The sequence below is a fragment of the Dendrobates tinctorius genome, unplaced genomic scaffold, assembly GCF_039654945.1.
Source record: "Dendrobates tinctorius isolate UK_male_01 unplaced genomic scaffold, ASM3965494v1 ptg000039l, whole genome shotgun sequence".
Lineage (NCBI taxonomy): Eukaryota > Metazoa > Chordata > Amphibia > Anura > Dendrobatidae > Dendrobates > Dendrobates tinctorius.
The window spans coordinates 62,600,990-62,745,168 of NW_027361707.1; the positions used below are offsets into that span (position 1 = coordinate 62,600,990).

Consider the following 144,179-nt stretch of genomic DNA (forward strand, 5'->3'; position numbering starts at 1 on the left):
GAGGCAAGGGTTTCATGACCATGTTGTGGACTGATTTTTCAAGTCCCGCTCACACGACTTGTAATACTGCATCGATTGCAAGTGACAGGAGACAGCAGTTGTCAACTATGGTTACAAACTACTTCTCGTCCCATATCGATGTTCTCCCTCACAGGTCATTCCCCTTTGACTATTGGGCCTCTAAACTGGACGCCTGGCCTGAATTGGCACAATATGCCTTATAGGAGCTCACTTGCCCTGCTAGTGTGCTATCTGAAAGAGTCTTCAGTGCTGCTGGCTCAATCCTGACAGAAAAAAGGACCCGTCTGTCCACCCAAAATGTTGATGATCTAGCCTTCACTAAAATGAACCATGCATGGGTTTCAAAGGATTTTGTCCCACCTTCCTCTGATGACACATAGATTGCCAGAAAACTGGCTCGCTTTTGTCCTCCTCTTCCTCGGACTTCTCCAATTCCTCCATTTGCAGCTGCTGAATGTCCAACATCAACATATGCCATTTTTTAAACCTCCCTAACTGGGCTGCCCCCCATGGCCAGGGTCACTACCTAGCGCACGCAACCGTGCGAGTGCCATTGCCCTGGACAGGTGGGTGGGCTGACTCTTGGGCGCCGGCACTGGCACAGGGTCCCTCATAGTTCAATCAAGTGTCTCTGATGGTGGGGGTGCACACCCGCCATCACACACACCGGCGTACTATGAGGGGCCCAGTGCCAGCACCGATGCCCATGAGTGGGCCCCCCTTGCTTGGGCAGGGCCCCAGCATTTTCAATATTTACCTCTCCCTGCTCCTCCGCTGTGTAGTCTGGGCTGTCAAATCCTTCCCTGGGACTGCCACTACAAATTTGGTGAACTGATAGATGATGGTTAAGACGTGGCTATGCCCTGTCCTGCTGGCTGGGCTCTAGCTTCAGATGATCAATGGCTTCCATTTCTTATGGACGTCGACTCACAATGAGATACAGTGGTGGTTTATCATCAGGTTTCACAGTTTTCCTACTCACAGACGTGTCACATTCTTGCCCACATTTTTAAATGTGCCCTCTCATTCCAATCCAATAGAATCGCCTACAGCCTGTGGCTTCTGTCTTTTGCACTCCAAAGTTACCTGACAGATCATGATAGGCAGTGAGGACCATGTCTACATCTCTCCCTGTGATCAAAATTTGATGGAGATGAGTAACGGTGATGGGATCAACAGCACTGCGATACAGCAACCCTTTCTTCACAAAGAACCGTTTTCGCTGTCTCCACACACAAAGTAATTGAGGGTTAGCATCGCCTCTGAGAATTCTCCCGGGAGTTTTTCCCATGATTAGTAATTCCTAAATTTCTGCAATCACTCAACTTTGTCTGTACTTTTATCCATCTCGTTGACTCTTGCGGAGAGTCTGGACTGTCTTACTGAGACAGAAATATATATGAAGATTTAAAAATACCCCAACAGTATATACTGGTGTACGCTTCAAAAACATTTCCTTTTTTCTACTTTTTAGATTGTTGTCTAATCCATACTGAGGTTGTGAGTGTCATTGTCGTACTCCGGAATTAAACACGGATATTTTAAATGTTTAAACTATGCTATATATACCTGTTATCCGGTGATACTGTACCCTTTCTCAACTTTCTGCAATCTTGTCGAAGCCATACTGTGCCTGAGACCGTCTGAGTCTGCCTCCTGATTACAGATGAGTGGTGTTTGAGTGGAACTGTTGGCCAAGTTCAAATTCTAGCTGTTTTGGGCGGTGTTAGATCTGTTCGTCAAACTACAACACTTTGATTAAAATTCGGCTGTTCGAGTTTCCGTTCGAGAACGTTTCGTTAAACAAAAGAGTATCTTTTTTTCACATTAATAATGGTTTCCAATGATAATAGACAGTTTTAAGGCATAGTAGCGGTGTCTGGTTGCCAGTGGTGTAGTACACCTGTGAAGGAGCTACACCATGTGTGTTTCTAATAATTTTTTTACCACACATTGTCCTGAAAATACTTTTGGGCCTAGTAACTGTGTCTGCTACTCAGAAGAGGAGCCCACTCGTGAACCGAGCTAAGCCGCCTGTTTATGAAAGAACCAATTTTTGACTGCATTTACACCACTTAATACTTTGGGCCTAGTAACTGTGTATGCTACTCAGCAGAGTTGGCCACCCATGAACCAAGCTATGCCGCCTGTTTATGTAAGAACTGTGTGCTACTCAGCAGAGGAGCCCAGCTGTTAAGCAAGCTACAGAACCTGTGGTTTGGACACTTAATTTTTTCACATTCTTTCTATAATGCCGTTTAGGCCTAATTCTGGAATTACGGTTGACCTGCACTTACTGGGAAATGCTTGTTCGTGGGGAAGAATTGTAATCCCTGATCCCCATCACTAACGGGGTTCAACGTGTTATCTGCACCTGTAAGCGATACACGCTGGTCCTTTCATTGTAGCATTCATGCAGCCCCGGACAAGTAAGGGCATGAAAGACCTGTTATTGGCCGATCTCACGTGCCAGAGCCTCGCGTGTCCCTCCAGTAAGCTGGATGCGGACCGCGGGGGCATGCCTGAGTCTCGTTCATTAGCGGAATTAAGCTTGCAATCTGTGCAGCTTTTTTGTGGATGGCATGGTTGAGGTTGCCCATGTTGAGTCCAGTTAAGCCGCAGGCTCCACTCCTGGTGGTGCCCTTCTGGACATTCCTTTAAGGTTCAGCTTTGCAGCCATACTGCCCCCGGAAACCAAACACTTTTCCTGACAGTGACTTTCTGGTCAAAGAGTGCGATGACATCACGTCTGTACGCCCTCTGCCTAAACAGTTCAAGTGCAGAGAGATGGAAGATGGGGATGAAGAGGAGTCCAGAGTACAGGGATTCCCTAGCGAGGAGACTTATTTCATTGTTTAAAAGGTTGGGAGCAATTTGTGGGGAGCACGATACTCTGGAGAATGATATTTGGGGCCCACCATACACTGGAGCATTCCAAAGGTTGACATCAGTCACTGGAGCAGCATTTACAGGGCCCATTATACACTGGAGCATTAGAAATGGGGCCCATTATATATGGAGCATTATTTGGGTCCATAAGACACTGGAGCTTCATCCATGGTGAAGAACATATATTGTAGCATTATGTGGAGCTCATCATATACTGTATGGAACATTATATGGGACCAATGATTCTGTATGGAGAAATATATGGGCCTCATTACTCTGTATGGCGCACTGTGCGGTGGCCATAATACTGTATGGAGGAATATACTGTCTGATTTTGGAGCTATTGGAGAATTTAAAATGGATATCAGTCATGTGATGTAAGAATTGAAGTATTTTTCATTGTACTGTACCACTATTTCTCTGCCGTATCAAAGGATCATGAATTGTGCCATGTGTTAAAGGAGCCCAGTGACACTCTTGGCTCTGGGCCCACGAAAATCTGGAGCCAGCACTACCCCCCCCACAACTTTAGCCAAATAACGCCCAGTTTTCAATGCCTAACTATTATTATAAAGTAAATTAAGGTTAACAAGCTTCTATAATAATAAATGCCCTAACCAGCTTCCGGTTGTAACAACTTCCGTCCAGTTGTAACCGGTGACGTCACCACACACACACACACGCACATGTTAACCCTCAACACACCACACCGCCTCAACACACACTCCTCTCACCTTTCACCTCCACTCATGTCCACTCACTCTTTCACTCCACATACGTTCCTTTCTCTCACTCCGTTTCTCATACTCACACCGTCATCGTCGCTGCCCCGACATCTTCCTCTGCCGCCGCGATCCAGGATCCAGACGTTCTCCAGGCCGCCGACATGTTCTTGCGGGACGCCATCTTGGATGTCGTGAAGTCCCGCGAGATTCAAGATGGCGTCGCCGCAACAATATGTCGCTGGCGTGGACGACATCGGGATCCAAAAAGATGGCGTCGGCGAAATCTCACGAGATTACGCCGACGCCATTTTGGATCCCGATGTCGCCCATGCCAGCGACATGTTGTTGCGGCGACGCCATCTTGAATATCGCGGGACTTCACGACATCCAAGATGGCGTCCCGCAAGAATATGTCGCTGGCGTGGGCGACATCGGGATTCAAAATGGCGTCGGCGTAATCTCGCGAGATTTTGCCGACGCCATCTTTTTGGATCCCGATGTCGTCCACGCCAGCGACATGTTGCGGAGACGCTATCTTGAATATCGCGGGATTTCACGAAATCCAAGATGGCGTCCCGCAAGAACATGTCGGCGGCCTGGAGAACGTCTGGATCCTGGATCGCGGCGGCGGAGGAAGATGTCGGGGCAGCGACGATGATGGTGTGAGTATGAGAAACGGAGTGAGAGAAAGGAACGTATGTGGAGTGAAAGAGTGAGTGGACATGAGTGGAGGTGAAAGGTGAGAGGAGTGTGTGTTGAGGTGGTGTGGTGTGTTGAGGGTTAACATGGCAAGAGGTGTTAACGACGTCGGCGAAATCTCGCGAGATTTCGCCGACGCCATCTTGCATTCGTGAAATTGCGTCATTTACCTCACGCCGACTTGCTGTGCGGACGCTTGGCATTGCCTGTACCACCATAACTACTGCTGCCTTGGTCCTATGCCTGTTTACTGCCGGTGTCTAATTACTGGACCAATTTGCCTGTACCGCCATAACTACTGCTGCCTTGCTCCTCTGCCGGTGTCTAATTACAGGACCAATTTGCCTATACTGCCATAACTACTGCCTTTGTCCTCTGCCGGTGTCTAATTACAGGGCCAATTTGCCTATACTGCCATAACTACTGCTGCCTTTGTCCTCTGCCGGTGTCTAATTGCAGGGCCAATTTGCCTCTATCGCCATAACTACTGCTGCTTTGGTCATCTGCCTGTTTACTGCCGGTGTCTAATTACAAGGCCAATTTGCCTCTACCGCCATAACTACTGCTGCCTTGCTCCTCTGCCGGTGTCTAATTACAGGGCTAATTTGCCTCTACCGCCATAACTACTGCTGCCTTGCTCCTCTGCCGGTGTCTAATTACAGGACTAATTTGCCTCTACCGCCATAACTACTGCTACCTTGCTCCTCTGCCGGTGTCTAATTACAGGGCCAATTTGCCTCTACCGCCATAACTACTGCTGCCTTGCTCCTCTGCCGGTGTCTAATTACAGGGCCAATTTGCCTCTACCGCCATAACTACTGCTGCATTGCTCCTCTGCTGGTGTCTAATTACAGGGCCAATTTGCCTCTATCGCCATAACTACTGCTGCTTTGGTCATCTGCCTGTTTACTGCCGGTGTCTAATTACAAGGCCAATTTGCCTCTACCGCCATAACTACTGCTGCCTTGCTCCTCTGCCGGTGTCTAATTACAGGGCTAATTTGCCTCTACCGCCATAACTACTGCTGCCTTGCTCCTCTGCCGGTGTCTAATTACAGGGCTAATTTGCCTCTACCGCCATAACTACTGCTACCTTGCTCCTCTGCCGGTGTCTAATTACAGGGCCAATTTGCCTCTACCGCCATAACTACTGCTGCCTTGCTCCTCTGCCGGTGTCTAATTACAGGGCCAATTTGCCTCTACCGCCATAACTACTGCTGCATTGCTCCTCTGCTGGTGTCTAATTACAGGGCCAATTTGCCAATACCGCCATAACTACTGCTGCCTTGCTCCTTTGCCGGTGTCTAATTACAGGGCCAATTTGCCTCTACCGCCATAAGTACTGCTGCCTTGCTCCTCTGACTGTTCACTGCCTGTGTCTAATTACAGGGCCAATTTGCCTCTACCGCCATAACTACTGCTGCCTTGCTCCTCTGCCGGTGTCTAATTGCAGGGCCAATTTGCCTCTACCGCCATAACTACTGCTGCCTTGCTCCTCTGCCGGTGTCTAATTACAGGGCCAATTTGCCTCTACCGCCATAACTACTGCTGCCTTGCTCCTCTGCCGGTGTCTAATTACAGGGCTAATTTGCCTCTACCGCCATAACTACTGCTGCCTTGCTCCTCTGCCGGTGTCTAATTACAGGGCCAATTTGCCTCTACCGCCATAACTACTGCTACCTTGCTCCTCTGCCGGTGTCTAATTACAGGGCCAATTTGCCTCTACCGCCATAACTACTGCTGCCTTGCTCCTCTGCCGGTGTCTAATTACAGGGCCAATTTGCCTCTACCGCCATAACTACTGCTGCATTGCTCCTCTGCCGGTGTCTAATTACAGGGCCAATTTGCCAATACCGCCATAACTACTGCTGCCTTGCTCCTTTGCCGGTGTCTAATTACAGGGCCAATTTGCCTCTACCGCCATAAGTACTGCTGCCTTGCTCCTCTGACTGTTCACTGCCTGTGTCTAATTACAGGGCCAATTTGCCTCTACCGCCATAACTACTGCTGCCTTGCTCCTCTGCCGGTGTCTAATTACAGGGCCAATTTGCCTCTACCGCCATAACTACTGCTACCTTGCTCCTCTGCCGGTGTCTAATTACAGGGCCAATTTGCCTCTACCGCCATAACTACTGCTGCCTTGCTCCTCTGCCGGTGTCTAACTACAGGGCCAATTTGCCACTACCACTTCATAACTACTGCTGGGCAATTACAGGGTCAATTAGTATCTGTTTACCCTACAATACTCCAGGACGCCTTCTTCACTGCCAGATAACTGCCAAATAGACTCCTTTACCTGTGCCAACATGAGTCATAACAAAAAGTATGCCAATGCCAGTGAAAGGAAAGCAGCTTTAGCACTACGACAAAATGAGACTAATGAGACTCCTGAGGAAAAACACCATCGCCTTGAGAAGATTAAGGCTTATAAACGCCGTCGCCTCACACACGAATCCCCTAACTCTAAATCCATAAGATTGGCTGAAGAAGCCTCTGCACGCCGTCACCGCCGACAACAGACGGCCTCTTCCTCATCATTATTATTAGACTCACAACAGGATGCTTCCACATCAGCATGTGGAACAATTTACTGCTACACTTCATCCCATATGCCGTTCACTGACATAACTAATCAGCAATCTGTTTCTGCCCTATCAATACCACCATTCAATACCGATGCACAGTATGCCAATGCCAGTGAAAGGAAAGCAGCTTTAGCACTACGACAAAAACAACGCCGTGCTAATGAGACTCCTGAGGAAAAACAGCATCGACTTGACAAGATTAAGGCTTATAAACGCCGTCGTCTCACACACGAATCCCCTAACTCTAAATCTATTACATTGGCTAAAGAAGCCTCTACACGCCATCACCGCCAACAACAGACGGCTTCTTCCTCATCATTATTAGTAGACTCACAACAGGATGCTTCCACATCAGCATGTGGAACAAGTTACTACCACACTTCATCCTATATGCCGTTCACTGACATAACTAATCAGCAATCTGTTTCTGCCCTATCAATACCACCATTCAATACCAACGCACAGTTTCTTCACATACAAGCTGCAGTTAGCCCGCAGAAAGTGCAACCAAGACAAATATACGTTGGTCTCAAAACTAGGCGCACCCCATCGGTTGGACATGCACTTCTACTACAACCTCACATTTTCACTAATGATGAAAATAGTATTACCGAACACATCTGTGGTGACATGACCCATGTATGTGAGCATTGCGAAGCTTTGCATTTTGTAGCAGAGATACCTTCTGATAACAACTTTACGCTCTGCTGTCAGAAGGGTAAAGTCCATGTACCCATACTACAATATCCTGATGTCTTTACACGTTTGCTGAAAGGGCAAAGTGAATTTAGCAAAAATTTCATGGATAATATTCGAAGTATTAACAGTTCCTTTGCTTTTGCCTCCATGGGTGCAAATATTTCACCACCTCCTGGATATGGCCCATACTGTTTCCGCATACATGGCCAGATCTATCATAGAACTGGAACACTACATCCCTCAGATGACCAGCAACGCGCATTTGCCCAACTTTACATTCTCGATACCACCACTGCAAACGAACAACGCTTACGATGTAAAGAAAATCAAAAATGTCATCCTACATTGATGAACATTATTGCCCTTCAAATCCAAACTATTAATCCTTTTGTGGAAGCTTATCAAATGTTACGTGATGTGGAAGAACAAGAAAAAATTAAATCTCTACAAAACGGAACTGTCATGCCAAACATCACTATGGCTATTAAACAAGATCGTACTCAAGACCCTCGACGCTACAATAATCCCACTGTCAGTGAAGTAGCAGTCGTGTTTCAAAATGACAATGGTGAGCCACCTTTCAATAGAGACATATTAATTCATTTAAAACCTGATCCCCATAACCCTTTAGCTCCAAAAACACAACAAATTAGTATTCTCCATAGCAATTTGGATGCCCTCCTCTATCCAATATTTTTCCCTTATGGAGACCAAGGATGGCATGATGCACTCAAACAACAAGGCAAAAGTTCGAGGAGGATCACTCAACTCCAATACTATTGCTATATGTTATCTGTCAGAAATTACTTTAATCCACTCCTCAATGGTGGTAAGCTAACACAGCAATATTTAGTAGATGCTTATGTCAAAATCGAAGCTAATCGCCTACATTACATCCGCAAACACCAAAAAGATTTAAAAGTGGAGGATTACTGCCACCTTCAAGAACATCTACTCAAAAAATCGGTTCAAAAGGGCATCCCTATTGGGAAAACCGTCATTTTACCATCTTCTTTTGAAGGCAGTCCAAGAAACATGCAGCAGCGCTACCAGGATGCTATGGCTATTGTTACAAAGTATGGTCGACCAGATCTATTTATCACCATGACATGTAATCCTAAGTGGAATGAGATTACTACACATTTAGAACCGTGGCAGCGTGTTGAACACAGACCAGACTTGGTTGCACGTGTCTTTAAAATTAAACTGGAATCCCTCTTAAAAGACATTAGCAGTGGATTATTTGGAAACGTCACTGCAATGGTCCATGTCATTGAATTTCAGAAGCGTGGTCTCCCACACGCTCATATTTTAATTATTCTTGACAGCCTGTCTAAATTACAGACTGAGGCGGACATAGACAATATAGTCTTGGCTGAAATACCTGATGAAACAATCTACCCTCAGCTCCATAACATTGTTCTTCAACACATGATTCATGGTCCCTGTGGAGAACACAATCCTAATTCTCCCTGTATGGATCTTGGAAAGTGTAGCAAAGGTTTCCCAAAACAAAACCAACCATATACCATCAAAGAAAAGGATGGCTATCCCACTTACCGCAGACCCATTGGCAAAACATATGAACACCATTCTAAGATGATTGACAATTCATGGGTAGTTCCATATAACCCATTTTTACTCACCAAATACAAGTGCCATATTAATGTAGAAATATGTGCTTCCATTCAAAGTGTAAAATATTTATTTAAATACGTTTACAAAGGACATGACAAAGCCAACCTTGAAATTTCCCAAAATAACATCCAACATGATGAAACACACCAATTTACGGATACCAGATATGTTAGTGCACCTGAGGCTGCATGGCGGATATTTGCTTTTCCTATGCATAAACAATCTCATGCCATCATTCGCCTAGCCGTACATCTGCCTAATTCTCAACCACTCTATTTTCATGAGAATGACTCTGCAGACAACATCCATCAAAAGCTCAATTCCAATTCTACACTTATGGCGTATTTCAACCTTAATAAGATCGACCACAATGCACATAACTATTTCTACCGCGAAATTCCAGAACACTACGTTTGGAAACAAGGCACATGGGAACAAAGAAAACGAGGGGGTCTCACAGTTATTGGAAGAATGTATAATGTTAGTGTGAAAGACCAAGAACGCTATTATTTATGTTTGTTGTTACTGCATGTAAAAGCTGCTACCAGTTTTGACAGCATTAAAACCGTCAATGGAGTTATGCATGAAACCTTTAAGGATGCTGTGTTAGCACTTGGATTATTATTCGATGATAGCATCTGGAGACATACTTTAACAGATGCTTGCATTCTTAACATGCCTTCCCAACTTAGAGACATGTTTGCTTATATCTGTATTTTTGGCCCCCCCAGTAATCCACTTGAATTGTGGAATGAATTTAAGGACCATTTTTTACAAGACTATTGTCATACATACCACAGCAACACTGAAGAGTGTATCGATTGTGAAGGATATGCTATGAAAGATGTCCAAGATGTCCTCATAGTCCATGGAAAAACTTTTGCTGATTATAATTTACCATGCCCAGCAAAAAATATTAAACAACTCCTTAAACAATATGATAAGGATTATGAGTTAAAAAAGCTGCAGAGATGAAAGAAACTCTTAAGCAGGAGCAACTTTTTGCCTATGATGTCATTACTGAAGCTTTACAAAATAGCAGTTTAATACCAAAGTGCTTTTTTCTCGATGGACCTGGTGGCAGTGGAAAGACCTACCTATACCATCTACTTACACATCATTTAAGAGGACAAGGAGAAATTGTGTCACCTGCAGCAACTACAGGAATAGCATCTAACTTGATACAAGGAGGCCGAACAATCCACTCTCTATATGGCATACCTATTCCGATCAACGAAACATCTGTTTCCAGGATTAAAAACGATACAAATGCAGGAAAACATTTACAGAGTACAAAACTTTTTATTATTGATGAGTGCACTATGGTCCAAAAACATGCATTGAATGTGATAGATAGACTTCTACGTGACATCATGACAACAAATGTTGCTGAAAAAAATAAAACACCATTTGGAGGTAAAGTTATTGTTCTTGGAGGAGACTTCAGACAATGTCTTCCCGTCATCACTCATGGAACAAGAATAGACATTGTAGATTCCTGCATTAAATATTCAGAACATTGGCAACATTTTACCAGACTACCGCTAATTAACAACATGCGCTCCACTGATCCTGAATACAGCACTTGGTTGCTTAAACTTGGAAAAGGTGAGCTGTCTAATGAACATAACCTTGGAGAGGATGTCATTAAAATTCCTCCAGACATGCTTTGCACTGGCTCTATAGTAACCGAGATCTTTGGAGACCATATTTGCATTGATGTTAATGACCAACAAAGCCTCGACACTGCTGCATCACATGCTATACTATGTCCGAAAAATGATGACGTCGATTTTCTGAACTGTAAAGTAATGGATCGCATTATACTGTATATACAAGTGATGATTCTGTCGATGCTGATGAGGCAGAGGAATGTGAAAACTACCCAGTTGAATTTTTAAACTCTCTGACACCATCAGGAATGCCATCACATCTCTTAAAACTTAAAATTGGCACCATTGTGATGCTATTAAGAAACCTAAACACCAAGAAAGGTCTCTGCAATGGCACTCGCCTCATTGTCATTGCCTTACTCCGCAACATCATACAGGCTAAAGTGATTACTGGCTCAGCTGAAGGAGACATTGTGTTTATTCCACGCATCGATTTGTGTCCTTCAGAAACTGGGTTACCTTTTAAATTAAAACGTCGACAGTTTCCTCTAAAACCTGCTTTTGCTATGACCATTAACAAATCTCAAGGACAGACCCTCAATCGAGTTGGAATTTTTTTGCCCGAACCTGTATTTGCCCATGGACAATTGTATGTTGCATTCTCCCGAGTAAAGCAACACAGCAACGTTAGGGTCAAAGTGGTGGATACACCACTTCAAGGACAATTGCTACCTAATAGCCCAAAAATCTTCACTAGAAATGTCGTTTACAAAAATGTCTTACTTTAAACTATTTAAGCTGGTCCTGGAATTGATAGATATATAGATATATAAATAATAGTTACATTCTAAATAGATATAGATAATAGACTTCTAAGACTTCTATACATAGCTTGATATATGTTATATATATAAATATTTTAAGCAGATAGATATATCTTACACTAATTATCTCTTTCACATATATGTCATAGACATATTTAAATCCATAAAAATATACATAGGTATAGGTATATATAGATTAAAAAAAAAAGGCAAAAACAAAAAAAATTTAGGCAAACATACGTAGATTTCAACTACATAGCTAACACATACCTACATAACTTAGGTAATAATAATTAATTTTTTATTTATTAATAGAGTACTATTATTTCAATAGCACTTTACATACATCAGTAATACTGTCCTTCTTGAGGCTCACTATGTAAATATCTTATCCACATAAAAACATAGGTGTGATACATCTATCTACTATAATAAATGCGCTAAGCAGCTTCTGGGTTGTAACAACTTCCGTCCAGTTGTAACTGGTGATGTCACAGCACAACTCTTGCCATGTTAACCCTCAACACACCACTCCTCCTCAACACACACTCCTGTCACCTTTCACTATCTCCACTAACGTCCAGTCGCAGGATTTTAGAATACTCAAGATGGCGTGGCCGCAAGAACATGTCGCCGGCGTGGACAACGTCGGGATTTAGGATGGCGCCGGAGGAAGAAGATGTCGGGGATCGTGGAGCAGCGATGATGACGGTGTGAGTATGAGAGACGGAGTGAGAGAAAGGGTCGTATGTGGAGTGAAAGAGTGAGTGGAGATGGTGAAAGGTGAGAGGAGTGTGTGTTGAGGCGGTGTGGTGTGTTCAGGAGGAGTGTGTGTTGAGGGTTCACATGGCAAGAGATGTGTCACTATCCTCCAGATGCGATATCATCGGGCCTTAATCTACTATAATAAATGCGCTAAGCAGCTTCCAGGTTGTAACAACTTCCGTCCAGTTGTAACTGGTGACGTCACAGCACACCTCTTGCCATGTTAACCCTCAACACACCACTCCTCAACACACACTCCTCTCACCTTTCACTATCACCACTAATGTCCACTCGCAGGATTTGAGAATACTCAAGATGGCGTGGCCGCAAGAACATGTCGCCGGCGTGGACAACGTCGGGATCAAGGATGGCGCCGGTGGAAGAAGATGTCAGGGAACGTGGAGCAGCGATGATGACGGTGTGAGTATGAGAGACGGAGTGAGAGAAAGGGTCGTATGTGGAGTGAAAGAGTGAGTGGACGTGAGTGGAGATGGTGAAAGGTGAGAGGAGTGTGTGTTGAGGCGGTGTGGTGTGTTCAGGAGGAGTGTGTGTTGAGGGTTCACATGGCAAGAGGTGTGTCACTATCCTCCCGATGCGATAGCATCGGGCCTTAATCTACTATAATAAATGCGCTAATCAGCTTCCAGGTTGTAACAACTTCCGTCCAGTTGTAACTGGTGACGTCACAGCACACCTCTTGCCATGTTAACCCTCAACACACCACTCCTCAACACACACTCCTCTCACCTTTAACTATCTCCACTAATGTCCACTCGCAGGATTTCAGAATACTCAAGATGGCATGGCCGCAAGAACATGTCGCCGGCGTGGACAATGTCGGGATCTAGGATGGCGCCGGCAGAAGAAGATGTCGGGGATCGTGGAGCAGCGACGATGACGGTGTGAGTATGAGAGACGGAATGAGAGAAAGGGTCGTATGTGGAGTGAAAGAGTGAGTGGACGTGAGTGAAGATGGTGAAAGGTGAGAGGAGTGTGTGTTGAGGTGGTGTGGTGTTGAGGAGGACTGTGTGTTGAGGGTTCACATGGCAAGAGGTGTGTCACTATCCTCCTGATGCGATAGCATCGGGCCTTAATCTACTATAATAAATGCGCTAAGCAGCTTCTGGGTTGTAACAACTTCCGTCCAGTTGTAACCGGTGACGTCACAGCACACCTCTTGCCATGTTAACCCTCAACACACCACTCCTCAACACACACTCCTCTCACCTTTCACTATCTCCACTAATGTCCACTCGCAGGATTTCAGAATACTCAAGATGGCATGGCCGCAAGAACATGTCGCCGGCGTGGACAATGTCGGGATCCAGGATGGCGCCGGCGGAAGAAGATGTCGGGGATCGTGGAGCAGCGACGATGACGGTGTGAGTATGAGAGACGGAGTGAGAGAAAGGGTCGTATGTGGAGTGAAAGAGTGAGTGGACGTGAGTGGAGATGGTGAAAGGTGAGAGGAGTGTGTGTTGAGGCGGTGTGGTGTGTTGAGGAGGTGTGTGTGTATTGAGGGTTAACATGGCAAGAGGTGTGTCACTATCCTCTCGATGCGATAGCATCGGGCCTTAATCTACTATAATAAATGCGCTAAGCAGCTTCCGGGTTGTAACAACTTCCGTCCAGTTGTAACCGGTGACGTCACAGCACACCTCTTGCCATGTTAACCCTCAACACACCACTCCTCAACACACACTCCTCTCACCTTTCACTATCTCCACTAATGTCCACTCGCAGGATTTCAGAATACTCAAGATGGCATGGCCGCAAGAACATGTCGCCAGCGTGGACAACGTCGGGATCCAGGATGGCACCGGCGGAAGAAGATGTCGGGGATCATGGAGCAGCGACGATGACAGTGTGAGTATGAGAGACGGAGTGAGAGAAAGGGTCGTATGTGGAGTGAAAGAGTGAGTGGATGTGAGTGGAGATGGTGAAAGGTGAGAGGAGTGTATGTTGAGGAGGTGTGTGTGTATTGAGGGTTATCATGGCAAGAGGTGTGTCACTATCCTCTCGATGCGATAGCATCGGGCCTTAATCTAGTAAGTAATAAGAATTGATGTTTTTGGCATTAAAATGGGCACTGTAGGTGTGTTTCCTGTCTTCCACTCCCTGCCGACTTTTCTTCCCCATTGACTTACATTGGGTTCCGTGTTTCAGTTGGACTTCGACTTTTCACAATAATCGGCTGATTTCGTTCGACCAGACTATTGCGAAAGTCGGGTTTCGTGAAACCCGACTCGACCCGAAAAAAGGCAAAGTCGCTCCTCTCTAGTTGAGAGAATACACGGATGCCTGCACTTGCCCTAATATTTCTCAATTTTGACTTTACTGACAATAAAGTCACTCTGCAAATTAAATAACATTCAGCTCAACTCTAATGATTGAGTGGCAACAATTTTTTCCTATGATTTCTTAAACATATTGTGTAATCCAGCTAAGAATGTAACCATGTGCTCAGTCCACATTACCCAATGAAATTGTCACATCTATTTAGCTTTCTACTCACTTCTCAAAGGCAATTGCAAGTGAAATGACCCCATACCGCATTGGGAATTCTTTGAATTCTGCTTGTCAGTGACAAAAGCTGAGACTGTTTGAAGCTGCTCTGTGCAAAGAAATGTAACACTTAAAATGCAGTATCACTGCCAAGTAACCTAACTTTTTGTGTGTGGTTCTCTGCTATAGTACAATCAGTTTTGATTTCTTACAGGCAATATTGAAACAAAAGTATTCTGCAACTCGATAGACTATGATCCCTGCTAATCTTCCATGCTATGGAAAAAAAATGCAATGCATCATTAGCAGGAAATGGTCTAGTGGTTTATCATATTGAGAGTCCAAAACTAGCATCTATCCATAAACGTGCAGCAATATCCCAGATGTGGATGTAAAGGTTGGAAATCACTGAGAAGTTTATTTTTTAAAATGGAAAAATTGCTTTATTTAATTGACCAGCAAGAGTTATAAGTACATCCACAATATTATTAGATGAACGGATAGTTTTTCTTTAAATGACGTGAGATTGTATATTAGCATCATGACAAAGCTGTATATCTTAATCCCTTTGGGAGCTGGCAACTTCCATTTTTTGTTTTTTCCTCCCCTTTTTTCAAGAATTATATATTTATATTTCACTGGTAATATAACCAGATAAGCAAAGCGTACTAGGAGTACAAGAATCCAATCAACCTAAGTAGGAGTAAGCAGGATCAGATATAGATAAAATATAACTTTTAATTTTCAAGATTAAAATATGGGTAGCTAATACCTCATAATGACATATACAGATATTAAAGTGATAAAGTGAACCAGTGCTCAATAAAAAATTGGATGTATCTTACCATTAGAAGTTTTCAATCATCATAAACATTACGTAGGAGGGAGAAAAAGGAAATAAAAAAGTCAGACAGGTAAAATTACATTTCCTTTCATGCCCAATGCATTATTTCTCATCATGACAAGGACAGTGCCCAAGTGTGACCTATCTGCCTAAAAATGTCCTTGTACAAACACTCCCTGTGCATTTCATCACCCTGTAACAGGAAGCTTGTCAGGGGAGATGAATGTATATTAAGGGAATAGACTATGGAGAGTCCGGGGGCAGTAGGAACCCTCCTAAGTTTCAAAAAGTACAATTAGGGGATGCTATAATGATATCATATCACACCCCCTTTATATGGCAGAATGCTGACAGAGTGCCGTGCAACACATGGATCAAATGTTTGCTACTTTGCACCTTGCAGGCATTTGATCCATGTGCTGCACAGCACTCTCTCAGCATTTTGCCACAACTTCTGAAAAAAAATGCAGTTCTGCAAAATTATTTTTCACGTTTTGTTTTTATAGCATTAATTGTGCAATAAATATGACCAAGCAAAATTATTCTCCAGGTCAGTTCAATTATGGATATACTAAGCTTGTATTGTAAGAATGAGTAGAAAGAAAACTTGTATAGTAGTGAAAATAAAAAATTATTTACTCAAGTATATGACTGGTATGCATGGCCCCGCATCCCTACCTTGCACACATGGCCTCTTCATCTCTATCCTGGTAGGCATGGCCTCCTCATCCATATCCTGGTATGCATGGCCTCCTCATCCCTATCCTGGTGTGCATGGCCCCCTCATCCCCATTCAGGTATACATGCCCCCCTCATCCATATCCTGGTATGCATGGCCTCTTCATCTTTATCCTGATGTTCATGGCCCCATCTTCCCCATTCTGGTATGCATGCCCCCCTCATCCCTATCCTGGTATGCATGGCCAATGCATCCGTATCCTTGTAAGCATGGCACTCATCAGAAAAACATTAAAAAATAAACCATCCTACTTGAATTCCCTGCGCTCTCTCGCAGCGTCTTGTTCCGATGTCAACAGCTGATTTAGGCTAGTAAGTAACAGAAGAAACAAAACAAAAGTAACAGAAGAAAGTGGAGCCCGAGAATTGTGCAATTTCTCTTGAGTATGCTAATAATATCCCATATGTGGAGGAAAATTACTGTTTGGGTACATGGCAGGTTTTGGGAAGGGAAGGAGCACCGTTTGTCTTTTTGGAAGCAAAATTTTTAGGAATTGTGAGCCTATGCTATGTTTTGTGACCTCCTGATGTGCCAAAATTGTGGAAATTCCCCACAAATGACCTTGTTTTGGAAAGTAGACCCTTCATGGAACTTATCTAGATGTGTGGTGAACATCTTGATGCCCAGGTGCTTCACATATATTTATAATGTTGAGACACGAAAATAAAAGAATCTAATTTTTTCCACAGAAAGGTTCTTTTAGCCCCATTTTTTTCACTTTCACAAGAATAAGAGGAAAAAATGGACCATAAGAATTGTTATGCAATTTCTCTTCAGTAAGCTAATACCCAATATGTGAGAGAAAACTTCTGTTTGGGCACATGACATAATTTAGAAGGGAAGGAGTGATGGTTTGGAGAACAGACTTTGATAAAATTGTCTGTGCACGCCATATTGCGTTTGAAGACCCCCTGATGTGCCTAAACAGTAGAAACCCTGCACATGTGACATTGGTTTAGAAATGAAACCCCCCCAGCAAATTAATCTAGATGTGTGGTGAGCAGCTTGAATCCCCAGGTGTTTCACAGAAATATATAATGTTGAGTCGTGAAAATAAAAGAAATCACAGTTTTTACACAAAAATGTTCTTTTAGCCCCAATCTTTATTTTCACAAGGGTAGCATGAGAAAATGGACCCATGTAATTGTTGTGCAATATCCACTGAGTATGTTGATACCCCTTATCTGGTGTAAAACTTCTGTTTGGTCACCCGGCAGGGCTCGAAAGGGAAGAAGTGATAGTTTGGAGAGCAGACTTTGGTGGAATGGTGTGCATTTGCCATGTTGCATTTGGGGAGCCCCTAATGTGCCTAAACAGTGGAAACACTCCACATGTAATGCGATTTTGGAAATTATCCCCCTAAAGGAATTTGTCTTGATGTGTGCTGAGTACCTTTAACTTCCAGGTGTTTCACAGAAATGTATAATGTTATGGTTCATTTGCCAGTACAAAACTCATACACATTAGCACACTAGCTTAATGTGCTATTTTCTACTATTCTGTTCGCCTCAGTATAATGTGAGAGAGTGTGTGCAGCATAGCCGGTGGATTTGTCACACAAACCGGATCAGATTACTCACTCTGAGTGTTAATAATGCCAATGATAAGTAGTATTGACAATTTTATCTTCCTGTCTGTTCATTGACTGTCAAACATCCAACTCCAGAACCAGGCAGTATTAAACTAACATTGGCAGTTCCCGATTGCCAGAGGCAAGTAGATATAGCATAGGGGAGTGGCCAACATTCAGCAGCTGAGACCATCAAAGCAAGAAAGCCCTTGGAATTCTCAAATGGCCAGATTAGTTACTGCAAGCAGATACCTGCACTTTTTAATAGTGAAGTGCTTCTAAGTAGTGCACAAGTATGAGAAATCAGACATCGCAGTCGTCCGACTCTTCACTGTTGTGGTAAACCTGTGACAGTATTCCCCCGGAAATTCATGGCTGTGTCTATCAGGGTGTGCTGCATGAACTGATCAACCTGACTGCATAAACAACAGATGCTGGTACCCACATTCTCTTTTTAGGACCATTACCCTTCCAGTGTACTAGGTACTAAAGAGACAGACGAATCAACGATCTTAGCTATCAGAAATTCCAAATTCCAGTCAGCAATGATGAAGGTGACTGTAATGGTTTAGAGGACGCCAAATATTTTTTTCAGCAATATAGTCCTTCATGGACTGCTTCTCTGGACTAGAGATATTATATAGACTGTTCTTTGGCAGCTTGGCCTCTAGTATAAAATTAACAGCGTAATCATAAGAACGATGTGTAGGAAGTTCTTTACACCCCTGTTCTGAAAACACATCTCTGAAGTCAGACAAGTATTCAGGCAGAGATTGGGTACCCACCCTGGCTAGTTTGGCACCCAAGCAGTACCATCCCTCCGAAGTCTGCCAGTCTACCACAAGTTTGTGCAGCATTATTTAAGGTATTCAAAGAACCACAGGAGAGGACAAACCCTGTAGCACATAGCATTAAAAAATTCTGAGTGCATGTCTTCTACCTTTATATGTAACACTCGAGCGACCTGAGTAAAATACCACTGTCTCAAGGGTATAGAGTCAATAGTGATTATGTGTATTGGTTTATGCAGTTTATGTGGTCTGAGGCCCTGGACTTGGATGAACCTAACATCAATCAAATTAAACCTGGTCCCAGTGTTCAGAAAAGCTGAAATAGCCACATTATTTTTGTCCAAATGGACCTCAGCTTGTAAAAAAAAATGTCACCGACCCAGAGAGAAATATGTATACCCAGGTTACCAACCTCCCCGCAGCCAAGGATACATATATTTCATTTTCCAGTGGCTGCTTATGTTGTGCTAAGGAAAAACAAGCACCCACAAAATGATCCCTTGCCACCACAGAAAAAACACACTCTCCCCTTTATGCCGAACTAAAGTTGAATCAAATAATGAGTCACCCCACCCAACTGCATAGGTTCCTCAGTTGACACATACCTAGATTCTCTTGACCACAGGCCTTCCAATTGGAGTGCCTTTTTATGTATCTGGCAAAGACGGCAGTCTACAAGGATAGCCACAGACATGGCTGCCTCAAAGGAAACCGGAGCCTCATACAAAGCAAAGTCATCCTTTAACCCTACAGATTGTCTTTTAAAGAACTGGCCATGGAGAGTGGGGTCAATCAACTTAGTATCTGTGGACTATCTAAAAAATTCTGATAAATAATCCTCTGCCATCCAGTCTCTCTGTTGAAGCTGAAAAATTGTACACTTGGCCAGGGAGATGCAGTCAGGGTCATCTTATATATGACCCAGCACCTGAAAAATTTCCTCAATCAATTGAAGTGACTGAATGCTCTGAGAAAAAATGCCCAACCTCGGAGCTCACCCTGAAGGAGAGAAATTATGATCCCCACCTATTGCTCCTCAGTTTCTGAGGACTGAAGATGCAATTTACCGTAAAACTTACAGGCCTCCCTGAAAACAAAAAACTTTTCTCACACCCCAAAGAACCTGTCAGGCAAAGCGATCTTATACTCCCAGACACGTTTGGGTGCTTCCAAACAACAGTGCGTGGGTCTGCCACATCCAGGTTGAGTTGCTGCAGGTGCCATTCCAGAGCAGTCACTGGATCTATGATAAAAAAATGGTATGAGCAGTGTTAATGTCACAACACTGTTCAGAATATCCTTGAGGCCTTCCTTATCCCTAAAGCTAGGGACGCTCTAGCTATCCCTGCTCTCTGGAATACTTCTGATGGTAAAAACTCCAGTGCCACATGCCTTGCTGAGCTCCTAAATCAGCCCTTATCAGTCTCCTCCCACACCCAGGGAAGAGGGGACTTTCAGTTTATAAGAATACACAAACCAGACTAACAAAAAAATGAATATATCAATCATGCAAATATGCACTCACAAAGAGCAGAATGGAACATTGGGTAGTAAAGGAAGGAAAAACCAAAAATAGAGAATGAGGATATGCACACAGACAAATCACCAAACAATGTTCTTTTGAGCAGCACTCCAAACACCTCCTCAAATAACCAACACCTCCAGCTCCAAAACCAGGCAGTATGAAACTAACACTGGCAGTCTCTGATTGTTTGAGGTGAGTATATATTGCAGAGGGAAGTGGCCAACACTGAACAGCTGAGACCACCAAAGCAGGAAAGCTCCAGGAGCTCTCAACTTTACAGATTACCATCTGCACTGCTAGCAGAAACTTGCACTGTTTAATATTAAGGTGAAGTGCTTCTACTTAGTGCAGAAGTGTGTGAAATCAGACATAGCTGTCTTCAGGCCTCTCTCTCTTGAGGTAAACCCATGACATCACATTAACACGCTCACTGAGTTTGCTTCCTGTTTAAAATGGCGCTGCACATTTTTGTTAATTCAAATACTCAGGGATTAACAAAATTAACATGAATCTGCGGATTTCAAGAAAATCAACTTAAACTCATTCATTCGCGGATTGATCTGCTAGTGTCTAAAAATAAGGTGTTAATATTATCTTACCTCTGTTAACTAAGTGTCCCATTCTTTAGTTAATAAAATGTCTTCAGATTATTTTTATTATTCTAAAGGACAAGGGCACATGAATGACCCAGTTAGCTGAGAACTAAAATATTAAACTAATACTTCTATCTATGCAAACTTCAATAAATGTGAAATGAGCAAAATTAATGAAGCATAAAAATCCTCTGCTGTATCATTCAGTTTCCCCAAGCAATCAACATGATCTACATTTGTAAATACAAATAGCTTTTTGAAAAATGAATTAGCCACATATATTATGCAATATATCTTTTAATATTTGATCTAAAAGAATTACATCTGTTGATTCTGATAATTAATCCGCATATGAATTGTGTCTTATCAGTCTCCCCCCCACTTTTGTGAAGAAATTGCAATCTATCACTCACCAATGCCGGGGTCAAGGAAAATAAACATTTTAATTTCAAACAATTAAAAGAGTCTTTTTGTTATTCTGCATTTTAGCTTAGCATTCACTTTGTGGCATATTAATTAATGTTGCTATACCAACTCCCTCGCTTCGAAGATAAATTGTCAGGAAGACTGTACAACTTGTCCAATAGGACTCATTATGGAAGCACTCCAAACAGAATCCTGAAATAGCATCCTCCTGAGTTGTCAACAGAAAAATGAATCGCTTTACAACAGTATCTGATTCAGAATCTGCTGCTGGCATTGGTAAACAGAATGCGAAGCAAATAAAATATGTTTGCAGAAATTTGGCAGTTCTCTTTGCCTTGAGGTTTGAGCTGTTAAATATCTACACAGACAAGAAAATAAATATGTTCTAATTATTGCATCGCTCCTCTCTCATTTTATATATTTTTTTCAATCATTTTCTATTTCCTCTACCCCAGGATCCGCCGAACAATGTGTTTCATGCCTATATTATAGCAGCGACAATAGTTTAAAGTGACATGCATTTCCTAGCCCCCTTCATATCATTACCCCTCCCCCACTGTGACTTCACATTATTTCAGCCAAGCGTCTCCATTCCCAAGCTTATTAGATGAAATACATTTTCTGCATGACATTTAGTTCCAATTCAAACTTTGTGTGATTAGGATAAAGTCATTGACATGAGACAATAAATGATACAGCTGTTGCAAAGTGATTTTCAGAATGCTTCCAAATAAATGAGTCTAATCATTTGCACTTCTCTGAATTATTAATTGGTATAAACTAGTGAGTCTTACAACGCGCCAATAAAACAATATTATGCTAAACTCTCTTTTCTTAGCTTCTGAGAAATGTATGAATAAATAGCATGAAAGGTAAAATTTAACTTTTAAGATAATAAAAATGTATATTCGTGCTTAGACCTCAAGTCCTAGTGGGATATGGTGTTCCTTATGGGAACCCTACTAGCAGCTAAAAGAAAGGTGTTAGAGCAATAATAATCAAGAAAGCAGGATGAGAAACAGTATGGGCTGTAATCTAGAGAAACAAGCAAAAAAAATCACAATAACAAGCTCAATAGCTCTTGTTGCACAGGTTAATAGCAATCAGGCATTAGGGTTAAAACAAGTGTTAGTTCTAGTTGATGTCCATGTAAAGTATGTAAACATAGAGAGACCACCTGTAAAGTGCACTTGTGCCTGCTGAAATATACACTGCTTTAAAGGGAATCTGCCACCGTTTTTTGGACTATCAGCTGTCGGCATTGACATCAGGGGCTTATCTACAGCATTCTGTAATGCTATAGATAAGCCCCCGATATAACCTGAAAGATAAGAAAAACATGTCAGATTATACTCACCGGAGGGGACGGTCAGGTCCAATGCCTCCCATCTTCATACGATGCTGTCCTCTTCTTCCCTTCCTGTAGTAGCTCCGGTTTCAGGCGCACTGCTCTGCCCTGTTGAGGGCAGAGCAGAATACTGCAGTGCGCAGGCACAGACCTCTCCCGATGCCTATGCACTGCAGGACTCTGCTCTGCCCTCAACAGGGCAGAGCAGTGCTCCTGCGCCGGAGCTACTACAGGAAGGGAAGAAAAGGACAGCATCGTATGAAGATGGGATGTGCCGGACCGAGACACCCATCGGATCGGACCGGACCGCTCCCTCCAGTGAGTATAATCTATCTCTTTTTTCTTATCTTTCAGGTGACATCGGGGGCTTATTTATAGCATTACAGAATGCTGTAGCTAAGCCCCTGATGTCAATGCTGGCAGCTCATAGGGCAAAAAAAGGGTGACAGATTCCTTTTAATTGATGGTAAGCAGATTATAGCTGAATAGTTTGACCGGCGTATTGTGTACCACTGGAGCGGAAGCCCAGAGCTGCTGTCACCGGACAGCATTCCCTTTTTATCAGTCTAAATAGACTGCAACGTTCATACTAGGATACCAGGATTTTACATAAGTCATCACGGGGACATTTCATGCCTGGACATCTGCACACCGGGTGACAGGTATTAATACCCTCATGCACTTTAATTGACTTTACTACCTTGGATATAACTATTATTCACCACTTTACCACCAGGTAAAGCAGTGTATATTTCAGCAGGCACAAGTGCACTTTACAGGTGGTCTCTCTCTCTCTCTCTATGTTTACATATGTTACATGGACATCAAATGGAACTAACATTTGTTTTAACCCAAATGCCTGATTGCTATTAACCTGTGCAAAAAGAGCTATTGAGGTTGTTATTGTGATTTATTTGTGGGTTTCTCTAGATTACAGCCCATACTGTTTCTCATCCTGCTTTCTTGATTTTATTGATCTAACACCTTTTTATTTTTTTGCTGCTAGTAGGGTTCCCATAAAGAACACCATATCCCACTAGGACTTAAGGTCTAGACGCAAATATACATTTTTATTATCTTTTTTGTCTAATGACAAGTGGGTGGCTATTGTGCTATTGTCTTTGTTCAGCTGCTAAGGCTAATTTCACACTTGCTTTTTTTGCAGCGCGTTTTTAGCGCAAAAAAAGCATAGAAAAAACGCATACAAATGCATACAAATGCTGCGTTTTTTTCAAGCATTTTTATGCGCATGCAGGAAAAAAGCGCAGCGTTTTTATGCGTTTGTATGCGTTTTTAGTGCGTTTGCGTTTTTTTACAGATTTTTGGACAACCCCCAAGAAAGAAAAAAAAAACCATTCAACAACACACAAGACCAATGGGACGTCAATGTCGGTGTGGTATGTTAATATATAGACCCTGTCTACAGTATTCTTCAGATTTGCTTGATTCTTCTCGTGTCAACATGGATCTGCGCTGGAAGATTTTCACTTCAACTTGGATTTGGACATCGCGATGGCTCAGGCGTATGCAGTAGCTTGCCATGAACAAAGGAAGAGAGAGAGGCAGCAAAGACGGCAGCGGCAGCGTATGTGGATACATCCGATTGTTGAACTCCGGGAGAGCCGTGGGGCATACCACACCCTCTACAGTGAGCTACAGGCAAACCCGGAGAAATTTACAGATTATATCCGGATGTCCCAAGAAAGCTTCAGGGATTTGCTTGCTCGTGTCCAACAATCCATCCGGAGACAGGACACACAGCTCCATCGTGCGATTCCTCCTGAGGAACGGCTACTGGTGACATTACGGTACGTAATATTTAAAAACCAAGGGGTGCGGTCTGATGGGTTTTTTTTAAATTTAGTATTCAAAACCTTGGGTAATTAGTTTTCGTGAATGTACTAATATTTTATTTTATAGTTTTTTTAAATAATATACATAAATATTAATTTTACTTCTTTGTCTGTTCACAGATTCCTGGTGACTGGAGAAACCAGGGGAAGAGTCTTGAGGAGATCATTTGCATATTCCCAGTGCCTTCTGGGATAAGTGAAGAGTCTCCGCGAGCTCAACGATCACTGGGTTTTGGCCGTTGCAGCTGAAAAGAGGAAATCGGAAAACCAGGGGAAGAGTCTTGAGGAGATCATTTGCATATTCCCAGTGCCTTCTGGGATAAGTGAAGAGTCTCCGCGAGCTCAACGATCACTGGGTTTTGGCCGTTGCAGCTGAAAAGAGGAAATCGGAAAAACCGCGCGCCGATAGGGCTCATCTTTCATCGTTTTTAAGAAATCTCAAGATGGAAGAGGCCAGGAGCCATTTGGTGAGCTGCATTTCTTGCTACATGTTCACAGACTTACCAGTGGAAAAGCCAAACTTCACATGCCACAAATGCAAGCTTGTGTCCCTGTTGGAGGAAAAGTTGCAAAATCTCGAAGAGAGGTTAGCTACGTTGAAGATCATTAAGGAAGGTGAAGAGTTCTTGGACAGAGCAGAATTATCTCTTCATGTTACAGAAAGAGAAGAAATTCGAAGTGCACCTGAAGAAACAGAGGAATGGAGACATGTGACCCAGAGAAGCAGGAGGATCAGGAGGCAGTCAGCACCCATACTGCTCAGAAACCAGTACCAGGCTCTCACGCAGGAAAACAATGAAGAAATACATCAGGATAAGACTTTACCAACAAGCAGCAACCTTGTACGCCTTCAGAGTCCTCCTGGATGGAGAAAGAAAAATGTTGTGAAGAAGAAACGGAGAGTGGTGGTCATGGGGGATTCCCTGTTGAGAGGAACTGAGGCCGCTATCTGCAGACCGGATATTACTTCAAGAGAAATGTGTTGTCTTCCAGGTGCAAAAATTAAAGATGTGTCTGACAGGATATCAGGACTCTTCAGACCTACAGATGACTACCCATTCCTGCTACTACATGTGGGGACAAATGACACTGCAAGAAACGACCTGGAAACCATCTGCAGAGACTTCGAAGACTTAGGCAAGAAAGTGAAAGAACTGGGAGCGCAGGTGGTCTTCTCTTCCATCCTCCCAGTGGATGGCCATGGAACAAGGAGGTGGAATAAGATTCTGCAGGTGAACAACTGGCTACGTCGATGGTGCCGTCAGCAACGATTTGGATTTCTGGATCACGGAGTGAACTACTTATACGATGGACTACTTGCTAGAGATGGGGTGCACCTTACGAAGACTGGTAAGCATGTATTTGGAAGTCGCCTTGCTACACTTGTAAGGAGAGCTTTAAACTAGAACAACATGGGAAGGGAAGCAAAAGACCAGAAAAAGCCATACACCTGACAAATGCTATTGAGAACTCTGCTATTAGAAGTGGAAAGGAAGAACAAAGACGAAAGAATCTAATTAATAAAAATATTGGAGAAAGAGAAACCAATCACAAACTAAAATGTTTCTATACTAATGCACAAAGCATGGGCAACAAACAAGGAGAATTGGAACTACTAACACAGGAAAAGAAATATGATGTCATTGGAATCACTGAAACTTGGTGGGACAATACACATGATTGGAATACAAGACTAGAAGGATACAACTTATTTGCAAGAAACAGACTTGATAAACGAGGAGGGGGTGTCGCATTGTATGTTAGAAACGCGTATATCTGCACAGAGATTGAAGCTTCAGAGACTGGGAGTTCTGTGGAAACTGTTTGGGTAAGAATACAAGGACAGAACAATGGAAAGGACACCATTGTAGGCATTTACTACAGGCCGCCTGTGCAAGCTGAAGCTATGGATGAACTCTTTATACATCAAATGGCCAAGTTCTCCAAAAAATATGACATAGTTGTCATGGGAGATTTCAACTATCCAGACATTTGTTGGGAATCTCTCTCAGGCAAAACTAACAGGTCAAGGAAATTCTTATCCTCTCTTGCTGACAACTTTATCTTCCAAAAGGTAAGGGAGAAAACAAGGGGAACTGCTACCTTGGATCTAATCCTTATAAACAGGGAGGAAATGGTTGAGGAGGTAAAAGTGGCTGGGACCCTAGGAGGTAGCGACCATGCTATTTTAGAATTTTGGATAACTAGAGGCGGAAGAACTGTGAAGACTCAGACGTCAAGGTTAGATTTCAGAAAGGCAGATTTTAAGGGATTCAGAAAGAGAATTGGAGGAATCCAATGGCTGGATATCCTTAAAGACAAAAATGTCCAGGAAGGATGGGAAATCTTGAAAAATGAAATTCTCAAAGCACAGTTGTTAACAATTCCGAAAAGAGGGAAGAATAGGAAGCAGTTAAGGAAACCAGGATGGATGAACACAGAACTTAAGCACATGCTAAAAAGGAAGAAAAAAATGTTTATAAAATGGAAAGAGGGAGGCATATCTAAAGAAGAATATAATGCTGTCTGCAGAACCTGCAGGGCACAAATCAGATTAGCTAAAGCTGAAAATGAATTGAGGCTTGCAAGAGATGTCAAAAGCAATAATAAAGGATTTTGGGGATATGTCAAAAGTAAAAGAAAAGTCAAAGATGCTATAGGATTTTTACAGGATGAAAATGATGAAATGGTAAGACAGGATGTTGAGAAGGCTGAACTTTTAAATTCCTATTTTGCATCTGTTTTCTCTCAGAAAGGAAATGTAACATCAACTGTTATTCACTGTCCTATTAAGGGAATAGAAGAATCCAGGATATCTATAAACAGAAAGATAGTGAGGAAACACTTAGCTAGCCTAAATGAATTCAAGTCTCCAGGTCCAGATGAATTACACCCCAGAGTACTGAAGGAGATAGCAGAAGAAATTTTTGAACCCCTCTCTATAATCTTTGAAAATTCTTGGAGAACAGGAGAAGTGCCAGAAGACTGGAGAAGAGCAAATGTTGTTCCTATCTTCAAAAAGGGGAAGAAGGTGGACCCAGGTAACTATAGGCCGGTGAGTCTGACTTCTATACCAGGAAAGATCTTTGAACAAATTATTAAACAACATGTATGTCAATACCTGGATAAGAATGAAGTGATTAAACAGAGTCAGCATGGGTTTGTAACTAATAAGTCATGTCAGACTAACTTAATTTCCTTCTATGACGGTATCACTGATTGGGTGGATCAAGGAAATGCTGTAGATATAGTATATCTTGACTTCAGCAAAGCATTTGACAAAGTCTCTCATACAATCCTTATTGAAAAAATGATTAAGTATGGAATGGACAAGGCAACTGTTAGGTGGATTCATAACTGGCTTAGTGATCGGACCCAAAGAGTGGTCGTAAATGGCTGCACATCCAGTTGGAAGAATGTCTCAAGTGGGGTACCACAGGGCTCTGTCCTGGGCCCTGTATTGTTCAACATCTTTATCAACGATTTAGATGAAGGAATTGAGGGTAAACTGATTAAATTTGCTGATGACACAAAGCTAGGAGGGATAGCTAATACTAGAGAAGAGAGAGAGAGGATTCAAAAAGATTTAAATAAACTGGAGAAGTGGGCAGCAACAAACAGAATGGTTTTTAACAGGGAGAAATGCAAAGTACTACATCTGGGCAATAAAAATGGAAAAAGCATATATAGAATGGGAGGAATAGGGCTAAGTGACAGCACATGTGAAAAAGACTTGGGTATACTAATAGATCACAGACTGAATATGAGTCAACAGTGTGATGCAGCAGCAAAAAAGGCAAATGCAATTCTAGGATGTATTAACAGAAGCATACAGTCTAGATCACGTGAAGTCATTATTTCCCTCTACTCCTCTTTGGTCAGACCTCATCTGGAATATTGTGTCCAGTTTTGGGCACCACATTTTAAAAAAGACATCAACAAACTGGAGCAAGTTCAGAAAAGAGCGACCAGAATGGTGACCGGTCTGCAAACCCTGTCTTATGAGGAAAGGTTGCAGGATTTGGGAATGTTTAGTTTGCAAAAGAGAAGACTGAGAGGAGACTTAATAGCTGTCTACAAATATCTAAAGGGCTGTCACATTGTAGAAGGATCAACTTTATTCTCATTTGCACAAGGAAAGACTAGAAGCAATGGGATGAAACTGAATGGGAGGAGACACAGATTAGATATTAGAAAAAACTTTTTGACAGTTAGAGTGATCAATGAGTGGAACAGGCTGCCACGAGAAGTGGTGAGTTCTCCTTCAATGGAAGTCTTCAAACAGAGGCTGGACAGACATCTGACTGGGATGATTTAGCGAATCCTGCTTTGAGCAGGGGGTTGGACCAGATGGCCCAGGAGGTCCCTTCCAACTCTACGATTCTATGATTCTATGAAACCCTATCTTCACTACACTTCCAGTACCGTATTGGAATCTCTACCTTGTCTGGAATTGTTGCGGACACCTACCGGGCTCTCTGGAATGTTCTTTGTCCAGAATTTATGCCCCTGCCCACCGCTGAAAAGTGGATGGAAATTGCTGACAAATTCTGGACGGTATGCAATTTCCCCAACTGTTTGGGAGCTGTTGATGGTAAACACATACGGACCATCAAACCCAAAAGAACAGGATCTGAGTACTATAATTACAAAAAGTACTTTTCAATAGTACTTATGGCCATTGCGGATGCCGGATGTATGTTTGTAGCAGTGGACATTGGAGCATTTGGCCGTGGTAATGACTCACAGGCTTTTAAAAACTCAGACATGGGCCGGAGGTTGTATGGCAACCAATTTAATTTCCCTATGCCACGGCCTCTTCCTCACACCGAAGCTCTGCCACTGCCCTTTGTAATGGTTGGGGATGAGGCTTTTCAAATGTGCGCAAACTTACTGAAACCCTACTCCAGCCGGGACTTGGACCACACCAAAAAAATATTTAATTACAGGCTGACCAGGGCCAGAAGAACTGTCGAGTGTGCTTTTGGGATTCTTGTCTCCAGATGGCGAATTCTCGGCACGGCCATTAATCTTAAACTTGAAACAGTCAATGAGGTGGTGAAGGCCTGTGTGGTTCTACATAATTTTGTGATGGCTAAAGAGCACCCAACCTTTGAGCTGGACGATGATGCTCCTAACCCATTACCTGAATTCACTCAGCACCCTCTCAGGTCATCCGTTGAAGTTGGCCAAATGAGGGACCAATTTGCGGCCTACTTTATTTCTGATGTAGGATGGGTGCACTGGCAAGATGAAATGTTGTAAGAATGTTTTCGTTTGTTTATGGTAATAAAAAACCTTATTTGATACCATTACTGAGTGCACTATATTTTTTACACTCCAATTAAATAAAAAACTTCCCATGTATACCAGTGAATTTTTTGATGTTCTCACACCTGGGCAGGTAAATACACATATGAGTTAAAATGCAGCATTGCTAGTCTGCGTGAAATATATCGGAACGTAAGCAAAGCTGCATGTTAAATATGATGTGTATTAACCAGGCCATGATTGATAACTATAACCAGGCCATGATTGATAAATAGTTATGATTATGACTTTTGATTGACGTTGGTAGGATCGGGTTTCAGGAAACCAAATTTTTTCAAAAGAAAATTGTCCAACTAGTGTAAAAAAAAGTATGTGATTTGTTCAAAACCCAACCCCAATGCAAGTCAATGGGGAATAAAAGTCATCATTGAGTGGATGAATGTAATCAGCTCAATTCCAACTTTTATTTAACATTAACTAAATTTGTGGTAGTGTTTAGAAAGAAAATTATTTTTTTAGAAAGAAACTTATTTTTTTATACAAGTTTCACCATAAGTTTCACCAGTTTGTTTTTCAGGAAACCAGATCCTAGTCGGTAAAACTCGAGTTATTATACTAGGCCTTGGTATGACTATACTAGGCCTTTGTATTTAACACATGATTATAATAGGACTTGGTATTTATTATACTAGGCCTTGTTATTTCACATATGACTATACTAGGCCTTGGTATTTAACACATGATTATACTAGGCCTAGGTATTTATTATACTAGGCCTTGTTATTTCACATATGACTATACTAGGCCTTTGTATTGAACATATGTTCAATACAAAGGCCTAGTGTAGTCATATGACTATACTAGGCCTTTGTATTTAACATATGTTCAATACAAAGGCCTAGTATAGTCATATGACTATACTAGGCCTTTGTATTTAACATATGTTAAATGCAAAGGCCTAGTGTAGTCATATGACAATACTAGGCCTTTGTATTTAACATATGTTCAATACAAAGGCCTAGTATAGTCATATGACTAGACTAGGCCTTTGTATTTAACATATGTTAAATGCAAAGGCCTAGTACAGTCATATGACTATGCCTTGGTTTTTAACATATACGTGTATTTACCCATCAGTGTGTGTGAGCGGCGCCCAAAACATTAATCAAACTTTGTAATGGTGAACCACAAATGTAAATTTATTTTTAACCACAAAAATATAAAAAAACTTTATTTTTTTCGGCGTTTGGGGGCAGATGGTTGCAATTTGGGGGTGTGCAGGGAAGATGCAACACTTGCAGTTGAAGACGGTGTTTGAGGGGAAAGGGCAACAAAACTTGTGGGGGAAGGTAGTCCAGTTAAGGGAATTAAACTAGGAACACTTGGAGGAGAGGAAATAGGTTCAGGAACATTTGTTCGAAGTGTATGTCGCCGTAGGCTTGTCTGCCTGGACCAACTTTGCCCCAATGCCCGCCTTGATTGATTTTGCCTAGAACTTGGGGCAAATATTGAATGGAGGTCCCCCGTCTGCTGCTGTGGCTGCTGCTGCTGTGGCTGCTGCTGAGGTGGCTGCTGCTGCTGTGGCTGCTGCTGCAGCGGCTGTTGCTGCTGTGGCTGCTGCTGCTGCTGTGGCTGCTGCTGCTGTGGCTGTTGCTGCTGTGGCTGCTGCTGATGCTGCTGATGCTCCTGATGCTCTTGGTTGGCAGTGCTCATCCTTGCAGGAGGACTGGTGACGGCAGTGATGGTCCAGGTTTGCGGAGTGGTGGTGGAAGGGCTACTACATGTTGTTGTAGCGGCAGGGCTGTTCCACGTTTGCCTAGTGGTGGCTGAGCTCCACGCATGCATGGGGGTGGCGGTGGTGCTCCAGACAGGAGCAGCGCTTGCCATGGTGGTGTTGGTGAAGTGACCAGCTGCACTCAGACTTGTGGTGGTGTAACGGAGGGTGTCCTGGCTTTGAATAGAGGTGTCCATGCAGTGGCATGCAGCACAAGTCGGTAGTGAGGTGAAGCGAGTCAATGGTGGCACAGGTGGAAATGACACCACTGACTGCTGACCGTACCGATTATGCTGCATACCCTGCAAGAAAGCATTGTTGCAGGCCTGCAGCACATTCAGCTGTTGCTCAGGACTAAGGTATTCCGCCATGCCCTTTTCAATCTTACTAAAAAAATGGTTCGCTGGTCTGTTGAGGTCGGCCTCCAGACGGTCAAGGCGCTGTTCGACAGAATTGAAGCGGTGTTCAAAGTGGTTAAAACCACGTTCCATGAGTGCAAACCCGCTTTGAACTCTGTCGGACAGCGACTTGAGGCTGGCATTAAAGGCCTCGCTCAAGTGCATAAACTCGGGCAAGACATTCCTGTCCAAGGCCCTCTGCCGCTGGCGGTTAGTGCCCGCATAACCAGTGGCAGAGACCTGGGACAGGGGAACGCCTGATGGCCCAGCTTCCTGGTCACCAGCTGTGTGTGTGGCTGACCTGCAAGGTGCTTCCTGGCTGTCGGATGGCTGGGACGGGTCAGAGGACGTCCGAGGAAGGACCGCTCCAGGGCCAGGTTGCAGGGTGCTGCTCCAGGTGCTGTGGAAGAAAGGAAAATCATTACTACCATGCCTTTACAAGAAGCATCAGCTGTGGATTAGAAAAACACAGATTAATAAAAATAAAAACCCAAAATTTTGAATACTTACGATCTCGTGGCAAGGACCGGTCTTAGGAACTGCAACGCGTGATAGTGATGGTATCTAGTTCTGGTCCTTGACGCAGATCCACTGCGAACCTGGCCCTCAGCACGAACATCACTGTTGAAGCGGTCCTTGATCGAACGCCAACGTGTTCGGACTTTGTCCACTGTTGGAAAAAAATAAACAGTGCCATCAAGGACAACAGTCACTGTGGCACAATACAGCAATATAATACTCAAAGCAGTCACTGTAGAGCCCGATGACACTGTTGGGTTTCCTGCTAGAATATATCTAGCACGAAACCCAACAGTGCCATCAAGGACAACAGTCACTGCGGCACAATACAGCAATACAATACTCAAAGCAGTCACTGTGGAGCCCGATGACACTGTTGGGTTTCCTGCTAGAATATATCTAGCAGGAAACCCAACAGTGCCATCAAGGACAACAGTCACTGCGGCACAATACAGCAATACAATACTCAAAGCAGTCACTGTAGAGCCCGATGACACTGTTGGGTTTCCTGCTAGAATATATCTAGCACGAAACCCAACAGTGCCATCAAGGACAACAGTCACTGCGGCACAATACAGAGCGGGGAAATACTTACTAAACGCCTTTTTGGAGGATGCTGTGGTGCTGTCTCAGCCATCCATCAATGCTGCGGCCACCTCATTCCATAGCCGCCGTGTCACCACATTGTCCTTGTACAGCCGGTCACAGCTGTCCCACAACGGGGCACGCTCCTGGACCAGGCTGATGAGCTGCTCATTATCCAGGTAGACGTCTTCATCCCATTGTGGAACCTAGACAAAACACATTCATTAGAATAATCAAATTTAAATTGAATAAAAAGTTAAAAAAAAATACAGAAAAGGTGAAAAATAGAAGATAAAAAATAAAGAACATTACAAATCATTTCATACATACATTCCGTATCACCACCGGGACTTGGCTTCGCTGCTCCTGCTCTTCGCCCTCAGTAGTCCCGTCCTCAGAAGATGATGATGATTGCTTAGAAAAATAAAAACAAACGTAAGAGATTTGGAGTAGCAGCAGATATACTTACCAGATGCACGAAAATAATCACCTCACGGTCTGCTTGAGCCAATTCCTGCCGCGATGGGGAATATTCTGATTCTGAAGACATGCTGCATGTAAAAATAATAAAAATCATTAGTACATACACAATTGAAAAGGACAGGCATACGATGTAATAATACTCACATTCTTGACGCTGATAGAAGATGGGTTTGTTGGTGAATGTCTGCTCTCCAAACTGTCACTGTACTTGTGGTACAGTGTTGGCAGACACCTCCTTTATATAGACTTTTTTTTTTGGACTTTAGAATTTTATAACTTGTCTAAATAGTGGACACCACAAAAAAAACGCAGCGCTAAAAAAACGCATACATGCGCATGCCAGTGCGCACGTATGCGCATCCATAGGCCATAATGGCCTTTTTTAGAGCAAAACGTGCGCATACGTGCGCATGCGCTTTTTTGAAGTGGTTGGGCGGACAAAAAAATGCAACATGTAGCATCTGGAAAATAAAATCGCACACCACAAAAAAACGCAGCACACGAAAAACGCATACATGCGCATGCCAATGCGCACATGTGCGCGCCCATGTTAAATATAGGGGAAAAAAGCGCATGCGCACGTATGCGTTTTTTTCAAGAGCCAAAAAACGCAAATGTGAATCCAGCCTCAGACCCTTGTGCTGATTAATGTACTGTATATAACAATATAACAAAATTTAAGTTTTAATTAATACAAAATAAAAAGATATTCAGAAACTTCATGCACAAAGTGTTCATGTGCTATTAAAATACAAACACAAATTAAAAACCAAAAAATAGATCCAACCTTTTCATTAGGGTGTGGATTCTCTGTTTTAAATGGTCCTAAACAAATGTATCGGCGTTTGGGGGCAGATGGTTGCAATTTGGGGGTGTGCAGGGAAGATGCAACACTTGCAGTTGAAGACGGTGTTTGAGGGGAAGGGGCAACAAAACTTGTGGGGGAAGGTAGTCCAGTTAAGGGAATTAAACTAGGAACACTTGGAGGAGAGGAAATAGGTTCAGGAACATTTGTTCGAAGTGTATGTCGCCGTAGGCTTGTCTGCCTGGACCTACTTTGCCCCAATGCCCGCCTTGATTGATTTTGCCTAGAACTTGGGGCAAATATTGAATGGAGGTCCCCCGTCTGCTGCTGTGGCTGCTGCTGCTGTGGCTGCTGCTGAGGTGGCTGCTGCTGCTGTGGCTGCTGCTGCAGCGGCTGTTGCTGCTGTGGCTGCTGCTGCTGCTGTGGCTGCTGCTGCTGTGGCTGTTGCTGCTGTGGCTGCTGCTGATGCTGCTGATGCTCCTGATGCTCTTGGTTGGCAGTGCTCATCCTTGCAGGAGGACTGGTGACGGCAGTGATGGTCCAGGTTTGCGGAGTGGTGGTGGAAGGGCTACTACATGTTGTTGTAGCGGCAGGGCTGTATATAACAATATAACAAAATTTAAGTTTTAATTAATACAAAATAAAAAGATATTCAGAAACTTCATGCACAAAGTGTTCATGTGCTATTAAAATACAAACACAAATTAAAAACCAAAAAATAGATCCAACCTTTTCATTAGGGTGTGGATTCTCTGTTTTAAATGGTCCTAAACAAATGTATCTTATGGAAAAACAGTAACACACATTATATAAAGAACTGTAGGTCTTACAATGTCGGTTATCAAAACAATGACCTGGTGTGTCAGCAGTTAGCACTTCTTAGTATCAATGCACTTTCAACTTCTGAGACATCAAGGAAGCAAACCTCTATGTGTTATACTCTCCTTATCAATAAAACCACAGTAGGCTCAAAGATGGAAATCCTGGCACGTTCCAGCCATGTTTCCCTTTAAGAACATTATTTGCAGCAAGTTACAAAATATACTGGCAATGTTAACTCATACGCTTATTAAGTCAAATTAGCACTGCTCAATGATTGCAGACATTTATAGTGTCATCAATTGACTTATACAAAAATCAGTCAAAAATAGCACTTAGAACCCAAGAAAAGGGAAGTGCCAGACAAAAGTAAAATATGAGTAGTTTATTAACAAAATTATTTTTAAAATTACACCAAAATTAGACAGGATTGTGCAGAACAAGGCAGAGTGAGCTCAAAACAACACAAATAAAATCATGAGAACCAGGTATATATTATAATATATGGATTAAAGACCAGAAGCAAATACCAAATCTGTTAAGTTGTAATACCCATGTGGGTTATAGAGCCAATAAGGGTGCGAGACTGGACTAAAAAACACAATAGCAGCAATGTAACCAGATGCTAGTGTGGTACAGGGAAAGGTGCAATGTGCCAAAGTGTTGTAAATACATGTGTGTACAGCCCATGTAGCTGAACCAATGTTCAAAGAATAAAGCACATACAAAAAAGTGAAGCGCTGAAGTATACTGGCATAGAAGAAAGGCTGTGCGAAATTGCTGCTGAGTAATAAACCTCTTCTTCCAAGGGGTCATAAGTCATAGCTAGAGATGAGCGACTTTTCCTTTTTTCGGGTCGAGTCGGGTTTCATGAAATCCAACTTTCTTAAAAGTCGGGTTGAACGAAATTGGCCGACTATTGGGAAAAGTTGGGGTCCGACTGAAACACGAAACCCCATGCAAGTCAATGGGGAAGCAAAGTCGGCAGGGAGTGGAGGACAGTAAACACACCTACAGTGCCCATTTCAATGCCAACGACATCAATTCTTATTACTTAAGCTTGTCAACCTTAATTTACTTTATAATAATAGTTAGAAAACTGGGGGTTATTTGGCTAAAGTTGTGGGGGGTAGGGCTGGCTCCAGGTTTTCATGTGCCCTGGGCCAAAGATTGTCAGTGCACCCCTTTAACACATAATACAACTCATGATGCTCCGATACGGCAGAGAAATAGTGGTATAGTACAATGAAAAATACTTCACTGCTTACATGACATGACTGATATCTATTTTAAATTCTACAATAGCTCAAAAACGGACAGTATATTCCTCCATACAGTATTATGGCTACTACCTAGTGTGCCATACAGAATAATGAGTCCCATATATTTCTCCATACAGAATAATTGGTCCCATATAATGTTTCATACAGTATATGATGAGCTCCACATAATGCTACAGTATATGTTGGTCCCCATGGATGATGCTCGACTGTCTTATGGTCTCAAATAAAGCTCCAAATATTTTGGGCCCCATTTCTAATGCTCCAGTGTATAAAAGGGCCCAATAAATGCTGCTCCAGTGTCTGATGTCCCAATTTGGAATGCTACAGTATATGATGGGCCAAATGGATGTTGCTCCAGTGTATGATGGGCCCCATATATCATTCTTCAGTGTATATTGCTCCCCAAAAAATGCTCCCAACATTTAAAAAAATTAAATACCTCTCCTTGCTGTGCACTGCTCTACTCTGGACTCCTCAGCATTGCCATCTTCAAGCTTTCTGCACTTGTACTGTTTTGGTAGAGGGCATACAGACATGATGTCATAGCGCTCTCTAACCTGAATGTCACTGTCAACAAAGGTGGAAGATGTCACGGCGGTGGAGCAGGGAGAGGTAAGTATTGCAAGCAGGGGGGACCCACGCATGGGCGCCGGTACTGGCACAGGGCCCCTCATAGTACGCCAGTGTGTCTGACGGCGAGTGGGACCCCCACCATCAGAGACACTTTATTGTACTATGAGAGGTCCTGTGCCAGTGCCGTCACCCAAGGGTGGAGCCACACACCTGTTCAGGGCAACAGCACTTGCCCGGGTGCGCCAGTTGGTGACCCCAGGGGGGGCAGCCCAGTTAGGGAGGTTTAAAAAAATGGCATACGTTGATGTGTTGGCTGTACATTCAGAAGCTGCAAATGGAGGAATTGGACAAGTCCGAGGAAGAGGACAAAAGCGAGCCAATTTTCTGGCAACCTATGTGTCATCAGGGGAAGGTGGGACAAAATCCTTTGAAACCCATGCATGGTTCATTTTAATGAAGGTTAGATCATCAACATTTTGGGTCGACAGACGGGTCCTTTTTTCTGTCAGGATTGATCCAGCAGCACTGAAGACTCTTTCAGATAGCACACTACCAGCAGGGCACGCGAGCTCCTGTAAGGCATGTTGTGCCAATTCAGGCCATGTGTACAGTTTAGAGGCCCAATAATCAAAGGGGAATGACCTGTGAGGGAGAACCTCAATATGGGAGGGGAAGTAGTTTGTAACCATAGTTGACAAATGCTGTCTCCTGTCACTTTCAATCGATTCTTTATTAGCTGTCGTGTGTGCGGTACTAGAGAAATCAGACCACAACATGGTCAGGAGACCCGTGTCTCCAACACCAGTTCAGCTGTGTGCACCACGAACACCTCTTCCATTTTGCCCACTACGGCACGTGGGAGAACCAGCTCCGCTGCTGTGTGCTGGGAAACAAACGATTTACCAGAGTTGCTTGTTTGTTAGCCAATATTAGTTCTAGGTTCTCCTGTGGCTTGATGTTGGGTAATTTGCCTTTATAGCATGGATCGAGGATGCTGGCCAACCAGTAGTTGTCGTCACTCATCATTTTGGCAATGCGGGGGTCCCTTCTTAGGATCCGCAATGCATAATCACACATGTGTGCCAATGTTCCAGGTGTCAATGCTGCACTGCCAGTGGTGGGTGGAGGAGCACTTTCTGGCAAATCCACATCCCTCCAGTCACGCACAAACCCTGAACTTGACCTTGGCACGCCCACATTTTCCCTTGCCCCTGAGAAGCATCCTCCTTCCAAAAATAATCATCCCCCTCATCCTCCTCCTCATCTTCCACTTCTTCCTCCACCTCGTCCATGACAGTTTCCTGACCAGACAATGGCTGACTGTCATCAATGCTTCCCTCCTCCTCTTCCTCCTCCTCCTGTTGCTCCTCAGCTGCAGACGCCTGATCCATAATGTGCATCAAGGTTAGCATGAGCAGGCGCATAAGTGGTATGCTCATGCTTATAATGGCATCATCTGCGCTTACCAGTCGTGTGCATTCCTCAAAACACTGAAGGACTTTACAGAGGTCTTTCAGCTTTGACCACTGCACACCCGACAACTCCATGTCTGCCCTCAAACTGCCGGCCCGTGTATCCTCCCACAAATGCATTACAGCCTGCCACTGTTCACACAGCCTCTCAACCATGTGCATGGTGGAGTTCCATCTTGTAGCAATGTCTATGATTAGGCGGTGCTTGGGGAGGTGGAGTGATCGCAGCAATTTGCGCATACGACTTGAGTGGATGGGCGAGCGACGGATGTGCGAGCACAGTCTTCGCACCTTACGGAGCAGGGCTGTTAACTCCGGATAATTATTTAGGAAGCACTGCACCAACAGGTTCAAGGTGTGAGCCAGGCAAGGTATGTGTGTGAGCTTTGAAAGGGCTATGGCTGCCACAAAATTCCATCCGTTACCACTAACTACCTTGCCTGTCTCAAGATGTAGACTGCCCAGCCATGACTCAGTTTGTCGCTCCAAGTAGTCGGCCAGTACATCCGCGGTGTGTCTGTTGTCGCCCAAACACATCATCTTCAACACAGCCTGCTGATGCTTACCACTAGCTGTTCTATAGTGGGACACCGAGTGTGCAACACTGGCAGCTGCGGATGGAGTGCTCGTGCGACTGCGCTCTGTGGATGAGCTTTTGCTTCTGGAGGAGGAGGAGGCGGGTCGAACTCCTACACCCAACTGTTTCCTATACCGTGGGCTAGGCAGCACTGTCCCACCTCCGCTGTCCCCTGTGGACCCTGCATCCACCACATTAACCCAGTGCGCAGTGTTGGATACGTAATGGCCCTGGCCATGCCTACTGGACCATGCATCTGTTGTGAGGTGCACCTTTCCACTCACTGATTGCTTGAGTGCACAGACAATGCGGTCTTTCACATGCACGTGGAGGGCTGGGATGGCTTTGTGAGAAAAGAAGTGCCGACTGGGTAGGTCATAGCATGGTACTGCGTAGGCCATGAGTTTGCGGAAAACTTCGCTTTCAACCAACCGGTAGGGCATCATCTCTAGCGAGATTAGTTTGGTAATGTGGGCGTTCAAAGCCAGTGCACTCTGGTAGGGTGAGCTGGACTTGAGAGCTGCATATGGTGGAACTTGCGGTGGACATGGCGGACTGAGAGAGGGTTGATGATGGTGATGGAGTTGGTGTTCTTTCTGATGGCCTAGATTCAGTCTTTCGTAGCAATAACATTGTGATTCCCTGACTGCTTTGGCCTTCCAACTACACCTCAACATTTACTGCTGCTGGTGTGCTAACCGGTGGGCTTACAGTGGGGGAAAAGATGTGGCGTTGCTGACTACCTTCATTGGGAGCAGTTGCACATGTGGTACGTGAAGTTTGGTAGTCCGTCCATGCTTGCAAGTGCATGGTGGATAAATGTCTAAGCATGCAACTGGTATTCAAATTTCTAAGATTTTTCCCTCGGCTAAAGGTCTATGTGCACTTCTTACAGATAAACTTTGTCTGATCATTAGGATTTTGTTCAAAAAAGTGCCACACTGCACTCTTCCTACTATGGAAGACATTTTGAGGCCTTGCACGCTGTGCTAATTTGACCATCTGGCCTAGCTGTCCTGCAACTCTTTTGGTTTTTGTAACTTGCTTTTGGACTGCTACGGTCCTGTCAAATAACAGCTGTTGTGATGTCGTTGCCTGTTGCGGATCCTCCTCCTCCTCTTCTGAGCTATTGGCAGCGGTACCCTCTTCCCCCAATGGATGCCAATCTCGGTCAACAACTGGGTCATCCATCACATCCTCTTTAATGTCATGTGCACCTTCCTCTGTGTCACCATGTAAGGTGGTATAGTATGCGGGAAGGGGCACCTGAGTTTCATCAGGGTCAGATTCTGGCTCAGTACACTGCGAGGACAATGTAGTGCTCTGCGTGAATGTACCAGCAGATAAATCTAGCAGTGGCTGTGCATCAGTGCACTCCATGTCAGATTCTTCTTGGACTGTGGAATTCACGATTTGACTTGATAACCCAGGCATGGTATGTGAAAAGAGCTCCATGGAGTAATGTAGTGTGGCCTGCCGAATCCTTTACTTTTGGTAGGGGTGAAGGACACAAGGAAAGGTGTGGTTCCTGACCATGAGCCTCCAATGACGACTCAGTGCTTTTATTTTTGGAAACTTCGGAAGAGGAGGCAATAGAGCTGGAGGCTGTGTCAGCAATGTAAGTCAAAATTTGTTCCTGAAGCTCTGGCTTTAAAAGTGGTTTACCTACTCCCAGAAAAGGGAGTCTTCGAGGCCTTGTGGAGCCAGACAATGATGCCGGCTCACCACTTACTGCCTTAGGTGCTATTGTGCTTTTGCCACAACCAGCAGAAACACCACCTACAATACCACCATCAAGACCAGTTGGCAACACCCATCCTCTTCCACGGCCTCTTCCACCATACTTCTTCATTTTTTTGAAAAAGGTACCCAAAATAACAACAGCTATATGGTACTGTAAAACAAGGTAAAGGGTCTATAGAGTATTGGTGAGAATTTGAATCTCACTGTAGATTGGAGGACGCTGAACTATTGTCTTAGGCCCAGTATAGATTACACCGCTATGTGACAGGAAGAAATTGGAGTAATCTGAAGTGTGTGCTGCGGCACCCTTCACATTTGGTGTGGGTGAAGGACACAAGGAAAGGTGTTCCTGACCAGAAGCCTGCACCATTGACTCTGTGCTTGCAGCTTTTGTCACTTCAGAAGAGGAGGCAATAGAGCTGGAGGCTGTTTTGGCAATGTAAGCCAAAACCTGTTCGTGATGCTTCAGCTTTAAAAGCGGTTTACCTACTCGCAGAAAAGGGAACCTTAAAGGCCTTCTTGTGCCAGACGATGACACAGGCTCAACACCTCCTGCCTTAGCTGCTATTGTGCTTTTTCCAGAACCAGCCGATGCACCATCACCACCATCAGTACCAGCTGCACCCCCCACCCACGTCTGTGGCCTCTTCCACCATACTTCATCATGTTTGGGAAAATGTGCCAAAAATACCAGCAGAGAAATGGTACTGTATGAGGAGCTTATAGCTGTGTAAGGTGTATGTAAAAAGTGAAATCTCCGTATATATTGTGTGGGTCACAGACACTCACCAAGTATGTATTTCACCGTAATCCAACAAGCAGATATATGGTACTCTATCAGAAGTGTACTGCTGTAAACGTTGTTGGTGAAACTGTCAATCTCCGTATATGAATTTACAGAGTGTCACACACACATTCTGACTGTGAGTAGATGTGAGCGTAATAAGAACACCAGATATCTGATACTGTTTGAGAATCGGACCGCTCAATATGGGGAATGGAGAAATGGAAATGTCCGTATATGTATTTATGGAGTCTCACAGACACTCGCTGACTCTGTGTAGTTGTGACCATAATAAGAACACCAGATATCCGATACTGTTTGAGAATCGGACAGCTCAATACGGTGTATGGAAAAATGGAAATGTCCGTATATGTATTTACAGAGTCTCACAGACACACGCTGACTCTGTGTAGATGTGACCGTAATAAGAGCAGCAGATATACAATACTGTTTGAGAATCAGACAGCTCAATATGGTGTATGGAGTAATGGAAATGTCCATATATGCATTTACGGAGTGTCACACACACACGCTGACTCTCTGTAGATGTGACCGCAATAAGAACAACAGATATCCGATGCTGTTTGAGAATCGGACAGCTCAATACAGTGTATGGAGAAATGGAAATGTCCGTATATATATTTATGGAGTCTCACAGACACTCGCTGACTCTGTGTAGATGTGACCGTAATAAGAACAGCAGATATACAATATTGTGTGAGAATTGGACAGCTCAAGACAGTGTATGGAGAAATGGAAATGTCCGTATATGTATTTACGGAGTCTCACAGACACTCGCTGACTCTGTGTAGATGTGACCGTAATAAGAACAGCAGATATACAATATTGTGTGAGAATTGGACAGCTCAAGACAGTGTATGGAGAAATGGAAATGTCCGTATATGTATTTACGGAGTCTCACAGACACACGCTGACTCTGTGTAGATGTGACCGTAATAAGAACAGCAGATGTCCGATACTGTTTGGGAAGCGGACACCTCTATACGGTGTATGTATGGAAAAATGTTATTCTCCGTTTATTTTTTTATGGATTCACACACATAAAGCATGTATTTGTCTGTGATACCAGCCGGTACACGGTAGTGTGTGAGGAGCGTACACCTCTATACTCCTCTGTGTGCAAAAATTTACGCTCAGTAACTACTGTGCAGAAAAAAAGGAATAAAAGTATTTTTGCTTTGAAAAAAGCAGTCTGCACAGCAGTGTGCACACAGCAGTGCAGCTATCAGGTAGCTTTATAAGGCAGCCTAATAACCATCAGCGCTGCTGAACACAAAAGTGTGAAAAAATGAACGCTTGCTAACTGTACAGAAAAAAGGAAAAGTATTTTTGCTTTTAAAAAAGCAGTCTGCTCAGCAGTGTGCAAACAGCAATGCAGCTATCAAGGAGCCTTATAAGGCAGCCTAATCACCAACAGAGCTGCTGCACACAAAAATAGCCTCCCCTGTCACTGCACACTGTACTGTTGTGTTGTACAGTGAAAATCGCTATCAGCAGAAGCACTTTTTTTTTCCTGCCTAAACACTTTCCCTATTGAGAACGAGCAGCAGCAACCTCTCCCTATGCTAAGATCAGCTGAAGTAAGATAGCGGTCGGCGGTCACGGCCTTTTATAGGCACTGTGGCACCACACAAAGCCAGCCAATCACTTGAATGCCCTTCTCTAAGATGGTGGGGGCCGCTGCCTATGTAATCGCGTTGCCCACAGTGTGCGTCCTTGATGATTGGCTGAGAAAAGGAGCTGGAAGCACTGTGGGAAACGCGACTTTGGCGCTCAAGTCGGCGACCTCATGGCCGACCTCACGCTATGGTCGGGTTACGATCGGCGAAACCCAACTTTAGCCAAAGTCGGCGACTTCTGAATTTGGCCGAACCGTTTTGCTCAACTCTAGTTATAGCACTTATTGTAGCATTCTCACCGGGTACTTGATGGAAGGGATTCAATCATTCCCACACTCCTTTCATCATCCGTTGGGTGTTCTGCTCGTGGTCTCCCTCCTGATGCGTTTTATCACACTTTACTTAAGAGGGGAGCGGCATCCAGGCCCATGTGAAATGTTGCAGCACCCCATATATACACTAGAAAAAATATAGGGAACACTTAAACAACACAATGTAACTCCAAGTCAATCACACTTCTGTGAAATCATATTGTACAGTTATGGAGCAACACCGATTGTAAATCAGTTTCTCCTGCTGTTGTGCAAATGAAAAAGACAACTGGTAGAAATGATAGCCAATTAGCAAGACAACCTCTAAAAAAGAGTGGTTCTGCAGGGGATGACCACAGACCATTTCTCTATTTTCATCCTTTTTTGGTTGTTTTTTTTCACCTAGCATTTTGCGATTGCTCTCACTCCTAGAGGTACAGGATGCATAGTGCCAGAACCCTGTAAAATGACATCCAGCAGGCCAATAACATCCATGTGTCTGCTTAGAGAGAATCTGTCACCCCATTTTAGCCCTATCATCTGCCAGCACCGCCATTAGGGGCTTTTCTACAGCATTCTGTAATGCTGTAGATAAGTCACTGATGAAACCTGAAAAATAAGAAAAACACGTTAGATTATACTCACCGGGTGGTGCGGTCGGGTACGGTGGGTGTCGCGGTCCGGTCCAGGTCCTCCCATCTTCTAGAGATGACCTCCTCCTTGCTTCTCCCTCGGCTCCTGCGCAGGCATACTTTATCTGCCCTGTTGAGGGCAGAGTAAAGTACTGCAGTGCGCAGGTGCTGGGATAAGTCAGAGTGGTCCGGCGCCTGCACACTGCAGTACTTTGCTCTGCCCTCAACAGGGCAGATAAAGTATGCATGCACAGGAGCCGAGGGAGAAGAAAGGAGGAGGACATCATCGTATGAAGGTGGGAGACGCCGGATGGGACAGCGATGCCCATCTGACTGGACCGAATGCCGACGTGAGTATAATCTATCTCTTTTTTCTTATCTTTCAGGTTACATCGGGGGCTCGTCTACAGCATTGCAGAATATAATAGAAATTTGCTACTGGAATATTTCATCCAATGATATCTAGGATTTTGAATTTCAATGTTCCTTTCTTTTTTTTGAACAGTGTATATGTAAAGTTATACTGTTTGCAATAGTTCCCACAAATGCACATCTGATGCACAGTTTCACCAAAACATAATGAAAAGTATATCAAAGCACCCAGAGCAAAGTACAACACCACACTGTCACACTAACCCAACGCATATTTCATGCCACTTGCTTTCTTAGGGGGCGGGTGATGCAAAACACTCTCTGGGTCATGATTAAGTAGGTAGAGACACCTGAAATGCGTCCATGCCACATGTTTCGTAAGCTGTACTGCTGATTCTATATGTCATTGAAGCATTTTGTGTGAATAAAACATTCACTATTCTTGAAGATGGATTTCCTTTGTTCCGCATTTCCCAAGCCTTGATGCAGCGTTTTCGTGCTCTGAACACACCCAGGATGCAAATCATGGTGAGCTGGACTTTACTTTACTCCAAAAAAGCGTTTAATATTTCTTTCTGGATTCTATTACTCATCCATGGAGTATTAAGTGTTTACTAATGCATTTTGGTGGTATATACAGTCATATGTAAAAGTTTGGGCACCCCTATTAATGTTAACCTTTTTTCTTTATAACAATTTAGGTTTTTGCAACAGCTATTTCAGTTTCATATATCTAATAACTGATGGACTCAGTTATATTTCTGGATTCAAATGAGGTTTATTTTACTAACAGAAAATGTGCAATCTGCATTTAAACAAAATTTGACCACTGCAAAAGTATGGGCACCCTTATCATTTTCTTGATTTGAACACTCCTAACTACTTTTTACTGACTTCCTGAAGCACTAAATTGGTTTAGTAACCTCATTGAGCTTTGAACTTCATAGCCAGGTGTATCAAATCATGAGAAAAGGTATTTAAGGTGGCCACTTGCAAATAGTTCTCCTATTTGATTCAGCTATGAAGAGTGGCATCATGGGCTCCTCAAAACAACTCTCAAATTATCTGAAAACAAAGATTATTCAACATAGCTCTTCAGGGGAAGGATACAAAAAGTTGTCTCAGAGATTTAACCTGTCAGTTTCCACTGTGAGGAATATAGTAAGGAAATGGATGAACACAGGTACAGTTCTTGTTAAGCCCAGAAGTGGCAGGCCAAGAAAAATATCAGAAAGGCAGAGAAGAAGAATGGTGAGAACAGTCAAGGACAATCCACAGACCACCTCCAAAGACCTGCAGCATCATCTTGCTGCAGATGGTGTCACTGTGCATCGGTCAACAATACAGCGCACTTTGCACAAAGAGAAGCTGTATGGGAGAGTGATGCGAAATAAGCCGTTTCTGCAAGCACGCCACAAACAGAGTCACCTGAGGTATGCAAAAGCACATTTGGACAAGCCAGTTACATTTTGGAAGAAGGTCCTGTGGACTGATGAAACAAAGATTGAGTTGTTTGGTCATACAAAAAGGCGTTATGCATGGAGGCTAAAAAACACAGCATTCCAAGAAAAACACTTGCTACCCACAGTAAAATTTGGTGGAGGTTCCATCATGCTTTGGGGCTGGGTGGCCAATGCCAGCACCGGGAATCTTGTTAAAGTTGAGGGTCGCATGGATTCAACTCAATATCAGCAGATTCTTGACAATAATGTGCAAGAATCAGTGACGAAGTTGAAGTTACGCAGGGGATGGATATTTCAGCAAGACAATGATCCAAAACACCGCTCCAAATCTACTCAGTCATTCATGCAGAGGAACAATTACAATGTTCTGGAATGGCCATCCCAGTCCCCAGACCTGAATATCATTGAACATCTGTGGGATGATTTGAAGCGGACTGTCCATGCTCGGCGACCATCAAACTGAACTGAACTGGAATTGTTTTGTAAACAGGAATGGTCACAAATACCTTCATCCAGGATCCAGGAACTCATTAATAGCTACAGGAAGCGACTAGAGGCTGTTATTTTTGCAAAAGGAGGATCTACGAAATATTAATGTCACTTTTATGTTGAGGTGCCCATACTTTTGCACCGGTCAAATTTTGTTAAAATGCAGATTGCACATTTTCTGTTAGTACAATAAACCTCATTTGAATCCAGAAATATAACTGAGTCCATCAGTTATTAGATATATGAAACTGAAATAGCTGTTGCAAAAACCAAAATTGTTATAAAGAAAAAAGGTTAACATTAATAGGGGTGCCCAAACTTTTACATATGACTGTAAGTGGTATACAACACTCAAAAAAGCATAGAAAAAGTGTCTGTATTCAGTTACTTATCCATATGCTATTATGTGCTGTGGTACATTTTGGTTTAATATAACAGTCCAAAAAAGTGTTGCAATATTATCTGCATTCAATTAATTATCCATAGAATATTAAATGCTTTCGGTGATATTTCAGTGATATATAAGACTCCAAAACAGCATTGGAAAATGTGTCTGCATTTAATACTCATGACAGAAAAAACTGACGGCACATCTAGAACTAGTCTGAGTAGGTGCATACCAAAAAACAGCTTACATATCAAAAAGGAAATGGTTGCACTCAATTGCATTAAGGCATATCAAGTATGAAATATGTGAAATACGAATAGCATAATGGCTTTTGTAATCTGGAAAAACATATGAGATACTTAGCACAAAATTTGGCCAAAAGATGTGAGCCCATTCACCAACGTCAAGGTGATCTCATTGAACGGGTCCCTATACTAACTGCCTAGTGTGAACTAACCTCTGGCTAATAACATGGTAAAGCCTGTATTTAGAGGAAGATAGGAACCAAAATGTGATTGGATGTAATTAAAATCACAGCCTGATGAAGGGCGGAGTGTTCAGTCAGAAAGCTAACATAAAAATGACAGAAAAAACTGATGGCACATCTAGAACTAGTCTGAATAGGTGCATATCAAAAAACAGCTAATATATGTTAGCTTTCTGACTGAGCACTCCGCCCTTCATCAGGCTGTGATTTTAATTACATCCAAACACATTTTGGTTCCTATCTTCCTATAAACACAGGCTTTACCATGTTATTAGCCAGAGGTTAGGCAGTTAGTATAGGGACCCGTTCAATGAGATCACCTTGACGTTGGTGAATGGGCTCACATCTTTTGGCCAAATTTTGTGCTACGTATCTCATATGTTTTTCTAGATTACAAAAGCCATTATGCTATTCGTATTTCACATATTTCATATTTGATATGCCTTAATGCAATTGAGTGCAACCATTTCCTTTTTGATATGCATTTAATACTCAGCCATAAAGTATTACTTGCTTTGAGGTACATTTCAGTGCTATATAACTCTCCAAAAAAGTGTTCAAAATGTTTCTGTAATCAATTCAAATTTATATTCAATTAAAATTGTGTATTCAAATTTGTATTCAATTCAAATTTTTCTGTGCTCAATTTTTCTGTATTCAATTATTGCTACATGATCTGCGGTACATAACACACAAAAAAAGGGTTCAATTTTTTTTGGTATTCAATTACTCATCCATAGATTACATGCTCTGAGGTACATTTCAGTGGTATATAATACTTCAAAAAAAGAGTTCAAATAATGTTCTGTATTCAATTACTTAACCATATTGTATTTGGTGCACTGGGGTAAATTTCTTTGATATATAACACTCCAAAAAAGAGTTAATTTTTTTCTCTATTGAAATAGTAATCCATACAATTTAACGTGTTTAGTGGGCAACAAAGCTACATAGATCCCCACACGAGACACCCGATTGAGCAACAAGAGTGATATCACAGCCAGACCAAGCTGGCACGACAACCTAGGTGGCAGTAGCCTGTGGTCCAAAGCCTAACGCTTTCCCAAAACCACCAAGGCCTGACCCAAGGCCTTAGCCTCAAACGCTGGGGTTCTTGCAGACTGAAGACAAGAGAGCCCACATACACCAACTAGTGTGAAGACTGCAGGCCAAGGCTGCTTGGAAGAGAGAAGGAAGCGAACCAGGACCAGAGCTGGAGAATTGCTCACAAGCCCGCTAGCCTCAAGGTACCTATAGCTGTCATATGTGGGTCAGTCGGACCTAATTGTACTAGATGTAATTAAGATCACCACATGGTTAAGGGCGGAATGCTCCTTCAGAAAGCCTAGCATATAGATAACAAGAAAACTGACTGAAACACCAAGAACTAGTCTGAACCAGTCCATACCAAAAACCAACTGACTCATATATGTAGGCTTTGCTGAGAGAGGTGTCCACATTCGCCCATGCCTGCAGATATTAGCCTTAGGTAAGTGTTGATACTGGACAGGGAGGTCAGGGACCCATGCGATTCATGAGATTACCTTGACAATAGTGAATGGGCTCACATTATTTGGCCAAATTTTGTGCGAAGCGTCCCATCTGTTATTTTCCTTAATTTCGCTGTTCATGTTTCCCGTATTTCACATTGATATGCTTTAACATGATTGAGTGCAACCATTTACCTATTTTGATATGTTAGTTGTTTTTTGGTATGCACTTGTTCAGACTAGTTCTTGGTGTTTCAGTCATTTCAGAGCAATAAATAAAGAGTGGTAAAATATAAAGTGCTAAGTGCTCATACATGAAAAAATGAATACATACATGCGAAACTCATGTAGTATGAAATATGCATCAAAAGTGTAAATAAACGGTCAAAAACAGTAACTAAAGTGCAAAGTAATCTGTGCAAAGTGAGCAAAATGGCACCCAGCTGGCACTTAATGAACAAAAGTACTCATTGTGAGAAAAAGCCAGAATTACCAGTTGGGATACACTTTAAATTAGAAGGGGGAATAGATCTAAACGTATGATAAAGGGCTGAAAAATAAAAAGGGTCCTTCTACCTGCAGCTCCTGGGCACGGCAATGGGGGCGTCTTTTGCGCCCTCGTATGCCAACCTGTTCCTGAGGCTGTGGGAGAGGGACCTTTTCCTATATGATTGTTTATCATCAATGGCTATTTTGGGTACGGTGCATTGATGATATTTTTATTGTTTGGCAGGGCACCATTAAATCACTGAATGAATTAATTTACACAGTCAATAATAATCAATTCAATATACATTTGACGTATAATAAACTTTATTTTTATATAGCGCTAACATATTCCGCAGCGCTTTACAATTTGCACATATTATCATCACTGTCCCCGATGGGGCTCACAATCTAAATTCCCTATCAGTATGTCTTTAGAGTGTGGGAGGAAACCAGAGTACCCGGAGGAAACCCACGCAAACACGGGGAGAACATACAAACTCCTTACAGATGTTGTCCTTGGTGGGATTCGAACCCAGGACCCCAGCGCTGCAAGGCTGCAGCGCTAACCACTGAGCCACCGTGCCGCCTATCATTGTGACCAAAACTCCATTGATTTTCTGGACATCAAAATTAAGAGAGGAGAAATGAATTGCCTACCAACTGATATATTTAGTAAACCAACAGCTGTCAATGCACTATTACATGTGTCATCCTCACATCCCCTAGCACTTATTAGGTCAATACAAATAGGTCAATTTCTAAGAATCAGGAGAATTTGTTCTGATGATGTGGACTTCGAACGAGAGGCAAAAATACTGAAGGAGAAATTTATTGAACGTGGGTATAGTAACGTTGCATCAAGAGGGCGTATAATACAGCTAGATATACATCAAGACAAGACACTTTATACAAGATAAAGCCCTCTGTCTCGGATCCTGAAGTGAGGTTTATCACAAAGTATCATGATCAAGCTCAACTGATGCGACAGATCCTACAAAAATCATGGACCATTTTACAGGCCGACTCAATGATTTCACAATAAGGTGGTGAAGGACCTAAAATAATGTATAGGTGACCTCAAAATGTACGTGACTTAATAACAAATAGCCATTACATTAGCGAACCAAGGACATTCTTTTCTTAAAGTAAAGTTACTTATGGATACAAACCTTGTGGCAGGTGTGTGGCTTGTGTCAATATTGACCGGGCGAATACATTTACAGACACAGGAAATTATACAACATATATGACTAAACATCAAATTACCCCTGTACCTCGAAAGCCATAGTATACTATGCCACATGCCCTTGCAAACTCATTTATATTGGTCTAACAACACGTCAGTTGAAGGTCAGAGTTCGTGAACACATTTTAGGAATTGAGACTGCTAAAAATGTCGAGGATATTTATGAGCTCAAAACAATACCTCCACATTTTAAAACATACCATCAATGTGATGCATCTTTTTTATGTATAGTAGGCATTGATATGATACAACCACACATAAGAGGTGGAAGTATCAGTAAAAATTTAGCAAAAATGGAGACCAAATGGATTTGGACACTCAACACAATCACCCCTATGGGTCTCAAATGAGAATATAAACTTTGCCCCTTTTCTGTAAACCAATAACCCATTTTTTACCACTTTTCATATTTTTATTCTGTTTTTTATCCTTTTATTAATTTATTTTTTTATGTTTTTAGTTTTACTTACCATGATATGGTCGATGTGGTTGGCCTTTTCTCCTCCTCTTCTTGGGTGTCCAGGAAGGATCGTTTATTGCCCATTGTTGCCTTATTCTTATCCACCATATTGAGAAACAACTAGCAATCCAAGAAGATTGAAGAATATTATGAAAATTGATGGACTTTATAATTTTTTCATTGCAAGCCCGTTAGGCGTCGGATTCCTGTAGCTGCACAGCAGGAATCCAGAGCCATAGATCCAGCGGTCTCCCATTCCTTTCCAACCGCTAAGCCTTCACATCAATCTCGGCGATCCAGGTGCCCTGCTCAGACCAGCTCTCTGGGTCTGGATGTTGCTGCCTCCTCTGGCCCAGCAATGGTAGCGCAACCTGCTTTGCAGGAAACAACTCCAGAGGCTAAGTCCTCTCGCCGCACTACTGGGCATGCCCACGAGACGATCTCCCACTGGAGATCGGGGGTCACGTGCTCAGGTCCTTGCCCTGGTCTGATTGGCCCATCTCAGAGGTCTGGAAGGTCCCAGAAGCACATGGCTATAAAAGGCCTGCATGGCCGCTTGGCCATGCGCTAGTATAGACTTTACTTGCTATGTGTGAATGGTGACGGATGTATGATTCTGGTGACTGACTCATTATCAAACCCCTTCCCTCTGCTATTACGCATGTGGATAGAGAATTAGAGTTATAGTCAGCGCCAGTCAGTGGCAAGCCATACGCCACAGTACATACCGCACCGCTACACTAGCGTCCGATAGTGTGATGCCTCACGGCACTGTCATACATCGGCAGTAGTTACCGCCGTGCTGCAGTTAGCAGCACTTACTGGCGTCCGCGGTAGTGATGCCGCACGCACAGTAGGTCAAGACGGACACTGACCTCTGCCTTGGGCCGTGTCCTGTGACCATATACCGTGTGTGCACGCCAGCTGAGACCTGTGAAGCTAACAGGCTCGGCGTTTATGCTTTATTTATACTAAAGCGCCTCTTTGAGTTTAACAGAGTCCACTCTGCGCACCTCGGGTGACGTTTAACCCGAGCACAGTATACCGCCATATAGCGAGTCTGCCATTACTCCGCAGCAGTCGATACACCTACTGCACGGTGGACCCCGGGCGGCGAACGCACTTCCTATTATTTATATTTAGTGCGTTCCGCCTTCCCTAACATTGCGTATACAAAAAATTATTTTTTCATTTGTTTTTCTTTTTTCCTTTCTTCTCCCTTTTTCCCCCCATACCTTTTTCCCTCTCCTTCTTTTCTCCATTCTATTTATGGTGAATTATTTATTAGCATATGGTTTCCATGTTATATCATTTATATAATATACACTTGACTATGTGGTTTCATCACGTCCATATGTGTATGGGGATATGTACATATATGACTGTGTGCTATATATAAGTACTTGGGTGTCATTATACACATATCTTGATGCCTTATATAAGTGTACAGGTGCCATCATATAGATGTTTTAGTGCGGTATATAAATGCATAACTGTAATTTTTTTACATGTTCTTTGGACCATATATAAGTACAACTTTATACATGTTTTAGTACCATATACAAGTGCATAAGTGCCATGTTTTACATGTTTACACATCCTTATTACTTTTTTTCACTCAATCTTTCATATGAGTGTGTGCTATATATAAGTACTTGGTTGTCATTATACACATGTCTTGGTGCCTTTTCTAAGTGCACAGGTGCCATTAAAAACATGTTTCAGTGCATAAATGCCATTTTCTACATGTTCTTTGGACCATATATAAGCACGCAGGCGCCATTTTATACATGCACACACATTTTTATTACTTATCTTTCTTCACTCTATTTTTCTATTTTTCATTTCATTTTCTTTCTGTTTTTTATTTATTATTTATTATTTTTTATTGTCTTTCTATTATCTATTATATTGTAGTTAATCATTATATATATATATATTTACATACATATATATATACACTCACTGGCCACTTTATTAGGTACACCTGTCCAACTGTGTGTTAAGACTTAATTTCTAATCAGCCAATCACATGGCGGCAACTCAGTGCATTTAGGCATGTAGACATGGTCAAGACAATCTCCTGCAGTTCAAACCGAGCATCAGTATGGGGAAGAAAGGTGATTTGAGTGCCTTTGAACGTGGCATGATTGTTGGTGCCAGAAGGGCTGGTCTGAGTATTTCAGAAACTGCTGATCTACTGGGATTTTCACGCACAACCATCTCTAGGGTTTACAGAGAATGGTCCGAAAAAGAAAAAAAATCCAGTGAGCGGCAGTTCTGTGGCCGGAAATGCCTTGTTGATGCCAGAGGTCAGAGGAGAATGGGCAGACTGGTTCGAGCTGATAGAAAGGCAACAGTGACTCAAATTGCCACCCGTTACAACCAAGGTAGGCAGAAGAGCATCTCTGAACGCACAGTGCGTCGAACTTTGAGGCAGATGGGCTACAGCAGCAGAAGACCACACTGGGTACCACTCCTCTCAGCTAAGAACAGGAAACTGAGGCTACAATTTGCACAAGCTCATCGAAATTGGACAGTAGAAGATTGGAAAAACGTTGCCTGGTCTGATGAGTCTCGATTTCTGCTGCGACATTCGGATGGTAGGGTCTCTTTGGGCCCCTTGGTACCAATTGAGCATCGTTGCAACGCCACAGCCTACCTGAGTATTGTTGCTGACCATGTCCATCCCTTTATGACCACAATGTACCCAACATCTGATGGCTACTTTCAGCAGGATAATGCGCCATGTCATAAAGCTCGAATCATCTCAGATTGGTTTCTTGAACATGACAATGAGTTCACTGTACTCAAATGGCCTCCTCAGTCACCAGATCTCAATCCAATAGAGCATCTTTGGGATGTGGTGGAACGGGAGATTCGCATCAGGGATGTGCAGCCGACAAATCTGCGCCAACTGTGTGATGCCATCATGTCAATATGGTCCAAAATCTCTGAGGAATGCTTCCAGCACCTTGTTGAATCTCTGTCACGAAGAATTGAGGCAGTTCTGAAGGCAAAAGGGGGTCCAACCCGTTACTAGCATGGTGTACCTAATAAAGTGGCCAGTGAGTGTATATATATTATTAATAGTGTTGAGCATTCCGATATCGCAAGTATCGGGTATCGGCCGATATTCACGGTATCGGAATTCCAATACTGAGTTCCGATACTTTTAGCATATCGAATACTGGAATCGGAAGTTCCCATAATGCTATGAGCCAGTTTGATTTGATTCAGCCAATGACAATCCTCAGATGTGTGGACACTAGGGTGACCGCAAAAAATCGATGTCGGAATTTTGTCCGTCTGGACCCCACAAAATGATTCCCCTTTCCAGATATTGAGATAGCCAAAATTTGAGCTCGATCAAACGACGATAACCCGTGCCGCTCGTCGCTCAAAGTTTGAAAAAATCCAAATTTTTGGCCAAAAAGCTGACATATGGAGCCATAACTCCAGAACGGTAAATAATAAAAACACGATTAATATCTCAAAAGAAAGCTAATGTTGTTCTTCAAAATTTATATTGTATACATAATTGTTGTTATTTTAAGTCAAACTGAGTTACAACAGCTTTTAGCCCCAAGAACGTGACCTGGTACCACTAGGAGCAATGGAGCATACTTCGTATATTTTGTTATTAAGTGATAAATTTTGGTTTTTTTTTGGTATATTTTTGAGTTTAAAGTAGAAATATAACAAAAAAACAAGTAATACTGATAAGTCTAATGACATTTTTTATTTTAAAATAAAAAAATGAGGTATATAATACATACAAAACAGACACAGAAAAGATACAGACATAGTACCTACATGAGTTGATAATTTTACATAGTTATCTAATCTATTCTAGAGCTTTTGTTAAAGTAGTTTTTGAAACGTCAGAATATAATGCTCGGCATTTGCTTACAACTTGCAGGACATATTGCTTTTGTTCTTCATCTTTTGTCAGAAGTTCGTTAAAGTCGGTTATTAATTTAACACCACGCTCAGCCATATCATTAACTACTTTTAATGTTTTGACAATTTTCAATCCTTCTTGGAAGTCATTATTTTGAGGCCAGGTGTTTGGATTTTGTCTTAGGAAATATGTTTTTATATTAAATCGGTCAAAGAATGTAAATGTTTCTTTGGTAAGTAAATTTACCAATCCTCCATCAACTACCTCTTTTAATTTTTCTTTCCTAACTTTTGGATTTACAACCCTAGCATGCTCTGATGGTTCATCTGTGCTACTGAGCAATTTATTAGCCATTAACAACTTTTCATCGTCTGTAATGGTGGGATCAAAAAACGATAATCCCACCAACTCTGCATTTAAATACCACAAATGGTTCGAAAATTTGGTCAGGGCTATTTCTGCAATGTCGTTGTCACATTCTTTATAGTCTAACAGACTATGCAAAATACCTAAATCTTGCTTTGGCGCAAGATGAGCTTTTGGAGCATTGAACCAAGCTTTACAATAAATTTTAACTAGGAAAACAGAAATGGCACGCACAGAACTTTCTTCTTCTTTAGACATCTTAAATTGATGACGAAAAATGAACATTTTTAAGCAGTAAATAGCCTTTGCCATCCACCTAGCGTGATGAATGGCTCCTGGAGTTCTAAAACCCACAACATTGCCGTCTAGTGATCCAACAAATGTGAGAACCAACTGCAACAGTTCCTTGTAGTCATCTCTGGGGTGGCTCTCAGTTAATTTGGTCTCGAATTCAGCAGTAACATTTGCAATTACTTCTGGAGTTAGCTGCTTTTGTATTAGATTGTCACTGATACCTGTGTCGTATTTTCCTTTGTCTATCTTGGGCCACGCAGTGAGGAATCTTTTCAAAATGTCTCGATGAGGTCCAGTGGTTGATCCCATTTTTGTGTCGAATACGCCTCTTAACACAATTTCCAAGATATGGTGACGGCAAGCTAGGTGTAGCAATTCTCTTCCTCACATTTGCTCCAATAGGACGCATGCTCCTTTGAGTCTTCCCGTGCTCGATGCTGCAGTGTCGAAGCACATCGCCTTGACGGTGTTGGGAAGACCCCATTCCTGTAGGCAATTCATATACGGCTACGGCTTGCTCTTCTCCAGAGCTGCTTGCTGTTACAGGAACTCCCAGCAGCTGTTCCTTTTCGCCATATGAAATAGCAATAGCTATTCGCTCACATTGCTCATGTTTTAAAACACCCGGGAAAAGTTTACCATCCCAATGGACAACCACGGGCTCTTTTTCAGGAATGTTTACTTTATCTAAAAAATTTTTAGTATATTGTTCTCTGAACATTTGCCTTCTAGAATGTAATAAAGTTTTCGAGACTTTGTACTCAAGAGGGTCAAGGTTTAGTGCTTCTAGGGTAGCTATTAAAATTCTCGTGGCATTTCTGTCGGATACCTTACATCGATCTAACACAATGGATAATTTCATGTTTAAAATCTCTTTAACGCCCCTTGCAAATGAAACTTTCATCCTCTTGCTCTCAGATGGTCCTGGATCTTCTGCAGCTTCTCCAGGGATGTCCATTTCCTCCAAGCTCTCAAGTTCCTGGTAGATGCTGTCCTCTTCAGTATCTTCTTCTTTTCCTTCTTCGAGCTTGTCTTCATCATCCGTCTCTAAGAAGCAACAAAAAAAAGAGAAAAAAAACACTATAAAAACTTGTCGTTTTAGCAGAATAGTAATAATACATAGGTACTAAATTACCTACTTCTAATTATCAATAGGTATTATTTTAAGAATATAAACTCAATCATAAACATGCCAAATGATGCTTTCATGTACAATTGTCTTTCAATTATAATGAAACTATTTACTTATTTGTTTATCTACTTTTTAGAATAATAATAATAATAAAATAAACTCACCAATATCAAAAGTTTCTTCTTGGATTTGTCGGTTCATTTTTGCAAGTTCCTTTTGCGCCTTGATTTCTTCAGCTCGAGACAACTTGAGATCCACTCCAGCCATGGAACCTGGGCGGCCCTTCTGCCTCTGTTTCACGAGAAATGCCTTATCTTCTTCCAATTTCATCAGCGCCAAGGCATCTTGTTGAGCAATATCAAAGAGATCATTCAACTTTTCAACAAACTGTTTAAATTTGTTCTTGGCCGTTTCCGATGTTTTCTTCCGGTCTTTTTGAAGACTTCTCCACTCGGCGTGAAGTTTTTCCAGCTTAGTAATTGCATCTTGCTCATGTTTAGTCGGGATTCGAGCTTTCCCCCCAAAAATGAACACTTCTCGTATGGTCAGTTTTGCTGATTCTCTTACAGTTAATTTCACAGTACGTAAATTATAAAATAAAGCACATAAGACTTGACGATTTGAGGGTGGTTTACAACCGGTGATCTGGTGAATGGGATAGCCCACAAGAAATAATTTATCCTTGTTCCGGCTTTGTACACCTGATGTGAATGCCATTTCAGAGTCCAATAGGTAAATAACAGTTAACTAGAAAAACGAAACAAAATATATTACAAACTTTAATTTCAATAAAATATTTTCAAATATCTTTTAAAATAATACTATAATATCGCGCATCACCCCTACTCTGGAACTCTATACCACAACATATCAGACTCTCACCTACCATCGAAACCTTCAAAAAGAGCCTGAAGACCCACCTCTTCTGACAAGCCTATAACCTGCAGTAACCGCCGATCGACCAAACCGCTGCACAACCAGCTCTACCCTCGCCTACTGTATTATCACCCACATCTTGTAGATTGTGAGCCCTCGCAGGCAGGGTCCTCTCTCCTCCTGTACCAGTTATGACTTGTATTGTTTAAGATTATTGTACTTTTATTATGTATACCCCTCCTTACATGTAAAGCGCCATGGAATAAATGGCGCTATAACAATAAATAATAATAATAATAATAATAATAGCTATAAAAACAATAACACACACACTTGGAAAATTAAAAAAAAACGTTAAAATATCTTCACTGGATAATTGTTCGATCTAACCAGCTCAAAGGCACTTTAGAAACTAAACTGAATAAATAAAAGGTCGGTTGTACGCTGAAGTAAAATCACCATCCCTAAAATAGAAATTACATGCACCCTGTGTGTAACATATAAATTTTGAAGAACAACATTAGCTTTCTTTTGAGATATTAAGCGTGTTTTTATTATTTACCATTCTGGAGTTATGGCTCCATATGTCAGCTTTTTGGCCCAAAATTTGGATTTTTTTCAAACTTTGAGCAACGAGCGGCACGGGTTAACGTCGTTTGATCGAGCTCAAATTTTGGCTATCTCAATATCTGGAAAGGGGAATCGTTTTGTGGGGTCCAGACGAACAAGATTCCGACATTTTTTTCACCACATATGAGATCCGGTCACCCTAGTGGGCACATCCTGTTAGGCATGTTAACTAATGGCATGGCTGTGATTGGCTGCTGAAATGATGTCATGATGCACTATAAAAGTCACCGCCATTTCGGGTTCACTCTGCTGTGATTCCAGTTAGGGACAGGCTGCTGTTCAAGACTGTGAGGGACAGTTAGAGATAGTGATTTTCCAAATCATTTTGTGCTTTACCCAGGCTACATAATCAACCACTGTAGCTTTCTTTTGCCTTGCAGCAGTGTTCACAGCTGTCTGCAAGGTCTGTATGAGTGCAGCTCACGCTGTGTAGTATGTCCTGCAGCCACGTCTGGTTGTAGGCCACTCAGCGTGTGTCACTGCCTCATACATATTTTTCTTATTTTGCTGCTCATTTTTCATTCTCCTATTAGTGTGCATCCATCCGTATCCATCTACATTGGTTGGTTGCAAACACTATAGGAGTAGACAGTGGAGCCTCTCTGCAGCCTTTCAGTGCTAGTGCCCAGTTTTCTGCACTGTTCACGGCTGTCTGAGAGGTCTCTGTGTGTGAGTGAAGCTCACGCTGTTGTGTGTCCTGCAGCTACGTCTGGTTGTAGGCCACTCAGCGTGCGTCACTGCCTCACACATATTTTTCTTTTATTGCAGCTCATTTTTCATTCTCCTATTAATGTGCATCCATCCGTATCCATATACGTTGGTTGCAAACACTATATAGGAGTAGATAGAGGAGCCTTTTTTCTGGCTTGTGCCCTTCTGCCGCAGCCAGATTAGTATTACCCTATTTTTTGGAGCCTCATCTTTTGCATTGTAGGTTACCTTCCTGCATTGTAATAGCTCCAAAAAGTTTGTGATACTATCGCTTTCAAATCTTTGGTCACATACTTTTTGCTTTTTTGAAAAAAAAAACAAAATAAAGTTCACCAAACACTCCATTTGACAGTTGTGTAGGCCACATTAGCTCATATTAAAGTGTAGTCCACACACACACTTTATAAAATTATTGTTTCTTATACCTGGTAGCAGCTGTTCAGGAATAAGCACACTAAGCCCCCTTTGTACTTTTCTGCCTATCTTTATCAGTCTACCAAGATGAAGAAGGCAGGGAGTAAGGCACGTGGGCGTGGAGTTTCAGCAGGGAGAGGACGTGGGGATTCTGTGCCTGCTGCAGGCACCAGTGAGTCAGCATCCCCCAGTTTTAGCAGGCAACAGTCCTTTATGCGCAGCTTTGTAGGACCTCGCCGTACCCCACTGCTGTGGGAGGAACAAATTGAAGCCGTTGTCGGATGGATGGCAGCTAACGCATCGACTTCAATGACTTCCACGTCCTTTCAGGGCCAGAGCACTGAAGAGCAACCATCTGTCTCTTCACCACCTGCCAAAGTGGCCAGGCAGTCAGAGAGCCCTGGACAGGAGCCATCACAGTCTCTACTTCTGTTCTCTGAATCTGTTGGCTTGGAAAGAGGGGGGTCAGCCAAGCAGCATTCAAGAATGTGAAGAAGAGGGAGTATGCAGTGATGCGCAACTGCTTTGTCCCTCTGTATCTGAAGAGGCGGGTGGGCCAGTGCCTATGGTCAGCACACCTCAGTACGCATCAGATGATGACGAGACTCAGGTGTCACTTTCTGGTGCATACGGTGCTGGCGAGGCTACCCAGGAGAAACAGGTGTTTGAAGAGGGGAGTGTAGATGATGAGGTCCTTGACCCATCATGGCGTGAGGAACAGGAAGGTGGTGGGAGCAGCTCTGAGGAAGAGATTACCCGAACGGCCAAAACAGGAGGGAGAGGGAGGGGGCAGGCTTGGTTGCCTGTAGCCTCCACTTCAGCACCCGTTAGGAGCATTCCTCCTTCAAAAGCCAAAATGGGCGCTCCCAAGACTTGCAGTGCGTGGTCCTTTTTTGACACAGTTGCAGATGACATTTACTTTGTCAAATGCAAGCTGTGTCATCAGAAAGTCAAAAGAGGGAAAAAATGTCAGCAACCTCAATATCACAAATATGTGGAAACATGTGCGGACCAAGCACGTGGTGGAGTTACAGAGACACAATGAAGACGTAGGCCAACCTACAGCACCACCTACCACCTCTTCAGCTCGTGTTGTAGCTTCTTCCTCCAGCTCATACACAGCTGGTTCGGCTTCCTCATAGGATCGCCATGGAAGAAGCTCTGGCACTGTTGTCCAGAGACCCAGTGACATTCCACCCACAGCACCACATTCCCGTTCATCCTCACACTCCCAGGCCACTCTGCAGCCATCGGTAGCACAGGCATGGGAGAAAAGGCGGCCATACTCGGCAAACCATCCCCGAGCACAGGCTCTGAATGCTGGCATTGCCAAATTACTGGCCCTTGAAATGCTCTCATTCAGGCTGGTGGAGACTGACACCTTCCGGAACTTCATGGCATTGGCAGTCCCACAATACACCGTGCCCAGCCACTTTTATTTCAGCAGGCAAGCCGTCCCTGCCCTGCAAAAACATGTGGAGGGAAAAATTAAACATGCGCTACTAAACGCCGTCAGTAGCAAGGTCCTCCTGACCACCGATGCGTGGACCAGTAATCATGGACAGTGACGATACCTTTCCCTCCCTGCCCATTGGGTCAATGCTGTGGAGCTGGGTACAGATCTTGAGAGTGGCGCTGTACGTGTTCTGCCAACTCAAAAGATTGCAGGAATCCAGTCTGTACACATTGACTCTTCCTCAGAATCAGCGCTGCAGGAGCCTGTTATGACCGATATGAGCACAGCCGTGGCCAAACATCAACAGGCCGTACTGAAATTAATTTCTTTGGGGAATCGAAGCCACACAGCGCAGGAGCTCTGGAATGCCATCAAGCAGGAGAGCGACGTGTGGTTTCTGCCAGCGAATCTCCAGCCAGGCTTGGTAGTGTGTGACAATGGCCGAAATCTGGTGGCAGCTCTGGGCCTAGGCAACCTCACTCACATCCCATGTCTGGCACATGTGCTGAACTTGGTCATGCAGAGATGTCTGAGGGACTATCCGGATCTTGATGCACTGCTGCACAAGGTCTGCATAGAGTGCGCTCACTTGCGGCGTTCCAGCACGACAAGATTGCGCATTGCAGCTCTGCAGCGCCGATTACGCCTTCCGGAACATCACATCATATGTGACCTACCCACCAGGTGGAATTCAACGTTTCATATGTTGGAGCGGTTGTGTGAGCAGCAGGCAGCAGTAATGGAGTACCAGTTGCATCAGGCGCAAACAAGTTGCACTGTGCGCCGGTCACACTTCAGCACCACTGAGTGGGCCTCTGTTGTGAGTTCATTTTCCCCTTCACCGTCGATGTCTGATGAACTCCCTCTTCTGGTGAAGGAAGGTAGTGAGGCTGATTACCAAACACCTGATCTGGTAGATGATGACTGGGTAACAGGAAATTCTGACTGGATATAAGGCAGCCGACGCCCTTCTGAGTCGCTGGTGATTTCTCTGCTGGATTCTTGGAGACCAGTCTGATTCATGCTTCCCAAAGATAAGTTTTTGCTCTGCTATTGAACTTATTAGTTTTGTTTTGTTTACCTTGTTTTTTGGAGTTCAGCCATCCCCGGTCGGGGGTGTGCTGAGTTCCATTTTTGTCTCGGATCAGTTTGTCTCTTTGTTCTGTCTTCAGAATTTACCTGAGTGCTGATATAGTCTTTTTGAAGTCCTAGCGACTTCAGGGCCTGTTTTTCCTATCAGACGGTTGGGTCAATTTTTGGTAGGGTTTTTTACGGATTGCAGACAGCAGCTTTTCTATCCTGTCCTTTTTAGTTAGCTTGGGCCCCATCGTTTGCTCAACCGATCTTTCTATCTGTGTTAGTGTTTTCATCTTGCTTCACCGTCATTATATGTCGGGGGCTGCCTATTGCTTTGGGGTCTGCTCTGGGGCAGTTTAGATTTCCCCTTTCTTTCTTTAGGCCTATTTAGTTCTCCGGCTATGTTCGAGGGGTCTAGGGCATCGTAGGAACCCCCCACGGCTACTGTTAGTTGTTGTGGATAGGATCAGGGGTCTGCAATCCGATAGCTACCAACTTCTCCGGTTTTCTGGACATAGCTTGTATTTTTGTTTTTTCCTCCTTCGGTGACTCATTCATAACAGGCCTCTATGAAGGACATCTGCCTCATTTTGTGTGCCTTCGATGATTCCATGCAGATGGCGAGTGCAGATGATGGACTAGTCAGCATGACTGTCCCCCTTATCTGCCTGCTTCAAAAAACACTGCAAGCACTAAGGGAGGATGTTTTGGAAGAGGTGGAGGATGAGGAGTCACAAATGCCATCTGCTTCTGGACAGTCTGCGCTACATGGTTCCTCACAAAGGCCTAGGCAGGGGACAATTTGTGAGGAGGATGAGGAAGAGTCAATGGAGGAGGAAGACATCTCTCCAGAGGAGGGAGGTACACAATGCTCTAGTCAGTATGTACAGCGAGGGTGGGGTGATGCAGAGCAGGCAGAGATGATGCCTCAAGCAGGGGACAGTGTTTCTTGGGCAGTTGGGAGTCTGCAGTACATGGTTGATTTCATGCTCTAGTGCCTGAGAAACGACCGCTGCATCGCCCACATTATCAACACGGCTGATTATTGGGTGTACACCCTCCTAGATCCTCGCTACCGGGACAACTTACAAAGCCTCATAACACCGTTGAACCGGAAGCATAAAATGCGGGAGTACCAAGACACACTGGTGCAGTCCATCATGTTCTCCATTCCACCCGAGAGCAGTGCTGCTAGTGCTTTACAAAGCAGCTCTGTGCGTTGAGGCAGTGGAGGAAGCTCTGCACAAAGAGGGAGCAGAGGCAGCATCTCAGCACACGGCAAGACCAGTATGGCCCAAATGTGGCAAAGTTTTGTGTGCCCGCCACAAAGGTCTACACCTTCACAGACGGCTCCAGTAAGCAGGAGGCAACGTTTCCGTCAGATGGTGACAGACTACATGTCTTGCCCTGTCAGTGTACTCCCAGATGGCTCTCCCCCCTTCAAGTTTTGGGTCTCTAAGCTGGATACATGGCCAGAGATTAGCCAGTATGCATTTGAGGTGCTGGCTTGCCCTGCTGCCATTGTATTATCGGAACGCGTCTTTAGTGCCGCAGGTGGTGTACTAACAGGACGTCGCACGCGAATATCCTCTGATAACGTTGACCGCCTTTTTTTTCTGAAAATGAACAAGGCCTGGATCTCGCCAGAATTTGCCAGTCCTCTTCCAGAATAAATAATTGGTTGGCAACAGTGTCCAGGTCTCCTGTTGTGTTCATTTTTCTACCACCTGAACTGTAATCCCTGGGCTTCAACACAGCCAGTTGTTGCTCGGAAGTGCCGTCTGCACAGAGAAAAACACATGCTCCAGTGTTAGTGGGGTTCAGTAATGCTAGCTGCTCCCCTGCTGTGTGGACGGCAATATCTCCGGCTGCCTCCACATTCACACTACTACTGATTTCAAACTTGCTCCAAATAGGCCTCTGGCTCCACTCTGTCTCTAGTATTTCCCCTGGCCTCCAACCCCGCCAGTTGCTGCTCACAAGTGGCGTCTGCACAATCAACACTTGTTCCTGTGTTACTGGGGTTCAGTGACGTCAGCTGAACCCCTGATGTGTGTCCGGCAATGTCTCCTGCTCTGTCCACATTCCCACTACTATTAGTGGGAATGTGGACAGAGCAGGTGACATTGCCGGACACACATCAGGGGAACAGCTGACGTTACTGAACCCTAGTAACGCAGGAACAAGTGTTGATTGTGCAGACGCCACTTCTGAGCAGCAACTGGCAGGGTTGGAGGCCAGGGGAAGTACTAGAGACAGAGTGGAGCCAGAGGCCTAGTTGGAGCACGTTTGAAATCTGTAGTAGTCTACAACAGATATTAAACTTGATGAAATTAGGCCTCAGCCTAAACCCTGATTGACCCTGGGCTCCAACATCGCCAGTTGCTGCTCAGAAGTGTCTTTGGCACGGGTACTCCCTCCTGCACATCCTGGTTCCAGCACGCCTGCTGTTTCTGGGTAGTGTCAACGTCACTTTGCCACCAATACGTTGTCTTGTCGTGTTGCGGTCGGGTTAGCCAAGCCTATGGTGCCTGCAGTTTAGGTGCTTCCTATGTGGGCTGCGGGTTCTAGTAATAAAGGCTGGTTCCATAGTGCCAATAGGACAAGCACCCCCTGTAAGGACTGTGGGTTTCGGTAACTGCGGCCGGCTCGCGTCCTTGCAACTTTGTTTTTCATGGGTACCTTCTGCTACCCATCCGGGTTCCAGCACCATCAGCTGGTTCTCGGCAGTGCCTTTGGCTTAGGTGCCTCCTTCTCGGTATCCAAGTTTGAGCAACGTCTGCTGGTCCTTGGTAGTGCTTTGTAGCACAGGTACCTCCTGCTTAGTAATCGTGTTCCAGCACCGTCAGCTGGTCCACGGTTGTGCCATTGGCTCTTGTTCCTTCTGCTGCCACTTTGGATTCCAGCACCATCAGCTGGTCCTCGCTAGTTCCATTTGCTCTTGCAGCTTCTGCTACCCATCCGGGTTCCAGCACCTACAGCTGGTTCTCGGCAGTGCCTTTGGCTGAGGTGCCTCCTTCTCGGTATCTGAGTTCCAGCAACGTCTGCTGGTCCTTGGTAGTGATTTCTAGCACACTTACCTCCTGCATAGTAACCGGGTTCCAGCACCGTCAGCTGGTCCTCAGTTGTGCCATTGGCTCTTGTTCCTTCTGCTGCCCCTCCGGGTTCCAGCACCGTCAGCTGGTTCTCGGCAGTGTCTTTGGCACGGGTACTCCCTCCTGCCCAGCCTGGTTCCAGCACGCCTGCTGTTTCTGGGTGGTGTCAACGTCTCTTTGCCACCAACTCGTTGCCCTGTCGTGCTGCAGTCGGCTTAGCAGAGTCTATGGTGTCTGCAGTTTAGGTGCTTCTTATGTGGGCTGCGGTTTCAGGTAATAAAGGCTGGTTCCTTAGTGCCAATAGGACAAGCACCCCCTGTAAAGACTGTGAGTTTCGGTAACTGCGGCCGGCTCGCGGCCTTGCAACTTTGTTTTTCATGGGTACCTTCTGCTACCCATCCGGGTTCCAGCACCATCAGCTGGTTATCGGCAGCTGCCTTTGGCAGAGGTGCCTCCTTCTTGGTATCCAAGTTCCAGCAACGTCTGCTCGTGCTTGGTAGTGCTTTCTAGCACTGGAACCTCCTGCTTAGTAACCATATTCCAGCACCGTTAGCTGGTCCACGGTTGTGCCATTGGCTCTTGTTCCTTCTGCTACCCCTCCGGGTTCCAGCACCGTCAGCTGGTCCTCACTAGTTCCATTTGCTCTTGCAGCTTCTGCTACCCATCCGGGTTCCAGCACCGTCAGCTGGTTCTCGGCAGTGCCTTTGGCTTAGGTGCCTCCTTTTCGGTATCCGAGTTCCAGCAATGTCTGCTGGTCCTTGGTAGTGCTTTGTAGCACAGGTACCTCCTGCTTAGTAACCGTGTTCCTGCACCGTCAGCTGGTCCACAGTTGTGCCATTGGCTCTTGTTCCTTATGCTGCCCCTCCGGGTTCCAGCACCGTCAGCTGGTCCTCGCTAGTTCCATTTGCTCTTGTTCCTTCTGCTAACCATCCGGGTTCCAGTACTGTCAGCTGGTTCTCAGCAGTTCCTCAGCCTTCTTGTACCTTCTGCTACTTTTCCAAGTTCGAGCTTGTGGAAATGGTTTTTGGATCTCACTCTGGATCTCCCTGATGACGACCCTGAAGACAACGACCCTGAAGACCACACCAAAGAAGACCAAAAAGATGACCCTGAAGAAGATGAGCAAGAGGATAAAGAACATGAAGACAACCACCAAGATGCAGAACAACAAGAGACAGAAGACCAAGAAGCAGAAAAACCAAAAGCAGAATAACATTAAGCATAAGACTAAAAATCAGAGCAAATGATATTATCTAAATTATAAGCAGAAGAAGACTAAGCAGTGTATGGGGGTGAGTCCGTTCCTCCTCGTGGTGCCCCTGGAAAATGCCTGCTGCTGCAGGCCAAACTGAACGCGGACAAATCCTGTTGTAAATCTTTTGTGACAGGCAGAACGGAAGGTGTAATCTTCAAACTTTTATAGATAACAACTACAGGAATGACTGTCACAAATAAGAATAGGATGAAGAAGAAGAATAGGAAGAAGATGAAGAAGTAGAATATGAAGAAGAATAATAGTTGAATAAGAAAAATATGAAGATTGTAAAAAAAAAGAATAGTAGGAAGAAGGTGAAGAAGAAGAACATGAATAAGGTGAAGAAGAAGTTGATGAAAAAGATGCTGCTGCTGCTGAGGATGATGAAGGAGAAAGTGTGGGAAAAGTAAAAAAGAAGGTAAAGAGCATGGAAGTAGTGAAACATACATATCTGACAAAATATAAAAGAGGTTAACATAGTCAATATCTTTGTAACTCCGAACGTCTTAAAAAAAGAAATTTATTCCTGCTATTCCATTTGACTGGGCTAAACCTCTATGCCTTTAATGTCTCCTCCACCTCCCCCCAATGCATTCTACATTATTCTTAGTTGTTTTTCTTCAAGTAGAATTAACCTACAAGGAAAGAAAGGGTTTTTTTTAATTCCGATATTTCGGTCCCATTGACTTGAATGGGACTTCCGGGATCGGAATCTTCGATACCCGATACTTTTTTGGATATCGGCCGATCCAAACCGATCCAATATTTCTCAATATCGGATGATATCGCTCAACACTAATTATTATTTAGATATATAGTTTATTGTTTTATTACTTTTTATTTATTTAAATTTATTTATTTTTCATTTTTCTTTATCTATGACTTTGTATTATTCATTATTAATTATTTTTTATTTATTTTTTCTTTTTAATGTTTGTCTGATTCATTAATAATATTGCTTAATACAAAGTTATAGTATTATTTGGTGCATCTTCTCGTTCTCTTCACCACTGTGTGGATGGGAGCCGGAAGCTTGCGCAGTCCGGTGCCCTGGAGAGTGTCTCGCTTCCTGCGTCTACATGTTTCCTTGACACCAGGTTGTGATCATGTGATCTGGTGTCAGTGGTCACATGACGCTGGTGCAGAGACCTTCCAGGGCTTCCTGATGTGCTTGTGTCACCAACGCTCCATCTCCACCAATGATACCAGGTCTAACCGATATAAAATCTATCGGTTAAATGAAGGCAACACCCCCTGGCGAAGGAGCACTTCCAAAACGCGCATGGGGGCGCGTACGGCACCATATCTATCGCTGACCCATTACTAAGGTAACTACTGTTATTTTAGTCCTATTCTCTGACCAGGTCAACACAGTATCTCTTGGATCTCTTTGTTTCCTCCTTATACAACATTTGTGAATGAGGAACGGTGCTATGTGTACCTTTTAACCCCTTAGTGGAATATATATCTGCTTGTGGAGAGATCTTTCTCATTATCTAGCAATGAGCTTTTAGCACTATAGCACTTTATATTATGGCACATCTTATGTATTGAACCTTTTTATTTTTCAGCACTTTAACATACATTTAGATCTATTCCCCCTTCCAATTTAAAGTGTATCCCAACTGGTAATTCTGGCTTTTTCTCACAATGAGTACTTTTGTTCTTTAAGTGCCAGCTGGGTGCCATTTTGCTCACTTTGCACAGATTACTTTGCACTTTAGTTACTGTTTTTGACCATTTATTTACACTTTTGATGCATATTTCATACTACATGAGTTTGGCGTGTATGTATTTATTTTTTCATGTATGAGCACTTAGCACTTTATATTTTACCACTCTTTATTTATTGCTCTCTGCTGATTTTGTTATACTTATGTACTATGTATTAGATTGGAGTTGAATGGGAGGAATATATATTTTTCATAGTGGGTCTAAATTCACATGTGTATCTACTTTTTATCTGTTTTTTATAACTTGGTGCCACTTAGTGTATACAGTGTGATATAACCACTTAATAATAAAGGTTTTTTTATCACAATTTGCCTTACTTAGTATTTTTATACTTATGGATTCAGTAACTTTTAATATATTTTTTTATTACTTTCATGTATATATTTTTTGTATATCTACTCTGCTGTGTTTATTAATGGTGACATTGAAGAAGAGTTGTACATGAGCCAACCAGAGGGATATATTAAAAAAAAAAATCTATCTGTGGACTTAAGCCGTTGGAAAGAGCTTGTAAATCGAAAATGAACAAAGTTTTGATGGTTGAAGCATTTAAAAGATCTCAAGTTGATCCATGTTTGTATATGAAAAATGTAGCGAAGGAGTGGATTTTTATTCTCCTACTGTATATCTAGATGATGTAATCATGCATCATCAAGATGAAAAGGAAATTGCTAAGCTTGGTGAAATTCTCAACCAGCACATTGAGACTAAGGACCTTGGAAATGTGACCTATTATTTGGGAATCCAAATCCAGAGAAAGGAAAATGGGAGTTCTCTTCTCAACCAAAGTTCTAACACTTCCGCAACACTAAACCAATTTGGAATGTCAGAAGCCAAAGGTGCGTCAACGTCAATTGATCCATCCTACTTAAAGTTAGAAGAAGAAGATCAGCTACCCAGCAATGAGAGTTACAGATAAGCAGTGGGGGCACTTCTTTACATAGCAACCACAACTCGTCCGGATATCACAGCCACAATCATAATTCTCTGCCGATGTGTAAGCAAGTCACGCCAAAGAGACTGGAATGTAATTAAGAGAATTCTTCAATATCTTAAAGAAACTCAAACACTAAATCTTAAGATATTTGCATCAGGAGATCTCACTTTCAGAGGTTATGTGGATGCAGATTGGGCTGGAGATTCAAGTGATCAGAAATCAACAAGAGGTTACTTGTTCAAGTTAGGAGAAAATTCAATTTCTTGGTCCAGCAGAAAACAATTGTCAGTCGCATAATCCTCTAAAGAAGAAGAATATATGTCTGCTGCTTATACAAGTAAAGAAGTAATTTGGTTGAAACAACTTTTGTAACATTTCAGCAAGCAAGCTCAACCAACAGTTATCTATGAAGACCACCAAGGATACATTAAACTTGCCAGCAGTGAGAAGATTAGTGCAAGGACTAAGCAAATTGGTGTAAAACATCACCATTTACGTGACATTGTGGAACGTGGGGTACTCGAGTTTGTTTATTGTGAGTCTGACAAGATGATAGCTTATGGTATGACAAAGCCATTATCAAGAGCCAAGATTGTGCACCTCAGAACTGCAATGGGACTAACAGGACAAGTAGTTGTTGACTGGGAGTGTAGGAATATGTTTAGTGCAACAATTCCATTCCTGTCTATGAGTGTTTAGTTGCTAGATTTGTATGCTGTTCATAAAAAACAACAACAGAACACCTCCCAGAGGCTCACACAGGGAGGGCATGGGACTGTATTTCCTGTTTTTCCTGTGTCTGTGTATGAGAGAAGCAGCCTGCTGTAGATGCTGCACAGATAGAGAAGCACAAATGATTTATTACTGCTCTATTAAGCTTATCATGTATTGTTCTTGATTGTTCCTGAATAAAGAAGCTCTATTGTCACATGCTTGGAGAGTATCCTGAATAATCCACTGCCAAAACAAACCTTTCTTTATGAAAAGATAACAAGGAGAAAGGTGATAAAGATGGATTGTGTGTGGTAAGTGTTATTAGGTCCAATTAGATTTTTATTTTTTACCGAGGAAGGGAACAATTTTTAAAAAGAATCCATCACCTCAAGAATCACTATTTACCAGCAGAAACAATGGTATTCTGCATGCAAATAGCATTTAAATCTATTGTCTTTTACTGGAAGTGCAGCAGCAGGGAAAAGATGAAACTTTATTCTCCCAGGAGCTATTTGCTTGCTTCCTGGCCCTATAAATAACAGCCAGCTCTGCAGTTCATGTGTACAGAGCAAGCCGTCAATCATAGTGAAAGGCAAAAGCCATAGCACGCTCACTATATAGCAAGTAGCTGAGTTGAATATGAAAAAGAATTTTCTCCGTATAGACGTGCTTTCATTAAGCTAGCAACACAGGGTTTATATGGTATTTACCTGAAGATTAGCACTACATCTGCAGGTAATTAGCAATTCTTAAGGTACTGTCACACTTAGCGATGTACCAGCGATCCCGACATCGCTGGGGTCGGGGGTCGCTACTTACCTGTCACACTAGGCGATCCTGCGTCCTCCCGCCCGGCTCCATGCTCGTCGCTCGTCTCTCCACAGGAAGCGCCACAGGAAGCTGACGACGAGAAACAGTCCTGGACGTTCTCGCGTGATCAGCGATAACCAGCGGGGGAGCGGGTCATGGGTAAGTATCAGACACAGCGATATCGCTAGCAATATCGCTATAACGTCACAAGTTATAGTGATATTGCTAGCGATATCGCTAAGTGTGACAGTACCTTTAGGCTAGTGTCAGACTAATGCAAGAGAATTGGGCCAATTATGAAAATAAGCATAGCATAATCTGATTCTCTCGGATGATAAAATAGGAGTGCACTGTGTGGAGAAGGTGGAGAACAAAATTTCTCCATCTTCTCCATCTTTTCCATTGTGTCACTGATCGTAATTCGGACTGCACTGACTTCAGGGTATGATTTCACATGAACATTGGATCAAACTTGGACATGTTGCATTTTTTTTTGCTTCATCCACTGGAAAAAATAGCATATATGCCCAGCCCCTTAGACTAATATTGGTCTAAGTGCGATCTGATAGTTTGTCGGATCACAATCAGATGGAAAATACGGTGGTGCGCACCTGGTCTTCAGGAGACACATTACCTTTGATGATTGCTATAAAATTATTATAAGCATTTAAAACTAAGTTTCTGTAATTATTGGTAGATTAGTTTTATCTTGCAATAGAGGGAGGACAATGCTTCTTTTTGATGCCTTGATTTATTAGGCGAGTTGTTGGAAGTGATGATCCACAGTAAATGACCTACAATGTATATGTTTCTGGTAAAAGCTGCAATCACATTTCCATCTGCACTTTCCACTAACTTTATGCCTGCTACTAAACATTAATAACTACAACTCTGCAATTTGCTCTAATTATATTCATAGTATCATAATGATTACACTCAGAGAACATTCTATTCTCTCCAGCAGAGAACTGTGAATACTTGTGTCATTTTGAAAAAAATATATAAATAAAAAGGTGACCATTCTGGATGTGGAGTGATCTGCTCCAAATTAATTGTCTTGTTACAAAAAATAATATTTTAGGAAGATTTGCAATGCTTAAATACACATTTCTAGCATCCAGTAATTCCAAATTTCTGAAAGTCCTGTAATTATTTCCAGCAGGGAACTTCCATGTAAACTGAAGCTTTACAAAACCAATTATTAGACTGCTCAGGTTAAAGAAACAAGGTGACATAACATTTTCTCTGTAAGCATTTCATTTTGTATTTTTTTTTGCAGAGGCTTCTAAACTATACAAGGTAATTCCGCATTTCAAATTCAATTAACCCATTCCTTTTGGGAGACAATTTTTACTTTTTGCACAATTACTTTGCCTTCCCAATCTTCTATGACCTCATTCAGACTTTGGTGATTTTTCTGATATCCAAAAAAAAATTGACCAAATTTCATCAGTGTTTTTTATATGATTTTCAGCAGTGTTTGGTCTGTGTATCATTTATTACCATCAGTGTTTTATCAGTAATTTTTTTCATGTGAAAGAATAAAAACATACATTTCAAAATTTCCATTATTCACTACAATTTTTAATCCCTTCATGCCGCTGCCAATTTGCAGTTTTGAGCTTCCATTTTTTCTCCCCTTATTCCCAGAACCATAGCTCTTTTAGGCTAGTTTCACACTAGCATTACGCAGAGCACGGTCGCCGCTAAGCTCCGCCCCTGGCTGCGCCTCCTCCAGTCAGCTCCTCCTCTGATCGCATGACGCTGCATGTGATCAGTGTACCCTATATTTAGCATTGGGTATGCTGGTCGTGCTCTGGTACACTTTTGCATGCAGCGTCATGCGATCAGAGGAGGAGCTGACCGGAGGGGGAATGGCTGGGGCGGAGTTTAGCAGCGGCCGTGTGCTGTGCCTAGTAACGCTAGTGTGAAACTAGCCTTACTATTCTGTTCACAAAGACATATGATGGCTTGCTTTTTTGCCAGATGAGTTGTAATTTTGAATGACACTTTCATTTCACTACATAGTGTACTGGAAATTTAGAAGAACATTCTAAGGGCGGTAAAATGGTGAAAAAAAACCCTACATCTCTGACATTGTTTTTTAGGAATTGTTTATTCAGTGTAAATTTTTTGGCAAAAATGAGCTCACAATATGACTCTCCTCATCAACATAATTACAGCGATATCCAACATATCCAGTTTTTATTATTTTAGTGGCAAAAAAAATCAGAAGTTTTGCAAAAGACATTTTTTTTTTGGTTTGTGTCATCATTTCCCGGGACCAGTAAAATTTTAATTTTCAGCCAATGGACCTGTGTAATTGCTTATTTTTTGCAGGGCGAGACAATGTTGTAAAAATGTTGTAGTACAATTTTGGCATAGATGCAACTTTTTGATTGCTTGTTACAGTCTTTTTTGGGGATTTACAACCACCAAAACATAATTTTGGCATTCTTCAATTTTTCTCATTTACAGTGCTCATCGATTGGGTTATTTATTTTTATATTTTGATAGATCGGACTTTTCTGAGTGTGCTGATACCACTTGTGTGTATTTTTTAAACTTTTTACTGTCTTTATTTTCAATGGAACAAAAAGGGGGTGATTTGAACTTTTAGTTTTTGTTTTAGTTACTTAATATTTTATGTTTTTAAAACTTTTTTTCCTTTTTATTTTTATTCTTAGTCCCCTTAGGGAACTTGAAGATGCGATTGTCCGATTGCTTGTTCTATATACAACATTACTACAACATTGCTGCATAAAGCAGAGATCACGGTCTCCTATGAAGCTCACCCACAGGCAGGGTTTCAAATGAGCACAGGGGGTCATTCACTGATTGTTAGAGACACGTCCTGTCTGTAATAAACAGCCATGACCTGCCAGGTATGGGGTGGCTTCACTGTGTTAGCCCACTCCATTCACACTCTTCTGGTATGTGCTGTACATGTGCGACGAATGTCGTGAAAGGGTTTAAACTCGACAGCACACATTGCACATTGATATTAGTATGTGCTATCAGTGATTTCTAACAGACCTGTAGACTTCTGTGGGAAATTTTGGTGCTTGACTCCGATCAAAAGACATATTTCTGTGATTTTTTGGACCACATGGTCAATAAGTACATGTGAACTGTTCCTTAAACTATAATGGGTATGAGTTATAGTCATACATCAGTAATTCATGGACACTTGATTGAGACCTTAGAGACAACTTTTTTTTCCATTAAAGTAACGGCACGAAAGAGTGTTTTTGAGAGCCAAGTTGTAGTTTTAAAAGATCCAATTTATTTTTCAATATATTGTCCTGAAAATGAGCACAATATTAAACACATGGTAGAATAGTTAAAAAATCTGTCAGTTTCACTATTGTTTTTTGGGATATTATTTAGTTGTTTACAATGAGCAAAAAAAATGGCCTTCAAACATGGTTATTCAAGTAGGCATGAATAAGAAAATACCAATTTTGTACTGTATTTTTTATATAAGTTAGAGGGTTTTTTTTTTTTAAAGAAATAGCTTTGTAAGAAAACAGTAATGGTTTGTGTTGCATTTTCTGAAACACTAAAATTTTTTATTCTTCCCGTGGATGAAGCTTTATGAATGCTTTTTTTTAAATAGCTGGAGCTTGTATAGGGGCCATAAAAGGGTACATAGCATATTTTGATCTGCAAACATTGTGTCGCTGCTGTACCTGTCTATAGGTTTTGGATGGAATAACAGCCTTGCCCTAGTCACTTTAGCAAATTTGAGCTATGAGGTTTACTAGTCCAGGTACATTAGTAAATTGGTGTAAAGCCATAAAATATTTTAATAAGAGTTCTTGTTTTTTAATTTCTGGTCTAGAGCTAAATCATTACTTCTAATTGAAAATTTATCTATTAGGACATTTCTGTACCACTGAGTGAAATCTCAATCAAACCATAATATTTAAGTAAATGTTGTACAGATAAGATGATTGTTTTGGGCAACCCCAGTCCATGGTCTAGGTCAGGTGTTATACGACCGTGGATAGGAGCTTAGCAAACTTCCTTTCTCTCCAGGATGCTAGCCCTGCTTATGATTTGCTCCGCCCAGATAACATTGTGCTAGCCAGGCAAATCAAATGTTATACCGAGGAACCAGGAAGCTCAGAAAATTCAAACAGCGCGCACAGAATTTGACCGTGGACTGGGGTTGTGCAAAACGATCCTCTCATTTATTGTGGTTAATAATATTTAGGGTTTGCACACATCTGCTTTTAAAAATGCTGAGTGCAATTAAAAAATATCGCATTGCAGTCACACCAATGTTAATTAATGAGTCAATGCTGATATGCAAGTTTTTCCTCAGTTCTAATCGGGCAGAGGATAAAAAAATTGCAGCATACTGTGAGCGGTCATGTATATTGGACGAGATTCATCAATGGATGTGAGAGAAAAAAACAGGCGTCACAGGGGCCATCCATATGCCATTCAATTTTTACACAGACATCTCAAAGGATCCAGAAAATTGCATCCACCAAACAAAGGAAGTTCACAGCCAGAACCCTCAGTAAAGATAGATGATTTCACAACACCTCTACATATTATAAATTTGCACTCTTTAGTGCCTTTGATGTGGACTTTATGGTACAGCTTGTTAGGCTTATTTAACCTAATGAGTAAATAAATAAATGAAAAAAGATATGGAGTCCCCCTATTTTCTGAAACAAGCAAAGGTAAAGCAGACAGCTGTGAACTGATATTATCAGGCTAGGAAGTCATGGTTTCTGGTCCCTTAGCAGCATTTACAAAAACATCCTGCAGCTGCCCCAGAAGAGTAACATCACATGCTCTATTCTGATTCTTTCCCTTCACTCTTTCTGGCTGCCCTGGAGCATTGGCAATCAGAGTAGTGGCATTTTGGGTTGATGTCAGCTTTGAATTCTCTAAAAACAAGGAAAATTGGGTAACATTTTGGGAAACACTGAACAATGTCAGACCTGTTTGTTTTTAATAAAAATGTGTACAAGGGGAAGACTCTTGCTTTTATCTCTCTCTTTTTATACAATTCAGGTTTCCATTTGTTTACTACGTTGGATTCCCTGGACTATGATGAACCTGCTTTTTTAATTTGGTTAACCAGGAAAAGTGTCTGGGAATGTTTTTTTAATAAAGTACTTTTGTGTGTGCTTTTACTATTTACTGGGTTAGTAAGAGGGTTGTCTGATGCCTCTCCGTTACTAACACCAGGATTTGATGTCAGCTGTAATATTGGACAATTTAAAGCTTACGTAATCCCTAAGCCCCATTACCAGATTGCCACCGCACCAGGGCAATTAAGAACAGAGAAGGCAAAGAGTCTGAATTGGACCACCTCATGTGATTGATATTCTACTTTTGTGGAGGCTTTGGACTTGTATTTGTAGGCTGTAGAGGGACCAATAACCATGGAACTTCCCAGCCTGATAATATCAGCTCACAGCTGTCTGTTTTACCTTTGCTGGTTTCATAAAATAGGGATCACAAGATTTTTTTCCATTTATTTATTAGATTAAACAAGTGTAAGAGTCAACAAAGTAAAAATGGTGTTTCTTGATCTGGAGATCAGCCATAATGGGGGAAAAAATATCACAAAAACCTATTTTAAAAAAGTGGATTCAAATGGCTTTTTAGATTTTAATAGTGCACATTACAGAAAAGTGGAAGGACAATATACCCCGCAGTCAATTTTTTCATTTTTTTCGTATAAGAAAAAATTGTACAAGAGAATCTGATTTTGTGGCTCAGTCCAAAATCCTTAAAAGAAAATTTAAGGAAGAAAGATACCCAAGAATGTTTAGAAGGAAATAATAGGAGAGGGGATAATTTGACTATTGGTAAGGAAAAAAGTGATGACCACTGGAAATTGAATTTTGTGACTATATTCAATAGGGGAAATAAAGTTAAAAGAAGTGTGCTTTCAAAATATTGGTATATCTTGAAACGTGACGCTGTTTTGGGAAAATATCTCCCTGATAAACCAGGGATTTCATATAGAAGGGGGAAAACTTTGCAAAATGTGGTGGCCCTAGTAAATTTAAAACTTGTTAGATTTAAAAAGAAAAAACAAAAATTTTAATCAAATTTTATGTAGTGTTCAAGAAACTGGAGTTTTTAAAAGGAACTCCAAAAATGTTTGACCTGTGGGATCCTAGATCATGGGGCTAAAATTATTAAATGCAATAGCACCGAGGATGTTTTTGAGATCCCACAAAGACTCACCTGTAGTAGTTTTTGTGTTGTATATGTCATCACTTGCAGTTGCGATTTGCAATATGTGGGACGCACTATGCATACACTATGGTCCCCCATTAATGGACACAGAAATAGAGCAAAAAATGGCTTTTTTGAAGCATAGTCTTTCGAGGCATTTGCTAATTAAACATAATAACATTTTTCTACATAAAAGTAACTCCGGTGGAGCAGATACCCTCTGGTGTTACAAACAGGAATGCTCTTTTAAACCAAAAAGAAACGTTTTGGATATATCATTTGGGAACATTATGTCCAAATAGTTTAATGGACATAGAGAGTAATTAAATGTTTTTTAAGCTTTTTTTCCCTTTTTTTACTTTTTGAAAAGTTTTTTTCTCTCTCTCTTTTAACTATCTTTTTGCATTCATGTTGATCAGAATGTGGTTTGAAAAGCTGAACTAATTAGTGGGTGTGCTCCTGAACCTGGCCCACACCCCAAATAAAGTTCTTGAAGCTGGGTTAAACAGTTTGCCACTATATATATACGTGTGATTGAATTTTTACTAGTAGGAATTGTATTGTGTTTTTATGATACCTGAAGAAGGATATATACTATATTCGAAACATGTTGTATCTCCTCCTATCAAATAATAAAAAACAAAAAATTCAAAATATCATCTTTGGATGTGAGTTCTAGGAAGCGCTGCCACTCATGGGCTGGATGTTTTCTTTTTTATTTAAGTGTAAGAAGTAGTGATGAGCGAACATGCTCTAAACTACTTGTTACTCACCCAAGTATCACTGTACTCAGTGTACTCAGCAAGCACTGAGCATTTCCAGGATTACTCGGGGAGAACTCGTGTCTCCACCCAGCATTTTTGGCGGTCTTTAGAGACCCAATCACCATGCAGGGATTGTCTACCAGGCACTGTAACACCGCAGCCATCTTTGTTGTGGCCTTGCAGTGAATAGCTGGCCGCACAGCCTCATCAGGGGTATAAGAGACTGGACGCCGCCCTGCTCAGCGCATTCAACTCTGGATTGAGACAGTGTAGGGAAAGCTGCTGCTGAGATAGGGTCAGATTTGGGGATTTATTAGTCAGGTCTACCATCCTAAACTGCTCAAATCCAGCTAAACCAACAGTCCTTCTAAGGACTAATTCCGGAGTATATAGGTTGCAGTGTTAGGTAGGCAGGAAATTGTACGTCGCTCTATACATATCAGTGCAAGGCCTGTAGGCACTGTATGTGTGTATATAGATACCGTTGCATACATCAAGAGGGTCTATTCCATTAGTGTCTGCTGCTGTTGCTACCTATAGCATATATTGACCAGATACACCTAGCCCCAGGTATAACTGGCTAGGAAAATTTATTTTTGCCAGGATAATAGAGATTATTTTATTGCAAAACAATCCAGAGCCCTTTTTTTTCTCCATTTGCTTTTTGACACTGCGCAATACAGCCCGATCCTTTTCCTAGCACAGCATGAAAATCCAGCAATTTTAAAGGGGTCCCAAAAATCACTTTTGAGTGCGCAGAGAAATCTTTCATTTTTTTGTAGTACAGTAGAGTAGAAATTTTTTTGAGTGTCTTACACTATTTCTTGACACCAGTTTGCTGAACAAAAAATAAATAAATACAGGCCATGTATTTTACAGTGTGGTATATCTGTGACACACCTCATACATCCGTGTGCTAAAAAATTGGGCATTTTAGGCCTAAATTCCATTTTTTGCTGTCTGTCACTCTAGTTATATACAGCACTATTTTGAATTTTTAAAAAAAAACAAAAAACATGCCACATATTTGGCAGTATGGTATCTCCGTGACAGGCCTCATCTATCTGTACAAAAAATTGGGACATTTTAGGTCTACATATTCTAGTGTTTTTGCAGTCTGTTACCGAACTTATTGACACAAATTTGATAACCAAAAAAAAATTTTTAACTGCAGTCCAGAAAGTTTAAAGTGTGGTTTTCCTGCACACGTATCACATACAAGTTTGCTCCCAATTCAGCCATTTGTAGTGAGTGAACGTAAATAATCTAGTCCAGTTACAATAGGCAAGGCTCATGGCAAGGGACGGGGAAGTGGATGTGATAGAGATGGTGCATGCCGAGGCCGAGGCCGAGACCATTGGCAAGCTGAAATTGGGTCACCAAAAACACCCACATCTTCTAGCTGAAGAGTCTTCTAGCTTAGAGTCCAAAGTCCTAGGAGACCGCAGCAAACAGCACTACTGAAGCCAGAGCAGTGTGAAAAGGTTGTTGGTTGGATAGCGGATAATACTTCCAGTTACTTATCCACCACCATCAGCACTCTGTCTTCCTCATGGTCAAGTTTGAGTAGCCGTGAATCTGGCCCGCATATTCCTCACCCTGATCCTCCTTCCTCCCACCACTCTGAGTGCCCTGAGGCAACTGATCCCACACTCGGACACTCCGAAGACTTGTTAAGTTTTCCATTTATAGATTTGTGCCTCTCGCCTGCTCCATTTGAAGTGGGACAAGATGACATTCCATGTAGCGATGCACAAATTTTTGAGCAGCTACGGTCACAAGAGGTGGACAATGATGAGACACAATTGCCAAAAAGTCAGGTGGAGAACCAGGGTGCGGAAGTGGAAGATGAGGTGGTGGATGATATAGTAACTGATCCAACCTGGCAGGAGGACATGCAGAGTGAGGATAGCAGCACACAGGGGGAAGGAGGCATAGCACCCCTTTAGGCAGGAAGAAGCAGTGTGGTGGCTGCAGACAGAAGGCGGGCAACCATTCCCCGTAACACCAACATGATGGAAGTTGCCAGTCCAACTATTAGGTCTCCCCGAGTCTGGTTATTTTTTTAAAGACTCTGTTGATAAGTTATGATAACCCCAAACAGGCCATTTGCAAAACCTGTCATGTCAGCATCAGCAGGGGTAGCAAAGCTACCAGCCTATCCACCAGCATGATCAGGCACATGGCAGCAAAGCACCTGACTTTGTGGGCCCAACCCCATGCTCCAGGAACATTGTCTGCGAGTGACACCACTGTTTCTTTCACTGTTGTGAATGCAAGCCAATTCCCTGTCCACGGTGAATGCGAAGATGCCTCCTGCCCTGCTCCTGCCGTTGCCAACAGTCAAATAGCACCATCATCAAGCACATTCAGGCACTTGTCCCAGCACAGCCTTCCGTTGTCCATATCCCAGTCACAGGAACGTAAGCAGAAATATGCAGACAATGCCCCACAGGCCAAAGTACTAAATTCACTCATTTCTCGTCTGCTTGCGCTCAGAATGTTGCCTTTTAGGCTCATGGAGATGGAAGCTTTCTGCAACCTAATGGTGGCAGCCATCCCAAGGTACTTAGTCCCCAGCCACCACTGTTTCTTCCACTGTGCCATACTGGCATTACACAAGCACATGTCCCACAACAATACCCACGTCCTAAACAATGCAGTTACTGGGAAAGTACACCTAACCACGGGCACCTGGACAAGTACTTGTGACCAAGGACAGTACATCTCACTGATGGCACACTAGGTTAACATAATGGAAGCCGGGACCCAGTCAGATCTTGGGATGGAACATGTGCTCCTGACTCCTAAGATTGTGGGCCTTACGTCAATCAGGGTTGCCCCCACAGTGTACATCTCCTGCACGTCCTCCTTCTCTTCAGCCTCCACCTCTGAAATGAGCACATCAGTCACAAGCACTGCAGCACTGCCAAGGCCAAGCAGCAACAGGCTGTGCTGAAGCTAATAGACTTAGGTGACAAACCGCACAATGCTGAAGAGATGTTGACAGCTCTGAAACAGCAGGAAGATCTGTGGCTGACACCACTGAAACTCCAGCCAGGCATGGTTGTGTGTGACAATGACAGGAACCTGGTGGCAGCTTTGAGGTGAGGCGAACTGACACACGTACCATGCCTGGCCAATGTGCTTAACCTCATTTTTCAACATTTTCTAAAAAGCTACCAGGAGCTGCCAGGTCTGCTTGTGAATGTATGCCGCCTTTGTGCCCATTTTAGAAAGTCAGCTACAGCTTCAGCCACCCTTACCGTGCTTCAGCAGCTATTGCAGCTTCCAGCTCACCGACTGGTGTGTGATGTCCCCACGCATTGGAACTCTACACTGTATATATTGGAAAGGATTTGTGAGCAGAAGAGGGCAGTTGACAAATACCAGCATCAACAAGGCCATTTTTATTCAGGTTTGACTCCACACATAAGACCTCAGGATTGGACATGGATGTCAGACATATGTAACATCCTCCAAAACTTTGAGGAGTCCACCAAAATGGTGAGCGGTGTTGATGCCATAATAAGTGTCACCATCCTGCTTTTCTGCATTCTGAAAAGCTCTCTGCTCACAATGAAAGAGGATGCATTGCAGCTGGAGCACGAGGACATGGAGCAAGGAACCATACAGAGTGATTGTCAACAGGTGTTTTGGTTGAGAATGAGAAAGAGGAGGAGGAGGAAGAGCAGGAGCTACTTTCATGCGCTATAGACGGTACTACATGCACAACTGGCATACCATCTGTTCAGCGTGGGTGGCCAGAGGATAGGGAGGAGGAGGAAGAGGAGGAGGAGAACACCTTAGTCAGTCGTCCTGTTGGTGATGACATGGAAGGCTTGCCTGTTACCAGTCTGGCACGCATGGCTGATTTTATGTTGCGCTGCCTTTCCCGTGACCAATGTATTGTAAAAATTTTGAGTGACAGTCATTACTGGGTAGAGACACTTTTAGACCCACGCTACAAGGAGAACTTTAAATCTTTTGTTCCAGAGGCAGTAAGGTGTGCTAAAATGATGCAGTATGAGAGGGCCATTGTTGCAGATTTATTAAAAAAATTTCCCTCTTAAAACACTGGCAGCAGACATAACAGTTCGTTGGACAACCATGAAGTACAGGCGAGAGAGACACAACTTCAATCCAGCAGAGGCAGGGGAACACTGGCAAAGTTCTGGAACAGTTTTCTCAGACCCTCCCATCGCCCTGGCCCTGAGACATGGGGTAATGTCACAAGGAATGGAATGTTTTTTAAGATGATGAGCAAGTACCTTGCTGGCCTTATCAACGTCCTTCGTGATTCCTCTGTTCCTTTTAATTATTGGGTATCCTAACTGGACACATGGCATGAACTGGCTGTCTATGCTTTGAAGGTCCTGGTCTGCCCTGCCACTAGCGTTTTGTCAGAGCGGGTTTTTAGTGCCGCTGGTGGAATTATTACAGATAAGCGCATTCACCTGTCAATGGAAAATGCAGACAGGCTGACTCTTATAAAAATGAACAAGGGCTGGATTGGGCCAAATTTCTCAACACCACCAAATGATGACAGCGAAACATAACCTCCAATATAGTGTCTTTTTGGGAGGTGTATTCCCGTGCACCTCTTCACACTCACACAAGGATATACGTTTCCTGATTTTGGCTATTTGGTGTCCTTCTACTCCTCATCCTCACCATCTGCCACCACTAGAACTCCATGGTGAACGTATTCCGTCATGCTCCAGAAACTCTAGTTTTTGTCAAGTTTGTTATCATGCTCATCACCAAATTTAAAAAATATCTACCCCCTCACGGGGAAATGTTTGTCAGCCCATACAATTACTGTATGGGCATTACAAGTCTAGGAGATCCACTCATTTAAATTTGGCATATTTTTTAATCAAGCCTTCCTCCATGTCTCATCATCCGCTGCCACTAGATCACCAGGGTTAACGTGTTCTGTGCTGTACAGCCAGTGTAAAATTCTTTACAAGGGTGAGTGGTTATGCTGGCTGTAAAATAATTGTTATGAAAAAGGTTGAGGTGTACCCCACAGGTAAAATTGCTTGCCAACCTAAGTGTATGGGCGTTACAAGTCTAGGTGACCCGCTCTTTTAAATTGGGCATATTTTTTAATGAGGTCTTCCTCCACATCTCATCTCCACCGCCACTAGATCACAAGAGTTAATGTGTTCCGTGCTGCTACAGCCAGTGTTGAATTCTTAGCAAGGGTGAGTGGTTATGCTGGCCATAAAATAATTGTTATGAAAAAGGTTTAGGTGTACCCCACAGGGGAAAATGTTTGCCAGCCTAAGTGTATGGGCATTACAAGTCTAGGAGACCCGCTCCTTTAAATTGGGCATAGTTTTTAATCAGGCCTTCCTCCACGTCTCATCATCTGCCACCATTAGATCACCAGCGTTAACGTGTTCTGTGCTGCTACAGCCATTACAAAAATCCTAACAAGGGTGGGTGGTTATGCTGGCTGTAACATAATTATGAAAAATTGAGGTTTACACCACAGGGGAAAATGTTTGCCAGCTCATACACTTAGTGTATGTACAACTCTAGGAGACCCGCTCCTTTAAATTGGGAATATTTTTTAATGAGGCCCTCCTCCATGTTTCTTTCAAGGGGGGATTGGCGTACGTGCAAATTTGGGTCAAGGTGGCCCTTGCATTCAATGCATAAGGAAACAGTATGGCAGGACAAACTGAAGAATGTGAAGTGGGTTTTCCTGTGCCCATCCAGTGCCTGTGATCAAAGGCTTATTGGGGTGCATATGACTTGGTAGCAGGGCAGGCCTTGCAGTCAATGCATAAGAAAACATTATGGGAGTGCAAAATGAATAATGTGAAGTGGATTTTCCTATGTCCATCCAGTACGTGGCTTCAAAAGTTTATTGGGGTGCATGTAACTTTGAGGAAGGCCATGCCTTGTATTCAATGCATTTTTTCAGGAAGCCCTCCTGTACCTCTCATGAAAGGGGTATTGGGGTGCGTCGTAATTCTTGGCAGCCCATCCACTCACTGCAAAGGCAATAACAGTATAGGAGACCCACTGTTTAATAATAGCCCTTTAAGAATATTATTGCCGCCTTATGGCCCTCTAAAAATAGGCTCTGTGACTTTAAGAGTCCCTCCTTCAGAAATGAAAGAAGATGTGTCTGCTTATATGTCACACACCACATGGCCAGCTAGGGTTGCTAAATGTTGCAATAATATTTCCCAGTGAATGCATTTGTATTGGTTGAAAGCAATGCTAAAGTTGAAATAGGCTTCAAAAACGCTGCATGTGAACATTGCCCTAGTGGGGAGGAACATTTTTGTTTTGGGTTAATTATTTTGCCTTATATACAAGTCATTAACCTGGAAAGGATGTTCCTTAACATATTTCCCAGCAAAATCCATTTCGCTTTCGTTTTTGTATGTTTTTTGGTGCACATATAAAAATGGCGTTGTCACGCCGTTCTGTTTGTATTTGGTTGTCGGCGTGAAAATGCATGTTTTTTGCTTTAACCCCTTGCTTCTTTCCCCCTAATGGAGCTGGGATACTGCTGGTTGTTACCTGTATGGAGCCTGCTCAGTTCCCTGCTCTGCTGCGTAGCTGCACATGTGGTGTTAGGTCTTTGCTCTGTTGCTTGACCATTTACATGTGTGGTCCCTGGTTGCCGCTGTGGAAGCTGTTCATGGATTGTGAGGTCATTTGCAGCTGGTGCATGACTTTCCACGTGTGTCTTGGCTGGCAGCCATGGCCAGGTGCTCTAAGCTGCAGTTTCTGCACTGATTGTACTGCAATGGTTTCTGTGTGAGCTTAGGGCGTGCGCAGCCACACCTTCCCTGCTTTTATCAGGGTTAGTGTGTGTACTTGAAATGCTGTCCCCAGCCAATTGCTGAGGGGCAGCTCCTTTATAAACTGACTCTGCCCTATGGGCGGTGTCAGAGCTACTCACAAAGCTCCTGGACTTTGCATGTGTGTCTCGTGTCTGTGGACCTCGTCTGTCTCGGTTATGGTACCAAATTCCCTGCCTTGATTCCTGCTTTGACGTGATTTGTTTAATAAGGTACAGTACATACATACAGACGTTTCGGTCTATGACCTTCATCAGTGTACTGTGGGCAGGAAACGTAAAATAAATACAAAAATAAAATAAACATGAATACAAATAAAGTATATACAAAAAACTGGGTTGCTAAATCAGAGTCAAACATAGTCATATGCAGAGACATCAAAATCATTAATGCACATATGTGTACAGTCAGAGGGAATAATGGTGAAAAACAAGATCTACTAAGTAAAAAAGAGTGACACATACCGTAAGGTTGTACTAGCTGGGCATAGAACAATATGACTATGTTTGACTCTGATTTAGCAACCCAGTTTTTTGTATATACTTTATTTGTATTCATGTTTATTTTATTTTTGTATTTATTTTACGTTTCCTGCCCACAGTACACTGATGAAGGTCATAGACCGAAACGTCTGTATGTATGTACTGTACTTTATTAAACAAATCACGTTTTGCATTAGAATTCACAAGTGTGTGCCAAGTTTTTGTATACAACTAGTCACGGATTGGGATCCTACTTGTGCACCACCAAAATATTACAGGGATGTGCCAACGGTTTTGTCCTGTTGATTCCTGCTTTGTCCTGTTCCCTCGCCCTGCCCTGGAGGCGGTATATCTGGGCCTGATCATGTACCTAACCCGTACCTGACCCTGTCTAAATTTAACCTGTCCTAGAGGCGGTGTTCCTGCTGAGCATCTACTATGCTGTGCTAGCTCCATGCAGGCCCAGCAATCCTGCGGTGTTAGCACCATCACGCTTAAGTTCCTTCCTAGGTTCGATGCCCGGAGCCTGACGACCACAGTCTGGAACCTGATGACCGCTGCCTGGAGCTGGATGACTGCAATGGTGCCTGTAGGTCGTGTTGGATGTCCAGAACCAAACGACTCCCGTTTGATGTCTGCCGGTGACTCTGATGTCCTGTGGGTGACCCTGATGCCCTGATGACCTCGTGTGTCCTGATGTCCTGATGACCTCGTGTGTCCTGATGTCCTGATGACCTTGTGTGTCCTGATGTCCTGATGACCTCGTGTGTCCTGATGTCCTGATGACCTCGTGTGTCCTGATGTCCTGATGACCTTGTGTGTCCTGGTTTTGTCTATGTACTGTGACTTTACTTTAAGTAAACTTTATTTATACCTGAAGTTGTGCGGTGTCATCAAGTCCTACATGTCCTTGTCCATATGCTCAGCTGCCACAGTATCCCGGTCGCTGCCCTTCCCTAGTTCGGGTAAGCCTGGATCCCCCTCTGTGGTATGGAGGGTCCATATTGCATCCCCGGGGGACGCCTGCCCCCTCGCCGTTGGCGTGGAGATGCCTGCTGGGCCGCATCTGCGGCTGCAGTCATGAAACTCTGACAACATTGTTTACAGCTGTGACCTAGGAGTCAGAAATGCTTCCAGTGTCATTTGCCATGATGGGAACATCATTTTCATACATTTTTAGACCTTAAAATGACCCCCGGGGGAATCGCGGTAAAAATGCTTGGTTCTCCCATAGACTTACATTGGGTATTTTAGTGCTCGCTCATCACTAGTAAGAAGCTGTGCAATGAACTCCACATTAAATGCACCAATAGGTGCAAGGTTATAATATGTAGGGTGGTTGCAAAATTATCTATCAAAATTCAAAAAAATCAAGGCAGCACTGGCAAAAAAAAAAGGGAGGCGAGGGGGCAGGGGTGCAGAGCCTCTCCGGCATATACAAATTCTCCAATATATTTAGAAAAATGAAAGCAGCACTCCCAAAATGGAAAGATAGTAAAATATAATAGCCCATAATGACAGCTGTTACTGTCAACTATTACATTTTTCCAATTTTCTATTTTGGGAGTGCTGCCTTCATTTTTGTATGTATCTTTCTAGTTTTAGGTTACATAGAGTAATATAGTATGTAAAAGATGATGTTAAAAACACTTAGCATAGAGATATCATATGCATGTCATTCAGATGCTAGGAGAGAAAATAAAATGGCACACTCACACAGAACTTCCATAACATATATGAAATGACATATGCATAAAACTGATTCAACTTTTCGAGATGAGCATCCGAGCGATTTCTAATACTCATATGTGAGTGAAGTCTTGGATGTTAATTTAGTTCATATATCAAATACATAGACTTAATGATTATATTTACACACTTTTATTAAATAGCATAGTGTATAGTGGCAAAAAACCTTGGAAGACCCTTTTTTTGAGTGAATGGTGTCTGCAAAAATCTACCGGAAAATTAATCCCTCACAATGATTTTCACATCCTCAGAACGATAAGATTAAATAAGCACTCGCATGAATATTTTGTTTTCCTTAAATTTGGGTATTTGTGTATGGTATGTATTGTATGTATTGATATACTTACCTACAATGACTTTCTTTGGGATCCACTGTGCCGCTACTTTCTCCAGTGATATCACCACAATTAAGACTAGCAGTCTCACTATGCATGAGTCGAAAATTTCTTTCAAATGTAAATCTATGAAGCTTCTTTCTGCATAGGCTTACATTGTAAAAGCCACTACCAGGGCACTCAGAGTACAACATGACCCTGAGATTATAAAGGGCAATTACATTACTGAGAAGAATGGTGCTGGATCCTGGAGAAAATGGTGATAGGTGAGTTTATAACACATCATACACATTTACACACATTTAGTTTAAAAAATATTCATGGGAGTGCTTATTTAATAAAATTATTGTATTCCTCTAATACCAACATATTCCACAGTACTTTTCAAACCAAATGGAACATGCACAAACTATGCCTGACATATCACAGCAGTACATTATTCAACAATTCAAACAAGAGGAGTTTACATTGTACTCTGTAGCAAATGGACAACCAGTGCAATGACTGGCACAGTGTAGAGGCATTGATCTAATGGCAGGATAGAAATATGACCCTAGATGATGCATTCAGAATACATTGGAGAGGAGGAAATTTTATATGAGAAATCCTGATTAATAGAGAGTTGCAGTAGTCGAGATGAAAATGAAACAGTAAAACGTTTTGCAGTGTTAAAGTTAAGAAAATTACACATTTTCAAGGTGTTTTTGAGGTTCAGGTGACATGAGCAAGAAAAGAGTTAGATATAGGGGGTGAAGGAAAGCTCCAAGTCAAATACAATCCAAAGAGAATGAAGGCGCTGCTTAGGCCTCTTTCACACTTCAGTTTTTTACAATCAGTCACAATCCGCCAGGTTTTGAAAAAAACGGATCCTCAATTTTCTTTTGAGGATCCGTTTTTTTCCCCATTGACTTCTATTACTGGCGGATTGTGACGGATTGCCGTCCGTTGCATCCGTTTTTTTGCGGATCCGCCAAAAGTTGCTGTCCGTCACCATCCTCAAAGATTTGAAAACGGAGCTTGCAACGTTTTTTTTTCTGGCGGATCCTCCAGACACTAATTTAACTCGAAATTCTGTCTGGGTGCCGGACAAAAAAAAAAAAATTCTCTCTCTCTCTCTCTCTCTCTCTCCTTGTCCCGGCCAGCGTTTCCTTTAAAATTCCTCATTTTCAGGATCTGTCTGAAAACGGATCCTGTGCCATCCGTTCACATCAGTTGAGAACGGATCCGCTTGTCTGCCTTTTTGGCGGATTTCAACTGATGCAAAAAACTGAAGTGTGAAAGAGGCCTTAGGAGTTATGGTAGCATCATCCACAGAAATGCCAATTTCAGATTTTGGTTAATTAGTAGAGATAGGAAACATAAAATTTGAGTTTTCAGCATATTCAGTTTCAGAGCGAGGGAGGAAATTACGTCAGGCAGATAATCAATAGTATTTTCCAGAAATGCAGTTGTGATGTCAGGATAAGATGTTTATAATTGTGTGTCATCACCAAAGAGATGGTACTGAAACCAAATCTGCTGATGATTTACTAAGAGGGGTGATGTAAAAAGAAAAGAGGATGGGACCTAGGACTAAACCCTGAGGAACATTGACAGTGAAGCAGAAGATGAGAAGAACAAGCAAAAGAAACACTTAAGTAGAGGTCGGAGAGGTAAGAAGAGAACCAAGAGCTTGCAGTGTCCTTGAGTCTGATAGTGGAGCATATTGAGTAGGAGATGGTGATTAATGTTATGAAATGCTGCTTAGCGATCTAGGAGAAAGAAAAGTGAGTAAAGACCATTTAGATGTTGGCAGATCTGTAACGCCGCTGTGTTTGTACTCTGTTTACCCAGCATTACTGTGCATATCTCTACTTTAACCCTTGGCTCCTTTACCTCTAATGAGCTGGAATACTGTTGCCAGTTACCTGTGTGGATGCTGCTCAGTTCCTGGCTCCGCTGTGTAGTCTCACATGCGTGTGTGGCTCCACTGCGCTGCATGACCACCAACTTGTGTGGTCCCTGGTTGCCGCTGTGGAAAGATATCCGCAGGTTGTAAGGTCCTCTGCAGTTGTGCATGACTTACCACATGTGTTCAGGCTTGCAGCCGCTGCCAGGTGTCCTTTGCAATGCTGATTTGTGTCTGGCTGTGCTTAGGGTGCACACGGCCACACCTCCCCTGCTTTTATGAGGAACAGGTGTGTGCTAGAATTGCTGCTCCAGCCTATCGCTGTGAGGCAGCTCCTATATAAAGTTTCCCTGCCCTGTGGGTCATTGCCAGAGCATCTCATCAAGTTTCTGAGTCTTGCTATGTCTGTTTGATTTTCAGCACCTGTCCTGCCTGCCTGCAGTTCTAGGTGAGCTGATGCCTGTCATTCGCCTGCTCTGGGGGCAAAGTACCCAGATCCATTTCTGTTCAGTATGTTATCAGCTTTGGGACAGTTGATGTCTGAGTTCCTGGACTTATCCTGTTTGTGTGTTGGTACCAAAGTCCTTGTCCTGAATCCTGCTGTGTTATGAAGTACTAGTCCTGATTCCTGCTGTGTTATGAAGTCCTAGTCCTGTTTCCTGCTGTGTAATGTTCCTGAAGTCATTCTGCATCTTGAACCCTGTGCCCAGTAACTGTGACTCTTTGTTAACTGACTTTCTATGATACAACCTGGGTTCATCTTGGAAGTAGGAGTCCAGTGTGTCTGCTCAGTTTCTGCTACTCTGTGCTCAGCTTGCTATTCCGTGCAATCCCCGGTCGGTTCCAGTCCAACCCGGCTGGGCTCGTACCAGACAGCTTGAGTTCCTTTTTAGGTCGCTGCCAGATGTTCGTAGCCCGATGACCGTGGCCTCTTGTCCGGATCCTGATGACCGTGGCCTGATGTCCGGTGTTTGACGACCAATTCCAGATGTCCGGTGCCTGACGTCCTCCACCAGATGTCTGGTTCCTATCCTTCCCTGACCGATGCCTAGAGCCTGCCGATTCTTGCCAGATGTCCGGAGGCTGATGACTGCGGCCTCTTGTCCACAGCCTGATGTCCGGAGCCTGTAGATCGCTGCCAGATGTCCGGAGTCCGATACCAGTGTTCTGATGTTCTATCTGAGATCTGAGTTCTGATGTCCGCCTGATGTCCAGATGTACTTCTGAGACCTGATGTCCACCTAGTGCCTTGATGTCCTGATGTCTAGATGTCCTTCCTGATTACCTGATGTCCGGCTTGTGCCCTGATGTCCAGTCCATGTTCCGATGTCCAGTCCATATTAGAATGTCCAGTCTGTGTTCTGATGTCCCATCCGTGTTCCGATGTCCCGCCTGAGTCCAGATGTCCTGCCAGAGTCTGGATATCTGTCCGTGTTCCGATGTCGAGCCTGTGTCCAGATGTCCAGTCCGAGGTTCCGGTGGTCCAAGTTGTGCTCTTGAGCCGGTCCCACTCTTGTTCCTGGATGGATTCCTCCTCCGTGGTTTCAGGGAGTCTCCAGCTCTGTTTACCCGGTTACGGTCCCACCAGCGAGTTCTGGACCTGACCAGCCGATGCCCGGTGCTGTAGTGGAAATGTTCCTGGATCTGTGCTATCCATGTTTTGCTTATGTTCTGATGTCACAATCATAACAAGATCATTATTAACTTTAGTAATAGCAGTTTCTGTAGACTGAAAAGAGCAGAAAGAGTAATCGGAAAGATAGTGGATTAGACTAGAGTCAAATGGTGGTCCCAAACAGAGACAATGAAAGAGCAGAAAATCAAAGGTGAATAGCTAGCTTGATGTTAGCACTGCCACGGCTGTCTTACTTTTGGTGAAGCTGTTTCTTCATAAAGAAGGAAGCAGATACCATGATCCTTCAAAACAGAGAATCTCTAGTTGGAGCATCAGTGAGAAACAGTACACACTGCCTTAGCCTAGAAGCTTCTGCCAATAACTTGTAAATAGTCACCTGCTAAGTGAGGGTTATCGGAGATAATTACTCGGAGACATTTGTGCTGTCTAAATGGAAGCACAGCACTGTCCTCTACCACTGACACCCATAACTGCTGGATCACAGTTTCCCAGGTGTGTGCGTGTGTGCTAATCCTTACCTTCCCTTCCACCGCAAGCTTGTGTGTCAGTTTTCGGTGTTGTGCATCCTGCATGGACAAGGTAAGGGTTAATCCCCCTCAGACATGCTCACTTATGTGAAATGTCTCTGCTACATTCCATGGACTGAAAGGAGGATTTCTTACCCCTTGTCAGTCATTTCACATGTGAGTAATTCTTTTCTTTTAATCCCCTGAATTTTCCATTCCTAAAAGGGCTTTCCCAGTTTCAGAAAACCAACCGTTCTTTAATTGTAGCTTCTTTAAAAAACAAATGTGCTTTAAGGCTCATTCAGATATCCACTTTTTATGTAGTAGTTCTAGCTGTGTTTTTCATGGAGAGCACTTGTACTTAGTATATTCCATGCAGGTAATCACATGTACAATTATTTTTTTTGCAGGCTGAGTAGTCCTTGAAAAAATCACAGACACATGTCTGATATTGAGCTGAGTGTCTGATAAAACTCGGCAATGCAAGACAGTGGGTCTGTGAAAAAAAAAATCGGACATCACTCAAATGTCTCCTTCATTTGCTAGATAAGAAAAGGCAAATAAACTTCTTTTTTCTCATCGGATAAAAACTGATGAAACTCAGATGAAACTTTGACATTGTGGAAGATATGATGAAACTCTGAATTAAATCACAGATGAAACAAAGGCTGTTTTTCTCATACATGAAAAATTGTACATCTGAATGAGCTCTTACTTGTCCTTCCCAGGTTCATCACTGAGCCTCCTGGGGTCTGTCTACAGAACTGAAAACACATCAGCAGCAATGGAGCCAATAACTGAGCTCAGAAGCTTCACCTGGATTGACCGCACAACTTACTCATAGCCAGTGAGCTCACTGACTGGCTGCAGCACTGTAGTAGTGACGTCAGCATTCAAACAATAGCAGGTTCCGGGAAATGCCTTGGAGACTCAACGCTGGTCCTGGGAGGGTGAGTAAAAACTTTTTTTTAAAAATCTTACTACAGCTACGGGTGCTTTCGTTTTGTGTTTCTGCACCCATTCAGTAGTTCTGTTGGAGTTTACTCCCCCCCTCGATAAAGGGCATTCCGATGTATGCGCCTACGGGGCCATAGACTGTAATGGTGTTGGCATAGTGTATGTGTGCTGTGAAATTCATCATTTCCAGGAGTGTATGCTTAATGGAGTCATTAATTTGGAAAACCCCTTTAATGAACTGCTAGTACATGTTACTATGGGGTTAATTATAATTTTTAATCTTACCTGCAGCATTGAATTAAAAAGCTAAAAGTTACTGCTATTTATAAAATGATAAAATCAGTTTTGAGCTTTGTTCACAGTTTTTTTTTTTTATAAAAACTAAAAGTTGCTTTTTAGAGTACAAGCCAAAGCTATGAGATTTCAGAAATATCAAGAGCACACTTTTTTCCTGACAGAATTTGAGCACTGCATTGTTTTTTAATCTTCAGCATAACAATTCGTTCAGCATTTTTCACACATAGAAAGTTATGAGAAAGTACAAAAATGCTAAGAAAACCTCAATAAATGCTTTTGAAACATTTTTTGGGAAATAAATCCAACTTTATCAAACAAGGATTGTAGATAAAGCATGCATACAATCCACACCCATGAAAAAGATACACAAACACCGATTATAATTTATAATATATGTAATATCTCTATATCTATCTAAAAATGTTTTAATAATAATAAATTATTAAATTCATACTTCCACCAGTGTTAAGTGAAAAAAAGTGGTTTACCCACTGATTACGAAAAAACAAATCCTAAACCACCGAAGGACCCATAGACAGGAAAGACCAAACAGGATATATTATACAGAATTTTATTAGTGTCATAGGTGGTAATACAATAAAAAACAATTTAAAACATTGTGCACAAATGGGACAAAAAAATATTGATATTGTAGACCCAATTATATTTTATATTTATATATGCAATCCTCAAAAATATATATATAAAAAAATTGTGTATAAGCAATGAATAACTTATTGTGACCAAATAATATGAAGTGAAACATTCAAAAAAAACTTTTTTATATATGTGTCAAATAATAAATCACGTATTTAAATATAAAGTGCCATGTGCAATGTAAATACGTAATTATTATAAACAGCTACTACTGCATTCAAAAACATATTGACCAATGGACTAAAGATATCCAGGTCAAACAAACCGAGAAATTATTGAGGGACCAAAGAGACTTTTCGGATGGGAGAATTTATAAATGGCGTAGATAACATGTCAGGGAGGAAAATCGGGAACGATCCATTTCTCTCTCTTCTAATCCCGCAATAGGAGACATTTCTGGTGCCTCCTCTTCCGCCTCTGTAACCGTTTCAACTATATCAACACCAAAAAGATAAAGGGAACCATGTTATGTACCAGCTAAACGGACCTTCAGATACTCTCCTGAAAATCATAGGAACAGTTTGAAGGTGATTAATTTAAGTTCACATATATTTTCTGATACTGAAATGGAGGTGCTCAATAAAGGTCTTATGTTTTGTCCCACAGCACATTTTGATAAATTTACTGCAATTAAAGATTTAAATTTGTTTGCTAGGAAACTTATTTTCAAACGGCATTTTCATAATGAGAAAACATCACAATTATTTCCTACAGAGGCAGAACAGGAGGTATTAGATATCCTGAATGAATTGGCGATAAAACATAATGATCCAGTGGGAGGTAAGATTCCTGAATCCATCCATCCAAAATCATAAAAATCTCTCCCCTTGTCAGTTTATCCATTAATTGACACATTTGTAAAAACTGTGAGTAGGGAATTTCATAAGATACCGCGGTTCCCCCACATGGAAAATCTCACTAAGAAAGAAAAATTGATCCTGAGAAAATTGCAAGAAATACCAGATGTGGTATATAAACCTGCTTACAAGGGGGGCAATTTAGTTGTATGGCCCAAGGAATTATATGAAAGAGAGGCCTTTCGACAATTAAAAGATGAATTGTGCTATAAAAAATTAACATATAATCCATCAGATAAGTTTCGGACTAAATTAATGGGCATATTGAAAGAAGCATTAGAAATAGGTACCATCTCTAAGGATTTATCTATAGCACTTCAGGTACCAGAACCAACAGTATCCACGTTATATTTGCTGCCTAAAGTCCACAAAAATCAATCAATTCCCCCCGGAAGACCTATTATATCGGGATGTGGTAACTATTTAGAGAATATAAATAAGTTTGTGGACTCTAGGTGGCAACCACTGGTAGAGGAATTGCCCTCATTTATCAAGGATACAAATGAGTTCCTTAAAAAAGTGGATGGGTTACACATCGGCAGTGACACTATATTAGTGTCATGTGATGTTGAATCACTCTACACAAATATCCGCCATTCTGATAGTATTCAAGCTGTGGAATATTTTTTACACTCATCAACTACGTCTCGCTCTATGCGGCAATTTGTGGTAGAATTGTTAGATTTCTCTCTTTCGCATAATTTTTTCTTATTCAAGGGGTCCTTCTACCTGCAGCTCCAGGGTACTGCAATGGGCGCGTCTTTTGCGCCGCGTATGCAAATTTATTCCTGGGGCTGTGGGAGAGGGACCTTTTTCTTTATGGATCAATACCGTTTATGGAACGTATCCTTATGTGGGTACGTTTCATTGATGATGTCTTTTTGATTTGGGATGGGTCAGTGGAATCTCTTCATGATTTCATGACACATCTGAATAAAAATTCTCTTAATATTCATCTGACATATCAATTTGATCCAGATAAGATGGAATTTTTGGATGTAAGTATTCAGAGAGATATGGACAACTGCCTACATACTGATATCTTCCGGAAATCTATGTCAGTTAATTCACTTCTTCATGCGAGTTCTTCGCATCTTCCTGCTATGATACGATCGATCCCAATAGGGCAATTTTTGAGATTAAGAAGAATTTGCTCAAATGATGAAGGATTTGAAAAACAAGCGCTAGATTTGAAACAGAGATTTTTGGAAAGGGGATATAGCCGTCGGTCCATTAAAAAAGCTTACAACCGGGCAAAGAATGTTACACGACACCAAGCACTTTATGGTACTAAAACTGTAGAAATAAACCAATTAGTTAGATATATTACTCAGTACCATGGTCATACCGAATTAATGAGGAAATGTTTGATTAAATCTTGAGGAATTTTGAAAACTTATCCATTTTTATCTAAGTATGTTGAAGACAAACCTAGTATTACATACAGAAGGTCAAGAAATATAAGGGATTACCTTGTAAAAAGTCAATATATTTCCAATCCATCTCCTCTTACTTTTTTGTCTAATGCGAAAATTATTGTGGGTTCGAAATCATGTGGAAAATGTGTAGCTTGTCCAAACATCAGCAAGGCACAAAACTTTTCAAATTCAAATAATACAATGAGTTATGATATCAAACATTCGATAACTTGTACATTCAAGGCAGTAATTTATTACGCCACGTGCCCTTGCCTTTTGATTTACGTCGGAATGACGATGCGACAACTCAAGGTTCGTGTTCACGAACAAGTACTAGGGATAATAGCTGCAAAAGAAATTACTGATATTTCTTTATTAAAAAACTATCCCAAAGCATTTTAAAATCCATCACAATTGTGATGCTTCCTTAGGAATAGATATGGTGCCACAGAATGAGAGAGGTGGTAAAATAAGTAATCTCCTTGCCAAAAAAAAGAAACTAAATGGATTTGGACATTGAACACAGTATCCCCCAATGGTTTAAATGAGAATGTAAGTTTTATTCCTTTTTTGTAAACCATGATAATTACTCTTAACTGATTTTTAACTTTTTAATGTTACTAGTATATTATTTTTATTCTAGATTTTTATCGGCATGCGGCCATATATTCCTGTGATTATATCCTCAGAGTACAATTTCTTTGTGCTTCTTGAGTTATATGATGATGAAAGATGACAAGGGACTTCATCCTTATGGAGAATTGGACTTGTTATCCATAAAAAGGTCTTGGACATATTTATTTTTTTGATATAATTTTTTACTATTTATATTATTTATTATTTTTTATTTTTTATTATTTTTTGTATATATTTTTTATTTTATTATTCTTTTGTTATTTAATAATATATTCATTGTTATTAAAGATTCATTATTATTTTTTATATATTATATTTTATTCTTTATTTATTATTTATTTATTATATTGTTATCCTTTAATTAATCATTAATTATTATTATTTCTTTATCATTATTTATTTATTTTTTATTATTTTTTATTTTATTATTTTTTATTTTTGTATTATTTATTATTATTATTATTATTATTATTATTATTATTATTATTATTTATCATTAATTATTATATACTATATATACATATATATCTGTTTTATTAATTGTTCACATTTACTTTTTTATACTATGGAACACATATGTATATTTTATATATATTTATATATTTTTATATGTGTTGATCTATAAAAAAAATTCATATATATTTGTGTGCACGATATTATATATATTATATATATTTTTTTATCACTTTATATAATTATTCTCTCTATTATGTACAGTTGTGATTGTTATTATTTTTTTCACTGTATTATTAATTTATTACACTATTATTATTTTTTGTATATGTCATATACTGATATTATACAATTGTAACAGCCCATTTATTATTTTGTATATTATATTTTTTATTATGTTTTGTAACTGTTATTATTTATTTTTTATTATTTATTTTTTATTTACAATTGTTTCTGTTTAGTATAATATATATGTGTACTCTGTGCCCCTGTTTATTATTATTATTATCATTATTATTATTATTATTATTATGTCTCTGCTTGGTATAGCCATAACAATATATATATATATATACATATATATTGACTCTGTGCCCTTTGAGTAATATAATCGCATTGATTTTGATGCCACTCTGCTGTTATATTGTGAGTCTGGTGGAGCGCATGCGCACTCTGTGTCTGGACGTCCTGGTTGCTGTGTCCCCATGGCCTTGGTAACACCGGGCTGAGCATCTGTGCGTTCCGGTCACGTGGTCCGGCGCTTGGGCTTCTGGTCCTCCTGACCGCGCATGCGCCGCTTGTACACCTTGTTCATTGCTATCGGCGCCATTATTTTATATAAAATACCCCTGGATTTTTAATGTAGCTACCCCCTGATGAAGGATAATATCCGAAACGTGCGTCAGGGAGCACGCTAATGGGACATGGAGACCCCTAAAGGTATATGATTTAATCTTCTGCAATCCATTTTTCTGCAGTCCTCTTTTTGGCACTGCACTTTAATTCACTATGGCTCTTTTTTACACAGCAATGAATTCATGTTTCTTCAGGCAAAAGCACACTGCACTTTGAATGCAGTAGTAGCTGTTTATAATAATTACGTGTTTACATTGCACATGGCACTTTATATTTAAATAAGTGATTTATTATTTGACACATATATAAAAAAGTTTTTTTTTTAATGTTTCACTTCATATTATTTGGCCACAATAAGTTATTCATTGCTTATACACAATTTTTTTGTGCACAATGTTTTAAATTGTTTTTTATTGTATTACCACCTATGACACTAATAAAATTCTGTACAATAAATCCTGTTTGGTCTTTCCTGTCTATGGGTCCTTCGGTGGTTTAGGATTTGTTTTTTTTAACCCATAACTAGCGTTTTGCATGCAGTGGTTTTACTACCAAAAGAGCATGTTTTGGCTTCAGAAGCAAAATGCAGCAAAATGCTGCATGTGAACATAGCCTAAAGAAGAATTAGGACCAGCCGATTGGTTTGGCCCCACACAACAGTCCTGGTTTCTTATGTGGTCCCTATGAAAAATTAATTGCCCACCCTTGCCATAAGTGCATTATAATAAGGGCAATCTGGGCTACCACTCAGTGCCCAGTGCTCCGGGGAGGGCCCCTTGCCAGATTGCCCTCATTACATCTCGGCACAGGGCTCTTTCCTGAAACTCCACGACTATCAAATCAGAAAGTCAGCAAGCTCCAGGGGAGCTCCCTCCACTTTTTATGTGACATGCTTTAGCTGATGAAGGTGCCAACGTGACAACGTCATCGCGGAGGCATGGGCATGTACGTGTTACCAGAACTAGAGCTGCATAAAATTAAGCAAATGGGTGTGGGAGGAGCAAATTATGATGAAATGAAAGTGGGTGGGAGTAAATGATGATGTATTAAGATTGAAGGGTGGGGGAAAGTGGTTTATAATGAATAGCGGATGGCGGTGGGACAGAGAGGGGACATGACATAATAAATTGGAGGAGAGGAGGCAGGTAGATATAATGAATCATGGAAGTGAGAGGTGCACATTTGTGGGTATTGGGGATGCTGGAGTGTGACTGATAATAAGTTGGGGGAAAGAATACAGGGGTTAATTAATATACATTTTTATTGGGTGACTGCTTAAACTTAATTGGGGTGCAGTAGTGGATTATGAATCTAAATTTGGAATGGTGGGTTGCATAATAACTACATTTATAGTAATGCTGGGTGCACGTCTGTATTCAGCGCACAGTGTGGGGGGATTTATTCTGACATTTTTTTATTTTCAGGAACATGGTGATTAGTGCAGCAAACTGCAGTGACCGAGTGCTGGCGTACGAACGTCGACGTGAAGGTTTGAAAAGATCAAGACAAGGCTTGAAATAAGATGCGACAACAGTGGTGAGTTACTGGATGAATGGGGGTATGTTTACTCGGAGCGACCAACAGCTCTACATGACTGCCAAAACATTTACAGATCAGCAATCTTTTACTGTGGTCTTAATGTGTAAACAAAATATTAATGGGGTGGTCTGAAACTACTGTAAATTTTATTTAATATCATAATCTAATCTTTTTTTCTAATATAGTTTAATTAAAAAATCCCTAACCATCCCTCAGTACAATATCTAACTGCTTTTTTTTTTCTACTACTTCCTCTTTGATGACACTTCATTTAAGAATTCCAGTCCAAGATTAGATTATCAACAAATATGAACCTAGCACTCAACTTAAAGGTATTTGTTAGGCGGTTTATTGTAGTACACGAAAAAAGACGTTTCGGTCAATGTGACCTTCTTCAGTTACGTGTGGTATATAGATTGTGTAGAGCTTATAGGCATCTATCAGAAAGGACGATGGTGCTTTAGGCATTGAGGAGAATGATCTCTCTAAGGTAATGAGCTTGTCAGTATATAGGAGAGGGGCAAACGTGCCTCCAGATGCGGTGTCCACCGGCCATGGACACCGCATCTGGAGGCACGTTTGCCCCTCTCCTATATACTGACAAGCTCATTACCTTAGAGAGATCATTCTCCTCAATGCCTAAAGCACCATCGTCCTTTCTGATAGATGCCTATAAGCTCTACACAATCTATATACCACACGTAACTGAAGAAGGTCACATTGACCGAAACGTCTTTTTTCGTGTACTACAATAAACCGCCTTACAAATACCTTTAAGTTGAGTGCTAGGTTCATATTTGTTGCTTTAACGGTTTGGGAACCTAACCTTAGCACCATCTTGAGTTGTGCTCACGGTGTTCTTTCTATACAAGATTAGATTATGGCATTAAAGTTTAGTATGAAAATACAATTTAGTTTAGGACCACCCCTTTAAACTATGCACTATGAGCGATTTGTCCCATATTATAGAGCATTCCCTGTTACATATAGTGCTGTCCCTTATTACGCAGCACTACTTCTTGTTATGCATAGCCCCTTCCCAATTTATATACTGTCATTTTGTTACATACTATACTTAATTTTGTGTAGTGCTATGTAACGGAACATTATTATGGTACAGGCTCATTAAGGGATATTATTAATGCTGTGATGTGTTTTATTTTTGAGGAAACTGTTTTCAATGGGGGAGGTCCTATTACTAGTATGGAGGCACTATGTAATATTTTGCTTTATCTGAAATAGTGTAGAAGTTGGGGAGAAATTGGGGAATGTGCTCTGGAAGCGGTTTTCTTGTTAACCGTGTGTGTTATTTTCTTTTTCAGAGGCAAGTCCTGGCTGGAAGAAGTGATGGCGGTCTGCACTGGATGAGGAAGAAAAGTGAAGATGAAAAACTTCAACTATAGACCTTACACTTATAATAATAATAATAATAATAATAAATTTTATTTCTATAGCGCCGACATATTCCACAGCACTTTACATTTCAGAGGGGACTTGTACAGACAATAGACATTACAGCATAGCAATAATCACATAGATCATAACAGATACCAAGAGGAATGAGGGCCCTGCTCGCAAGCTTACAATCTATGAGGAAAAAAGGGAGACACGAAAGGTGGGTGGTAACAGTTGCCCAGATTGTAAGGACCAGCCATAATGTTAAGTGTGTAACAATACAGATGCAGAGGGCTAATGGATGCATAAAGCATGGGGGAACATGATGCGGGGAACCTGGTTATGATAAAAACTTTTGGCTGTGCCACATAGGGATAGATTAGGTTAATGTGTTGAGGTGGAAGGCCAGTCTGAATAAATGAGTTTTCAGGGCATGCTTAAAATTGTGGGGATTGGGGACTAATCATATTGACTTGGGAAGTGCATTCCAAAGAATTGGCGCAGCAGGTGTATAGTCTTGGAGATGGGAGTAAAAGGTTCTGATTATTGAGGATGCTAACCTCAGGTCATCAGCAGAATGGAGGGCGCGGGTAGGATGGTATACTGAAACAAGGGAGGAGATGTAGGGTGGTGCTGAGCCATGAAGAGCTTTGTGGGTGAGGGTAATAAGTTTGTACTGGATTCTGGAGTGGATGGGTAGCCAATATAATGACTCGCACAAGGTAGAGGCATCGGTGTAACGATTGGCGAGGAATACGATCCTGGCAGCAGCATTCAAGACAGATTGGAGGGGGGAGAGTTTGGTAAGAGGGAGACCGATTAGAAGAGAGTTACAATAGTCGAGACGAGAATGAATAAGAGAAACAGTAAGAGTTTTTGCAGAATCAAAAGTAAGAAAAGGTCGAATTCTAGAAATGTTTTTGAGGTGCAGATAACAAGAGCGAGCCAGTGACCATATGTGGGGGACAAAGGAAAGCTCGGAGTCAAGTATGACCCCAAGACAGCGGGCATGTTGCTGGGGAGTAATAGTGGAACCACACACACAGAAATGGCAATGTCAGGTATAGGTACATTAGTAGCAGGAGGAAACGCAAGGAGTTCTGTCTTTGACAGGTTCAGTTTCAGATATAGCGAGGACATGATGTTAGACACAGCGTTTAGACAATCGCCGGTGTTTTCTAGAAAGGCTGGCTTGATGTCAGGAGAAGAAGTGTATAATTGGGTGTCGTCAGCATAGAGATGGTACTGGAAACCAAATCTACTGATTGTTAGACCAGTAGGGGCAGTATACAAAGAGAAGAGGAGGGGGCCTAGGATTGATCCTTGAGGAACTCCAACAGTAAGGGGAAGATGAGAGGCGGAGGAGCCAGCAAAAGATACAGTAAAGGAGCGGTCAGAGAGATAGGAGGAGAACCAGGAGAGAACGGTGTCCTTGAGGCCAATGGAATGGAGCATAGTGAAGAGGAGCTGATGATCCACAGTGTCAAATGCTGCAGAGAGATCCAAGAGAATTATCATGGAGTAATGACCATTTGATTTAGCTGTTAGTAGATCATTAGAGACTTTAGTGAGGGCAGTTTCAGTAGAGTGTAAAGAGCGGAAACTGGATTGGAGAGGGTCGAGAAGAGAGTTATCAAAGAGATAGTCGATAAGATGGGAGTGGACCAGGCATTCCAGGAGTTTAGAGATGAAGGGAAGATTAGAGACAGGTCTATAGTTAGCAGCACAGTTTTGGTTGATGGATGGTTTTTTAAGTAGTGGATGTATGACGGCATGCTTAAATGAGGAGGGAAAGATACCAGAAGAGAGAGAGGTTAAATATTTTAGTTAGGTGAGGGGTGACAGCAGGGGAAAGGGGCTGGAGTAGATGTGATGGAAATGGGTCACTGGTGCAAGTGGTTGGGCAAGAAGATGCAAGGAGCCTGCTTACTTCTTCTGTGACTGGTTCAAAATCAGAGAGTGAGCTAGATGCAGTGGGGGAGGGAGGATAGTGCATGGTATGAGGTGACTGGGAGATAATTTCCTGTCGGATCTGGTAAATTTTTTCTTTGAAGATCGTCAGCTCGAAGCTCTGTGGTTGGGGCCTGTACTCTTGGGTTGAGTAGAGAATGAAAAGTGTCAAAGAGACGTTTAGGGTTATTGGACAGTGTGGTGATGAGGGTGTTGAAATAGGTTTGTTTTGAGAGGTGAAGGGCAGTGTTGTATGTTCGAAGCATAAACTTATAATGGATGAAATCTTCGGGTAGGTTGGATTTTCTCCACAGACGTTCGGCGCACCTGGAACACCGCTGCAGGAAACGTGTTTGCAGGTTGTGCCAGGGTTGTCGCCATCTGTGTTGTGGTGTTCTATGTATAGGAGGTGCAAATTCATTCAGGGCACTTTGAAGTGTTTTGTTGTAATGCTTCAATGCAGAATCAGGACATGAGAGGGAGGAGATAGGGGCCAATGAAGACTGCAAGTTCTTCAAAAGTTTCTGGGTGTTAATGGCCTGTATGTTTCTATAAATATGGACAGTGGGGGTGACCTGAGCAGCCTGGCAGTTCTTGATAGAGATTGAAAGAAGGTTGTGGTCAGAGAGCGGGAGAGGAGAGTTTGCAAAATCATCCACTGCACAAAGCCGAGAGAAGACCAAGTCAAAGGAGTTTCCATCTTCATGCATTGGAGAATTAGTAAGCTGCAAAAGGTCAAACGAGGAGGTTAGAGATAAAAGGTGAGTAGCAGATTGGGAGAGGGGAAGAGCAATGGGGATGTTGAAATCGCTCATGATGAGGGTAGGGATGTCACAGGAGAGAAAATGTGGAAGCCAAGTGGCAAAATGATCCAGGAACTGATGGGAGGGGCTGGGAGGACGATATACCACCGCCACTCGCATGGAGAAGGGGGTGTAGAGTCTGACATAGTGTTGAGCATTCCGATACTGCAAATATCGGGTATCGGCCGATATTCGCTGTATCGGTATTCCGATACCGAGTACCGATATTTTTTCAATATCGGATATCGGAATCGGAAGTTCCCATAATGCAAAGAGCCACTGCTGTGGCTCTGATTGGCTGCCGAAATGACGTCATCATGATGCGCAGTCTGTGCGCATGATGCGCCGTCAGTTCGGGCCTTCCGGGGGGGTGGGTCTGTGCCGACTGCCCGGGGGTTCGTGCTGGCCTCCCGGTGGTCCGTGCCGGCCTCCCGGTGGTCCGTGCCAACTGCCTGGGGGTCCGTACCGGCCTTCTGGGGGTCTGTGCCGACTGCCCGGGGGTCTGTGCGGACTGCCGTGGGTCTGTACTGGCCTGCCGGGGGTCTGAGTGGCCTGCCGATGGTCTGTACCAACTGCCGGGGGGCTGTGCCGGCCTGCCGGGGGGCTGTCCGACTGTCCGGGGGTCTGTGCAGGCTGTGGGGGTCTGTGCAGGATCGTCCGATGGGACTACAAGTCCCATCGGGCGATGCCTGCTACCATGACGGTGATTGACACATTAGCCAATGATGGGACAGTAGTAGTCCCATCATCCGGCCTATGTGTTGAATGTAAAAAAAAAAAATACATACTACATACATACTACATGCTACATACATACTACATGCATGCTACATACATACTACATGCATGCGACATACATACATACTACATATATACCACATGCATGCAACATGCATACTACATATATACCACATGCATGCAACATGCATACTACATATATACCACATATATACTACATGCATACTACATATATACTACATGCATGCAACATACAAATATACTACATATATACTACATGCAACATAAATACTACATATATACTACATGCATGCAGCATACATATATACTACATGCATGCAACATACATACATACTACATATATACCACATGCATGCAACATGCAAACTACATATATACCACATATATACTACATGCATACTACATATATACCACATGCATGCAACATGCATACTACATATATACCACATATATACTACATGCATGCAACATACATATATACTACATGCAACATGCATACTACATATATACTACATGCATGCAACATACATATATACTACATACAATACATTCATACAATACATACATATAGACATACAGTACATATAACATAGAGTACATACTCACCATCACTTGTCACTTTGATCCCCGAAGCCATTGTCATCTATGGAATAAATATTAAAATAACAAAGCACGAATATACTCACCCCTGATCCGCAGAAGTCCACGGGTGTCCCACAACGACCTTGTGTGGAGAACAGCAGCATCAGCTGATGCTACCATTCTCTACGGGCTCCAGGAAACCAGTGTCGGGAGGTAGGTATCCTTCCGCCCTGTATTCCTCCGCCACTGTAAAGAAAAAAAAAGTCCCTAGTCTCATTTTATGGCATTGCTGTGTGAAAAATTTCCCATGCAGCTTTTGCCATAAAGTGAGACTAGGGACTTTTTTTTTTTTTTTTTTTTTACACTGGCAGAGGAATACAGGGCGGAAGGATACCTACCTCCGACACTGGTTTCCTGGGCCCCGTAGAGAACGGTAGCATCAACTGATGCTGCAGTTCTCCAAGCAAGATCGTCGTGGGACTCTCGTGGATTTCTGCGCATCAGGGAGTATATTGTTTGCTTGTTATTTTAATATTTATTCCAAAAATGACAATGGCTTCGGGGATCAAAGTGACAAGTGATGGTGAGTATGCACTCTATGTTATATGTACTGTATGTCTATATGTATGTATTGTATGAATGTATGAATGTATTGTATGTAGTATATATGTATGTTGCATGCATGTAGTATATATGTAGTATGCATGTTGCATGTAATATATATGTATTTTGCATGCATGTAGTATATATGTGGTATATATGTAGTATGCATGTTGCATGCATGTAATATATATGTTGTATATATGTATGTTGCATGCATGTGGTATATATGTAGTATGCATGTTGCATGCATGTGGTATATATGTAGTATGTATGTAGTATGTATGTTGCATGTAGTATATATGTATTATATATATGTTGCATGCATGTAGTATATATGTGGTATATACAGTGGGGCAAAAAAGTATTTAGTCAGTCAGCAATAGTGCAAGTTCCAACACTTAAAAAGATGAGAGGCGTCTGTATTTTACATCATAGGTAGACCTCAACTATGGGAGACAAACTGTGAAAAAAAAAATCCAGAAAATCACATTGTCTGTTTTTTTTTCCTTTTATTTGCATATTATGGTGGAAAATAAGTATTTGGTCAGAAACAAAATTTCATCTCAATACTTTGTGATATATCCTTTGTTGGCAATGACAGAGGTCAAACGTTTTCTGTAAGTCTTCACAAGGTTGCCACACACTGTTGTTGGTATGTTGGCCCATTCCTCCATGCAGATCTCCTCTAGAGCAGTGATGTTTTTGGCTTTTCGCTTGGCAACACGGACTTTCAACTCCCTCCAAAGGTTTTCTATAGGGTTGAGATCTGGAGACTGGCTAGGCCACTCCAGGACCTTGAAATGCTTCTTACGAAGCCACTCCTTCATTGCCCTGGCGGTGTGCTTTTGATCATTGTCATGTTGAAAGACCCAGCCACGTTTCATCATCAATGCCCTTGCTGATGGAAGGAGGTTTGCACTCAAAATCTCACGATACATGGCCCCATTCATTCTTTCATGTACCCGGATCAGTCGTCCTGGCCCCTTTGCAGAGAAACAGCCCCAAAGCATGATGTTTCCACCACCATGCTTTACAGTAGGTATGGTGTTTGATGGATGCAACTCAGTATTCTTTTTCCTCCAAACACGACAAGTTGTGTTTCTACCAAACAGTTCCAGTTTGGTTTCATCAGACCATAGGACAGTCTCCCAAAACTCCTCTGGATCATCCAAATGCTCTCTAGCAAACTTCAGACGGGCCCGGACATGTACAGGCTTAAGCAGTGGGACATGTCTGGCACTGCAGGATCTGAGTCCATGGTGGCGTAGTGTGTTACTTATGGTAGGCCTTGTTACATTGGTCCCAGCTCTCTGCAGTTCATTCACTAGGTCCCCCCGCGTGGTTCTGGGATTTTTGCTCACCGTTCTTGTGATCATTCTGACCCCACGGGGTGGGATTTTGCGTGGAGCACCAGATCGAGGGAGATTATCAGTGGTCTTGTATGTCTTCCATTTTCTAATTATTGCTCCCACAGTTGATTTCTTCACTCCAAGCTGGTTGGCTATTGCAGATTCAGTCTTCCCAGCCTGGTGCAGGGCTACAATTTTGTTTCTGGTGTCCTTTGACAGCTCTTTGGTCTTCACCATAGTGGAGTTTGGAGTCAGACTGTTTGAGGGTGTGCACAGGTGTCTTTTTATACTGATAACAAGTTTAAACAGGTGCCATTACTACAGGTAATGAGTGGAGGAAAGAGGAGACTCTTAAAGAAGAAGTTACAGGTCTGTGAGAGCCAGAAATCTTGATTGCTTGTTTCTGACCAAATACTTATTTTCCACCATAATATGCAAATAAAATGAAAAAAAAACAGACAATGTGATTTTCTGGATTTTTTTTTCTCAGTTTGTCTCCCATAGTTGAGGTCTACCTATGATGTAAATTACAGACGCCTCTCATCTTTTTAAGTGGTGGAACTTGCACTATTGCTGACTGACTAAATACTTTTTTGCCCCACTGTATGTAGTATATATGTATGTTGCATGCATGTAGTATATATGTGGTATATATATAGTATGCATGTTGCATGCATGTGGTATATATGTAGTATGTATGTTGCATGCATGTAGTATGCATGTTGCATGTAGTATATATGTATGTTGCATGCATGTAGTATATATGTGGTATATATGTAGTATGCATGTTGCATGCATGTAGTATATATGTATGTTGCATGCATGTAGTATATATGTAGTATTTATGTTGCATGTAGTATATATGTAGTATATTTGTATGTTGCATGCATGTAGTATATATGTGGTATATATGTAGTATGCATGTTGCATGTATGTGGTATATATGTAGTATGTATGTATTTTGCATGCATGTAGCATGTATGTAGTATGTATGTAGCATGTAGTATGTATGTAGCATGTATTTTTTTTTTTTGTACATTCAACACATTAGTCGGATAATGGGACTACTACTGTCCCATCATTGGCTAATGTGTCAATCATCGTCATGGTAGCAGGCATCGCCCGATGGGACTTGTAGTCCCATCGGACGATCCTGCACAGACCCCCGCAGCCTGCACAGACCCCCGCAGTCTGCACAGACCCCTGGGCAGTCGGTACAGACCACCGGCAGGCCGGCACAGCCCCCCGCAGCCTGCACAGACACCCGGGCAGTCGGTACAGACCACCGGCAGGCCGGCACAGCCCCCCGCAGCCTGCACAGACACCCGGGCAGTCGGTACAGACCACCGGCAGGCCGGCACAGCCCCCCGCAGCCTGTACAGACACCTGGGCAGTCGGTACAGACCACCGGCAAGCCGGCACAGCCCCCCGCAGCCTGTACAGACACCCGGGCAGTCGGTACAGACCACCGGCAGGCCGGCACAGACCACCGGCAGTCCGCACAGACCCCCGGAAGGTCCGTACACCCTCCCGAGAGGCTGTATTAGGAGAGAAAAGGGTTTTTCTTATTCCCATACCGGAAGTCCCATAGACTTGAATGGGACTTCCGGTATCGGAATCGGCGATACCCGATACTTTTTTCGTATCGGGCCGATACCATCCGATGCGATATTTTAGGGTATCGGATGGTATCGCTCAACACTAGTCTGACAGCATGGACCTCAAAAGAAGGGAAGACAAGTGAGGGTACTTGAGGGATAACCTGAAAGGTACATTTTGATGATAGGAGCAGACCAACACCTCCACCTGCTCTATTGTCTAATCTTGGGGTATGAGAGAAGTGTAGTCCACCATATGAAAGAGCAGCAGCAGCGGTAGTGTCTGACTGCTGGATCCAGGTTTCAGTAAGAGCCAGAAGGTTAAGAGAATTAGAAAGGAAAAAGTCATGAATGAAGGAGAGTTTGTTACACTATACACTACACTATGTTATACTATACACTATGTACAGAGCTCCTGTGTCTAAAGGCACTTATGGTAATATTATTATTGTGGTTATTTATTAATGATCAGTGTCATGCCGGCACTGGCACTTGCTATCATGCCGGCGACCGCCGCTCCCAGGTGCTCCTCTCTGCCCCCCACTCACCGCTCCATGTGCCACACTGTTCTCCTGACCTGCCGTCCTGCCACCCGGGGGATCCAGGGTGGTGTCTCCTCTCCCTCCTGTTTCCGTCCTGCTCCTGCCCCGTGCATGTGCCTTATGTCCCGGACGAGCACTCCTCTCTCCTCTTAACCCTCTCTGCACCTTCCCAGAGGAGTGAGCGCTCCAATCAGGCACCAGCACAGGGTATATCTTGCGGCTCCTCCATCAGGGAGGTGCCTGATTACCGTGTGCATATTGTACGCTACTCTGGCCCGTCTTGACGACCTGCTCCTGACTACCTGCTCCTGACTGCCTGGTCCATCTTGACTACCTGCTCCATCCTGACTACCTGCTTGGTCCTGATTACCCGACTACCTGCTCCGTCTGGCCCACCTGCTCCTGACTACGTGTCCCAACCGGTCTACCTGCTCCTGACTACCTGTCCCGCCCGGTCTACCTGCTCCTGGCTTCCTGTCCTGTCCGGTTTACCCATCCAGTCCTAACCTGAGTCCTTGCCTCCGCCCTGGTCACCCGCCTCAGTGGCCTCATCTCCCCAGCCCCGGTTGGGCTCTCTCATTCCCTCTTGAGCCGCCCCTCTTGGTACCAGCTGTCGCGGTGTTTGACTTCCTAGGGTCTGCCCCTAACAATCCCTATATAGGGGTCGGCACCACCAGGTCTGCTCGCTCCTGGGAGCTTCAGTGCCGCGACACAGAGAGTCCACTCTTGCAGCATGTCATTCCCTCGACATGTCACAATCAGTATTGTAGTATTTAGTCACTATGTGATGGTATTATGTTGTCTGGTCATGATGTGACAGTATTTTTCCATGTATGTGGTATTATTCGGTCACTATGTGGTGGTAATACGTGGTCTGGCTATGATGTGATGGTATTTGTCTCTTGTATGTGGTATTACTGGTCATTTAAAAAAATTTATGTAGCACATACCATTAATGAAAAATAAATGCATATATACCTAAAAATTGTATTGTATATTTTAAGAAATGTTTATTAGAGCACTTAGAGTAGTTATTGTTAGAGTAGAGTAGGGCCCAGCTAAAGAGTCTACCCTGTCGTGGTGGCAGGTTTAAAAATTTTTTTGACCAAAACAAAAGCTGATGTCTTTGTATGTGATGTGATGTTCGATGGGAACTGTTAATGTGTGATTAGTGAAGTCGTGGTGCAGAAGTGGAGTTTTTCCGAGAGTTGGCGGTGGGACTGTGGAAGGCTCGAGGGGTGGAGGCAGAGCTGGTGTGGAGCCTGGGCAGAGTCTCAAGTGGCCCCCAAAATTTTGCCAGTATGGGGTCTTGATATTCCTGGTGACAGCCCTGCATAAGGGCATCAGGTAAAGATGCAATATAGATGTTAGAAGCTAATGAAGCAAATGCCATTCAGTATAAGAATCTATTAACCACTGACATAGTGATTACCATGCTATCTGCACCCAGAAGAGAAAGCCTCGACACAAAATTATTGTATACACAGCTTTGTTCTTTTAATCAGTGTTTGCTGTTTTGTTCATAAAAAAATATGTTGTGTCTGAACCTCCAATTTAAATATAGCATTACTTTTTCCATGTTTCTACATTTTGTATGCTGGATGTAAAAATTAGTTTTTGTGAAAAATGGTATTTAAACTTGCAAACATTCATATGCAAGAAACCTTTGCACCTTTATTATAACACCAACAACTCTAAGAATTGAATTACCAGCTTGATTGGCAGATGATATTGCTCTGTCGCAGCATGCTATGCATATTTAGGTCTACATGCTGCAGCCCACAAAAAAAGTGCACAGATCTTTGCTACACCTTTTATATCAGCTAGTTATTATAAAAAAAATAGACACTTTTCTTTCCAGTTGTTGACAACTGTGTACTGAAAGGCATATGTATCTATAAAAATGAAATACCTTTTGTTTCAGCGAGCATGGAACCTTATGTATTTTCATCAATTTTACCATCTTTGAAGTAGCAAGAACAGAAAGGAGAAATGTATAGTGGAAACATATTTTTTGGAAATATTGCAGTTTACTGGCATGACAATTTACAGTGCCAAAGTCCTAACAAAGATCTAACACTTCTATGCAAGGCAATGCCGCCAGTCTAATTTTTTTTGTTCTTTCTTCTCGACAATTTATCAAGAAATCATAGAAAGCATATATTTCCCCTTCTCCTTTGACAGGACCACCAGAGACAGGGTATTCCTTGAGGGAACCAAATGAAAGAGTGGCTGAATCTAAGAATATTACTAAAACAATTGTGGATCACTGGTGACAGTCAAAGATACATTTGTTCGCCAACAAGCAAAACAAAAAGACTGTTAAATTCTGCACTCTAGATCTGAGAGAAAGGCCCTATGGAGTAGACTCATTACACATTCCCTGGAACTTCAACCTAGTCTATGCCTCCCCCCATGTTTAGTATTGATTCCCATGGCACTGAAGAAAATTCAGGAAAATAGAGCAAAGGTTATTTTTTGGCCAGAGACCACGGTTCACGTGGATGAGAATGATGTCTGTGCTGGATCCCTGGATACTTCCAGATATTCCAGATCTCCTCAGGCAGAGGCCAGTTTGTCATCCTCAGAGGTCAGGCCTGCATTAAATGGCCTGAATTTTTAGAGATTGTTATTAATCGAAAAAAGCTTCTCCCCAGCCTTAGTCTTTATTCTGCTTCACAGCAGGAAGCCAGTAACTACTAAAATATATGGTAGGACTTGGGCAAAATTTATGTCTAGTTCGGGACCATCCTTGAAAGGGGAAGTTCCGATTAAAGCCATATTAGAGTTCCTTCAGGAGGGAATGGAAATAGGCCTAGCCACTAGCACTCATATGGTGCAAGTGTTGGCTCTAGGAGTCTTATATAAATATAATCTAGCCACAGATAAGTGTATAATTAGGTTTATTAAGGCATGTGATAGATCTATACTGATACCTGGAGGCATTAACAAGATCTCCCTTTGAGCCACTAAGCAAAGCAACATTTAAGATACTCACTCTAAAGAGTAGAGTTAATCGCCCATCACACACAGCGATCTCGCTAGCGAGATCGCTCCTGAGTCACAAGTTTTGTGACGCAACAGCGATCTCACCAGCGAGATCAATGTGTGTGACACTTCACAGCGACCTGCCCCCTGCCAGGTATCGCTGATTGTCCTGGAATGGCCAGGACATTTTTTTGATCGCTGGTCTCCCGTTGGCCAGCACGCATCGCTGCGTGTGACAGGCGGGAGACCAGCGATCAGCGCGCAGCGCTTAGAAACCCGATGTGTACCTTGGTTACCAGCTCCCTGCACCAGCGCACTGGTAACTAAGGTACACAGTGGGTAACTAAGCGATGCGCGTCGCTTGTTTTGCCCCGTGTCAATGGTGCTGATCGCTGGTGAATCTGCCTATTTGGCAGCTCACCAGCGATCATGTAGCGACACACCAGCGATCCTGACAAGGTCATATTGTTGTTGGGATCGCTGGTGCGTCGCTATGTGTGACGGGGCCCTTAGCGACTTTGCAGGACCTATCAATAAACCACCCGTTTACCCAGTTCTTGGAAGATATGGTTACAATGAGGTCAGACCCAACATATAAATGTCAGATTCCCTGAGAACTTAACCATGTTAAAGTACCATGCAGTTCAAAGCTCCCTGGGGACCACTCTGATGCAAGTTTTGCATTTGTTTTCTCAAAGGTTAAAACCCCTTTTACCCCTTTGAGAAAGCAAATGCGCGTAAGGACAGTCCACAAGGGAGCATTGAACTGCACTGGCATTTTAATATGGGTAAGTTCGCCTCAGGGAAACTGACTTTTATTTAGTGCCTATATGGGTGGCACTTATGGGTTATACTTGGAGTAGACACCTCTCTATGTCACTCATTCAAAGCTAGGAAGACCAACATGCCATGGTGTGTTTATATATATATATATATATATATATATATATATATATATATATATGTTACAGACCAAATGTTTGGACACACCTTCTCATTCAAAGAGTTTTCTTCATTTTCATGACTGAGAAAATTGTAGATTCACTCCAAAGACATCAAAACTATGAACTAACATATGTGGAATTATATTATTAACAAAAAAGTGTGAAACAACTGAAAATATGTCTTATATTCTAGGTTCTTCAAAGTAGCCACCTTTTACTTTGATTACTGCTTTGCACACTCTTGGCATTCTCTTGATGAGCTTCAAGAGGTAGTCACTGGAAATGGTCTTCCAACAGTCTTGAAGGAGTTCCCAGAGATGCTTAGAACTTGTTGGCCCTTTTGCCTTCACTCTGCAGTCCAGCTCACCCCAAACCATCTCGATTGGATTCAGGTCTGGTGACTGTGGAGGCCAGGTCATCTGGCGTAGGACCCTACCACACTCCTTCTTGGTCAAATAGCCCTTACACAGCCTGGAGGTGTGTTTGGGGACATTGTCCTTTTGAAAAATAAATGATGGTCCAATTAAACGCAAACTGGATGGAATAGCAAGCTGCTGCAAGATGCTGTGGTAGCCGTGCTGGTTCAGTATGCCTTCAATTTTGAATAAATCCCCTACACACCTCCTCCTTCATGCTTCTTGGTGGGAACCAGGCATGTAGAGTCCATCCGTTCACCTTTTCTGCATTGCACAAAGACACGGTGGTTGGAACCAAAGATCTCAAATTTGGACTCATCAGACCAAAGCACAGATTTCCACTGGTCTAATGTCCATTCCTTGTGTTCTTTAGCCCAAACAAGTCTCTTCTGCTTGTTGCCTGTCCTTAGCAGTGATTTGCTAGCAGCTATTTTACCATGAAGGCCTGCTGCACAAAGTCTCCTCGTAACAGTTGTTGCAGAGATGTGTCTGCTGCTAGACCTGGTCTCTAATCTGAACTGCTGTTAACCTGTGATTTCTGAGGCTGGTGACTCGGATGAACTTATCCTCCGCAGCAGAGGTGAATAATACAAATTCTAACAGTCTATTCAGTAGGACTATCACCTGTGTATCCCCCAGACTTCTGCGCAACACAACTGATGGTCCCAACCCCATTTATAAGGCAAGAAATCCCACTTATTAAACTTGACAGGGCACACCTGTGAAGTGAAAACCATTTCCAGGACTACCTCTTGAAGCTCATCAAAAGAATGCCAAGAGTGTGCAAAGCAGTAATGAAAGCAAAAGGTGGCTACTTTGAAGTACCTAGAATATAAGACATACAGTATTTTCAGTTGTTTCACACTTTTTTGTTAATTATATAATTCCATATGTATTAATTCATAGTTTTGATGCCTTCAGAGTGAATCTACAATTTTCATAGTCATGAAAATAAAGAAAACTCTTTGAATGAGAAGGTGTGTCCAAACTTTTGGTTTGTACTATATATATGTATATATATATATATGTCTGATTTCCTTGGAGGTATAGCATTAGAGCGAAAGCTAATAGGTGATCTCATGTAATAGACCCAGTATATCTGGGTACACATTTGTCACGAGTGATTTCTCTGCACTGTGATAACCCCATCTCTCTGATCATCTTCTGGGCGACATATATATATATACAGTCATGGCCAAAAGTATTGACACCCCTGCAATTCTGTCAGATAATATTCAGTTTCTTCCTGAAAATGATTGCAAACACAAATTCTTTGGTATTATTATCTTCATTTAATTTGTCTTAAATGAAAAAACACAAAAGAGAATGAAGCAAAAAGCAAAACATTGATCATTTCACACAAAACTCCAAAAATGGGCCGGACAAAAGTATTGGCACCCTCAGCCTAATACTTGGTTGCACAACCTTTAGCCAAAATAACTGCGACCAACCGCTTCCGGTAACCATCAGTGAGTTTCTTACAATGCTCTGCTGGAATTTTAGACCATTCTTCTTTGGCAAACTACTCCAGGTCCCTGATATTTGAAGGGTGCCTTCTCCAAACTGCCATTTTTAGATCTCTCCACAGGTTTTCTATGGGATTCAGGTCTGGACTCATTGCTGGCCACCTTAGAAGTCTCCAGTGCTTTCTCTCAAACCATTTTCTAGTGCTTTTTGAAGTGTGTTTTGGGTCATTGTCTTGCTGGAAGACCCATGACCTCTGAGGGAGACCCAGCTTTCTCACACTGGGCCCTAAATTATGCTGCAAAATTTGTTGGTAGTCTTCTGACTTCATAATGCCATGCACACGGTCAAGCAGTCCAGTGCCAGAGGCAGCAAAGCAACCCCAAAACATCAGGGAACCTCCGCCATGTTTGACTATAGGGACCGTGTACTTTTCTTTGAATGCCTCTTTTTTCTCCTGTAAACTCTATGTTGATGCTTTTGCCCTAAAAGCTCTACTTTCGTCTCATCTGACCAGAGAACATTCTTCCAAAATGTTTTAGGCTTTTTCAGGTAAGTTTTGGCAAATTCCAGCCTGGCTTTTTTATGTCTCGGGTAAGAAGTGGAGTCTTCCTGGGTCTCCTACCATACAGTCCCTTTTCATTCAGATGCCGACGGATAGTACGGATTGACACCGTTGTACCCTCGGACTGCAGGGCAGCTTGAACTTGTTTGGATGTTAGTGGAGGTTCTTTATCCAACATCCGCAAAATCTGGCGTTGAAATCTCTTGTCAATTTTTCATTTCCGGCCACATCTAGGGAGGTTAGCCACAGTGCCATGGGCTTTAAGCTCCTTGATGACACTGCGCATGGTAGACACAGGAACATTGAGATCTTTGGAGATGGACTTGTAGCCTTGAGATTGCTCATGCTTCCTCACAATTTGGTTTCTCAAGTCCTCAGACAGTTCTTTGGTCTTCTTTCTTTTCTCCGTGCTCAATGTGGTACACACAAGGACACAGGACAAAGGTTGAGTCAACTGTAATCCATGTCAACTGGCTGCAAGTGTGATTTAGTTATTGCCAACACCTGTTAGGTGCCACAGGTAAGTTATAGAAGCTATTAATTACACAAATTAGAGAAGCATCACATGATTTTTCGAACAGTGCCAATACTTTTGTCCACCCTCTTTGTTATGTTTGGTGTGGAATTATATCCAATTTGGCTTTAGGACATTTCTTTTTGTGTTTTTTCATTTAAGACAAATTAAATGAAGATAATAATACCAAAGAATTTGTGGTTGCAATCATTTTCAGGAAGAAACTGAGTATTATCTGACAGAATTGCAGGGGTGTCAATACTTTTGGCCATGACTGTATATATATATATATATATGAACTCAGCACTCCATTTCTTTGTTTTTTTCTGACTCCAACCTGTGTGCCTAAACTATCCCTAACACCCTAGGCAGGTCTTTCCACCCCATCACGATCACATGCCTGGTGCCTGCTTGTCACCTCAATATACCCTGTCTAGTGCACTGGCTGACAAGGATGCCAGCATCACCACTGCAGATGGTAAAACTCAAGACAGACAAATAAAGGAAATAATAATCAATGACTTGCTCTGCTGCCAAGCTCTAAACAGTAGAGGATATGGCATCATATATCCAAAAACTCCCCAGCTGCAGCAGCTATACCACTGACACCAAAGCACTCCTAACTCCAGGCTGGTCTGCAAAGAAAACTATGCTACAGACAGTCAGCTGATGCATAATGTGACTAATTAAAGGATGATGGGAGTGGTCACCACCCACATCAGCTGACAAGCAACAAGGCAGCTGCCAGCAAGGATATTGACATTAGCCCTTGCTGGCCCAAAAAGCAAAAAAAGCTAAATTTAACTTATATAAAAACCAGAGCTGCCACAAATCCAAAGATGAATTGTAACAAGGATCTTATTCGGTGATGGAGGATATCAGGGGCAGAAAAGTGCTCACCTGATGAGGTTGTGTGATCACAACTGTAATAGCTGAAAATATCAGCTGTTGCAAGCACACAGGTGGAGTCTGCTGAAAATCAGTAATGGAAATAGTGCGTAAACTGCACTGCTGCTGAAGACTAAATGGAGAATCAAGAAGACCAAGGATGTTTCTAAGCTATTTATTGTTAGCGCGTTTCAAAGTAATCTGACTTCATCGACAAAGGACAGATCAGAGGTGGTTTTTCCTCATGAAGAAGTAGGATGATTTTGAAATATGTTGAAAATATACCACTTAGGCCGGAGTCCCACTAGAGAGGAATATGGATGAGTGCTATGTGCATGAAGTATATGTGTAGTTGCCATGCCATTATTTCCATCCACAACTTCATCATTTGATGTACAGTCATGGATTCTGTTGAAGTTGTGAAGTATCACACAGGCTTTAATAACCTCATTCACATTTACTTCACTAAGTTGAAGGGCTGACTGCTGGACCCACAATTTGGCACAAAGAATGCCAAAGGCACACTCCACCAGTCGTTGTGCGCGGGATAGGTGAAAATTAAGGATTCTGCATCAGTGGTCCAGGCCTCTAAGTGGATAGGGCCTCATGACATGGCATGTTAATTGAAAGGCCTCATCTGCAACCATTACATATGGCAAGGCTTCCATAGTAGACCATGGTAGCTGACGTGTAGGTGGGGGGTCCAACTCCTTATTGCGCAGCCGCTGACTCATTATGGAAGAATTGAAGACTCTGGAGTCTCCAGTTCTTCCATAGGCCCCATTATCTACAATTATAAACCTGTAGGCACTGTCAATCAGGGCCAATAGCACTACAGAAAAATACTGTTTGTAATTATTAAATTGGGAGCCTGAGTTTGGCAGCTTATGCACACGTATGTGCTTCCCATCCAGGGTTCCAATACAGTTTGTAAAGTGGCACGTTTCCTTAAAGCCACGGGCTATCCACAGCCAGTCTTGTAGTTTGGGCTCAGGCAAGACAGATTGATGCAGTCAGGACTATATTTCAGAGCATGTAGAATGAACAATGCCTGAGATGGTGGATTTGTCAATTAAAAATTCAAGATGAAGATCCGCATAGGAGAGACTAGTGGAAAGGAATCTATAAGGGAAGAAAATGAAAAAAACATATCCATGGCTCAAAAAAAAAAGTTTAGGCATTCCTAAAAGTTATGGCCAGTAGAATATAATCCCTGCCTTTATTAAATCAAAAACAATTCAATGCCTTTGCTCCTATTCAAAGCAGCACATAATGGCAAAGGCAAAATGTGAAACTAAAAAAAGGGAAATAAAAAGGAAAAAAAATACAACAAAAGGAATGGATAAGTGTATTTCAATAAAACACAAGTAAAATACATCATCAACAAAGAGGATGAATACATACCGTAATGTAAGTAAAAGACGCTCCTCTGCGGAAATACACTTGCGCATCTTGGTGTCCTTGAAGGTGATGCCAGGGCTCACTGTCTCCATCAGAATGTCAAACATGGGCATGCTCTTCCGACAATACTGGAAGAACTTGTCTGACATGTTTGACACAAAGCATGGACTCAACACAACACAAGCATGGACTCTAGTGCAAAGATTGGAGGGTGTCACCTGTTGTTGAGGCAATAAATAGGGATGATGATTATGATTTTAATTCATTTCAGGCCATGGATCCGTTAAATGTCCATTTTGCAAGGGTGCGAGAAAATAACGGATGCCATACGGATGTCACACGGATACTTAGATGTGAGGAAGTCGCATCCTCGCATTGCAAGCGGATTTCATAAGGATCACTGTACGGAGAACATTGGTGCGATTCTCGACTGTCAAAATCAGACCGATTTTTTTTATACACTGAGTGTGACTCCAGCCTTAGAAACATCCTCCGTCTCCTTGATTCTCCAGTTTGTCAACATCAGCAGTACAGTTAAGCCACTATTTCCATTAATATTTTTCATGATTCAAAGAGAGACATATCCAAACATTTTATCAAAAAACTTAAATATCATTTATTAACAGAATATTAGATTAGACTTTAGAGGGGCTCTTTTGGTACTTTTGAGCCAGCAATGTAGGATAGGTAATCAAAAAATTGACATAGCAGATATCAATATTATATTCTGAAAACATTTTATATATTTGATTTATTTTATAAATTAATAACTTAACTTTAATGACATAGTAAATAAGAAGTTCCCTCACAAGTAATTGATGTAATAACAAGGTGAAGTACTCCCATATACTGTAGAGATTGCGCACAAGAGAACAATTGGAGTAACACAAAATTATCCACTGGGTATTAAATGTAATATTTTCTTGAAAGATAATGTTTAAAATTAATTAGAACGAAAAAAGGTCAGCAAGAGAAATTACAAGATGAGGTGGAACACCAGTGGTGTGACAAAATCCTAAAGGAAGTGTGACTATTGAGCAAATTTCACAGTAATTCACAATCACAGCACGACAATGATTTATTATCAATGTGATGTAAAAACAAAAAAGAATATAACAATAAAAATATTATAAGGTAAATTTATCATACATGGTAATCCTAATCAGAACAGACATGATGATAAGGTATGATTGTAAAGTGCTATCAACTAAGTGCAGGAAATCTTTCAGTCATTTATGTCTTAAGAGGGACATCTCCCATAGAAAATGAATGGCAGGCAAAATGGCCATGATCAATGATCATTCATAGTAAGTGCTTATCCATAACTTCTACAAAGTATAACCTCCATCTACCCTGACACACATTTCACCCCTCATACAGTTTGCCACAGCAGGGAATAGATGTAGAGATGAGAGGGTTGATCCATCAAATATCAAATTTAGGTTGAATTTCCTAAAATTAATGATTTTACGCAAATTCAAACACTTTGCAATTAAAATTGCGAAGATCACAAAATAAATGCCAGCCAATAAAAGGTCTCTGGATGATACAGTCTTCACAAATTTGTGGAAAGGTGTAGGCCATTTTTTTTTTCGCTTTCTGGGTGCAGCCCAAATTTTCAGGAAAATTTGACTTGAAGTCAATTGTTGGCAGATCTAACCGTTCATCTTTACTCTTGAGTGATGGTATTAGCAGCTTATGGTTAGATGCTTTAGCAACATCATAGAACAGAGAAAAGGGTTTGAAGCACCTTTAACAGGCATAAGTGAACCTGTAGATGTAAGGGTTTATCGGATTTGGCCAAACTAGAATTCAAAGTTCAGTATCCGAAATTGAAACCAATACCGAACCCTATAAAAGTCATTGACGACCAAAATTTTGGTACTTTAAAATGGCTGTAAAATGGTCATAGTAAGGGTTTGGGGTCTTCAAAAGTAAGCAAAATGGCGGTAAGTGCAAGACAAGTTAAAAAAGGACTTCCGCAGTTGAGGCAGGTCTAAGGATGACAGAGGAACCGCATTGTTTCCCATGCCCTTGCCTCTCTCCAAAATGACCCAGTGCATTGATTTTAGTGCCATGGTTGATGAGCCAGGGCAGCCCTGGTGTTCTCTGGAGGACATTCATCTCACCCTCACCATGCAAGGAGTATTTGCTCTATATCTGATGCTTCTGGACCTTCCCACACAGCGACCCACTCTCCCTTCTGACCACCCCTGTGTGCCGCATGGCCCTGTTACATGCTTGTGTCCTTGGAGTACAGAGAATCTGTGTTTTAATCTGGAGAAGGAGCCTGATAAATGTGTACCAACAGAGTTGAAAAATTTGTTTATATGCACAGTACTGTCAAACACAGGTGCAAACAGTAGATAAATGTATTTTGACTCACAGTACTATCAGAGACATGGATGCAATAGAGTAGAAACATTTGTTTGTATGCATAGTACTATCTCAGACATGGGTGCATAAGGGTAGAAAAATGTGTTTGTACGCACAGTAGTGATGAGCGAATGTGCTTGGTGATACTTGGATATCACTCGAGTATCTGTGTTCTTGCATGTGCTTAGCTATTACCGGGCACTGGCTGGTGCTCAGATTCAATGCTCAAATCCTTTCCCCACATGTTTGGTGCCTGTTTCACAGCCAATAAATATGCAGGGATTGCCTGAGAGTCATTGTAATTTCATAGCCATCTTGGTAGTGGCATTACTGCGATTGGCTGGCCATATTACCTCATCAGAGGTTTTAAATTGACTAGTGCTGCAATACTCAGCACACTGATGCCAATTAACAGTTCAGGGAAAATTCTTATTGATGGGAGAGAGTAGTTGTACAGGCCTCTGTGCACAGTTTGGGAATCAGAGTTTTCTAAAGGTGATACTTTGCTGAACTATCATACTAAAAGTCCTTCTAAGGGCTAATGTTGTGTTTTGCAGTTTCAATGCAGCACATTCTGCATTTAGTCTAGGGTCAGCTGCTGGAGGAGGGAGAGTGGCAGAATACATCCTCTAGGCAGAGCTTAGGGCTTTGCAGTCCATTGCTAAATATATAGCTGCTGCACATGACCACATTTTTTCTGAGGATTTTTTCTGGGGGGATAAAAAAATTGTCATCCATACAGTATAGCGTGGTTTGTGCTACCTTATGATGTTATTAAACAAATAAAAAATGTCAAAAAAGTTACTGGATTGAATTTGTCATCCTTAAAGTTTAACATGCTTTGTGTTACATTACGATGGTATTAAAGGTTTTTTCCCATGAACAAAAGTTAATTTTAGTCAATGAATTTTGGATTAATAATAACTTCACAATTGGATGTGATTAAATACAATGCTCCTGTGCTGAGATAATCTTATAAACGTGACCCTGCTATGTACTGTATAATGGCTATGTCTGAATGTGCAGGAACAAGGTCTGATTATATCACAGCTCCTGGGCAGGGAAGGGAGCAGGCGAGTACATGCACATTACATTAGCACCAAGGATTTAGATGCTGAAATGTGGACTGGTGGCTGGACCACACAATTATCACAAATGATTTAGATGCTGAAAGGAGAACTGGTTCCTGTACCACACATATAGCACAAAGAATTTAGATGCTGAAATGTGCACTAGTGGCTGGACCACACAATTAGCACAAAGGATTTATATACTGAAGTGGCAACTGGTTACTTTAGCACAGAGTCAGCAGTACTATGGATTTATATGCTGAAGTGGAGACTTGTTGATGCACCACAAATTTGCACACCATATATATTTGCTGGGAGGTCAATTTGACATATGATTCGATCTATCTGAATGAGCTGAGAATAACTGCCTAGTAGTGATGAGCGAGCATACTCAGGAATGCTCGTTACTTGCCCGAGCATCGCTGCACTCACGGTGCTCGGCGAGCGCTGAGCTTTTCCAGGATTATTCGGCGGAAGCTCGGGTCCCCGCCCTGCATGTTTGGTGCTCTTTAGCTGACTCCGGCTGACAATGCTGAACCTGCAGTCAGGCATGGTCATGTGTGACAATGGCCAATACCTGGTGGCGGCTTATAGGTGAGTCGAGCTCACACACGTACCATGCCTGGCCCATGTGCTTAACCTCATTGTTCAACGGTTTCTCAAAAGCTACCCGGAGCTGCTGGATCTGCTTGTGAAAGTACCCCACCTATGTCCCCTTTTTAGAAAGTCAGCTACATCGTCTGCCACCCTTGCTGTACTTCAGCTGCATTTGCAGCTTCTGGCTCACCGACTGGTGTGTGATGTCCCCATGCATTGGAACTCTACACTGCATATGTTGGAAAGGACTTGTGAGCAGAAGAGGGCAGTTGTTGACTACCAGCATTAACAAAGCCGTCGGTATTCAGTTCACACTTCACACACAAGACCTCTGGAGTGAATATGGATGTCAAACATATTTACCATCCTACAAAACTTTGAGTACACCAAGATGGTTAGCGGCGATGATGCCATAATTAGCATCACCATCCCGCTTCTCTGTATTCTGAAAACATGTCTGCTCACAATGAAAGAGGATGCATTGCAGGTGGAGCACGATGAGATGGAGAAAGGAACCATGCAGAGTTATACACAGCCCAGCCTCATGTCATCCCAACATGGATTGGTTGACAATGAGGAAGAGGAGGAGGAGGACCAAGAATGGGAGCTACTTTCATGCGCTATAGATGGTGCTACAAGCACAACTGTCATATCGTCTGTTCAGCATGGATGGCCTGAGGACAGGAAGGAGGAGGAGGAAGAGAGCATGGTCTGTCGTCCTCTTGGTGAGCACACGGAAGTCTTGCCTGTTAGCAGTCTGGCATGCTTGGTTGACTTTATGTTGCGCTATCAATCCCGTGACCATCCTATTCTCCAAATTTTGGGTGACAGTCATTACTGGTTGGTGACACTTCTAGACCCACGCTACAAGGAGAACTTTCAATCTCTTCTTCCAGAGGCAGACAAGTGTGCTAAAATGGTGCAGTACCAGAAGGTCACTGTTGCTGAATTATTAAAAAAATTCCCATCTGAAAACGCTGGCAGCATAGGTCACAGTTCGTTGGACAACCAAGGAGTACAGGTGAGATAGACACAATTCCAATCCAGCAGAGACAGGGGAACACTGGCAAAGTTCTGGGAGAGCTTTCTCAGACCCTCCCATCGCACTGGCCCTGAGGTGTTGGATACTCTCATAAGGAGTGCAAAGTTTTGGATGATGCTGAGGGAATACCTTGCTGACCGTATCAATGTCCTTTGTGATTCCCCTGTGCCTTTTAATTATTGGGTATCGAAGCTGGACACATGGAAAGATCTAGATCTCGAAACCTTGGAGGTCCTGGCCTCCCCTGCTGGTAGTGTTTTGTTAGTGCAGGTTTTTAGTGCCACTGGTGATATTATAACTGATAAGCGCATCCGCCTGTCAGCTGAAAATGCTGACAGGCTGACTCTTTTAAAAATTAACAAAGGCTAGATAGGGCCAGACTTCTCTACACCACCGAATGATATCAGCAAAACATAACCTCAAATCAAGGGTCATTTTTTTGTAGGTTTATTCCCATGCACCTCTTCACAACCGCACATGGGTATGCGCTTCCTGATTTGGGTGTTTGCTGTTATCCACCTCCATCTCTTCATACTCAACAGTCACCACCGTTAGATCACCATGGTAACCATGGTCCATGATGCAACAGCCACGTTATTGTGTGAAAGGGTGTTTTTTGTGTCCGTAAATTTTTTTTTACACATTATGTGTAACCCGCAGGGGGAAATGATTGTCAGCCCATACACTTAGTGTATTGGCATTACCAGTATAGGAGACCTGCTCCTTTAAACTGGGAAATCATTTTTAGGAGGCCATCTTTCACATTTCTTCTGACACCACCACTAGATCACCAGGGTGAGCGTGTTTCATGATGCAGCAGCCAAGTTATTTTTTTCAAGGATGTTGATGATGCCCGTACAAAAATGTTTACACAGTATGCTGAGGTGTACCCTCCAGGGGGAAATGTTTGGCAGCCCATACACTTAGTGTATGGGCATTACAAGTATAAGAGACTCGCTCCTTTAAACTCGGAAAACATTTTTAGGAGGCCATCATCCACAGTTATTCCAAGGGGGATTGGGGTGCATGAAAATTTGGGGCAGGCCTTGCATTCACTTCATGGGCAAACTTTATGGAGTACCAAATGACTACTGTAATAATGGGAACTTTTTTTTCATGTGGAGATCCAGTACCTCGGTTCAAAGGTTTATTGGGGTGCGTGTAACTTTTGTGCAGCACAGGCAAAGCATTCAATGCATAAGCAAACAATATAGGAGTATTAATTGAATAATGGGAACTTTGTCTTCATGTGGCCATCCAGGACACCTGTTCAATGAGTTATTGGAATGTGTCCAAATTTGGAGTAGGTATTGCATTCAGTTCATGAGCAAACATTATGGGAGTGCCAAATGACTAATAATGGGAAATTTGGTTTCATGTGGCCATCCAGCATGTCTGTTCAACGGGTTATTGTGGTGCATCCAAATTTTGGGCAGGCCTGTCACTCACTGCTTATGCAATAGCAGTATAAGAGACCCACTGTTTAATAATGGGAACAACAAAGCATAGCCGGCTGATGGCTCTCTAAGAATACTGAGGGTCGACTTCTGACCCTATAAAAAAGGCTTTTTGACTTTCAGAGTCCCTCTTTCACAAATGAAACAGGATGTGTCTGATGATGTGTCACACACCACATGGCCAAATAAGGTTGTAAGATGTGCAAATGACATTTCGCGTGAATGCATTTCTTTTGGTTGAAAGCAATGCTAAAGTTGAGAAATGCATCAAAAACGCTACATGTGAACATAGCCCATAGTGGTGGAGGAACATTTTTGTTTTGTGTGATTTATTTTGCCTTACATGCCTATCATTACCCTGGAAAGGATGTTTCTTCACATATTTCCCAGGAAAAAACATTTTGGTTATGTTTTTGTATATTTTATTGTGTGCCTGTAAAAGTGGCAAAAGACTCTGACAACACTGTTCATAGCTGTGACCTGGGAATCAGAAATGCTTCCAGGGGTCTTTCCCATGGTGCTCTTATGTCATTTGAGCACTGTTCCCATCGATTTCATATGTTTTTAGACCCCCCCGGGGTGGGTCACGGCAAATATGCTCGGTTTTCCCATTGACTCACATTGGGCTCATTGCTTGAGTAGAGCACCCAAGCATTCCAATTTGCTTGACCTGAGCAATCAGGACCCAAGTATTTTAATTCTCGCTCATCAAAACTGCCTAGCTAACTATTTGACTAGTTGCAGCAGCCTCACTGTGCTAATGCACTTACAAAAAGGCTTCAAATCCACATGTCCACTTTTTATATGGAGAGGGACATGTGGCTTCGGCAGTCAAAGATACAAGCCATTGTGTCTGAATGTTGTGAATGGTTTTTGTGCTCTGATTGGCTGTCAGAATCTCCACAAATTAAGTTATTAAAAAAAAGAATAACAGTCCGCTGCTCCTTTGACCTCTCCCTAACTTCTCCCCTTACCAAACATGTCCTCACACTCATCATGCAGCACCACTATCCTAACCAAAGTCTAGCAAAAGCATTAATGGAATCTCGACGATTTGACGAACTTAGACAGAATTTTGCCAATTTTGAGGAAAGTGATTTGGAATATGAGAAGTAATCCGAATATGTGAGGTTTGTGATGAATTTCCAAACAAGTTAGCTCATCTGTAGTTAAGATACTCCATGTCAGCGCCCATTTCCACAAGTTGGCTCTGGCAGTGCTGCAGCAGTGCATGCAAGTGCCAGCTCACCAACTGGTGTGTGACATCACCATGCACTGGAACTCCACACTGCATATTCTGTCAAGGCTTTGTGAGCAGAAGAGGCCAGTGATTGAGATCCAACTTCAACCCGCCTGTTGGTATTCTGGTCAGCCTCCACACATAACAACTGAAAAGTGGGCATGGATGTCTGATAGTGTTTGGATCTCCAAGACTTTGAGGACTCCACAAAAAAGGTGAGCGGTGATGATGTCATAGTCAGGGCAAATATCCCACTTGTGTGCCTACTCAAACAGTCGTTGCTTACAATTAAACATGATGCTTTGCATTTTGACCCAGTGGGGATGGCGGAAGACATAAAACAGATTGTAGCCAGCCCAGCTTCATCTCATCAGCTCAGTGTGGATTGAATAACAATGAGGAGGTGGACGTTGAGGAGGAGGAAGAAGAGAAACATATGTTAGAGGCTAGCATAACACAGGCTATTTGAAACACAACCTTGGTCCCATCTCTCCTACATGGATGGGCTGAGGTTTGGAATAAGGAGGAAGAGGAAATGGAGAATCGTCAAAATGGTGGACAAAGGTAAGTTTTGGCTGTATAGAGATTGCCACCTGGCAAGAGCTTTACCTTTATGCCTTGGAGGTTTTGTGCTCCCCTGCCTCTAGCATCTTGTCTGAGCAGACTTTTACTTTTGCTGGAGGTGTCAGAACAGCCATGCACTTTTGCCTGTCAACAGAGAATGCAGACAGGTTTGCACTCATAAAAATGAACAAAACCTGTATTAGTCCACACTTTTCCACACCAACAGATGACAGCAGCACATAATGTGTTAGTAATATTTAATATTTTAATGAGGCCTGCCAGTTGTTACCTAATGGATCTATGGATGGCCTGCCTCATAATTTCTGTCTGGCTTTACACATTCTGCAAAGCATTTGACTATAAAAGCACATCATCTACACTTTCAAAATATTTCATTCAAAATTTTTTTATGGATTCACTGACTCATCCATACAGTTTAACACAATTATTGTTGCAATATGGTGGTATGTAAAACTTACAAAAGCATACAAAAATAGTTGGATTGGATTACTAATCCATACAGTATTATATTCTTTCCGTCACATTTTGGTGGTATATAACAGTAGAAAAAAAGGGGTTTTTTTTACCCGTACACTATTCTGTGTTTTATGGTACATTTTTGTAATGTATAAAGCAAAAAAAAAAATTTAAAAATGTTGCTGGATTACATCTCTGCATCATACAGTATTATGTGTTTTTGAGTATATTTTATTGTATATAACCCTCAAAAAACTTTCAAAATGTTATTGTTATTGTATTGATCACCCATAGACTATACCTTGGTCTGGAGTATATTTCGTTAGTATACAATTCTCAAAAATACTTGTTCAAAATCTAGTGGTAATATATTGCTTATACATAGGGTATTACATCTTCTTTTATAGAGTTTTTTGCTATATAAGCCGCCAAAAAAATGTAAAAAATTTATCAGTATTATATTGCTTACCTATAGACTATTGTGTGGTCTGGAGTACATTTAGTTGCTGTATAAGCCTACAAAAACTTTTTAAAAATTTATCGGTATCAAATTTCTCACCCATATTACATCTTGTTGGGTATATTTAGTTGATATATAAGCCTCAAAAAACTTACTTAATAATGAATCCGTATTATATTGTTCACCCATAGATTATTCTGTGGTCTGGAGTACATTTTGATGGTCTAAAAGTCTCAAAAACTTGGTAAAAAATTTATCGATATTATAAAGCTCACATGTAGACTCTTCCGTGGTCTGGAGTATATTTTGTTGTCTTAAAAGCCTTAAAAACTTGGCAAGAAATGCATCGGTATTATATTGCTCACACAAAGCTTATTACATTTTCTTGGGTAAATTTCTTTGCTATATAACCCTCAAAAAACTAAAAAAAACTTGCTCAAAATATATTGGTATTATATTGCTCATTCACGGGGAATTACATATTCTTTTGTACATTTCCTTGATAAATAACCATTAAAAAGCGTGTTCAAAATTTTAACAGTGTTATATTGTTCACCCATAGACTATTCCATGGTCTGGAGTAGAGTTGAGCAAATAAGTTCAGATTTGGTTGCCAAATCTGAATTTGAGATATTCTTGCCATACTGGCTCCCAATTTGAGCCGAATTTATGTTTAATGATCGATTCTAAACATATTCGTTCATTTCTACTCCCATTGACTCCAATAATGTTTAGCTGTATTCAGCGAGTAACGCAAGCACAATATTCGATGGCGATCGTAATTGGTACCAAATTTTGAAGCATTCAATTAACTCTAGTCTAGAGTACATTTTGTTTGTAGATAAACCTTAAAAAAATCTGCTTCAAAAATTTAGGCTGTGTGCACACATTTCAGATTTGATATGTTTTTGTCACTTTTTTTCTGATTTGTGACAAAACCTGACAAAAAGAATGAGAAACCTGATGTGTCATGCACACGTTGAGTATTTTTGACTTGCAGATTTGGTGTAGAAAATAATTTGCTGCTTGTCAATCCTATGTCAGTTTTTGCCTTGCATTTTTCACCATTGACTTCATTCCAATCAATCAAAGATGCAGTCCAAAATGCAACAAAAATGTGAATTTTGCAGCTGCGTTTTTCCTGCCAAGAGATGCAAAAATGGTGCAGACATTTTACTAAATATGTTCACATACCCTTATCGGTATTACATTATATTGCTCACCCATAGACTATTCTGTGGTCTGGAGTACATTTTGTTGGTACTGTATATAATCCTGAAAAAAATTGTCAAAAATGTAATGTATTGCTCACCCACAGACTATTCCTTGGTCTGGAGTGCATTTTGTTGGTATATAACTCTCAAAAGTGCACTGCCATTATGAATCTAGGAGTACCAACACATAACAATTTGAACAGAATGTGTATGAGGCACTCTTTATGTCTAATACAGAGTGCATCTGAGTCCCTTGTTTTTTTCAGTTCTTGCATCTTTCAAAAACTACATTGACATTTCCTATTTTTTAATAAAATTAATAAATTTTAGTCTACTTAAATTATATATATATTTTTTTAAATCCTTTCTAAATGTTACCTTTTATACAAGTCATTATATAGGAAAAAATGTTTCTTAACATTTTTTTTCTGTAAAATGCAATTTCTCGTCGGTTTGAAATGTTTTATTGTCACTAATTAAAGTGGAGTAAGTGTGTGATCCCATTGTTCTCTGCAGGGATCTGGGAGTCAGAGATGCTTCCACAGCGTCTTCCCTGTGCTGTTCTCCTTCAACTCAGCACTTTTCCCATCTGTTTGAAAATTTTCACTGCCCCCCAGATCTCTTTGTAGGGTCTGCTGTTAAAAAGCTCAGCTTTTCCATTGACACCCATTATACCTGTTACTCAAAACAAGCATGAGAGTGTTAGGAATTGCTCAGTTCGAATTGCTCAGTTCGAGCAATGAACGCCTGAGCATTTTAGTGCTCGCTCATTCCTAGTATCAAACCCACAAAAAAGTTGTCCAAAAAGGTTTGTAATATTATATTGCTGATCCATAGAGTATTACATCTTCTTGGGGACATTTTGGTGGTATCTAAACCTTGACACAATTACTTGCAAGTTTTTAGGTATTATAGTGCTCATTCATGGTATATAACACTACAAAGCATTGAAAATTTTGTGTGAATTAAATTACTGATCCATACTGTATTCCATGCTCTGTGGAACATTCCATTGATATACAAGACTACAAAAATGCAGTGAGAAATTTGATTCAATTACTGATCCATACAGTCTTACTTGCTTTCTGTTACATTTTGATGTTATATAACAATGCTTATGGATTCAATGATTCATCCATACACTGTAATCCAGTTCTTGCTACATTTCACAGGTGTTTTAAAGTATAAAAAAATTACAAAACTTTTTATGGATTCAGATAGTCATCCATACAGTTTAAAATGCTTTGTGCCAAATTAAGGTAGGCTAAAATTTTTAATAACCGATTGGCCTGGTACAGTCCAGAAAAAATTTCGGTAAAAAATACTATTGTGATATATACTGTAGAACCTGGTTTGTGATACATTTTGAAGACCAAAATTGACCTTCTATAGGTGTAACGTTTCTTTATATTTTAAAGAGACCATGTAATTTGGATGTATAAATACCCCTGTTTGTAATTTTTGGAAGGCTTTGCACTGTTCAGACCTTTTATGAGTGGAGGCACACCACAATTATACTTTGCTCACAATATTTGAATGAAGTACTATAGTTGGTGCCTTCAGTGTTGAATGGATGACCCTATATGCAATTTATAGATGACTTTGCACTTAATGCATAGTCTTTATGCATCTAGGAGCACCACTACATGACAATTTGACATTTTTGGCAGTTATTGCTTCCTTTATAAATTGCACTGAAATTTCCAATTTGTTACAACAAGTTTCAATTTTGGCTTGCTTAAATTATTATTTAAAAAAAATCCTTTTTAAATTTTGCCTTATATAGAAGTCATTAAACAGGACAAAATGTTTCTTAACATTTTTTCATGTAAACTCCAATTTCAATTGATTTTGAATGTTTTACTGGCAGTCCATAAAGTGGAGTAAAAGTGTTACACCATTATTCTCATCAGCGATCTCGAGGTCACAGATGCTTCCAAGGGTTTTCCCCATGATGTTCTCCTTGCTTTTCAGCACTTTTTCCATACATTTGCACATTTTCAATGCCCTCCAGACCTCTTTGTTGGGTCTGCCGGATAAATTCTCGGATTACCCATTGACTCCCATTATAATGTGTACTAATGTTTATTTTTTTATTTTGCTAGATTGTCTTCTGGATCCGAATACTCACCAGCAGCAGAAGAATTGGCAGACGCAGAGCGTGAGGTGAGTAGTTTGCTGTCTTGTGAAGTATACCTGCTTGTCCAATTGTTTAATTATTTATTTTCTTTTACAGACCTCAGCATCGGACCAGCCAAGTGAGGGTGAGCAGCCGGAGCAGCGTACACAAAGCATGGCGGGAAGGAGACGCATGGTAGGAAAGTTTTTTCCTAATTTTTTTTTTTTTAATTTTTGGATTATGGTCTTTCTGTCCTGCTTTTCTCCCCTTTTTTTTTCTTCTCTGTCACCAATCTCCATAAATGCAAGGATTCTAAATGTATTTCATTTCTAGGTTCCACAATGGGATGAGGACATCTATCTAGACAATGAGCAACTTATCAGCCTTGTCCAGGAGCGTGTGCCGTTGTGGGACAGCCGTGACCAGCAGTACAAGGACATTGTGGTGACCCGGCGGCTATGGAATGAAGTGGCTGCAACATTGATGGAGGGCTGGGACAGCGCCTCTGCAAATGTCAAAAAGGCGTTCAGTAAGTATTTCTCTGTTGTGTGAAGCTGCATTGACTCTTGATCCTGGTGATACATGTGTGTTTACTGCAAGAGATCGGCTTGCAGTAAACAGACATGTGTCCTCAGGTTCAATAGTGTACGCATTGTGTATTGAATGCTGTGTCTTTTTTATGGTTCACTCTTGATCCTGATGATACATGTGTGTTTACTGCAAGAGATCTTCTTGCAGTAAACACACATGTGTCCTCAGGTTCAATAGTGTACGCATTGTGCATTGTCATGCTGTGTCTTTTTAATGGTTCACTTTTGATCCTGATGATACATGTGTGTTTACTGCAAGAGATCTGCTTGCAGTAAACACACATGTGTCCTCAGGTTCAATAGTGTACACATTGTGTATTGAATGCTGCGTCTTTTTTATGGTTCACTCTTGATCCTGATGATACATGTATGTTTACTGCAAGAGATCTGCTTGCAGTAAACACACATGTGTCCTCATGTTCAATAGTGTACGCCTTGTTCATTGCCATGCTGTGTCTTTTTAATGGTTCACTCTTGATCCTGATGATACATGTGTGTTTACTGCAAGAGATCTGCTTGCAGTAAACACACATGTGCCCTCTGGTTAAATAGTGAATGCATTTTTATTTGAATTATTGGTGATTCAGCATTGATGACAACTCAGGTGTGTGTGGTAATGCAGATACCATCATTGTGTGGTACAACCTAATTTTTTTTTTCTTTACCATTGTTTCAACAGTGAACAAATTCCGCACACGTTGGAGCTCGATGAAGGACCGTTTCAACACTGATGTTCGTGCTGAGGGACAGATTCGCAGTGGCTCTTCTGCAAGGACAAGAACCAAGTATCGCTATCATCGGGCCTTGGAATTCTTACGACCAGTACTTGCCACCAGAGCGTAAGTATTTATTTATTTTTTAATTTTTTTGGCTTAACCCTAATTTATATTCCACAGCTGATCCGTCTTGTTAATGCTGGATACTAATGTTTACCTTTTTTTTCCACAGCACCTGAAGCAGCACCCTGCAACCTGTCCCGGTTCCTCATCCATCGACCTCGTACCCGTCCCAGCCAACCGACAGCCAAGAAGCAAGTTGCAGATCAGCAACACAGACAGCTGGTGACCAGGAAGCTGGTCAATCAGGTGTTCCCCTTTCCCAGGTATCTGCCACTGGTTATGCGGGCACTACCCGCCAGCGGCAGAGGGCCTCGGACAGGCCTGTCTTGCCCGAGTTCATGTACTTGAGAGAGGCCTTTCATGCCAGTCTCAAGACGCTGTCCAAAAGAGTGGAAAGTGGATTTTCTCTAATGGAATGTGGTTTTAACTACATGGAACACCTCATCCATTCTTCCGCACAGCGCCTTGACCGGCTGGAGGCCGACATCAATAGACCAGCGCACCATTTCTTTAGTAAAATTGAACAGGGCATGGTGGATCACCTTAGTCCTGAGCAACAGCTGACTGTGTTACACGCCTGCAACACTGCTTACTTGCAGGCTATGCAGAAGAATCAGTACGTGCAGCAGTCAGTGTTGTCATTCCCACCTGTGCCACCACTGACTCGCTTCACCTCAGTACCGACTTCTGCTGCATATGACTGCACAGCCACCTGCATTCCTAGCCAAGCTGGGCACCACTACACCACACCAATGTTGAGTGCTGCTGTACATTCCACCCCCTTCGCCACCACCATGTCATGTGCTGCTCCTGTCTGGAGCACCAGTACTGCCACAGTTACCACATCTTGACGCACCTCCAGCGCTAAATCTCGTTGGGCCACCACCTCTTCACCTGTTCGCACAGAAAGAACACCTCCGGATCGGAGCACCGCCACTTCTCCAATGTATGAGAGCACCACCACAACTCCACACCATACAAGGAGCACCCCAACCACCACTCTTCAGAGGACCCCCACCACCACCACATCTTCTCATAGGAGCACCGCCACCACTAGTCTTCAAAGGATCACCGCCAACACTTCGCCTCCTCATAGCACCTCCAAAACTACACATCTGAGTAGCACTGCCACCACTTCGCCAGATCGGAGCACCGCCCACACTTCTCCCACCAGAAGCACCGGGCGTAATTCACCTTCCATGAGCACTGACACCACCATTTCACCTACAAGGAGCACCGCCAGCGCCACCACCTAGCACCCTAGGGGAGACCCTCATTCTGTTTTTTATTCACATCGTCCATGGACCAGCAGCTCTAGGCGGTCAAGCCATGGAAGGCGGTCACACGGTGTTAGTCGCTCCAGGCAGGTGACTCCTGCCCCAAGGAAGAAAAAACAAAAGACTTTGTTACTCAATCCCCCCTCTCCTTCAAATGTTTCACAACCTTCCTCCTTTATCATGCCTGACCTGCCTTCCCCCAGTAATTTAGTAGCACCTTCACCTAGAAACCCTTCATCAGTTTGCAGCCATTCATCCTCTCTCCACACCCCCAAAGTATCCAACACTTCTCCCAAACGTCCTTCTAAGTGAAATTAATTTTATTTAAAAAAAAATAAATATTGAATATTTTGTTTTCAAATAATGTTTGGTTAATGTGTCTTTCGCCGCCTACACACACTGCGCTGTACACACACTGCGCCATACACTTTTCTTTTTTGTGTACACATAGCTCCAGAAATGACACATGTTTCGTGTGTCAATTTTGGAGATATGTATTTGCAAACAAGAAAAATCTATATGGTGTGCATTTTTTACATGGCCTCAGTGTCTTTACTCCAGGTAGATGTAATAGATGATGGTGTTGATTTCTTTTCCAACAGTTTATTGGGTTTTTAAATTTAAAGTGTAGGGAGGGACGGAGAAGGAAGGGCAGGGAGGGGGGGAAGGAACGAGGAAAGAGGGAAGGAAAGGGGAAGGAGAACTCAAAACAGAACATACATAACAAAACATATAGTTAAAGGCTAGCAACATTTTAGCCTGAAAAACAAGGGAATCATCCCTTGACAAATAGCAGTATCATAAAGTCATAAAGATACACGGATCAGAAGAGACAGTGTAACGACATAACATATCATAGGCCTAAAATCTGGTTATTAGATCTATTTAGACTAGTGAGGGTGGAAAGGCCTGGTCCCACCTAGACCATTTCTGGTAAAACTTACCGAAACTATTATTAGATAAAGCAAATTTAAGTTCCAGTGCTCTGTGTTGAGAGAGTAATTTGATTATGAACTAGAATTGGGTAAGGTGGGGCTTTTCCAATGAAAGGCAATACAGTTCTTAGCCACCATACAAATGTGTAGGACAATAGATTGCAGAGTTCTATCTAAGCATTTGGTATCCAGAGAAAGTAAGGCAAATTGAGGTGATAGAGTAAATGTAAAACCTGTGAGTTTAGAAATAATGGTAGAGGAAATCTCAGACCAGAAAGCCATCACTGTAGGACAGCTCCAGAAAACATGTAACAGGTCCCCCCTGAAACCGCATGTTCTCCAGCAAAGTGGAGAATTTGAAGAGTTCATATGAGCCAATCTAGATGGTGTGTAGTACCATCTGGAGCACACTTTGAAGTGCGACTCCAGAAGGGGCATAGAAATTGTGGCATTGTTGGAAAACGTAAAAGCATCTTCCCACTCCTCTGAGGAGACAGAAAGGCTGAGGGATTTCTCCCAAGCGTTCATATAAGAACTCTTAGTTACAGATGAATCTTTATTAAAGCAATTATAAATAAACTTATGTCCTCAAAAGATCCGGTGCATTGGGTTGGTCATAATCTTTAAGGACGCCTCTGAAAATCTCGGTTTCTTGTTAAGAAACGTCTTTGCGTATTCTTTTAATAACATGTATTCGTGGAAGGCGGAGGATGGTACTTTGAACACAGTTTTAATAGAGCTGAAACTTAAAAGGTTAGGACCCTCCGAGATATCTCCCAATGTTCGGATGTTAAAATCGGCCCATTGATAGCGTGCGGTAAGACCCAGGAAAGAGTAAATAAAGGCTATAGGTACTTTATGTAACGTAGACCGTTTCTGGCTACGACTGTCAATTCTAGCTATTTTGTACCAAGCCGAAGTAATTGCTTGGAATAACGGATGTGACTGTTCGCAGGTCGGGAGATTGGAAATGGCTTTATTGATCAGGAGTTTAGGGTGTTTACCTTTATTGATTTCAATTTCAAGATCCAGCCATGCGGGAGCAGGAAGATCTGAAAGCCACGGAGCACTTTGCTTTAATAAAAGTGTATGGTACTGGGCAGTGATGTTAGGAAGGCTTAGACCACCATGTGGTTTACTCTTAAACAGAGTTCTAGTGTCGGTTCAGGATTTCTTATTGTTCCAAACTATATTATTCACCTGGGACTGAATATTTGTCAAACATGGCGTAGAGATAGGTAGTGGAATACATCTCAAAATGTCTAAAATTTTTGGCAGGGTAAACAGTTTGACTGCCAAAGTTCTTCCCCACCAAGTCAAGCCTCTGTCTTTGAAGATGGCACTATCCCTAATAATTGAATCAGTTATAGTCTTCATGTTAGATTTAACTGTCTTAGCCAAATTTTTATTGATAATGACTCCGAGGTAAAGAAACTCATCATAACACCAGTTAAGTGATGTTGTTGCTTTTAACAGGTTAGTATCTTCAGAGTTGACGTGGATAGGTAGGATATTGGATTTGGGGCCATTTATTTTGAAATTTGAAAGGGAAGAAAATATTTCCAATTCCTTTAGGGCTTCTGTAGTGGATGTAACGGGGTTAGTAAGAGTCAGGATAATATCATCCGCGAAGAGGCTAATCTTGTGTTGGCGGTTAATCGTACTAAGACCGGTAATTTTGGGATTTGTTCTAATGTATTCTACTAGGGGTTCTAATGCAAGATTAAATAGCAGTGGTGAAAGGGGACAGCCCTGTCTCGTGCCATTTTTTATAACAAAAATGTCTGAGACATGGTTATTGCTAACAATTTTTGCCGTTGGACCTTTGTAAAGTGACATGAAGGAGGTGATTAAGTGTTTGTCAAATCCAAATTTAATTAGGGCCTGCCTGAGAAAGTACCAATCGATACGATCGAATGCCTTCTCGGCGTCGAGCGAAATGAGAACGGTTGGGGTCTTAGTAGAATTAATAAGTTTAATGGAATCCAATGCCCTCCTCGTGGTGTCCGCCGGTTGTCTACCTTTAATGAATCCCATCTGATCATTTGCCACTAGTTTAGGTAAAATGAGGCTCAGTCTATTTGCTAGAACTTTAGAGAAGATTTTTATATCGGTGTTTATGAGGGAAATCGGCCTATAGCTGCCAACCAATTTTGGATCGCCTGATTGTTTAGGAATTAATGTTATTGAAGCTTCTAGCATCTCTGGGGGGAAGGAGCCTATTACTGAAGCGTAATTGAACATTTTCACCAGATGTGGAGACAAACTGGTGCAGAAGGCCTTATAGTAAGCATTATTATAGCCGTCTGGCCCTGGAGATTTATGGAGATCGAGCTGATTAATAACGCCTTCTACTTCCATGGTATTGAACGGTGCAGATAAGGAGTTCAAGTCATCAACTGACAAAGATGGCAGATCAATATTAGCAAGGTATGATTTAATGTCGGCTTCATTTGGAGGGAGAGATGAGGGGTCCGAGTTTAGATTGTAAAGTTTAGTGTAATATTTAGAAAATTAATTCACAATGTCTTGGGGATGAGATAGGACATTATTACCTGTGATGGAGGAAATTCTGTTAATGGTATTTTGGGTTCTTAGTCTTTTGATTCTATTGGCCATGTATCTTGTGGGTTTATTTATGGAGGAGTAAAATTTAAATTTGGAGGAGTTAAGTGCCGCTTCATAGGGTGCATAGAGCAGGTTCCTCAACTCCTGTCTTAATTTGGCTAATTTATTTTGGTTCTCGGTAGATGGACTGGGACAGACTAGAAGGGATTGTTCCAGATTACGAATCGATTTCTGTAATTTATTAATTTTATCCCTGTTCTCTTTCTTTATTCTAGAGGAAATACTTATTAAGATACCCCTGATGACTGCCTTATGGGCACACCAGTTAGTAGATGGGTTGGTGAAGTCTGGTGTATTCTCTGTGAAGTAATCATCTATTGCTTTTTGAATTGTGGATGGTGTTGATTTCAAGAACTATCTATTGTTACCTTGATGAGTATCCTTATCAGTTAATCTACTATGGTGTTTTGTAACATCATTTTACTGTTTGGAATACAATCCAAGGTTATTATAGATAGACCTTGTAAATCAGGGTTCCCCAACTCCAGTCCTCAAGGCCCACCAACAGATCATGTTTTCAGGATTTCCTTGGTATTGCTCACGTGATAATTGCATCACCTGTGCAATACAAAGTAAATCCTGAAAACATGATCTGTTGGTACACCTTGAGGACTGGAGTTGGTGAACGAAGTTCTAACCAACGTCATACTCTATTTAATGTGTGTTTACAAACTGAGAAGATGATGTTGAAAATACACGTCATATGGTCATGAACCTGGCGTTGTATCATACTTTGAATAAAAAAACATACAGGTCTAAACACAGGCTTTTTATTAACATACACAACAGATAAAAATTAGGTTACACCATTTGCTCTTGCCATGCCACCCGTCCAACATCAGAGGTGAAGTAGGTCGCAAATTGGTCCCACATTTGCCCTACTTCAACAGATGACCGTAGAGGGTGCTGATTAAATTCAGGCAAGGGGTTAGGAGAGGAATCATCTAGTTCAAAACTAGGGTGCTCTCTATCCATCACAAAATTGTGTAGAACAACACAGGCCTTCACCACCTCATCCACAGTTTCTAGTTTAAGATTAATGGCTGTGGAGAGAATTCGCCATCTGGATACTAGTATACCAAAGGCACACTCAAACAGATCTTCTGGCCCTGGTCAACCTGTAATTAAAAATTCTTTTAGTGTGGTCCAAGTCCCGACTGGAGTATGGTTTGAGCAGGTGTTGGCACATCTGGAATGCCTCATCTCCAACTATTACAAAGGGCTGTGGCAGACCTTCGGTGTTGGGAAGAGGCCGGGGCATGGGGAAATTGAACTGGTTGCCATACAACCTCCGTCTCATGTCTGAGTTCTTAAAAGCCTGAGAGTCATTTCCACGCCCAAATGCACCAATGTCCACTGCAACAAACTTACAGTCTGCATCAGAAATGGCCATTAGTACTGTAGAGAAGTACTTTTTATAGTTGAGGTACTCTGATCCAGTTCTCTTGGGTTTTATAATCCTGATGTGCTTCCCATCCACCACACCCAAACAATTAGGGAAATTGCAGACTGTCCAGAATCTTCCTGCATTTTCAAGCCACTTTTCCACGGTGGGCAGGGGCATAAATTCTGGACAGAGAACGTCCCACAAAACCCGGCAGGTGTCTGCAACTATTCCAGACAAGGTCGATATTCCAAGACGGAACTGGAAGTGCAGAGAAGAGAGGGTCTCTCCAGTAGCCAGGAATCTGGGACACAAAGAAACAACAAGAATTTATATTTGTGTATAGGGATTTTTAACACATTAAAAAAAAGGGGGCACACCAATAAATAAATATGCATCCTTTTCTTTAAGAAAAAGGCCTCAAACCAATGCAGCATACTCTTGTTAAGTACATTGCAGATCAAGAATTCTGCCATAATATACTACTACATCAAAGAACCAATACTATCATGCAGTCAGTGGTTATGTACCGTAATGTGACCAGGAGCTGTTCCTCGGGAGGAATCGCACGGCGGAGCTATGTGTTCTGTCTACGGATAACATCTTGTACACGACCAAGTAAATACATGAAGCTTTGTTGGGACATCCGTGTGTAATCTGTAAATCTATCCGGGTTTGCCTGTAGCTTGCTGTAGAGGGTGTTGTACGCTCCACGGTGTCCCGGAGTTCAACAATAGGATGAATCCACAAATGCCGCCGCTGCCGTCTTTGCTGTCTCTCTCTCTCTCTCTCTTTGTTCATGGCAAGCAACTGCGTAAGCTTGAGCCATCCTAATGTCCAGATCCAAGTTGAAGTGAAAGCTCTTCCAGCGCAGATTCATGTCTTCATCAAAAACTGCTAGCAACTGGGAAGAATAGCTGTAAACTGGGTCTGGATAAGAAATTCCAATAACACACGCCCACTGCTGTCCAATTGGTGGAGTATATTGGTCAATGATCTTGTGACATTATGCGCAATAATCACACAAACGCATGCAAAACGCTTACAAACGCATATAATCGCTGCGTTTTTTGGCTTTCAGCGCACGATTATGTTCCAAAAAAACGCTGCGTTTACAAGCGTTTGTAAGCGTTTTATATGCATTTGATGTGCGCTCCAAATGCAGCGCAAAAAAATGCTAGTGTGAAACTAGCCTTATTGTGAAAAAATGTTTTTTTTTGTTTAGCAACAATGGGGGAAGTTTTGGCGCTGTCTGGTATGCAAAACTTGTAGTTTATTTGGATTGTCAATGTATTGGTCATATAACTCTTTTTGACCTTCACTAATTTTACTCCATGGGTCTAAATTTTGTCAGCCATATTGAGTATAAACTGCCTACTTATTTGGACTTGACTTTGAGCTCTGATTTGATTTCTGGGAACAGTTCCTACCAGAAATTCCACCTTACATGCATTGTCATGTTACACTACACACACTATGAAATGTGTTAAATGTATTCTGGTGCGTGAGCTGAGGGTGAGAAGAAATTGCTCCACAATTGAATCCTTCATCCTTGAGGTCGGTAATATCATGGAACTTTTGTGTTATGATTGCTAAAGCACATTCCTAAGGGTACTCGACGTTGGCTTGCCCTAAATGTCCTTACCAGCTCTTAGTGAACTGCTACTCTAGTGATCCTAAAGGAACGCAAGAATTACACACAAAACTACTGCCAACCAACAAAGACTACAGCAAAATGAATGAGTCCAACAAAGTTTATCACAAGGAGGAAACACCAGTAGTGTAAGTTATTTCAAGCTGCACTCGAAAGGTGACAGGATAGATAAAGAGAGTAAATGAAAACACCTGTTACCCAAAACTGACAGAAAAAAGATAACAGAAATAAAACAGAAATAAAACATTTTTTGTTGTGCATTAACATATCAGGCAACCACCCCCTCCATGTATTGGTAGGCTGTGAGCGGTTGTTTCAGCAGTATTCTTGCACCTGTGTTGCCATCTTAATTATATGGGTCCACTTTTTTGCTGTTTTCTTCTATTATAAGTCCTCTTTTTGTGATATTTCAGTGTTATGATTTACTATTAGGGATCCATAAACATGGAGACCTTTGGCGCAGGTTGCATGCTCATGTATTTTGGCCAAAATATCAGCTAATACTCCACATTTTTAATGTGTTTATTGCACTTTTTATTTGGGGTGCAGTTGGGCCCATTTGGTCTGGTAAACTGCGGTGTCTGTTCACATGGCATGCATTTTGATAGCACTGGGCAGCCGGCCTGAGCTAATAGAAGGGTGTCACTACTAGGCTGTTAACCTGGATGCTGTGCATTGCCATAGTGTGAACAGCGCCGCATACAAGTGTTTTGTTGTGCATTAACATACCAGGAAGCCACCCCCTCCATGTATTGGTAGGCTGTGAATGGTTGTTTCATCGGTATTCTTGCACCTGTGTTGCCATCTTAATTATATGGGTCCACTGCATCCTGATAGTGCATTTGTCTGGAGGCCTGGACTGGTAAAACTTTCGGCTTTTTTGCTGTTTTCTTCTATTATTGGAGGATTTTTAAGTCCTCTTTTTGTGCTATTTCAGAAATAAAACACCAAAAGAAAAATTGTATGTGTTCTGACTCAGCAGAAAGAAATTCCAACTAGAGTTGAGTGAATGTGTTTGGAAAATGTTTGCCAATCTTAAATTCGGCACAATCATACCACATTCGTATTGTTGTTCACTTTCACAAGCATTTTTTTGTCAAAGTTGGCAAAAGTTGGTCATAGTTTGGGAAATAATTGCATTTCCACTAATGCTTTTGAAAGACTTTTAGTAGCCTAAATTTACAGACTAGAGTTGTGCTAAATCCACACACAACTCTGCTACATGAAAACACACACAGCTTTGCTACATACACACTCAGTTCTGCTATATTTAAACACACACAAAGCCCTATTATATACACACACTAGGCTGTGCTGTAGACATACATGCATACACACTTACTCAGGTCTGATATACTGTATATGCACTCACTCAGCTGTGCTATACACATACTAAGTTCTACTATATACTGACACTCAGTCCTGCTACACACACACACACATTTACCTGACAGTATCTTCAGTCATTACATATTCTGAATGTTGTAGGAGATACTTGTTTACTCATTACTAGTGTTGAGCGATACCATCCGATGCCCTAAAATATCGGATCGGATGGTATCGGCCCGATACGAAAAAAGTATCGGGTATCGCCGATTCCGATACCGGAAGTCCCATTGAAGTCTATGGGACTTCCGGTATCGGAATAAGAAAAACCCTTTTCTGTCCTTGTACAGCCTCTCGGGGGGGTGTACGGACCTTCCGGGGGTCTGTGCCGACTGCTCGGGGGTCTGTGCGGACTGCCGGGGGGCTGTGCCGGCCTGCCGGTGGTCTGTACCGACTGCCCGGGGGTCTGTGCGGACTGCCGGGGGGCTGTGCGGCCTGCCGGTGGTCTGTACCGACTGCCCGGGGGTCTGTGCCGGCCTGCCGGTGGTCTGTGCCAACTGTCCGGGGGTCTGAGCAGACTGCTCGGGTCTGTGCAGGATCGTCCGATGGGACTACAAGTCCCATCGGGCGATGTCTGCTACCATGACGGTGATTGACACATTAGCAAATGATGGGACAGTAGTAGTCCCATAATCCTGCTAATGTGTTGAATGTACAAAAAAAAATACATACTACATACATGCTACATGCATACTACATACATACTACATACATGCAACATATATACTACATGCATGCAACATGCATATATACTACATATATACTGCATGCAACATGCATACTACATATATACTACATGCATGCACCATGCACACTACATATATACCACATATATACTACATGCATGCAACATGCATACTACATATATACCACATATACCGGGGGGCTGTGCCGACTGTCCGGGGGTCTGTGCCGACTGCCCGGTTGTCTGTACCGGCCTGCCGGGGGGCTGTGCTGGCCTGCCGGTGGTCTGTACCGACTGTCTGGGGGTCTGTGCAGGCTGCAGGGGTCTGTACCGGCCTGCCGGGGGGCTGTGCCGGCCTGCCGGTGGTCTGTACCAACTGTCCGGGGGTCTGAGCGGACTGCCGGGGTCTGTACCGACCTGCCGGGGGGCAGTGCCGGCCTGCCGGTGGTCTGTACCGACTGTCCAGGGGTCTGAGCGGACTGCCGGGGGTCTGTACCTGCCTGCCGGGGGGCTGTGCTGGCCTGCCAGTGGTCTGTACCGACTGTGCGGGGGTCTGTGCAGGCTGCGGGGGTCTGTACCGGCCTGCCGGGGGGCTGTGCCGGCCTGCTGGTGGTCTATACCGACTGTCCGGGGGTCTGAGCGGACTGCCGGTGGTCTGTACCGACTGTCCGGGGGTCTGTGCAGGCTGCGGAGGTCTGTACCGGTCTGCACCGGCCTGCCGGGGGGCTGTGCCGGCCTGCCGGTGGTCTGTACCGACTGTCCGGGGGTCTGAGCGGACTGCCGGGGGTCTGTACCGGCCTGCCGGGGGGCTGTGCCGGCCTGCCGGGGGGCTGTGCCGACTATCCGGGGTCTGTGCCGACTGCCGGGGGGCTGTGCTGGCCTGCCGGTGGTCTGTACCGACTGTTCGGGGGTCTGTGCAGGCTGCGGGGGTCCGTACCGGCCTGCCGGGAGGCTGTGCCGGCCTGCCGGTGGTCTGTACCGACTGTCCGGGGGTCTGAGCGGACAGCCGGGGGTCTGTACCGGCCTGCCGGGGGGCTATGCCGGCCTGCCGGGGGGCTGTGCCGACTGTCCGGGGGTCTGTGCAGGCTGCGGGGGTCGATGCCTGCTACCATGACGGTGATTGACACATTAGCCAATGATGGGACAGTAGTAGTCCCATCATCCGGCCTATGTGTTGAATGTAAGAGAAAAAAAATACATACTACATACATACTACATACATGCTACATACATTCAACATATATACTACATGCATGCAACATACATACTGCATATATACCACATGCATGCAACATGCATACTACATATATACCACCTATATACTACATGCATGCAACATACATACATACTGCATATATACCACATGCATGCAACATGCATACTACATATATACCACATATATACTACATGCATGCAACATGCATACTACATATATACCACATATATACTACATGCATGCAACATGCATACTACATATATACCACATATATACTACATGCATGCAACATGCATACTACATATATACCACATATACCGGGGGGCTGTGCCGACTGTCCGGGGGTCTGTGCCGACTGCCCGGGGGTGTGTACCGGCCTGCCGGGGGGCTGTGCCGGCCTGCCGGTGGTCTGTACCGACTGTCCGGGGGTCTGTGCAGGCTGCGGGGGTCTGTACCGGCCTGCCGGGGGGCTGTGCCGGCCTGCCGGTGGTCTGTACCGACTGTCCGGGGGTCTGTGCAGGCTGCGGGGGTCTGTACCGGCCTGCTGTGGGTCTGTACCGGCCTGCCGGTGGTATGTACCGACTGTCCGGGGCTCTGAGCGGACTGCCGGGGGTCTGTACCGGCCTGCTGGGGGGCTGTGCCGGCCTGCCGGGGGGCTGTGCCGACTGTCCGGGGGTCTGTGCTGACTGCCCGGGGGTCTGTGCGGTCTGCCGGGGGTCTGTACCGGCCTGCCGGGGGGCTGTGCCGACTCTCCGGGGTCTGTGTTGACTGCCGGGGGGCAGTGCCGGCCTGCAGGTAGTCTGTACTGACTGTTCGGGGGTCTGTGCAGGCTGCGGGGGTCCGTACCGGCCTGCCGGGAGGCTGTGCCGGCCTGCCGGTGGTCTTTACCGACTGTCCGGGGGTCTGAGCGGACAGCCGGCGGTCTGTACCGGCCTGCCGGGGGGCTGTGCCGTCCTGCCGGGGGGCTGTGCCGACTGTCCGGGGGTCTGTGCCGACTGCCCGGGGGTCTGTGCGGACTGCCGGGGGTCTGTACCGGCCTGCCGGGGGGCTGTGCTGGCCTACCGGGGGGCTGTGCCGACTGTCCGGGGGTCTGTGCAGGCTGCGGGGGTCTGTGCAGGCATCGTCCGATGGGACTACAAGTCCCATCGGGCGATGCCTGCTACCATGACGGTGATTGCCACATTAGCCAATGATGGGACAGTAGTAGTCCCATCATCCGGCCTATGTGTTGAATGTAAGAGAAAAAAATACATACTACATACATACTACATACATGCTACATACATGCAACATATATACTACATGCATGCAACACACATACATACTGCATATATACCACATGCATGCAACATGCATACTACATATACCAGCTATATACTACATGCATGCAACATACATACATACTGCATATATACCACATGCATGCAACATGCATACTACATATGTACTACATGCATGCAACATACATACATACTACATATATACCACATATATACTACATGCATACTACATATATACCACATGCAT

General features: G+C 42.4%; 1 protein-coding gene across 1 annotated transcript; it reads right to left on the reverse strand.

The window, feature by feature from the left end:
- Positions 1–20,931: 20,931 nt before the first annotated feature.
- Positions 20,932–91,078, reverse strand: LOC141088385 (uncharacterized). The gene is made up of 5 exons (XM_073574399.1): positions 91,025–91,078; positions 90,456–90,599; positions 57,065–57,545; positions 56,372–56,815; positions 20,932–20,942 (listed from the first exon to the last, which is right to left on the reverse strand). Exons 1-5 carry the CDS (start codon positions 91,076–91,078, stop codon positions 20,932–20,934), a joined length of 1,134 nt encoding a protein of 377 aa, XP_073430500.1.
- Between the last annotated feature and the right edge of the window lie 53,101 nt (positions 91,079–144,179).

Bases quoted from the DNA above. Each gene is read 5' to 3' on its own strand.
- LOC141088385 (XM_073574399.1), bottom strand. From the start codon at position 91,078: ATGCAGGATGCACAACACCGAAAACTGACACACAAGCTTGCGGTGGAA. The intron at 90,600-91,024 runs GTAAGGATTAGC...TGCTCTTTTCAG, and splicing joins AGCTTGCGGTGGAAGGGAAG to TCTACAGAAACTGCTATTAC. The intron at 56,816-57,064 runs GTGAGTTTATTT...GTTGCTTCTTAG, and splicing joins AGAAGAAACTTTTGATATTG to AGACGGATGATGAAGACAAG.